Below are 144,179 nucleotides of genomic sequence, written 5' to 3' on the forward strand. Positions count from 1 at the left end.
ATACAGGTAGCGGTGTAGATATTTCCATGTTTATACAGATAGCGGTGTATATATTGCCATGTTTATACAGATAGCGGTGTAGATATTTCCATGTTTATACAGATATCAGTGTAGATATCTCCATCTTAATACAGATGGCCGTGTAGATATGTATATGTTCATACAGATGTCGGTGCAGCTATTTCCATGTTCATACAGATGGCGGTGAAGATATTTCCATGTTCATACAGATAGCGGTGTAGTTATTTCCATGTGTAAAGAGATAGCTGTGTAGATATTTCCATGTATATGCAGATAGCTGTGTAGATATTTCCATTTTCATGCAGATAGCGGTGTAGATATTTCCATGTTCAAACAGATAGCGGTGTAGATATTTCCATGTTCATACAGAGAGCGGTGTAGATATTACCATGTTTATACAGATTGCGGTGAAGATGTATGCATATTTACACAGATAGCGGTGTAGATATTTCCATGTTCATACAGATAGTGGTGTAGATATTTCCGTGTTCATCCAGATGGCTGTGTAGATATATCCATCCTCATAGAAATAGCGGTGTAGATATTTCCATGTTCATACAGGTAGTGGTGTAGATATTTCCATGTTCATACAGATAGCGGTGTAGCTATTTCCATGTTCATACAGATAGCGGTGTAGAAATTTCCATGTTCATAGAGATAGCAGTGTAGATATTTCCAAGTTTATACAGATAGCGGTGTAGATATCTCCATTTTAATATAGATGGCGGTGTAGGTATTTATATGTTCATACAGATGGCGGTGCAGATATTTCCATGTTCATACAGATGGCGGAGTAGCTATTTCCATGTTTATAGAGATAGCGCTGTACTTATTTCCACGTGTAAAGAGATAGCTTTGTAGATATTTCCATGTATATGCAGATCGCTGTGTAGATATTTCCATTTTCATCCAGATAGCGGTGTAGATATTTCCATGTTCAAACAGATAGCGGTGTAGATATTTCCATGTTCATACAGATAGCAGTGTAGATATTTCCATGTTTTTACAGATAGCGGGGAAGATGTATGCATGTTTACACAGATAGCGGTGTATATATTTCCATGTTCATACAGATAGCTGAGTAGATATTTCCATGTTCATCCAGATGGCTCTGTAGGTATATCCATGTACATACAGATGGCGGAGCAGATATTTCCATGTTCATACAGATAGAGGTGTAGTTATTTCCATGTGTAAAGAGATAGCTGTGTAGATATTAAAATGTATATGCAGATAGCAGTGTAGATATTTCCATTTTCATGCAGATAGCGGTGTAGATATTTCCATGTTCAAACAGATAGCGCTGTAGATATTTCCATGTTCATACAGATAGCGGTGCAGATATTTCCATGTTCATACAGATAGCGGGGTAGATATCTCCATCATAATACAGATGGCGGTGTAGATATTTATATGTTTATACAGATGGCGGTGCAGATATTTCCATGTTCATACAGATGGAGGTGTAGATATTTCCGTGTTTATAGAGATAGCGGTGTAGTTATTTCCATGTGTAAAGAGATAGCTTTGTAGATATTTCCATGTATATGCCGATAGCTGTGTAGATATTTCTATTTTCATGCAGATAGCGGTTTAGATATTTCCATGTTCGTACAGATAGCGGTGTAGATATTTCCATGTTTATTCAGATAGCGGTGTAGATATCTCCATCTTAATACAGATGGCGGTGTAGATATTCATATGTTCATACAGATGGCGGTGCAGATATTTCCATGTTCATACAGATGGCGGTGTAGGTATTTCCATGTTCATACAGATAGCGGTGTAGTTATTTCCATGTGTAAAGAGATAGCTGTGTAGATATTTCCATGTATATGCAGATAGCTGTGTAGATATTTCCATTTTCATGCAGATAGCGGTGTATGTATTTCCATCTTCAAACAGATAGCGGTGTAGATATTTCCATGTTCATACAGATAGCGGTGTAGATATTTCCATGTTTATACAGATAGCGGTGAAGATGTATGCATGTTTACACAGATAGCGGTGTGGATATTTCCATGTTCATCCAGAGGGCTGTGTAGATATATCCATGTTCATACAGATAGCGGTGTAGATATTTCCATGTTCATACAGATAGCGGTGAAGATATTTCCATGTTCATACAGATAGCGGTGTAGATATTTCCATGTTCATACAGATAGCGGAGCTGATTTTCCATGTTTATACAGGTAGCGGTGTAGATATTTCCATGTTTATACAGATAGCGGTGTAGATATGTCCATGTTTATACAGATAGCGGTGTACATATTTCCATGTTTATACAGATAGCGGTGTAGATATCTCCATCCTAATACAGATGGCGGTGTAGATATTTATATGTTCATACGGATGGCGGTGCAGATATTTCCATGTTCATACAGATGGCGGTGTGGATATTTCCATGTTCATAGTGATGGCGGTGTAGTTATTTCCATGTGTAAAGATATAGCTGTGTAGATATTTCTATGTATATGCAGATAGGAGTGTAGATATTTCCATTTTCATGCAGATAGCGGTGTAGATATTTCCATGTTCAAACAGATATTGGTGTAGATATTTCCATGTTCATACAGATAGTGGTGTAGATATTTCCATGTTCATACAGATAGCGGTGTAGATATTTATATGTTCATACAGATAGTGGTGTAGATATTTCCATGTTCATCCAGATGGCTGTGTAGATATATCCATGTTCATACAGATAGTGGTGTAGATATTTCCATGTTCATACAGATAGCGGTGCTGATATTTCCATGTTTATACAGGCAGCGGTGTAGCTATTTACATGTTCCTGCAGATAGCGGTGTAGATATTTCCATGTTCATACAGATAGCGGTGCTGATATTTCCATGTTTATACAGGCAGCGGTGTAGGTATTTCCATGTTTATACAGGTAGCGGTTTAGATATTTCCTTGTTAATACAGATGGCGGTGTATTTATATGTTCATACAGATGGCGGTGTAGATATTTCCATGTTTATACAGATAGCAGTGTTGATATCTCCATCTTAATACAGATGGCGGTGTAGATATTTATATGTTCATACAGATGGCGGTGCAGATATTTCCATGTTCATACAGATGGCGGTGTAGTTATTTCCATGTTCATACAGATAGTGGTGTAGTTATTTCCATGTGTAAAGAGATAGCTGTGTATATATTTAAATGTATATGCAGATAGCAGTGTAGATATTTCCATTTTCATGCAGATAGCGGTGTAGATATTTCCATGTCCGAACAGATAGCGGTGTAGATATTTCCATGTTCATACCGATAGCGGTGCAGATATTTCCATGTTTACACAGATAGTGGTGAAGATGTATGCATGTATACACAGATAGCGGTGTAGATATTTCCATGTCCATCCAGATGGCTGTGTAGATATATCCATGTTCATACAGATAGCGGAGTAGATATTTCCATGTTCATACAGATAGCGGTGTAGATATTTCCATGTTCATTCAGATGGCTGTGTAGATATATCCATGTTCATACAGATAGCGGTGTAGATATTTCCATGTTCATACAGATAGCGGTGAAACTATTTCCATTTTCATTCACATAACGGTGTAGCTATTTCCATGTTCATACATATAGCAGTGTAGATATTTCCATGTTCATACAGATAGCGGTGTAGATATTTCCATTTTCATACAGAGAGCGGTGCTGATATTTCCATGTTTATACAGATAGCGGTTTAGTTATTTCCTTCTTAATACAGATGGCGGTGTAGATATTTATATGTTCAAACAGGTGGCGGTGCAGATATTTCCATGTTCATACAGATGGTGGTGTAGATATTTCCATGTTTATAGATATAGCGGTGTAGTTATTTCCATGTGTAAAGAGATAGCTGTGTAGATATTTCCATGTATATGCAGATAGCTTTGTAGATATTTCCATTTTCATGCAGATAGCGGTGTAGATATTTACATGTTCAAACAGATAGCGGTGTAGATATTTCCATGTTCATTCAGATAGCTTTGTATATATTTCCATGTTCATACAGATAGCGGTGTAGATATTTCCATGTTCATACAGATAGCGGTGTAGATATTTCCAGGTTCATACAGATAGCGGTGCTGATATTTCCATGTTTATACAGGTAGCGGTGTAGATATTTCCATGTTTATACAGATAGCTGTGTAGATATTTCCATGTTTATACAGATAGCGGTGTAGATATTTCCATGTTTATTCAGATAGCGGTGTAGATATCTCCATCTTAATAGATATGGCGGTGTAGATATTTATATGTTCTTGCAGATGGTGGTGCAGATATTTCCATGTTCATACAGATGGCGGTGTAGACATTTCCATGTTCATACAGATAGCGGTGTAGTTATTTCCATGTGTAAAGGGATAGCTGTGTAGATATTTCCATCTATATGCAGATAGCTGTGTAGATATTTCCATTTTCATGCAGTTAGTGGTGTATATATTTCCATCTTCAAACAGATAGCGGAGTAGATATTTCCATGTTCATAGAGATAGCGGTGTAGATATTTCCATGTTTATACAGATAGCGGTGAAGACGTATGTATGTTTACACAGATAGCGGTGTGGATATTTCCATGTTCATCCAGAGGGCTGTGTAGATATATCCATGTTCATACAGATAGCGGTGTAGATATTTCCATGTTCATACAGATAGCGGTGTAGATATTTCCATGTTCATACAGATAGCGGTGCTGATATTTCCATGTTTATACAGGTAGCGGTGTAGATATTTCCATGTTTATACAGATAGCGGTGTAGATATTTCCATGTTTATACAGATAGCGGTGTAGATATTTCCATGTTTATACAGATAGCGGTGTAGTTATCTCCATCTTAATAAAGATGGCGGTGTAGATATTTATATGTTCATACAGATGGTGGTGCAGATATTTCCATGTTCATACAGATGGCGCTGTAGATATTTCCATGCGTAAAGAGATAGCTGTGTAGATATTTCCATGTATATGCAGATAGCAGTGTAGATATTTCCATTTTCATGCAGATAGCGGTGTAGATATTTCCATGTTCAAACAGATAGCGGTGTAGATATTTCCATGTTCATACAGATAGCGGTGCAGATATTTCCATGTTCATACAGATAGCAGTGTAGATATTTCCATGTTTATACAGATAGCGGTGAAGATGTATGCATGTTTACACAGATAGCGGTGTAGATATTTCCATGTTCATACAGATGGCTATGTAGATATATCCATGTTCATATAGATCGCGGTGTAGATATTTCCATGTTCATACAGATAGCGGTGTAGATATTTCCATGTTCATCCAGATGGCTGTGTAGATATTTCCATGTTTATACAGATAGCGTTGAAGATGTATGCATGTTTACACAGATAGCGGTGTGGATATTTCCATGTTCATCCAGAGGGCTGTGTAGATATATCCATGTTCATCCAGATGGCTGTGTAGATATATCCATGTTCATACAGATGGCGGTGAAGGTATTTCCATGTTCATTCAGATAGCGGTTTAGATATTTCCATGTTCATACAGATAGCGGTGTAGATATCTCCATGTTCATACAGATAGTGGGGCTGATATTTCCATGTTCATACAGATAGCGGTGCTGATATTTCCATGTTTATACAGGTAGCGGTGTAGATATTTCCATGTTTATACAGATAGCGGTGTATATATTGCCATGTTTATACAGATAGCGGTGTAGATATTTCCATGTTTATACAGATATCAGTGTAGATATCTCCATCTTAATACAGATGGCCGTGTAGATATGTATATGTTCATACAGATGTCGGTGCAGCTATTTCCATGTTCATACAGATGGCGGTGAAGATATTTCCATGTTCATACAGATAGCGGTGTAGTTATTTCCATGTGTAAAGAGATAGCTGTGTAGATATTTCCATGTATATGCAGATAGCTGTGTAGATATTTCCATTTTCATGCAGATAGCGGTGTAGATATTTCCATGTTCAAACAGATAGCGGTGTAGATATTTCCATGTTCATACAGAGAGCGGTGTAGATATTACCATGTTTATACAGATTGCGGTGAAGATGTATGCATATTTACACAGATAGCGGTGTAGATATTTCCATGTTCATACAGATAGTGGTGTAGATATTTCCGTGTTCATCCAGATGGCTGTGTAGATATATCCATCCTCATAGAAATAGCGGTGTAGATATTTCCATGTTCATACAGGTAGTGGTGTAGATATTTCCATGTTCATACAGATAGCGGTGTAGCTATTTCCATGTTCATACAGATAGCGGTGTAGAAATTTCCATGTTCATAGAGATAGCAGTGTAGATATTTCCAAGTTTATACAGATAGCGGTGTAGATATCTCCATTTTAATATAGATGGCGGTGTAGGTATTTATATGTTCATACAGATGGCGGTGCAGATATTTCCATGTTCATACAGATGGCGGAGTAGCTATTTCCATGTTTGTAGAGATAGCGCTGTACTTATTTCCACGTGTAAAGAGATAGCTTTGTAGATATTTCCATGTATATGCAGATCGCTGTGTAGATATTTCCATTTTCATGCAGATAGCGGTGTAGATATTTCCATGTTCAAACAGATAGCGGTGTAGATATTTCCATGTTCATACAGATAGCAGTGTAGATATTTCCATGTTTTTACAGATAGCGGGGAAGATGTATGCATGTTTACACAGATAGCGGTGTATATATTTCCATGTTCATACAGATAGCTGAGTAGATATTTCCATGTTCATCCAGATGGCTCTGTAGGTATATCCATGTACATACAGATGGCGGAGCAGATATTTCCATGTTCATACAGATAGAGGTGTAGTTATTTCCATGTGTAAAGAGATAGCTGTGTAGATATTATAATGTATATGCAGATAGCAGTGTAGATATTTCCATTTTCATGCAGATAGCGGTGTAGATATTTCCATGTTCAAACAGATAGCGGTGTAGATATTTCCATGTTCATACAGATAGCGGTGTAGATATTTCCATGTTCATACAGATAGCGGTGTAGATATTTCCATGTTTATACAGATAGCGGTGAAGATCTATGCATGTTTACAGAGATAGCGGTGTAGATATTTCCATGTTCATCCAGATGGCTGTGTAGATATATCCATGTTCATACAGATAGCGGTGTAGCTATTTCCATGTTCATACAGATAGCGGTGTAGATATTTCCATGTTCATACAGATAGCGGTGTAGATATTTCCATGTTCATACAGATAGCGTTTCTGATATTTCCTTGTTTATACAGGCAGCGGTGTAGATATTTCCATGTTTATACAGATAGCGGTTTAGATATTTCCTTCTTAATACTGATGGCGGCGTAGATATTTATATGTTCATACAGATGGCGGTGTAGATATTTCCATGTTTATACAGATAGCAGTGTAGATATCTCCATCTTAATACAGACGGCGGTGTAGATATTTATATGTTAATAGAGATGGCGGTGCAGATATTTCCATGTACATACAGATGGCGGTGTAGATATTTCCATGTTCATACAGATAGAGGTGTTGTTATTTCCATGTGTAAAGATATAGCTGTGTAGATATTGCCATGTATATGCAGATAGCTGTGTAGATATTTCCATTTTCATGCAGGTAGCGGTGTATATATTTCCATCTTCAAACAGATAGCGGTGTGGATATTTCCATGTTCATACAGAGAGCGGTGTAGATATTTCCATGTTTATTCAGATAGCGGTGAAGATGTATGCATGTTTACACAGATAGCGGAGTGGATATTTCCATGTTCATCCACAGGGCTGTTTAGATATATCCATGTTCATACAGATAGCGGTGTAGATATTTCCATGTTCATACAGATAGCGGTGTAGATATTTCCATGTTCACACAGATAGCGGTGCTGATATTTCCATGTTTATACAGGTAGCGGTGTAGATATTTCCATGTTTATACAGATAGCGGTGTAGGTATTTCCATGTTTATACAGATAGCGGTGTAGATATTTCCATGTTTATACAGATAGCGGTGTAGATATCTCCATCTTAATACAGATGGCGGTGTAGATATTTATATGTTCATACAGATGGCGGTGCAGATATTTCCATGTTCATACACATGGCGGTGTAGATATTTCCATGTTCATACAGATAGCGGTGTAGTTATTTCCATGTGTAAAGAGATAGCTGTGTAGATATTTCCATGTATATGCAGATAGCAGTGTAGATATTTCCATTTTCATGCAGATAGCGGTGTAGATATTTCCCTGTTCAAACAGATAGCGGTGTAGATATTTCAATGTTCATACAGGTAGCGGTGTAGATATTTCCAGGTTTATACAGGTAGCGGTGTAGATATTTCCATGTTCATACAGATAGCGGTGCAGACATTTCCATGTTCATACAGATAGCGGTGTAGATATTTCCATTTTTATACAGATAGCGGTGAAGATGTATGCATGTTTACACAGATAGCGCTGTAGATATTTCCATGTTCATCCAGATGGCTGTGTAGATATATCCATGTTCATACAGATAGCGGTGTAGATATTTCCATGTTCATACAGATAGCGGTGTAGCTATTTCCATGTTCATACAGATAGTGGTGTAGATATTTCCATGTTTATACAGATAGCGGTGAAGATGTATGCATGTTTACACAGATAGCGGTGTAGATATTTCCATGTTCATACAGATAGCGGTGTAGATATTTCCATGTTCATCCAGATGGCTGTGTAGATATATCTATGTTCATACAGATAGCGGTGTAGATATTTCCATGTACATACAGATAGTGGTGTAGATATTTCCATGTTCATACAGATAGCGGTGTAGCTATTTCCATGTTCATACAGATAGCGGTGTAGATATTTCCATGTTCATACAGATAGCGGTGTAGATATTTCCATGTTCCTACATATAGCGGTGCTGATATTTCCATGTTTATACAGGTAGCGGTGTAGAAATTTCCATGTTTATACAGATAGCGGTGTAGATATTTCCATGTTCATACAGGTAGCGGTGTAGATATTTCCATGTTTATACAGATAGCGGTGAAGATGTATGCATGTTTACACAGATAGCGGTGTATATATTTCCATGTTCATACAGATAGCTGTGTAGATATTTCCATGTTCATCCAGATGGCTCTGTAGATATATCCATGTTCATACAGATAGCGGTGTAGCTATTTCCATGTTCATACAGATAGCGGTGTAGCTATTTCCATGTTCATACAGATAGCGGTGTAGATATTTCCATGTTCATACAGATAGCGGTGCTGATATTTCCATGTTTATACAGGCAGCTGTGTAGATATTTCCATGTTTATACAGATAGCGGTTTAGATATTTCCCTCTTAATACAGATGGCGGTGTAGATATTTATATGTTCGTACTGATGGCGGTGTAGATATTTCCATGTTTATACAGATAGCAGTGTAGATATCTCCATCTTAATACAGATGGCGGTGTAGATATTTATATGTTCATACAGATGGCGGTGCAGATGTTTCCATGTTCATACAGATGGCGGTGTAGATATTTCCATGTTCATACAGATAGCGGTGTAGTTATTTCCATGTGTAAAGAGATAGCTGTGTAGATATTTAAATGTATATGCAGATAGCAGTGTAGATATTTCCATTTTCATGCACATAGCGGTGTAGATATTTCCATGTTCAAACAGATAGCGGTGTAGATATTCCCATGTTCATACAGATAGCGGTGTAGATATTTCCATGTTCATAGAGATAGCGGTGTAGATATTTCCATGTTCATACAGATAGCGGTGCTGATATTTCCATGTTTATACAGGTAGCGGTGTAGATATTTCCATGTTCATACAGATTGCGGTGTAGATATTTCCATGTTTATACAGATAGCGGTGTAGATATTTCCAGGTTTATACAGATAGCGGTGTAGATATCTCCATCTTAATATAGATGGCGGTGTAGATATTTAAATGTTCATACAGATGGCGGTGCAGCTATTTCCATGTTCATACAGATGGCGGTGTAGCAATTTCCATGTTTATAGAGATATCGCTGTACTTATTTCCATGTGTAAAGAGATAGCTTTGTAGATATTTCCATGTATATGCAGATCGCTGTGTAGATATTTCCATTTTCATGCAGATAGTCGTGTAGATATTTCCATGTTCAAAAAGATAGCGGTGTAGATATTTCCATGTTCATACAGATAGCAGTGTAGATATTTCCATGTTTTTACAGATAGCGGGGAAGATGTATGCATGTTTACACAGATAGCGGTGTAGATATTTCCATGTTCATACAGATAGCGGTGTAGATATTTCCATGTTCATCCAGATGGCTGTGTAGATATATCCATGTTCATACAGATAGCGGTGTAGATATTTCCATGTTCATTCAGATAGTGGTGTAGATATTTCCATGTTCATACAGATAGCGGTGTAGCTATTTCCATGTTCATATAGATAGCGGTGTAGATATTTCCATGTTCGTACAGATAGCGTTGTACATATTTCCATGTTCCTCCAGATGGCTGTGTAGATATATCCATGTTCATACAGATGGCGGTGTAGATATCTCCATGTTCCTACAGATAGCGGTGCTGATATTTCCATGTTTATACAGGTAGCGGTGTAGAAATTTCCATGTTTATCCAGATAGCGGTGTAGATATTTCCATGTTTATACAGATAGCGGTGTAGATATTTTCAGGTTTATACAGATAGCGGTGTAGATATCTCCATCTTAATACAGATGGCGGTGTAGATATTTATTTGTTCATACAGATGGCGGTGTAGATATTTCCATGTTCATCCAGATGGCTCTGTAGATATATCCATGTTCGTACAGATGGTGGTGAAGATATTTCCTTGTTCATACAGATAGCGGTGTAGATATTTCCATGTTCATACAGATAGCGGTGTAGATATTTCCATGTTCATACAGATAGCGGTGTAGCTATTTCCATGTTCATACAGATAGCGGTGTATATATTTCCATGTTCCTCCAGATTGCTGTGTAGATATATCCCTGTTTATACAGATGGCGGTGGAGATATCTCCATGTTCATACAGATAGAGGGGCTGATATTTCCATGTTCATACAGATAGCGGTGCTGATATTTCCATGTTTATACAGATAGCGGTGTAGATATTTCCATGTTTATTCAGATAGCGGTGTAGATATCTCCATCTTAATACAGATGACAGTGTAGATATTTATATGTTCATACAGATGGCGGTGCAGATATTTCCATGTTCATCCAGATGGCTGTGTAGATATATCCATGTTCATACAGATAGCGGTGTAGCTATTTCCATGTTCATACAGATAGCGGTGTAGCTATTTCCATGTTCATACAGATAGCGGTGTAGCTATTTCCATGTTCATACAGATAGCGGTGTAGATATTTCCATGTTCATACAGATGGCGGTGTTGCAATTTCCATGTTTATAGAGATATCGCTGTACTTATTTCCATGTGTAAAGAGATAGCTTTGTAGATATTTCCATGTATATGCAGATCGCTGTGAAGATATTTCCATTTTCATGCAGATAGTCGTGTAGATATTTCCATGTTCAAACAGATAGCGGTGTAGATATTTCCATGTTCATACAGATAGCAGTGTAGATATTTCCATGTTTTTACAGATAGCGGGGAAGATGTATGCATGTTTACACAGATAGCGGTGTAGATATTTCCATGTTCATACAGATAGCGGTGTAGATATTTCCATGTTCATCCAGATGGCTGTGTAGATATATCCATGTTCATACAGATAGCGGTGTAGATATTTCCATGTTCATTCAGATAGTGGTGTAGATATTTCCATGTTCATACAGATAGCGGTGTAGCTATTTCCATGTTCATACAGATAGCGGTGTAGATATTTCCATGTTCATATAGATAGCGGTGTAGGTATTTCCATGTTCCTCCAGATGGCAGTGTAGATATATCCATGTTCATACAGATGGCGGTGTAGATATCTCCATGTTCATACAGATTGCGGTGTAGATATTTCCATGTTTATACAGATAGCGGTGTAGATATTTCCAGGTTTATACAGATAGCGGTGTAGATATCTCCATCTTAATATAGATGGCGGTGTAGATATTTAAATGTTCATACAGATGGCGGTGCAGATATTTCCATGTTCATACAGATGGAGGTGTAGATATTTCCATGTTCATACAGATAGCGGTGTAGTTATTTCCATGTGTAAAGAGATAGCTGTGTAGATATTTCCATGTATATGCAGATAGCAGTGTAGATATTTCCATGTTCAAACAGATAGCGGTGTAGATATTTCCATGTTCATACAGATAGCGGTACAGATATTTCCATGTTCATACAGATAGCGGTGTAGATATTTCCATGTTTATACAGATAGCGGTGAAGGTGTATGCATGTTTACACAGACAGCGGTGAAGATATTTCCATGTTCATACAGATAGCGGTGTAGATATTTCCATGTTCATCCAGATGGCTGTGTAGATATATCCAAGTTCATACAGATAGCGGTGTAGATATTTCCATGTTCGTTCAGGTAGTGGTGTAGATATTTCCATGTTCATACAGATAGCGGTGTAGCTATTTCCATGTTCATAGAGATAGCGGTGAAGATATTTCCATGTTCGTACAGATAGCGGTGTAGATATTTCCATGTTCCTCCAGATGGCTGTGTAGATATATCCATGTTCATACAGATGGCGGTGTAGATATCTCCATGTTCCTTCAGATAGCGGTGCTGATATTTCCATGTTCATACAGATAGCGGTGTAGAAATTTCCATGTTTATCCAGATAGCGGTGTAGATATTTCCATGTTTATACAGATAGCGGTGTAGATATTTTCAGGTTTGTACAGATAGCGGTGTAGATATCTCCATCTTAATACAGATGGCGGTGTAGATATTTATATGTTCATACAGATGGCGGTGTAGATATTTCCATGTTCATCCAGATGGCTCTGTAGATATATCCATGTTCGTACAGATGGCGGTGAAGATATTTCCTTGTTCATACAGATAGCGGTGTAGATATTTCCATGTTCATACAGATAGCGGTGTAGATATTTCCATGTTCATACAGATAGCGGTGTAGCTATTTCCATATTCGTACAGATAGCGTTGTAGATATTTCCATGTTCCTCCAGATGGCTGTGTAGATATATCCATGTTCATACAGATGGCGGTGTAGATATCTCCATGTTCCTACAGATAGCGGTGCTGATATTTCCATGTTTATACAGGTAGCGGTGTAGAAATTTCCATGTTTATCCAGATAGCGGTGTAGATATTTCCATGTTTATACAGGTAGCGGTGTAGATATTTTCAGGTTTATACAGATAGCGGTGTAGATATCTTCATCTTAATACAGATGGCGGTGTAGATATTTAAATGTTCATACAGATGGCGGTGCAGATATTTCCATGTTCATACAGATGGCGGTGTAGATATTTCCATGTTCATACAGATAGCGGTGTAGTTATTTCCATGTGTAAAGAGATAGCTGTTTAGATATTTCCATGTATATGCAGATAGCAGTGTAGATATTTCCATTTTCATGCAGATAGCCGTGTAGATATTTCCATGTTCAAACAGATAGCGGTGTAGATATTTCCATGTTCATACAGATAGCGGTGCAGATATTTCCATGTTCATAGAGATAGCGGTGTAGATATTTCCATGTTTATACAGATAGCGGTGAAGGTGTATGCATGTTTACACAGATAGCGGTGTAGATATTTCCATGTTCATACAGATAGCGGTGTAGATATTTCCATGTTCATCCAGATGGCTGTGTAGATATATCCATGTTCATAGAGATAGCGGTGTAGATATTTCCATGTTCATTCAGATAGTGGTGTAGATATTTCCATGTTCATACAGATAGCGGTGTAGCTATTTCCATGTTCATACAGATAGCGGTGTAGATATTTCCATATTCGTACAGATAGCGTTGTAGGTATTTCCATGTTCCTCCAGATGGCTGTGTATATATATCCATGTTCATACAGATGGCGGTGTAGATATCTCCATGTTCCTACAGATAGCGGTGCTGATATTTCCATGTTTATACAGGTAGCGGTGTAGAAATTTCCATGTTTATCCAGATAGCGGTGTAGATATTTCCATGTTTATACAGATAGCGGTGTAGATATTTTCAGGTTTATACAGATAGCGGTGTAGATATCTCCATCTTAATACAGATGGCGGTGTAGATATTTATATGTTCATACAGATGGCGGTGTAGATATTTCCATGTTCATCCAGATGGCTCTGTAGATATATCCATGTTCGTACAGATGGCGGTGAAGATATTTCCTTGTTCATACAGATAGCGGTGTAGATATTTCCCTGTTCATACAGATAGCGGTGTAGATATTTCCATGTTCATACAGATAGCGGTGTAGCTATTTCCATGTTCATACAGATAGCGGTGTAGATATTTCCATGTTCCTCCAGATGGCTGTGTAGATATATCCATGTTCATGCAGATGGCGGTGTAGATATCTCCATGTTCATACAGATAGAGTGGCTGATATTTCCATGTTCATACAGATAGCTGTGCTGATATTTCCATGTTTATACAGATAGCGGTGTAGATATTTCCATGTTTATTCAGATAGCGGTGTAGATATCTCCATCTTAATACAGATGGCAGTGTAGATATTTATATGTTCATACATATGGCGGTGCAGATATTTCCATGTTCATCCAGATGGCTGTGTAGATATATCCATGTTCATACAGATAGCGGTGTAGCTATTTCCATGTTCATACAGATAGCGGTGTAGCTATTTCCATGTTCATACAGATAGCGGTGTAGATATTTCCATGTTTATACAGATATCGGTGAAGATGTATGCATGTTTACACAGATAGCGGTGAAGATATTTCCATGTTCATACAGATAGCGGTGTAGATATTTCCATGTTCATCCAGATGGCTGTGTAGATATATCCATGTTCATACAGATAGCGGTGTAGATATTTCCATGTTCGTTCAGATAGTGGTGTAGATATTTCCATGTTCATACAGATAGCGGTGTAGCTATTTCCATGTTCATACAGATAGCGGTGTAGATATTTCCATGTTCGTACAGATAGCGGTGTAGATATTTCCATGTTCCTCCAGATGGCTGTGTAGATATTTCCATGTTTTTACAGATAGCGGGGAAGATGTATGCATGTTTACACAGATAGCGGTGTATATATTTCCATGTTCATACAGATAGCTGAGTAGATATTTCCATGTTCATCCAGATGGCTCTGTAGGTATATCCATGTACATACAGATGGCGGAGCAGATATTTCCATGTTCATACAGATAGAGGTGTAGTTATTTCCATGTGTAAAGAGATAGCTGTGTAGATATTATAATGTATATGCAGATAGCAGTGTAGATATTTCCATTTTCATGCAGATAGCGGTGTAGATATTTCCATGTTCAAACAGATAGCGGTGTAGATATTTCCATGTTCATACAGATAGCGGTGTAGATATTTCCATGTTCATACAGATAGCGGTGTAGATATTTCCATGTTTATACAGATAGCGGTGAAGATCTATGCATGTTTACAGAGATAGCGGTGTAGATATTTCCATGTTCATCCAGATGGCTGTGTAGATATATCCATGTTCATACAGATAGCGGTGTAGCTATTTCCATGTTCATACAGATAGCGGTGTAGATATTTCCATGTTCATACAGATAGCGGTGTAGATATTTCCATGTTCATACAGATAGCGTTTCTGATATTTCCTTGTTTATACAGGCAGCGGTGTAGATATTTCCATGTTTATACAGATAGCGGTTTAGATATTTCCTTCTTAATACTGATGGCGGCGTAGATATTTATATGTTCATACAGATGGCGGTGTAGATATTTCCATGTTTATACAGATAGCAGTGTAGATATCTCCATCTTAATACAGACGGCGGTGTAGATATTTATATGTTAATAGAGATGGCGGTGCAGATATTTCCATGTACATACAGATGGCGGTGTAGATATTTCCATGTTCATACAGATAGAGGTGTTGTTATTTCCATGTGTAAAGATATAGCTGTGTAGATATTGCCATGTATATGCAGATAGCTGTGTAGATATTTCCATTTTCATGCAGGTAGCGGTGTATATATTTCCATCTTCAAACAGATAGCGGTGTGGATATTTCCATGTTCATACAGAGAGCGGTGTAGATATTTCCATGTTTATTCAGATAGCGGTGAAGATGTATGCATGTTTACACAGATAGCGGAGTGGATATTTCCATGTTCATCCACAGGGCTGTTTAGATATATCCATGTTCATACAGATAGCGGTGTAGATATTTCCATGTTCATACAGATAGCGGTGTAGATATTTCCATGTTCACACAGATAGCGGTGCTGATATTTCCATGTTTATACAGGTAGCGGTGTAGATATTTCCATGTTTATACAGATAGCGGTGTAGGTATTTCCATGTTTATACAGATAGCGGTGTAGATATTTCCATGTTTATACAGATAGCGGTGTAGATATCTCCATCTTAATACAGATGGCGGTGTAGATATTTATATGTTCATACAGATGGCGGTGCAGATATTTCCATGTTCATACACATGGCGGTGTAGATATTTCCATGTTCATACAGATAGCGGTGTAGTTATTTCCATGTGTAAAGAGATAGCTGTGTAGATATTTCCATGTATATGCAGATAGCAGTGTAGATATTTCCATTTTCATGCAGATAGCGGTGTAGATATTTCCCTGTTCAAACAGATAGCGGTGTAGATATTTCAATGTTCATACAGGTAGCGGTGTAGATATTTCCAGGTTTATACAGGTAGCGGTGTAGATATTTCCATGTTCATACAGATAGCGGTGCAGACATTTCCATGTTCATACAGATAGCGGTGTAGATATTTCCATTTTTATACAGATAGCGGTGAAGATGTATGCATGTTTACACAGATAGCGCTGTAGATATTTCCATGTTCATCCAGATGGCTGTGTAGATATATCCATGTTCATACAGATAGCGGTGTAGATATTTCCATGTTCATACAGATAGCGGTGTAGCTATTTCCATGTTCATACAGATAGTGGTGTAGATATTTCCATGTTTATACAGATAGCGGTGAAGATGTATGCATGTTTACACAGATAGCGGTGTAGATATTTCCATGTTCATACAGATAGCGGTGTAGATATTTCCATGTTCATCCAGATGGCTGTGTAGATATATCTATGTTCATACAGATAGCGGTGTAGATATTTCCATGTACATACAGATAGTGGTGTAGATATTTCCATGTTCATACAGATAGCGGTGTAGCTATTTCCATGTTCATACAGATAGCGGTGTAGATATTTCCATGTTCATACAGATAGCGGTGTAGATATTTCCATGTTCCTACATATAGCGGTGCTGATATTTCCATGTTTATACAGGTAGCGGTGTAGAAATTTCCATGTTTATACAGATAGCGGTGTAGATATTTCCATGTTCATACAGGTAGCGGTGTAGATATTTCCATGTTTATACAGATAGCGGTGAAGATGTATGCATGTTTACACAGATAGCGGTGTATATATTTCCATGTTCATACAGATAGCTGTGTAGATATTTCCATGTTCATCCAGATGGCTCTGTAGATATATCCATGTTCATACAGATAGCGGTGTAGCTATTTCCATGTTCATACAGATAGCGGTGTAGCTATTTCCATGTTCATACAGATAGCGGTGTAGATATTTCCATGTTCATACAGATAGCGGTGCTGATATTTCCATGTTTATACAGGCAGCTGTGTAGATATTTCCATGTTTATACAGATAGCGGTTTAGATATTTCCCTCTTAATACAGATGGCGGTGTAGATATTTATATGTTCGTACTGATGGCGGTGTAGATATTTCCATGTTTATACAGATAGCAGTGTAGATATCTCCATCTTAATACAGATGGCGGTGTAGATATTTATATGTTCATACAGATGGCGGTGCAGATGTTTCCATGTTCATACAGATGGCGGTGTAGATATTTCCATGTTCATACAGATAGCGGTGTAGTTATTTCCATGTGTAAAGAGATAGCTGTGTAGATATTTAAATGTATATGCAGATAGCAGTGTAGATATTTCCATTTTCATGCACATAGCGGTGTAGATATTTCCATGTTCAAACAGATAGCGGTGTAGATATTCCCATGTTCATACAGATAGCGGTGTAGATATTTCCATGTTCATAGAGATAGCGGTGTAGATATTTCCATGTTCATACAGATAGCGGTGCTGATATTTCCATGTTTATACAGGTAGCGGTGTAGATATTTCCATGTTCATACAGATTGCGGTGTAGATATTTCCATGTTTATACAGATAGCGGTGTAGATATTTCCAGGTTTATACAGATAGCGGTGTAGATATCTCCATCTTAATATAGATGGCGGTGTAGATATTTAAATGTTCATACAGATGGCGGTGCAGCTATTTCCATGTTCATACAGATGGCGGTGTAGCAATTTCCATGTTTATAGAGATATCGCTGTACTTATTTCCATGTGTAAAGAGATAGCTTTGTAGATATTTCCATGTATATGCAGATCGCTGTGTAGATATTTCCATTTTCATGCAGATAGTCGTGTAGATATTTCCATGTTCAAAAAGATAGCGGTGTAGATATTTCCATGTTCATACAGATAGCAGTGTAGATATTTCCATGTTTTTACAGATAGCGGGGAAGATGTATGCATGTTTACACAGATAGCGGTGTAGATATTTCCATGTTCATACAGATAGCGGTGTAGATATTTCCATGTTCATCCAGATGGCTGTGTAGATATATCCATGTTCATACAGATAGCGGTGTAGATATTTCCATGTTCATTCAGATAGTGGTGTAGATATTTCCATGTTCATACAGATAGCGGTGTAGCTATTTCCATGTTCATATAGATAGCGGTGTAGATATTTCCATGTTCGTACAGATAGCGTTGTACATATTTCCATGTTCCTCCAGATGGCTGTGTAGATATATCCATGTTCATACAGATGGCGGTGTAGATATCTCCATGTTCCTACAGATAGCGGTGCTGATATTTCCATGTTTATACAGGTAGCGGTGTAGAAATTTCCATGTTTATCCAGATAGCGGTGTAGATATTTCCATGTTTATACAGATAGCGGTGTAGATATTTTCAGGTTTATACAGATAGCGGTGTAGATATCTCCATCTTAATACAGATGGCGGTGTAGATATTTATTTGTTCATACAGATGGCGGTGTAGATATTTCCATGTTCATCCAGATGGCTCTGTAGATATATCCATGTTCGTACAGATGGTGGTGAAGATATTTCCTTGTTCATACAGATAGCGGTGTAGATATTTCCATGTTCATACAGATAGCGGTGTAGATATTTCCATGTTCATACAGATAGCGGTGTAGCTATTTCCATGTTCATACAGATAGCGGTGTATATATTTCCATGTTCCTCCAGATGGCTGTGTAGATATATCCCTGTTTATACAGATGGCGGTGGAGATATCTCCATGTTCATACAGATAGAGGGGCTGATATTTCCATGTTCATACAGATAGCGGTGCTGATATTTCCATGTTTATACAGATAGCGGTGTAGATATTTCCATGTTTATTCAGATAGCGGTGTAGATATCTCCATCTTAATACAGATGACAGTGTAGATATTTATATGTTCATACAGATGGCGGTGCAGATATTTCCATGTTCATCCAGATGGCTGTGTAGATATATCCATGTTCATACAGATAGCGGTGTAGCTATTTCCATGTTCATACAGATAGCGGTGTAGCTATTTCCATGTTCATACAGATAGCGGTGTAGCTATTTCCATGTTCATACAGATAGCGGTGTAGATATTTCCATGTTCATACAGATGGCGGTGTTGCAATTTCCATGTTTATAGAGATATCGCTGTACTTATTTCCATGTGTAAAGAGATAGCTTTGTAGATATTTCCATGTATATGCAGATCGCTGTGAAGATATTTCCATTTTCATGCAGATAGTCGTGTAGATATTTCCATGTTCAAACAGATAGCGGTGTAGATATTTCCATGTTCATACAGATAGCAGTGTAGATATTTCCATGTTTTTACAGATAGCGGGGAAGATGTATGCATGTTTACACAGATAGCGGTGTAGATATTTCCATGTTCATACAGATAGCGGTGTAGATATTTCCATGTTCATCCAGATGGCTGTGTAGATATATCCATGTTCATACAGATAGCGGTGTAGATATTTCCATGTTCATTCAGATAGTGGTGTAGATATTTCCATGTTCATACAGATAGCGGTGTAGCTATTTCCATGTTCATACAGATAGCGGTGTAGATATTTCCATGTTCATATAGATAGCGGTGTAGGTATTTCCATGTTCCTCCAGATGGCAGTGTAGATATATCCATGTTCATACAGATGGCGGTGTAGATATCTCCATGTTCATACAGATTGCGGTGTAGATATTTCCATGTTTATACAGATAGCGGTGTAGATATTTCCAGGTTTATACAGATAGCGGTGTAGATATCTCCATCTTAATATAGATGGCGGTGTAGATATTTAAATGTTCATACAGATGGCGGTGCAGATATTTCCATGTTCATACAGATGGAGGTGTAGATATTTCCATGTTCATACAGATAGCGGTGTAGTTATTTCCATGTGTAAAGAGATAGCTGTGTAGATATTTCCATGTATATGCAGATAGCAGTGTAGATATTTCCATGTTCAAACAGATAGCGGTGTAGATATTTCCATGTTCATACAGATAGCGGTACAGATATTTCCATGTTCATACAGATAGCGGTGTAGATATTTCCATGTTTATACAGATAGCGGTGAAGGTGTATGCATGTTTACACAGACAGCGGTGAAGATATTTCCATGTTCATACAGATAGCGGTGTAGATATTTCCATGTTCATCCAGATGGCTGTGTAGATATATCCAAGTTCATACAGATAGCGGTGTAGATATTTCCATGTTCGTTCAGGTAGTGGTGTAGATATTTCCATGTTCATACAGATAGCGGTGTAGCTATTTCCATGTTCATAGAGATAGCGGTGAAGATATTTCCATGTTCGTACAGATAGCGGTGTAGATATTTCCATGTTCCTCCAGATGGCTGTGTAGATATATCCATGTTCATACAGATGGCGGTGTAGATATCTCCATGTTCCTTCAGATAGCGGTGCTGATATTTCCATGTTCATACAGATAGCGGTGTAGAAATTTCCATGTTTATCCAGATAGCGGTGTAGATATTTCCATGTTTATACAGATAGCGGTGTAGATATTTTCAGGTTTGTACAGATAGCGGTGTAGATATCTCCATCTTAATACAGATGGCGGTGTAGATATTTATATGTTCATACAGATGGCGGTGTAGATATTTCCATGTTCATCCAGATGGCTCTGTAGATATATCCATGTTCGTACAGATGGCGGTGAAGATATTTCCTTGTTCATACAGATAGCGGTGTAGATATTTCCATGTTCATACAGATAGCGGTGTAGATATTTCCATGTTCATACAGATAGCGGTGTAGCTATTTCCATATTCGTACAGATAGCGTTGTAGATATTTCCATGTTCCTCCAGATGGCTGTGTAGATATATCCATGTTCATACAGATGGCGGTGTAGATATCTCCATGTTCCTACAGATAGCGGTGCTGATATTTCCATGTTTATACAGGTAGCGGTGTAGAAATTTCCATGTTTATCCAGATAGCGGTGTAGATATTTCCATGTTTATACAGGTAGCGGTGTAGATATTTTCAGGTTTATACAGATAGCGGTGTAGATATCTTCATCTTAATACAGATGGCGGTGTAGATATTTAAATGTTCATACAGATGGCGGTGCAGATATTTCCATGTTCATACAGATGGCGGTGTAGATATTTCCATGTTCATACAGATAGCGGTGTAGTTATTTCCATGTGTAAAGAGATAGCTGTTTAGATATTTCCATGTATATGCAGATAGCAGTGTAGATATTTCCATTTTCATGCAGATAGCCGTGTAGATATTTCCATGTTCAAACAGATAGCGGTGTAGATATTTCCATGTTCATACAGATAGCGGTGCAGATATTTCCATGTTCATAGAGATAGCGGTGTAGATATTTCCATGTTTATACAGATAGCGGTGAAGGTGTATGCATGTTTACACAGATAGCGGTGTAGATATTTCCATGTTCATACAGATAGCGGTGTAGATATTTCCATGTTCATCCAGATGGCTGTGTAGATATATCCATGTTCATAGAGATAGCGGTGTAGATATTTCCATGTTCATTCAGATAGTGGTGTAGATATTTCCATGTTCATACAGATAGCGGTGTAGCTATTTCCATGTTCATACAGATAGCGGTGTAGATATTTCCATATTCGTACAGATAGCGTTGTAGGTATTTCCATGTTCCTCCAGATGGCTGTGTATATATATCCATGTTCATACAGATGGCGGTGTAGATATCTCCATGTTCCTACAGATAGCGGTGCTGATATTTCCATGTTTATACAGGTAGCGGTGTAGAAATTTCCATGTTTATCCAGATAGCGGTGTAGATATTTCCATGTTTATACAGATAGCGGTGTAGATATTTTCAGGTTTATACAGATAGCGGTGTAGATATCTCCATCTTAATACAGATGGCGGTGTAGATATTTATATGTTCATACAGATGGCGGTGTAGATATTTCCATGTTCATCCAGATGGCTCTGTAGATATATCCATGTTCGTACAGATGGCGGTGAAGATATTTCCTTGTTCATACAGATAGCGGTGTAGATATTTCCCTGTTCATACAGATAGCGGTGTAGATATTTCCATGTTCATACAGATAGCGGTGTAGCTATTTCCATGTTCATACAGATAGCGGTGTAGATATTTCCATGTTCCTCCAGATGGCTGTGTAGATATATCCATGTTCATGCAGATGGCGGTGTAGATATCTCCATGTTCATACAGATAGAGTGGCTGATATTTCCATGTTCATACAGATAGCTGTGCTGATATTTCCATGTTTATACAGATAGCGGTGTAGATATTTCCATGTTTATTCAGATAGCGGTGTAGATATCTCCATCTTAATACAGATGGCAGTGTAGATATTTATATGTTCATACATATGGCGGTGCAGATATTTCCATGTTCATCCAGATGGCTGTGTAGATATATCCATGTTCATACAGATAGCGGTGTAGCTATTTCCATGTTCATACAGATAGCGGTGTAGCTATTTCCATGTTCATACAGATAGCGGTGTAGATATTTCCATGTTTATACAGATATCGGTGAAGATGTATGCATGTTTACACAGATAGCGGTGAAGATATTTCCATGTTCATACAGATAGCGGTGTAGATATTTCCATGTTCATCCAGATGGCTGTGTAGATATATCCATGTTCATACAGATAGCGGTGTAGATATTTCCATGTTCGTTCAGATAGTGGTGTAGATATTTCCATGTTCATACAGATAGCGGTGTAGCTATTTCCATGTTCATACAGATAGCGGTGTAGATATTTCCATGTTCGTACAGATAGCGGTGTAGATATTTCCATGTTCCTCCAGATGGCTGTGTAGATATATCCATGTTCATACAGATGGCGGTGTAGATATCTCCATGTTCCTTCAGATAGCGGTGCTGATATTTCCATGTTTATACAGATAGCGGTGTAGAAATTTCCATGTTTATCCAGATAGCGGTGTAGATATTTCCATGTTTATACAGATAGCGGTGTAGATATTTTCAGGTTTGTACAGATAGCGGTGTAGATATCTCCATCTTAATACAGATGGCGGTGTAGATATTTATATGTTCATACAGATGGCGGTGTAGATATTTCCATGTTCATCCAGATGGCTCTGTAGATATATCCATGTTCGTACAGATGGCGGTGAAGATATTTCCTTGTTCATACAGATAGCGGTGTAGATATTTCCATGTTCATACAGATAGCGGTGTAGATATTTCCATGTTCATACAGATAGCGGTGTAGCTATTTCCATATTCGTACAGATAGCGTTGTAGATATTTCCATGCTCCTCCAGATGGCTGTGTAGATATATCCATGTTCATACAGATGGCGGTGTAGATATCTCCATGATCCTACAGATAGCGGTGCTGATATTTCCATGTTGATACAGGTAGCGGTGTAGAAATTTCCATGTTTATCCAGATAGCGGTGTAGGTATTTCCATGTTTATACAGATAGCGGTGTAGATATTTTCAGGTTTATACAGATAGCGGTGTAGATATCTCCATCTTAATACAGATGGCGGTGTAGATATTTATATGTTCATACAGATGGCGGTGTAGATATTTCCATGTTCATCCAGATGGCTCTGTAGGTATATCCATGTTCGTACAGATGGCGGTGAAGATATTTCCGTGTTCATACAGATAGCGGTGTAGATATTTCCCTGTTCATACAGATAGCGGTGTAGATATTTCCATGTTCATACAGATAGCGGTGTAGCTATTTCCATGTTCATACAGATAGCGGTGTAGATATTTCCATGTTCCTCCAGATGGCTGTGTAGATATATCCATGTTCATACAGATGGCGGTGTAGATATCTCCATGTTCATACAGATAGAGGGGCTGATATTTCCATGTTCATACAGATAGCGGTGCTGATATTTCCATGTTTATACAGATAGCGGTGTAGATATTTCCATGTTTATTCAGATAGCGGTGTAGATATCTCCATCTTAATACAGATGGCAGTGTAGATATTTATATGTTCATACAGATGGCGGTGCAGATATTTCCATGTTCATCCAGATGGCTGTGTAGATATATCCATGTTCATACAGATAGCGGTGTAGCTATTTCCATGTTCATACAGATAGCGGTGTAGCTATTTCCATGTTCATACAGATAGCGGTGTAGATATTTCCATGTTTATACAGATATCGGTGAAGATGTATGCATGTTTACACAGATAGCGGTGAAGATATTTCCATGTTCATACAGATAGCGGTGTAGATATTTCCATGTTCATCCAGATGGCTGTGTAGATATATCCATGTTCATACAGATAGCGGTGTAGATATTTCCATGTTCGTTCAGATAGTGGTGTAGATATTTCCATGTTCATACAGATAGCGGTGTAGCTATTTCCATATTCATACAGATAGCGGTGTAGATATTTCCATGTTCGTACAGATAGCGGTGTAGGTATTTCCATGTTCCTCCAGATGGCTGTGTAGATATATCCATGTTCATACAGATGGCGGTGTAGATATCTCCATGTTCCTTCAGATAGCGGTGCTGATATTTCCATGTTTATACAGGTAGCGGTGTAGAAATTTCCATGTTTATCCAGATAGCGGTGTAGATATTTCCATGTTTATACAGATAGCGGTGTAGATATTTTCAGGTTTGTACAGATAGCGGTGTAGATATCTCCATCTTAATACAGATGGCGGTGTAGATATTTATATGTTCATACAGATGGCGGTGTAGATATTTCCATGTTCATCCAGATGGCTCTGTAGATATATCCATGTTCGTACAGATGGCGGTGAAGATATTTCCTTGTTCATACAGATAGCGGTGTAGATATTTCCATGTTCATACAGATAGCGGTGTAGATATTTCCATGTTCATACAGATAGCGGTGTAGCTATTTCCATATTCGTACAGATAGCGTTGTAGATATTTCCATGTTCCTCCAGATGGCTGTGTAGATATATCCATGTTCATACAGATGGCGGTGTAGATATCTCCATGTTCCTACAGATAGCGGTGCTTATATTTCCATGTTTATACAGGTAGCGGTGTAGAAATTTCCATGTTTATCCAGATAGCGGTGTAGATATTTCCATGTTTATACAGATAGCGGTGTAGATATTTTCAGGTTTATACAGATAGCGGTGTAGATATCTCCATCTTAATACAGATGGCGGTGTAGATATTTAAATGTTCATACAGATGGTGGTGCAGATATTTCCATGTTCATACAGATGGCGGTGTAGATATTTCCATGTTCATACAGATAGCGGTGTAGTTATTTCCATGTGTAAAGAGATAGCTGTGTAGATATTTCCATGTATATGCAGATAGCAGTGTAGATATTTCCATTTTCATGCAGATAGCCGTGTAGATATTTCCATGTTCAAACAGATAGCGGTGTAGATATTTCCATGTTCATACAGATAGCGGTGCTGATATTTCCATGTTTATACAGATAGCGGTGTAGATATTTCCATGTTTATTCAGATAGCGGTGTAGATATTTCCATGTTCGTTCAGATAGTGGTGTGGATATTTCCATGTTCATACAGATAGCGGTGTAGCTATTTCCATGTTCATACAGATAGCGGTGTAGATATTTCCATGTTCGTACAGATAGCGGTGTAGGTATTTCCATGTTCCTCCAGATGGCTGTGTAGATATATCCATGTTCATACAGATGGCGGTGTAGATATCTCCATGTTCATACAGATAGCGGTGTAGATATTTCCATGTTCATACAGATAGCGGTGTAGCTATTTCCATGTTCATACAGATAGCGGTGTAGATATTTCCTTGTTCCTCCAGATGGCTGTGTAGATATATCCATGTTCATACAGATGGCGGTGTAGATATCTCCATGTTCATACAGATAGAGGGGCTGATATTTCCATGTTCATACAGATAGCGGTGCTGATATTTCCATGTTTATACAGATAGCGGTGTAGATATTTTCATGTTTATTCAGATAGCGGTGTAGATATCTCCATCTTAATATAGATGGCAGTGTAGATATTTATATGTTCATACAGATGGCGGTGCAGATATTTCCATGTTCATCCAGATGGCTGTGTAGATATATCCATGTTCATACACATAGCGGTGTAGATATTTCCATGTTCATACAGATAGCGGTGTAGCTACTTCCATGTTCATCCAGATGGCTGTGTAGATATTTCCATGTTTATACAGATAGCGTTGAAGATGTATGCATGTTTACACAGATAGCGGTGTGGATATTTCCATGTTCATCCAGAGGGCTGTGTAGATATATCCATGTTCATCCAGATGCCTGTGTAGGTATATCCATGTTCATACAGATGGCGGTGAAGGTATTTCCATGTTCATTCAGATAGCGGTCTAGATATTTCCATGTTCATACAGATAGCGGTGTAGATATCTCCATGTTCATACAGATAGAGGGGCTGATATTTCCATGTTCATACAGATAGCGGTGCTGATATTTCCATGTTTATACAGGTAGTGGTGTAGATATTTCCATGTTTATACAGATAGCGGTGTAGATATTGCCATGTTTATACAGATAGCGGTGTAGATATTTCCATGTTTATATAGATATCGGTGTAGATATCTCCATGTTAATACAGATGGCCGTGTAGATATGTATATGTTCATACAGATGTCGGTGCAGCTATTTCCATGTTCATACAGATGGCGGTGAAGAGATTTCCATGTTCATACAGATAGCGGTGTAGTTATTTCCATGTGTAAAGAGATAGCTGTGTAGATATTTCCATGTATATGCAGATAGCGGTGTAGATATTTCCATTTTCATGCGGATAGCTGTGTAGATATTTCCATGTTCAAACAGATAGCGGTGTAGATATTTCCATTTTCATACAGAGAGCGGTGTAGATATTACCATGTTTATTCAGATTGTGGTGCAGATGTATGCATATTTACACAGATAGCGGTGTAGATATTTCCATGTTCATACAGATAGTGGTGTAGATATTTCCGTGTTCATCCAGATGGCTGTGTAGATATATCCATGTTCATACAAATAGCGGTGTAGATATTTCCATGTTCAAACAGGTAGTGGTGTAGATATTTCCATGTTCATACAGATAGCGGTGTAGCTATTTCCATGTTCATACAGATAGCGGTGTAGAAATTTCCATGTTCATAGAGATAGCAGTGTAGATATTTCCAAGTTTATACAGATAGCAGTGTAGATATCTCCATTTTAATATAGATGGTGGTGTAGATATTTATATGTTCATACAGATGGCGGTGCAGATATTTCCGTGTTCATACAGATGGTGGTGTAGCTGTTTCCATGTTTATAGAGATAGCGCTGTACTTATTTCCACGTGTAAAGAGATTGCTTTGTAGATATTTCCATGTATATGCAGATCTCTGTGTAGATATTTCCATTTTCATGCAGATAGCGGTGTAGATATTTCCATGCTCAAACAGATAGCGGTGTAGATATTTCCATGTTCATACAGATAGCAGTGTAGATATTTCCATGTTTATAAAGATAGCTGTGAAGATGTATGCATGTTTACACAGATAACGGTGTAGATATTTCCATGTTCATACAGATAGCGGTGTAGATATTTCCATGTTCATCCCGATGGCTGTGTAGATATATCCATGTTCCTACAGATGGCGGTGAAGATATTTCCATGTTCATACAGATAGCGGTGTAGTTATTTCCATGTGTGAAGAGATAGCTGTGTAGATATTTCCATGTATATGCAGATAGCTGTGTATATATTTCCATTTTCATGCAGATAGCGGTTTAGATATTTCCATGTTCAAACAGATAGCGGTGTAGATATTTCCATGTTCATAGAGATAGCGGTGTAGATACTTCCATGTTCATACAGATAGAGGGGCTGATATTTCCATGTTCATACAGATAGCGGTGCTGATATTTCCATGTTTATACAGAGAGCGGTGTAGATATTTCCATGTTTATTCAGATAGCGGTGTAGATATTTCCATGTTTATACAGATAGCGGTGTAGTTATCTCCATCTTAATACAGATGGCGGTGTAGATTTTTATATGTTCATACAGATGGCGGTGCAGACATTTCCATGTTCATACAGATAGCGGTGTAGTTATTTACATGTGTAAAGAGATAGATGTGTAGATATTTCCATGTGTATGCAGATAGCTGTGTAGATATTTCCATTTTCATGATGATAGCGGTTTAGATATTTCCATGTTCAAACAGATAGCGGTGTAGATGTTTCCACGTTCATACAGATAGCGGTGTTGATATTTCCATGCTTATACAGATTGCGGTGAAGATGTATGCAAGTTTACACAGATAGCAGTGTAGTTATTTCCATGTTCATGCAGATAGCGGTGTAGATATTTCCATGTTCATCCAGATGGCTGTGTAGATATATCCATGTTCATGCTGATAGCGGTGTAGATATTTCCATGTTCCTACAGATAGTGGTGTAGATATTTCCATGTTCATTCAGATAGCAGTGTAGCTATTTCCATGTTCATACTGATAGCGGTGTAGATATTTCCATGTTTATAGAGATAGCGGTGTAGATATTTCCATGTTCATACAGATAGCGGTGCTGATATTTCCATGTTTATACAGGTAGCGGTGTAGGTATTTCCATGTTTATACAGATAGCGGTGTAGGTATTTCCATGTTTATACAGACAGCGGTGTAGATATTTCCAAGTTTATACAGATAGCGGTGTAGATATCTCCATCTAAATACAGATGGCGGTGTAGATATTTATATGTTTATACAGATGGCGGTGCAGATATTTCCATGTTCATACAGATGGCAGTGTAGATATTTCCGTGTTTATAGAGATAGCGGTGTAGTTATTTCCATGTGTAAAGAGATAGCTTTGTAGATATTTCCATGTATATGCAGATAGCTGTGTAGATATTTCTATTTTCATGCTGATAGCGGTTTAGATATTTCCATGTTCGTACTGATAGCGGTGTAGATATTTCCATGTTCATACAGATAGCGGTGTAGATATTTCCATGTTTATAGAGATAGCGGTGAAGATATATGCATGTTTACACAGATAGCGGTGTAGATATTTCCATGTTCATACAGATAGCGATGTAGATATTTCAATGTTCATACAGATAGCGGTTTAGATATTTCCTTCTTTATACAGATGTCGGTGTAGATATTTATATGTTCATACAGATGGTGGTGCAGATATTTCCATGTTCATACAGATGGCGGTGTAGCTATTTCCATGTTTATATATTTAGCGGTGTAGTTATTTCCATGTGTAAAGAGATAGCTGTGTAGATGTTTCCATGTATATGCAGATAGCTTTGTAGATATTTCCATTTTCATGCAGATAGCGGTGTAGATATTTCCATGTTCAAACAGATAGCGGTGTAGACATTTCCATGTTCATACAGATAGCAGTGTAGATATTTCCATGTTTATAGAGATAGCGGTGAAGATGTATGCATGATTACACAGATAGCGTTGTAGATATTTCCATGTTCAAACAGATAGCGGTGTAGATATTTCCATGTTCATTCAGATGGCTGTGTAGATATATCCATGTTCCAACAGATGGCGGTGAAGATATTTCCATGTTCATACAGATAGCGGTGTAGTTATTTCCATGTGTAAAGAGATAGCTGTGTAGATATTTCCATGTATATGCAGATAGCTGTGTATGTATTTCCTTTTTCATGCAGATAGCGGTATAGATATTTCCATGTTCATACAGATAGAGGGGCTGATATTTCCATGTTCATACAGAGAGCGGTGTAGGTATTTCCATGTTTATACAGATAGCGGTTTAGATATTTCCAAGTTTATACAGATAGCGGGGTAGATATCACCATCATAATACAGATGGCGGTGTAGATATTTATATGTTTATACAGATGGCGGTGCAGATATTTCCATGTTCATACAGATGGCGGTGTAGATATTTCCGTGTTTATAGAGATAGCGGTGTAGTTATTTCCATGTGTAAAGAGATAGCTTTGTAGATATTTCCATGTATATGCCGATAGCTGTGTAGATATTTCTATTTTCATGCAGATAGCGGTTTAGATATTTCCATGTTCGTACAGATAGCGGTGTAGATATTTCCATGTTTATTCAGATAGCGGTGTAGATATCTCCATCTTAATACAGATGGCGGTGTAGATATTTATATGTTCATACAGATGGCGGTGCAGATATTTCCATGTTCATACAGATGGCGGTTTAGATATTTCCATGTTCATACAGGTAGCGGTGTAGTTATTTCCATGTGTAAAGAGATACCTGTGTAGATATTTCCATGTATATGCAGATAGCTGTGTAGATATTTCCATGTTTATACAGATAGCGGTGAAGATGTATGCATGTTTACACAGATAGCGGTGTGGATATTTCCATGTTCATCCAGAGGGCTCTGTAGATATATCCATGTTCATACAGATAGCGGTGTAGATATTTCCATGTTCATACAGATAGCGGTGAAGATATTTCCATGTTCATACAGATAGCGGTGTAGATATTTCCATGTTCATACAGATAGCGGAGCTGATTTTCCATGTTTACACAGGTAGCGTTGTTGATATTTCCATGTTCATACAGATAGCGGTGTAGATATGTCCATGTTTATACAGATAGCGGTGTACATATTTCCATGTTTATACAGATAGCGGTGTAGATATCTCCATCTTAATACAGATGGCGGTGTAGATATTTATATGTTCATACGGATGGCGGTGCAGATATTTCCATGTTCATACAGATGGCGGTGTGGATATTTCCATGTTCATACAAATAGCGGTGTAGTTATTTCCATGTGTAAAGATGTAGCTGTGTAGATATTTCTATGTATATGCAGATAGGAGTGTAGATATTTCCATTTTCATGCAGATAGCGGTGTAGATATTTCCATGTTCAAAAAGATAGCGGCGTAGATATTTCCATGTTCATACAGATAGTGGTGTAGATATTTCCATGTTCATACAGATAGCGGTGTAGATATTTCCATGTTCATACAGATAGTGGTGTAGATATTTCCATGTTCATCCAGATGGCTGTGTAGATATATCCATGTTCATACAGATAGTGGTGTAGATACTTCCATGTTCATACAGATAGCGGTGCTGATATTTCCATGTTTATACAGGCAGCGGTGTAGCTATTTCCATGTTCCTACAGATAGCGGTGTAGATATTTCCATGTTCATACAGATAGCGGTGCTGATATTTCCATGTTTATACAGGCAGCGGTGTAGATATTTCCATGTTTATACAGGTAGCGGTTTAGATATTTCCTTCTTAATACAGATGGCGGTGTAGACATTTATATGTTCATACAGATGGCGGTGCAGATATTTCCATGTTTATACAGATAGCAGTGTTGATATTTCCATCTTAATACAGATGGCGGTGTAGATATTTCCATGTTCATACAGATAGCGGTGTAGATATTTCCATGTTCATACAGATAGCGGTGTAGATATTTCCATGTTCATACAGATATTGGTGTAGATATTTCCATGTTAATACAGATAGCGGTGTAGATATTTATATGTTTATACAGATAGCGGTGTAGATATTTCCATTTTCATGCAGATAGCGGTGTAGATATTTCCATGTTTATACAGATATCGGTGTAGATATTTCCATGTTAATACAGATGGCGGTGTAGATATGTATATGTTCATACAGATAGTCGGTGCAGCTATTTCCATGTTCATACAGATAGCGGTGAAGATATTTCCATGTTCATACAGATAGCGGTGTAGATATTTCCATGTGTATAGAGATAGCTGTGTAGATATTTCCATGTTCATACAGATAGCGGTGTAGATATTTCCATGTTCATGCAGATAGCGGTGTAGATATTTCCATGTTCAACAGATAGCGGTGTAGATATTTCCATGTTCATACAGATAGCGGTGTAGATATTACCATGTTTATACAGATAGCGGTGAAGATATATGCATATTCACACAGATAGCGGTGTAGATATTTCCATGTTCATACAGATAGTGGTGTAGATATTTCCATGTTCATACAGATGGCGGTGTAGATATATCCATGCTCATAGAGATAGCGGTGTAGATATTTCCATGTTCATACAGATAGTGGTGTAGATATTTCCATGTTCATACAGATAGCGGTGTAGATATTTCCATGTTCATACAGATAGCGGTGTAGATATTTCCATGTTCATAGAGATAGCAGTGTAGATATTTCCAAGTTTATACAGATAGCGGTGTAGATATCTCCATTTTAATATAGATGGCGGTGTAGATATTTATATGTTCATACAGATGGCGGTGCAGATATTTCCATGTTCATACAGATGGCGGAGTAGCTATTTCCATGTTTATAGAGATAGCGCTGTACTTATTTCCACGTGTAAAGAGATAGCTTTGTAGATATTTCCATGTGTATGCAGATCGCTGTGTAGATATTTCCATTTTCATGCAGATAGCGGTGTAGATATTTCCATGTTCAAACAGATAGCGGTGTAGATATTTCCATGTTCATACAGATAGCAGTGTAGATATTTCCATGTTTATACAGATAGCGGTGAAGATGTATGCATGTTTACACAGATAGCGGTGTAGATATTTCCATGTTCATACAGATAGCGGTGTAGATATTTCCATGTTCATCCAGATGGCTGTGTAGATATATCCAAGTTCCTACAGATGGCGGTGAAGATATTTCCATGTTCATACAGATAGCGGTGTAGTTATTTCCATGTGTAAAGAGATAGCTGTGTAGATATTTCCATGTATATGCAGATAGCTGTGTATATATTTCCATTTTCATGCAGATAGCGGTTTAGATATTTCCATGTTCAAACAGATAGCGGTGTAGATATTTCCATGTTCATAGAGATAGCGGTGTAGAAACTTCCATGTTCATACAGATAGAGGGGCTGATATTTCCATGTTCATACAGATAGCGGTGCTGATATTTCCATGTTTATACAGAGAGCGGTGTATATATTTCCATGTTTATTCAGATAGCGGTGTAGATATTTCCATGTTTATACAGATAGCGGTGTAGATATCTCCATCTTAATACAGATGGCGGTGTAGATATTTATATGTTCATACAGATGGCGGTGCAGACATTTCCATGTTCATACAGATAGCGGTGTAGTTATTTACATGTGTAAAGAGATAGATGTGTAGATATTTCCATGTATATGCAGATAGCTGTGTAGATATTTCCATTTTCATGCTGATAGCGGTTTAGATATTTCCATGTTCAAACAGATAGCGGTGTAGATATTTCCACGTTCATACAGATAGCGGTGTTGATATTTCCATGCTTATACAGATTGCGGTGAAGATGTATGCATGTTTACACTGATAGCAGTGTAGATATTTCCATGTTCATGCAGATAGCGGTGTAGATATTTCCATGTTCATCCAGAAGGCTGTGTAGATATACCCATGTTCATACAGATAGTGGTGTAGCTATTTCCATGTTCATACAGATAGCGGTGTGGATATTTCCATGTTCATACAGATAGCGGTGTAGATATCTCCATGTTCATACAGATAGCGGTGCTGATATTTCCTTGTTCATACAGGCAGCGTTGTAGATATTTCCATGTTTATACAGATAGCGGTTTAGATATTTCCTTCTTAATACAGATGGCGTTGTAGATATTTATATGTTCATACAGATGGTGGTGTAGATATTTCCATGTTTATACAGATAGCAGTGTAGATATCTCCATCTTAATACAGATGGCGGTGTAGATATTTATATGTTCATACAGATGGCGGTGCAGATATTTCCGTGTTCATACAGATGGCGGTGTAGATATTTCCATGTTCAAACAGATAGCGGTGTAGTTATTTCCATGTTTAAAGAGGTAGCTGTGCAGATATTTAAATGAATATGCAGAAAGCAGTGTAGATATTTCCATTTTCATGCAGATAGCGGTGTAGATATTTCCATGTTCAATCAGATAGCGGTGTAGATATTTCCATGTTCATACAGATAGCGGTGTGGATATTTCCATGTTCATACAGATAGCGGTGTAGATATTTCCATGTTTATACAGATAGCGGTGAGGATCTCTGCATGTTTACACAGATAGCGGTGTAGATATTTCCATGTTCATCCAGAAGGCTGTGTAGATATATCCATGTTCATACAGATAGCGGTGTAGATATTTCCATGTTCATACAGATAGCGGTGTTGATATTTCCATGTTCATCCAGATGGCTGTGTAGATATGTCCATGTTCATACAGATAGCGGTGTAGATATTTCCATATTCATACAGACAGTGGTGTAGCTATTTCCATGTTCATACAGATAACGGTGTAGCTATTTCCATGTTCATACAGATAGCGGTGTAGATATTTCCATGTTCATACAGATAGCGATGTAGATATTTCCATGTTCATACAGATAGCAGTGCTGATATTTCCATGTTTATACAGGCAGCAGTGTAGATATTTCCATGTTTATACAGATAGCGGTGTAGATATTTGCATGTTTATTCAGATAGCGGTGTAGATATCTCCATCTTAATACAGATGGCGGTGTAGATATTTATATGTTCATACAGATGGCGGTGCAGATATTTCCATGTTCATACAGATAGCAGTGTAGATATTTCCATGTTCATACAGATAGCGGTGTAGATATTTCCATGGTTATACAGATAGTGTTGTAGATATTTCCATGTTTATACAGATAGCGGTGTAGACATTTCCATGTTTATTCAGATAGCAGTGTAGATATCTCCATCTTAATATAGATGGCGGTGTAGATATTTATATGTTCATACAGATGGCGGTGCAGATATTTCCATGTTCATTCAGATGGTGGTGTAGATATTTCCATGTTCATACAGATAGCGGTGTAGTTATTTCCATGTGTAAAGAGATAGCTGTGTAGATATTTCCATGTATATGCAGATAGCTGTGTAGATATTTCTATTTTCATGCAGATAGCGGTTTAGATATTTCCATGTTCGTACAGATAGCGGTGTAGATATTTCCATGTTCATACAGATTGCCTTGTAGACATTTCCATGTTTATACAGATAGCGGTGAAGATGTATGCATGTTTACACAGATAGCGGTGTAGATATTTCCATGTTCATACAGATAGCGGTGTAGATATTTCAATGTTCATACAGATAGCGGTTTAGTTATTTCCTTCTTAATACAGATGGCGGTGTAGATATTTATATGTTCATACAGATGGCGGTGCAGATATTTCCATGTTCATACAGATGGCGGTGTAGATATTTCCATGTTTATAGAGATAGCGGTGTAGTTATTTCCATGTGTTAAGAGATAGCTGTGTAGATATTTCCATGTATTTGCAGATAGCTGTGTAGATATTTCCATTTTCATGAAGACAGCGGTGTAGATATTTCCATATTCAAATAGATAGCGGTGTAGATATTTCCAAGTTTATACAGATAGCGGTGTAGATATCTCCATCTTAATACAGATGGCGGTGTAGATATTTATATGTTCATACAGCTGGTGGTGCAGATATTTCCATGTTCATACAGATGGCGGTGTGAATATTTCCATGTGTAAAGAGATAGCTGTGTAGATATTTAAATGTATATGCAGATAGCAGTGTAGATATTTCCATTTTCATGCAGAAAGCGGTGTAGATATTTCCATGTTCAAACAGATAGCGGTGTAGATATTTCCGTGTTCTTACAAATAGCGGTGTAGATATTTCCATGTTCATACAGATAGCGGTGTAGATATTTCCATGTTTATACAGATAGCAGTGAAGATCTATGCATGTTTACAGAGATAGCGGTGTAGATATTTCCATGTTCATCCAGATGGCTGTGTAGATATATCCATGTTCATACAGATAGCGTTGTAGCTATTTCCATGTTAATACAGATAGCGGTGTAGATATTTCCATGTTCATACAGATAGCGGTGTAGATATTTCCATGTTCATACAGATAGAGGGGCTGATATTTCCATGTTCATACAGATAGCGGTGCTGATATTTCCATGTTTATACAGGTAGCGGTGTAGATATTTCCATGTTTATACAGATAGCGCTGTAGATATTTCCATGTTTATACAGATAGCGGTGTAGATATTTCCATGTTTATACAGATAGCGGTGTAGATATCTCCATCTTAATACAGATGGCGTTGTAGATATTTATATGTTCATACAGATGGCGGTGGAGATATTTCCATGTTCATACAGATGGCGGTGTAGATATTTCCATGTTTATATAGATATCGGTGTAGATATCTCCATGTTAATACAGATGGCCGTGTAGATATGTATATGTTCATACAGATGTCGGTGCAGCTATTTCCATGTTCATACAGATGGCGGTGAAGAGATTTCCATGTTCATACAGATAGCGGTGTAGTTATTTCCATTTGTAAAGAGATAGTTGTGTAGATATTTCCATGTATATGCAGATAGCGGTGTAGATATTTCCATTTTCATGCGGATAGCGGTGTAGATATTTCCATGTTCAAACAGATAGCGGTGTAGATATTTCCATGTTCATACAGAGAGCGGTGTAGATATTACCATGTTTATGCAGATTGTGGTGCAGATGTATGCATATTTACACAGATAGCGGTGTAGATATTTCCATGTTCATACAGATAGTGGTGTAGATATTTCCATGTTCAAACAGGTAGTGGTGTAGATATTTCCATGTTCATACAGATAGCGGTGTAGCTATTTCCATGTTCATACAGATAGCGGTGTAGAAATTTCCATGTTCATAGAGATAGCAGTGTAGATATTTCCAAGTTTATACAGATAGCGGTGTAGATATCTCCATTTTAATATAGATGGTGGTGTAGATATTTATATGTTCATACAGATGGCGGTGCAGATATTTCCGTGTTCATACAGATGGTGGTGTAGCTGTTTCCATGTTTATAGAGATATCGCTGTACTTATTTCCACGTGTAAAGAGATAGCTTTGTAGATATTTCCATGTATATGCAGATCTCTGTGTAGATATTTCCATTTTCATGCAGATAGCGGTGTAGATATTTCCATGTTCAAACAGATAGCGGTGTAGATATTTCCATGTTCACACAGATAGCAGTGTAGATATTTCCATGTTTATACAGATAGCTGTGAAGATGTATGCATGTTTACACAGATAACGGTGTAGATATTTCCATGTTCATTCGGATAGCGGTGTAGATATTTCCATGTTCATCCCGATGGCTGTGTAGATATATCCATGTTCCTACAGATGGCGGTGAAGATATTTCCATGTTCATACAGATAGCGGTGTAGTTATTTCCATGTGTAAAGAGATAGCTGTGTAGATATTTCCATGTATATGCAGATATCTGTGTATATATTTCCATTTTCATGCAGATAGCGGTTTAGATATTTCCATGTTCAAACAGATAGCGGTGTAGATATTTCCATGTTCATAGAGATAGCGGTGTAGATACTTCCATGTTCCTACAGGTAGTGGTGTAGATATTTCCATGTTCATTCAGATAGCAGTGTAGCTATTTCCATGTTCATACTGATAGCGGTGTAGATATTTCCATGTTTATAGAGATAGCGGTGTAGATATTTCCATGTTCATACAGATAGCGGTGCTGATATTTCCATGTTTATACAGGTAGCGGTGTAGGTATTTCCATGTTTATACAGATAGCGGTGTAGGTATTTCCATGTTTATACAGATAGCGGTGTAGATATTTCCATGTTTATTCAGATAGCGGTGTAGATATCTCCATCTTAATAGATATGGCGGTGTAGATATGTATATGTTCATACAGATGGTGGTGCAGATATTTCCATGTTCATACAGATGGCGGTGTAGACATTTCCATGTTCATACAGATAGCGGTGTAGTTATTTCCATGTGTAAAGGGATAGCTGTGTAGATATTTCCATCTATATGCAGATAGCTGTGTAGATATTTCCATTTTCATGCAGTTAGTGGTGTATATATTTCCATCTTCAAACAGATAGCGGTGTAGATATTTCCATGTTCATAGAGATAGCGGTGTAGATATTTCCATGTTTATACAGATAGCGGTGAAGACGTATGTATGTTTACACAGATAGCGGTGTGGATATTTCCATGTTCATCCAGAGGGCTGTGTAGATATATCCATGTTCATACAGATAGCGGTGTAGATATTTCCATGTTCATACAGATAGCGGTGTAGATATTTCCATGTTCATACAGATAGCGGTGCTGATATTTCCATGTTTATACAGGTAGCGGTGTAGATATTTCCATGTTTATACAGATAGCGGTGTAGATATTTCCATGTTTATACAGATAGCGGTGTAGTTATCTCCATCTTAATACAGATGGCGGTGTAGATATTTATATGTTCATACAGATGGCGGTGCAGATATTTCCATGTTCATACAGATGGCGGTGTAGATATTTCCATGCGTAAAGAGATAGCTGTGTAGATATTTCCATGTATATGCAGATAGCAGTGTAGATATATACATTTTCATGCAGATAGCGGTGTAGATATTTCCATGTTCAAACAGATAGCGGTGTAGATATTTCCATGTTCATACAGATAGCGGTGCAGATATTTCCATGTGTAAAGAGATAGCAGTGTAGATATTTCCATGTTTATACAGATAGCGGTGAAGATGTATGCATGTTTACACAGATAGCGGTGTGGATATTTCCATGTTCATACAGATGGCTGTGTAGATATATCCATGTTCATATAGATCGCGGTGTAGATATTTCCATGTTCATACAGATAGCGGTGTAGATATTTCCATGTTCATCCAGATGGCTGTGTAGATATTTCCATGTTTATACAGATAGCAGTGTAGATATCTCCATCTTAATACAGATGGCGGTGTAGATATTTATATGTTCATACAGATGGCGGTGCAGATATTTCCGTGTTCATACAGATGGCGGTGTAGATATTTCCATGTTCAATCAGATAGCGGTGTAGTTATTTCCATGTGAAAAGTGATAGCTGTGCAGATATTTAAATGAATATGCAGAAAGCAGTGTAGATATTTCCATTTTCATGCAGATAGCGGTGTAGATATTTCCATGTTCAAACAGATAGCGGTGTAGATATTTCCATGTTCATACAGATAGCGGTGTGGATATTTCCATGTTCATACAGATAGCGGTGTAGATATTTCCATGTTTATACAGATAGCGGTGAAGATCTATGCATGTTTACACAGATTGCGGTGTAGATATTTCCATGTTCATCCAGAAGGCTGTGTAGATATATCCATGTTCATACAGATAGCGGTGTAGATATTTCCATGTTCATACAGATAGCGGTGTAGATATTTCCATGTTCATACAGATAGCGGTGTAGCTATTTCCATGTTCATACAGATAGCGGTGTAGAAATTTCCATGTTCATAGAGATAGCAGTGTAGATATTTCCAAGTTTATACAGATAGCGGTGTAGATATCTCCATTTTAATATAGATGGCGGTGTAGATATTTTTATGTTCATACAGATGGCGGTGCAGATATTTCCATGTTCATACAGATGGCGGAGTAGCTATTTCCATGTTTATAGAGATAGCGCTGTACTTATTTCCACGTGTAAAGAGATAGCTTTGTAGATATTTCCATGTATATGCAGATCGCTGTGTAGATATTTCCATTTTCATGCAGATAGCGGTGTAGATATTTCCATGTTCAAACAGATAGCGGTGTAGATATTTCCATGTTCATACAGATAGCAGTGTAGATATTTCCATGTTTATACAGATAGCGGTGAAGATGTATGCATGTTTACACAGATAGCGGTGTAGATATTTCCATGTTCATACAGATAGCGGTGTAGATATTTCCATGTTCATCCAGATGGCTGTGTAGATATATCCATGTTCCTACAGATGGCGGTGAAGATATTTCCATGTTCATACAGATAGCGGTGTAGTTATTTCCATGTGTAAAGAGATAGCTGTGTAGATATTTCCATGTATATGCAGATAGCTGTGTATATATTTCCATTTTCATGCAGATAGCGGTTTAGATATTTCCATGTTCAAACAGATAGCGGTGTAGATATTTCCGTGTTCATAGAGATAGCGGTGTAGAAACTTCCATGTTCATACAGATAGAGGGGCTGATATTTCCATGTTCATACAGAGAGCGGTGCTGATATTTCCCTGTTTATACAGAGAGCGGTGTATATATTTCCATGTTTATTCAGATAGCGGTGTAGATATTTCCATGTTTATAAAGATAGCGGTGTAGATATCTCCATCTTAATACAGATGGCGGTGTAGATATTTATATGTTCATACAGATGGCGGTGCAGACATTTCCATGTTCATACAGATAGCGGTGTAGTTATTTACATGTGTAAAGAGATAGATGTGTAGATATTTCCATGTATATGCAGATAGCTGTGTAGATATTTCCATTTTCATGCTGATAGCGGTTTAGATATTTCCATGTTCAAACAGATAGCGGTGTAGATATTTCCACGCTCATACAGATAGCGGTGTTGATATTTCCATGCTTATACAGATTGCGGTGAAGATGTATGCATGTTTACACTGATAGCAGTGTAGATATTTCCATGTTCATGCAGATAGCGGTGTAGATATTTCCATGTTCATCCAGAAGGCTGTGTAGATATACCCATGTTCATACAGATAGCGGTGTAGCTATTTCCATGTTCATACAGATAGCGGTGTAGATATTTCCATGTTCATACAGATAGCGGTGTAGATATCTCCATGTTCATACAGATAGCGGTGCTGATATTTCCTTGTTCATACAGGCAGCGTTGTAGATATTTCCATGTTTATACAGATAGCGGTTTAGATATTTCCTTCTTAATACAGATGGCGGTGTAGATATTTATATGTTCATACAGATGGTGGTGTAGATATTTCCATGTTTATACAGATAGAAGTGTAGATATCTCCATCTTAATACAGATGGCGGTGTAGATATTTATATGTTCATACAGATGGCGGTGCAGATATTTCCGTGTTCATACAGATGGCGGTGTAGATATTTCCATGTTCAATCAGATAGCGGTGTAGTTATTTCCATGTGTAAAGAGATAGCTGTGCAGATATTTAAATGAATATGCAGAAAGCAGTGTAGATATTTCCATTTTCATGCAGATAGCGGTGTAGATATTTCCATGTTCAAACAGATAGCGGTGTAGATATTTCCATGTTCATACAGATAGCGGTGTGGATATTTCCATGTTCATACAGATAGCGGTGTAGATATTTCCATGATTATACAGATAGCGGTGAAGATCTATGCATGCTTACACAGATAGCGGTGTAGATATTTCCATGTTCATCCAGAAGGCTGTGTAGATATATCCATGTTCATACAGATAGCGGTGTAGATATTTCCATGTTCATACAGATAGCGGTGTAGATATTTCCATGTTCATCCAGATGGCTGTGTAGATATGTCCATGTTCATACAGATAGCGGTGTAGATATTTCCATGTTCATACAGATAGTGGTGTAGCTATTTCCATGTTCATACAGATATCGGTGTAGCTATTTCCATGTTCATACAGATAGCGGTGTAGATATTTCCATGTTCAAACAGATAGCGATGTAGATATTTCCATGTTCATACAGATAGCAGTGCTGATATTTCCATGTTTATACAGGCAGCAGTGTAGATATTTCCATGTTTATACAGATAGCGGTGTAGATATTTGCATGTTTATTCAGATAGCGGTGTAGATATCTCCATCTTAATACAGATGGCGGTGTAGATATTTATATGTTCATACAGATGGCGGTGCAGATATTTCCATGTTCATACAGATAGCATTGTAGATATTTCCACGTTCATACAGATAGCGGTGTAGATATTTCCATGGTTATACAGATAGTGTTGTAGATATTTCCATGTTTATACAGATAGCGGTGTAGACATTTCCATGTTTATTCAGATAGCGGTGTAGATATCTCCATCTTAATATAGATGGCGGTGTAGATATTTATATGTTCATACAGATGGCGGTGCAGATATTTCCATGTTCATTCAGATGGCGGTGTAGATATTTCCATGTTCATACAGATAGCGGTGTAGTTATTTCCATGTGTAAAGAGATAGCTGTGTAGATATTTCCATGTATATGCAGACAGCTGTGTAGATATTTCTATTTTCATGCAGATAGCGATTTAGATATTTCCATGTTCGTACAGATAGCGGTGTAGATATTTCCATGTTCATACAGATAGCCTTGTAGACTTTTCCATGTTTATACAGATAGCGGTGAAGATGTATGCATGTTTACACAGATAGCGGTGTAGATATTTCCATGTTCATACAGATAGCGGTGTAGATATTTCAATGTTCATACAGATAGCGGTTTAGTTATTTCCTTCTTAATACAGATGGCGGTGTAGATATTTATATGTTCATACAGATGGCGGTGCAGATATTTCCATGTTCATACAGATGGCGGTGTAGATATTTCCATGTTTATAGAGATAGCGGTGTAGTTATTTCCATGTGTTAAGAGATAGCTGTGTAGATATTTCCATGTATTTGCAGATAGCTGTGTAGATATTTCCATTTTCATGAAGACAGCGGTGTAGGTATTTCCATATTCAAACAGATAGCGGTGTAGATATTTCCAAGTTTATACAGATAGCGGTGTAGATATCTCCACCTTAATACAGATGGCGGTGTAGATATTTATATGTTCATACAGATGGCGGTGCAGATATTTCAATGTTCATTCAGATGGCGGTGTGGATATTTCCATGTGTAAAGAGATAGCTGTGTAGATATTTAAATGTATATGCAGATAGCAGTGTAGATATTTCCATTTTCATGCAGAAAGCGGTGTAGATATTTCCATGTTCAAACAGATGGCGGTGTAGATATTTCCATGTTCATACAGATAGCGGTGCTGATATTTCCATGTTTATACAGGTAGTGGTGTAGATATTTCCATGTTTATACAGATAGCGGTGTAGATATTTCCATGTTTATACAGATAGCGGTGTAGATATTTCCATGTTTATACAGATAGCGGTGTAGATATCTCCATCTTAATACAGATGGCGGTGTAGATATTTATATGTTCATACAGATGGCGGTGCAGATATTTCTATGTTCATACACATGGCGGTGTAGATATTTCCATGTTCATACAGATAGCGGTGTAGTTATTTCCATGTGTAAAGAGATAGCTGTGTAGATATTTCCATGTTTATGCTTTTAGCAGTGTAGATATTTCCATTTTCATGCAGATAGCGGTGTAGATATTTCCATGTTCAAACAGATAGCGGTGTAGATATTTCCATGTTCATACAGATAGCGGTGCAGACATTTCCATTTTCATACAGATAGCGGTGTAGATATTTCCATGTTTATACAGATAGCGGTGAAGATGTATGCATGTTTACACAGATATCGCTGTAAATATTTCCATGTTCATCCAGATGGCTGTGTAGATATATCCATGTTCATACAGATAGCGGTGTAGATATTTCCATGTTCATACAGATAGCGGTGTAGCTATTTCCATGTTCATACAGATAGCGGTGTAGATATTTCCATGTTTATACAGATAGCGGTGAAGATGTATGCATGTTTACACAGATAGCGGTGTAGATATTTCCATGTTCATACAGATAGCGGTGTAGATATTTACATGTTCATCCAGATGGCTGTGTAGATATATCCATGTTCATACAGATAGCGTTGTAGCTATTTCCATGTTAATACAGATAGCGGTGTAGATATTTCCATCTTCATACAGATAGCGGTGTAGATATTTCCATGTTCATACAGATAGAGGGGCTGATATTTCCATGTTCATACAGATAGCGGTGCTGATATTTCCATGTTTATACAGGTAGCGGTGTAGATATTTCCATGTTTATACAGATAGCGCTGTAGATATTTCCATGTTTATACAGATAGCGGTGTAGATATTTCCATGTTTATACAGATAGCGGTGTAGATATCTCCATCTTAATACAGATGGCGTTGTAGATATTTATATGTTCATACAGATGGCGGTGGAGATATTTCCATGTTCATACAGATGGCGGTGTAGATATTTCCATGTTTATATAGATATCGGTGTAGATATCTCCATGTTAATACAGATGGCCGTGTAGATATGTATATGTTCATACAGATGTCGGTGCAGCTATTTCCATGTTCATACAGATGGCGGTGAAGAGATTTCCATGTTCATACAGATAGCGGTGTAGTTATTTCCATTTGTAAAGAGATAGTTGTGTAGATATTTCCATGTATATGCAGATAGCGGTGTAGATATTTCCATTTTCATGCGGATAGCGGTGTAGATATTTCCATGTTCAAACAGATAGCGGTGTAGATATTTCCATGTTCATACAGAGAGCGGTGTAGATATTACCATGTTTATGCAGATTGTGGTGCAGATGTATGCATATTTACACAGATAGCGGTGTAGATATTTCCATGTTCATACAGATAGTGGTGTAGATATTTCCATGTTCAAACAGGTAGTGGTGTAGATATTTCCATGTTCATACAGATAGCGGTGTAGCTATTTCCATGTTCATACAGATAGCGGTGTAGAAATTTCCATGTTCATAGAGATAGCAGTGTAGATATTTCCAAGTTTATACAGATAGCGGTGTAGATATCTCCATTTTAATATAGATGGTGGTGTAGATATTTATATGTTCATACAGATGGCGGTGCAGATATTTCCGTGTTCATACAGATGGTGGTGTAGCTGTTTCCATGTTTATAGATATATCGCTGTACTTATTTCCACGTGTAAAGAGATAGCTTTGTAGATATTTCCATGTATATGCAGATCTCTGTGTAGATATTTCCATTTTCATGCAGATAGCGGTGTAGATATTTCCATGTTCAAACAGATAGCGGTGTAGATATTTCCATGTTCACACAGATAGCAGTGTAGATATTTCCATGTTTATACAGATAGCTGTGAAGATGTATGCATGTTTACACAGATAACGGTGTAGATATTTCCATGTTCATTCGGATAGCGGTGTAGATATTTCCATGTTCATCCCGATGGCTGTGTAGATATATCCATGTTCCTACAGATGGCGGTGAAGATATTTCCATGTTCATACAGATAGCGGTGTAGTTATTTCCATGTGTAAAGAGATAGCTGTGTAGATATTTCCATGTATATGCAGATATCTGTGTATATATTTCCATTTTCATGCAGATAGCGGTTTAGATATTTCCATGTTCAAACAGATAGCGGTGTAGATATTTCCATGTTCATAGAGATAGCGGTGTAGATACTTCCATGTTCCTACAGGTAGTGGTGTAGATATTTCCATGTTCATTCAGATAGCAGTGTAGCTATTTCCATGTTCATACTGATAGCGGTGTAGATATTTCCATGTTTATAGAGATAGCGGTGTGGATATTTCCATGTTCATACAGATAGCGGTGCTGATATTTCCATGTTTATACAGGTAGCGGTGTAGGTATTTCCATGTTTATACAGATAGCGGTGTAGGTATTTCCATGTTTATACAGATAGCGGTGTAGATATTTCCATGTTTATTCAGATAGCGGTGTAGATATCTCAATCTTAATAGATATGGCGGTGTAGATATGTATATGTTCATACAGATGGTGGTGCAGATATTTCCATGTTCATACAGATGGCGGTGTAGACATTTCCATGTTCATACAGATAGCGGTGTAGTTATTTCCATGTGTAAAGGGATAGCTGTGTAGATATTTCCATCTATATGCAGATAGCTGTGTAGATATTTCCATTTTCATGCAGTTAGTGGTGTATATATTTCCATCTTCAAACAGATAGCGGTGTAGATATTTCCATGTTCATAGAGATAGCGGTGTAGATATTTCCATGTTTATACAGATAGCGGTGAAGACGTATGTATGTTTACACAGATAGCGGTGTGGATATTTCCATGTTCATCCAGAGGGCTGTGTAGATATATCCATGTTCATACAGATAGCGGTGTAGATATTTCCATGTTCATACAGATAGCGGTGTAGATATTTCCATGTTCATACAGATAGCGGTGCTGATATTTCCATGTTTATACAGGTAGCGGTGTAGATATTTCCATGTTTATACAGATAGCGGTGTAGATATTTCCATGTTTATACAGATAGCGGTGTAGTTATCTCCATCTTAATACAGATGGCGGTGTAGATATTTATATGTTCATACAGATGGCGGTGCAGATATTTCCATGTTCATACAGATGGCGGTGTAGATATTTCCATGCGTAAAGAGATAGCTGTGTAGATATTTCCATGTATATGCAGATAGCAGTGTAGATATATCCATTTTCATGCAGATAGCGGTGTAGATATTTCCATGTTCAAACAGATAGCGGTGTAGATATTTCCATGTTCATACAGATAGCGGTGCAGATATTTCCATGTGTAAAGAGATAGCAGTGTAGATATTTCCATGTTTATACAGATAGCGGTGAAGATGTATGCATGTTTACACAGATAGCGGTGTGGATATTTCCATGTTCATACAGATGGCTGTGTAGATATATCCATGTTCATATAGATCGCGGTGTAGATATTTCCATGTTCATACAGATAGCGGTGTAGATATTTCCATGTTCATCCAGATGGCTGTGTAGATATTTCCATGTTTATACAGATAGCAGTGTAGATATCTCCATCTTAATACAGATGGCGGTGTAGATATTTATATGTTCATACAGATGGCGGTGCAGATATTTCCGTGTTCATACAGATGGCGGTGTAGATATTTCCATGTTCAATCAGATAGCGGTGTAGTTATTTCCATGTGAAAAGAGATAGCTGTGCAGATATTTAAATGAATATGCAGAAAGCAGTGTAGATATTTCCATTTTCATGCAGATAGCGGTGTAGATATTTCCATGTTCAAACAGATAGCGGTGTAGATATTTCCATGTTCATACAGATAGCGGTGTGGATATTTCCATGTTCATACAGATAGCGGTGTAGATATTTCCATGTTTATACAGATAGCGGTGAAGATCTATGCATGTTTACACAGATAGCGGTGTAGATATTTCCATGTTCATCCAGAAGGCTGTGTAGATATATCCATGTTCATACAGATAGCGGTGTAGATATTTCCATGTTCATACAGATAGCGGTGTAGATATTTCCATGTTCATACAGATAGCGGTGTAGCTATTTCCATGTTCATACAGATAGCGGTGTAGAAATTTCCATGTTCATAGAGATAGCAGTGTAGATATTTCCAAGTTTATACAGATAGCGGTGTAGATATCTCCATTTTAATATAGATGGCGGTGTAGATATTTTTATGTTCATACAGATGGCGGTGCAGATATTTCCATGTTCATACAGATGGCGGAGTAGCTATTTCCATGTTTATAGAGATAGCGCTGTACTTATTTCCACGTGTAAAGAGATAGCTTTGTAGATATTTCCATGTATATGCAGATCGCTGTGTAGATATTTCCATTTTCATGCAGATAGCGGTGTAGATATTTCCATGTTCAAACAGATAGCGGTGTAGATATTTCCATGTTCATACAGATAGCAGTGTAGATATTTCCATGTTTATACAGATAGCGGTGAAGATGTATGCATGTTTACACAGATAGCGGTGTAGATATTTCCATGTTCATACAGATAGCGGTGTAGATATTTCCATGTTCATCCAGATGGCTGTGTAGATATATCCATGTTCCTACAGATGGCGGTGAAGATATTTCCATGTTCATACAGATAGCGGTGTAGTTATTTCCATGTGTAAAGAGATAGCTGTGTAGATATTTCCATGTATATGCAGATAGCTGTGTATATATTTCCATTTTCATGCAGATAGCGGTTTAGATATTTCCATGTTCAAACAGATAGCGGTGTAGATATTTCCGTGTTCATAGAGATAGCGGTGTAGAAACTTCCATGTTCATACAGATAGAGCTGCTGATATTTCCATGTTCATACAGAGAGCGGTGCTGATATTTCCCTGTTTATACAGAGAGCGGTGCATATATTTCCATGTTTATTCAGATAGCGGTGTAGATATTTCCATGTTTATAAAGATAGCGGTGTAGATATCTCCATCTTAATACAGATGGCGGTGTAGATATTTATATGTTCATACAGATGGCGGTGCAGACATTTCCATGTTCATACAGATAGCGGTGTAGTTATTTACATGTGTAAAGAGATAGATGTGTAGATATTTCCATGTATATGCAGATAGCTGTGTAGATATTTCCATTTTCATGCTGATAGCGGTTTAGATATTTCCATGTTCAAACAGATAGCGGTGTAGATATTTCCACGCTCATACAGATAGCGGTGTTGATATTTCCATGCTTATACAGATTGCGGTGAAGATGTATGCATGTTTACACTGATAGCAGTGTAGATATTTCCATGTTCATGCAGATAGCGGTGTAGATATTTCCATGTTCATCCAGAAGGCTGTGTAGATATACCCATGTTCATACAGATAGCGGTGTAGCTATTTCCATGTTCATACAGATAGCGGTGTAGATATTTCCATGTTCATACAGATAGCGGTGTAGATATCTCCATGTTCATACAGATAGCGGTGCTGATATTTCCTTGTTCATACAGGCAGCGTTGTAGATATTTCCATGTTTATACAGATAGCGGTTTAGATATTTCCTTCTTAATACAGATGGCGGTGTAGATATTTATATGTTCATACAGATGGTGGTGTAGATATTTCCATGTTTATACAGATAGAAGTGTAGATATCTCCATCTTAATACAGATGGCGGTGTAGATATTTATATGTTCATACAGATGGCGGTGCAGATATTTCCGTGTTCATACAGATGGCGGTGTAGATATTTCCATGTTCAATCAGATAGCGGTGTAGTTATTTCCATGTGTAAAGAGATAGCTGTGCAGATATTTAAATGAATATGCAGAAAGCAGTGTAGATATTTCCATTTTCATGCAGATAGCGGTGTAGATATTTCCATGTTCAAACAGATAGCGGTGTAGATATTTCCATGTTCATACAGATAGCGGTGTGGATATTTCCATGTTCATACAGATAGCGGTGTAGATATTTCCATGATTATACAGATAGCGGTGAAGATCTATGCATGCTTACACAGATAGCGGTGTAGATATTTCCATGTTCATCCAGAAGGCTGTGTAGATATATCCATGTTCATACAGATAGCGGTGTAGATATTTCCATGTTCATACAGATAGCGGTGTAGATATTTCCATGTTCATCCAGATGGCTGTGTAGATATGTCCATGTTCATACAGATAGCGGTGTAGATATTTCCATGTTCATACAGATAGTGGTGTAGCTATTTCCATGTTCATACAGATATCGGTGTAGCTATTTCCATGTTCATACAGATAGCGGTGTAGATATTTCCATGTTCAAACAGATAGCGATGTAGATATTTCCATGTTCATACAGATAGCAGTGCTGATATTTCCATGTTTATACAGGCAGCAGTGTAGATATTTCCATGTTTATACAGATAGCGGTGTAGATATTTGCATGTTTATTCAGATAGCGGTGTAGATATCTCCATCTTAATACAGATGGCGGTGTAGATATTTATATGTTCATACAGATGGCGGTGCAGATATTTCCATGTTCATACAGATAGCATTGTAGATATTTCCACGTTCATACAGATAGCGGTGTAGATATTTCCATGGTTATACAGATAGTGTTGTAGATATTTCCATGTTTATACAGATAGCAGTGTAGACATTTCCATGTTTATTCAGATAGCGGTGTAGATATCTCCATCTTAATATAGATGGCGGTGTAGATATTTATATGTTCATACAGATGGCGGTGCAGATATTTCCATGTTCATTCAGATGGCGGTGTAGATATTTCCATGTTCATACAGATAGCGGTGTAGTTATTTCCATGTGTAAAGAGATAGCTGTGTAGATATTTCCATGTATATGCAGACAGCTGTGTAGATATTTCTATTTTCATGCAGATAGCGATTTAGATATTTCCATGTTCGTACAGATAGCGGTGTAGATATTTCCATGTTCATACAGATAGCCTTGTAGACTTTTCCATGTTTATACAGATAGCGGTGAAGATGTATGCATGTTTACACAGATAGCGGTGTAGATATTTCCATGTTCATACAGATAGCGGTGTAGATATTTCAATGTTCATACAGATAGCGGTTTAGTTATTTCCTTCTTAATACAGATGGCGGTGTAGATATTTATATGTTCATACAGATGGCGGTGCAGATATTTCCATGTTCATACAGATGGCGGTGTAGATATTTCCATGTTTATAGAGATAGCGGTGTAGTTATTTCCATGTGTTAAGAGATAGCTGTGTAGATATTTCCATGTATTTGCAGATAGCTGTGTAGATATTTCCATTTTCATGAAGACAGCGGTGTAGGTATATCCATATTCAAACAGATAGCGGTGTAGATATTTCCAAGTTTATACAGATAGCGGTGTAGATATCTCCACCTTAATACAGATGGCGGTGTAGATATTTATATGTTCATACAGATGGCGGTGCAGATATTTCAATGTTCATTCAGATGGCGGTGTGGATATTTCCATGTGTAAAGAGATAGCTGTGTAGATATTTAAATGTATATGCAGATAGCAGTGTAGATATTTCCATTTTCATGCAGAAAGCGGTGTAGATATTTCCATGTTCAAACAGATGGCGGTGTAGATATTTCCATGTTCATACAGATAGCGGTGCTGATATTTCCATGTTTATACAGGTAGTGGTGTAGATATTTCCATGTTTATACAGATAGCGGTGTAGATATTTCCATGTTTATACAGATAGCGGTGTAGATATTTCCATGTTTATACAGATAGCGGTGTAGATATCTCCATCTTAATACAGATGGCGGTGTAGATATTTATATGTTCATACAGATGGCGGTGCAGATATTTCTATGTTCATACACATGGCGGTGTAGATATTTCCATGTTCATACAGATAGCGGTGTAGTTATTTCCATGTGTAAAGAGATAGCTGTGTAGATATTTCCATGTTTATGCTTTTAGCAGTGTAGATATTTCCATTTTCATGCAGATAGCGGTGTAGATATTTCCATGTTCAAACAGATAGCGGTGTAGATATTTCCATGTTCATACAGATAGCGGTGCAGACATTTCCATGTTCATACAGATAGCGGTGTAGATATTTCCATGTTTATACAGATAGCGGTGAAGATGTATGCATGTTTACACAGATATCGCTGTAAATATTTCCATGTTCATCCAGATGGCTGTGTAGATATATCCATGTTCATACAGATAGCGGTGTAGATATTTCCATGTTCATACAGATAGCGGTGTAGCTATTTCCATGTTCATACAGATAGCGGTGTAGATATTTCCATGTTTATACAGATAGCGGTGAAGATGTATGCATGTTTACACAGATAGCGGTGTAGATATTTCCATGTTCATACAGATAGCGGTGTAGATATTTACATGTTCATCCAGATGGCTGTGTAGATATATCCATGTTCATACAGATAGCGGTGTAGATATTTCTAAGTTCATACAGATAGTGGTGTAGATATTTCCATGTTCATTCAGATAGCGGTGTAGCTATTTCCATGTTCTTACAGATGGCGGAGCAGATATTTCCATGTTCATACAGATAGCGGTGTAGTTATTTCCATGTGTAAAGAGATAGCTGTGTAGATATTTAAATGTATATGCAGATAGCAGTGTAGATATTTCCATTTTCATGCAGATAGCGGTGTAGATATTTCCATGTTCAAACAGATAGCGGTGTAGATATTTCCACGTTCATACAGATAGCGGTGTAGATATTTCCATGTTCATACAGATAGCGGTGTAGATATTTCCATGTTTATACAGATAGCGGTGAAGATCTATGCATGTTTACAGATATAGCGGTGTAGATATTTCCATGTTCATCCAGATGGCTTTGTAGATATATCCATGTTCATACAGATAGCGGTGTAGCTATTTCCATGTTCATACACATAGCGGTGTAGATATTTCCATGTTCATACAGATAGCGGTGTAGATATTTCCATGTTCATACAGATAGCGGTGCTGATATTTCCTTGTTTATACAGGCAGCGGTGTAGATATTTCCATGTTTATACAGATAGCGGTTTAGATATTTCCTTCTTAATACAGATGGCGGCGTAGATATTTATATGTTCATACAGATGGCGGTGTAGATATTTCCATGTTTATACAGATAGCAGTGTAGATATCTCCATCTTAATACAGATGGCGGTGTAGATATTTATATGTTCATACAGATGGCGGTGCAGATATTTCCATGTACATACAGATGGCAGTGTAGATATTTCCATGTTCATACAGATAGCGGTGTAGTTATTTCCATGTGTAAAGAGATAGCTGTGTAGATATTGCCATGTATATGCAGATAGCTGTGTAGATATTTCCATTTTCATGCAGGTAGCGGTGTATATATTTCCATCTTCAGATAGCTGTGTGGATATTTCCATGTTCATACAGATAGCGGTGTAGATATTTCCATGTTTATTCAGATAGCGGTGAAGATGTATGCATGTTTACACAGATAGCGGTGTGGATATTTCCATGTTCATCCAGAGGGCTGTTTATATATGTCCATGTTCATACAGATAGCGGTGTAGATATTTCCATGTTCATACAGATAGCGGTGTAGATATTTCCATGTTCATACAGATAGCGGTGCTGATATTTGCATGTTTATACAGGTAGCGGTGTAGATATTTCCATGTTTATACAGATAGCGGTGTAGGTATTTCCATGTTTATGCAGATAGCGGTGTAGATATTTCCATGTTCATACAGATAGCGGTGTAGATATCTCCATCTTAATACAGATGGCGGTGTAGATATTTATAGGTTCATACAAATGGCGGTGCAGATATTTCCATGTTCATAAACATGGCGGTGTAGATATTTCCATGTTCATACAGATAGCGGTGTAGTTATTTCCATGTGTAAAGAGATAGCTGTGAAGATATTTCCATGTATATGCAGATAGCAGTGTAGATATTTCCATTTTCATGCAGATAGCGGTGTAGATATTTCCATGTTCAAACAGATAGCGGTGTAGATATTTCCATGTTCATACAGATAGCGGTGCAGACATTTCCATGTTCATACAGATAGCGGTGTAGATATTTCCATGTTTATACAGATAGCGGTGAAAATGTATGCATGTTTACACAGATAGCGCTGTAGATATTTCCATGTTCATCCAGATGGCTGTGTAGATATATCCATGTTCATACAGATAGCGGTGTAGATATTTCCAAGTTCATACTGATAGCGGTGTAGCTATTTCCATGTTCATACAGATAGTGGTGTAGATATTTCCATTTTATACAGATAGCGGTGAAGATGTATGCATGTTTACTCAGATAGCGGTGTAGATATTTCCATGTTCCTACAGATAGCGGTGCTGATATTTCCATGTTTATACAGGTAGCGGTGTAGAAATTTCCATGTTTATACAGATAGCGGTGTAGATATTTCCATGTTCATACAGATAGCGGTGTAGATATTTCCATGTTTATACAGATAGCGGTGAAGATCTATGCATGTTTACAGAGATAGCGGTGTAGATATTTCCATGTTCATTCTGATGGCTGTGTAGATATATCCATGTTCATACAGATAGCGGTGTAGCTATTTCCATGTTTATACAGATAGCGGTGTAGATATTTCCATGTTCATACAGATAGCGGTGTAGATATTTCCATGTTCATACAGATAGCGGTGCTGATATTTCCTTGTTTATACAGGCAGCGGTGTAGATATTTCCATGTTTATACAGATAGCGGTTTAGATATTTCCTTCTTAATACAGATGGCGGCGTAGATATTTATATGTTCATACAGATGGCGGTGTAGATATTTCCATGTTTATACAGATAGCAGTGTAGATATCTCCATCTTAATACAGATGGCGGTGTAGATATTAATATGTTCATACAGATGGCGGTGCAGATATTTCCATGTACATACAGATGGCGGTGTAGATATTTCCATGTTCATACAGATAGCGGTGTAGTTATTTCCATGTGTAAAGAGATAGCTGTGTAGATATTGCCATGTATATGCAGATAGCTGTGTAGATATTTCCATTTTCATGCAGGTAGCGGTGTATATATTTCCATCTTCAAACAGATAGCGGTGTGGATATTTCCATGTTCATACAGATAGCGGTGTAGATATTTCCATGTTTATTCAGATAGCGGTGAAGATGTATGCATGTTTACACAGATAGCGGTGTGGATATTTCCATGTTCATCCAGAGGGCTGTTTAGATATATCCATGTTCATACAGATAGCGGTGTAGATATTTCCATGTTCATACAGATAGCGGTGTAGATATTTCCATGTTCATACAGATAGCGGTGCTGATATTTGCATGTTTATACAGGCAGCGGTGTAGATATTTCCATGTTTATACAGATAGCGGTGTAGGTATTTCCATGTTTATACAGATAGCGGTGTCGATATTTCCATGTTTATACAGATAGCGGTGTAGATATTTCCATGTTTATACAGATATCGGTGTAGATATCTCCATCTTAATACAGATGGCCGTGTAGATATTTATATGTTCATACAGATGGCGGTGCAGATATTTCTATGTTCATACACATGGCGGTGTAGATATTTCCATGTTCATACAGATAGCGGTGTAGTTATTTCCATGTGTAAAGAGATAGCTGTGTAGATATTTCCATGTATATGCTGATAGCAGTGTAGATATTTCCATTTTCATGCAGATAGCGGTGTAGATATTTCCATGTTCAAACAGATAGTGGTGTAGATATTTCCATGTTCATACAGATAGCGGTGCAGACATTTCCATGTTCATACAGATAGCGGTGTAGATATTTCCATGTTTATACAGATAGCGGTGAAGATGTATGCATGTTTACACAGATATCGCTGTAGATATTTCCATGTTCATCCAGATGGCTGTGTAGATATATCCATGTTCATACAGATAGCGGTGTAGATATTTCCATGTTCATACAGATAGCGGTGTAGCTATTTCCATGTTCATACAGATAGCGGTGTATATATTTCCATGTTTATACAGATAGCGGTGAAGATGTATGCATGTTTACACAGATAGCGGTGTAGATATTTCCATCTTCATACAGATAGCGGTGTAGATATTTCCATGTTCATCCAGATGGCTGTGTAGATATATCCATGTTCATACAGATAGCGGTGTAGATATTTCCATGTTCATACAAATAGTGGTGTAGATATTTCCATGTTCATTCAGATAGCGGTGTAGCTATTTCCATGGTAATAGAGATGGCGGAGCAGATATTTCCATGTTCATACAGATAGCGGTGTAGTTATTTCCATGTGTAAAGAGATAGCTGTGTAGATATTTAAATGTATATGCAGATAGCAGTGTAGATATTTCCATTTTCATGCAGATAGCGGTGTAGATATTTCCATGTTCAAACAGATAGCGGTGTAGATATTTCCATGTTCATACAGATAGCGGTGCAGACATTTCCATTTTCATACAGATAGCGGTGTAGATATTTCCATGTTTATACAGATAGCGGTGAAGATGTATGCATGTTTACACAGATATCGCTGTAGATATTTCCATGTTCATCCAGATGGCTGTGTAGATATATCCATGTTCATACAGATAGCGGTGTAGATATTTCCATGTTCATACAGATAGCGGTGTAGCTATTTCCATGTTCATACAGATAGCGGTGTAGATATTTCCATGTTTATACAGATAGCGGTGAAGATGTATGCATGTTTACACAGATAGCGGTGTAGATATTTCCATGTTCATACAGATAGCGGTGTAGATATTTCCATGTTTATACAGATAGCGGTGAAGATCTATGCATGTTTACAGAGATAGCGGTGTAGATATTTCCATGTTCATCCAGATGGCTGTGTAGATATATCCATGTTCATACAGATAGCGGTGTAGCTATTTCCATGTTCATACACATAGCGGTGTAGATATTTCCATGTTCATACAGATAGCGGTGTAGATATTTCCATGTTCATACAGATAGCGGTGCTGATATTTCCTTGTTTATACAGGCAGCGGTGTAGATATTTCCATGTTTATACAGATAGCGGCTTAGATATTTCCTTCTTAATACAGATGGTGGCGTAGATATTTATATGTTCATACAGATGGCGGTGTAGTTATTTCCATGTTTATACAGATAGCAGTGTAGATATCTCCATCTTAATACAGATGGCGGTGTAGATATTTATATGTTCATACAGATGGCGGTGCAGATATTTCCATGTACATACAGATGGCGGTGTAGATATTTCCATGTTCATACAGATAGCGGTGTAGTTATTTCCATGTGTAAAGAGATAGCTGTGTAGATATTGCCATGTATATGCAGATAGCTGTGTAGATATTTCCATTTTCATGCAGGTAGCTGTGTATATATTTCCATCTTTAAATAGCGGTGTGGATATTTCCATGTTCATACAGATAGCGGTGTAGATATTTCCATGTTTGTTCAGATAGCGGTGAAGGTGTATGCATGTTTACACAGATAGCGGTGTGGATATTTCCATGTTCATCCAGAGGGCTGTTTAGATATATCCATGTTCATACAGATAGCGGTGTAGATATTTCCATGTTCATACAGATAGCGGTGAAGATATTTCCATGTTCATACAGATAGCGGTGCTGATATTTCCATGTTTATACAGGTAGCGGTGTAGATATTTCCATGTTTATACAGATAGCGGTGTAGGTATTTCCATGTTTATACAGATAGCGGTGTAGATATTTCCATGTTTATACAGATAGCGGTGTAGATATCTCCATCTTAATACAGATGGTGGTGTAGATATTTATATGTTCATACAGAGGGCGGTGCAGATATTTCCATGTTTATAAACATGGCGGTGTAGATATTTCCATGTTCATACAGATAGCGGTGTAGTTATTTCCATGTGTAAAGAGATAGCTGTGTAGATATTTCCATGTATATGCAGATAGCAGTGTAGATATTTCCATTTTCATGCAGATAGCGGTGTAGATATTTCCATGTTCAAACAGATAGCGGTGTAGATATTTCCATGTTCATACAGATAGCGGTGCAGACATTTCCATGTTCATACAGATAGCGGTGTAGATATTTCCATGTTTATACAGATAGCGGTGAAGATGTATGCAAGTTTACACAGATAGCGCTGTAGATATTTCCATGTTCATCCAGATGGCTGTGTAGATATATCCATGTTCATACAGATAGCGGTGTAGTTATTTCCAAGTTCATACAGATAGGGGTGTAGCTATTTCCATGTTCATACAGATAGTGGTGTAGATATTTCCATGTTTATACAGATAGCGGTGAAGATGTATGCATGTTTACTCAGATAGCGGTGTAGATATTTCCATGTTCATACAGATAGCGGTGTAGATATTTCCATGTTCATCCAGATGGCTGTGTAGATATATCTATGTTCATACAGATAGCGGTGTAGATATTTCCATGTACATACAGATAGTGGTGTAGATATTTCCATGTTCATACAGATAGCGGTGAAGCTATTTCCATGTTCATACAGATAGCGGTGTAGATATTTCCATGTTCATACAGATAGCGGTGTAGATATTTCCATGTTCCTACAGATAGCGGTGCTGATATTTCCATGTTTATACAGGTAGCGGTGTAGAAATTTAAATGTTTATACAGATAGCGGTGTAGATATTTCCATGTTCATACAGATAGCGGTGTAGATATTTCCAAGTTTATACAGATAGCGGTGATGATGTATGCATGTTTACACAGATAGCGGTGTATATATTTCCATGTTCATACAGATAGCTGTGTAGATATTTCCATGTTCATCCAGATGGCTCTGTAGATATATCCATGTTCATACAGATGGCGGAGCAGATATTTCCATGTTCATACAGATAGCTGTGTAGTTATTTCCATGTGTAAAGAGATAGCTGTGTAGATATTTAAATGTATATGCAGATAGCAGTGTAGATATTTCCATTTTCATGCAGATAGCGGTGTAGATTTTTCCATGTTCAAACAGATAGCGGTGTAGATATTTCCATGTTCATACAGATAGCGGTGTAGATATTTCCATGTTCATACAGATAGCGGTGTAGCTATTTCCATGTTTATACAGATAGCGGTGAAGATCTATGCATGTTTACAGAGATAGCGGAGTAGATATTTCCATGTTCATCCAGATGGCTGTGTAGATATATCCATGTTCATATAGATAGCGGTGTAGCTATTTCCATGTTCATACAGATAGCGGTGTAGATATTTCCATGTTCATACAGATAGCGGTGTAGATATTTCCATGTTCATACAGATAGCGGTGCTGATATTTCCTTGTTTATACAGGCAGCGGTGTAGATATTTCCATGTTTATACAGATAGCGGTTTAGATATTTCCTTCTTAATACAGATGGCGGCATAGATATTTATATGTTCATACAGATGGCGGTGTAGATATTTCCATGTTTATACAGATAGCAGTGTAGATATCTCCATCTTAATACAGATGGCGGTGTAGATATTTATATGTTCATACAGATGGCGGTGCAGATATTTCCATGTACATACAGATGGCGGTGTAGATATTTCCATGTTCATACAGATAGCGGTGTAGTTATTTCCATGTGTAAAGAGATAGCTGTGTAGATATTGCCATGTATATGCAGATAGCTGTGTAGATATTTCCATTTTCATGCAGGTAGCGGTGTATATATTTCCATCTTCAAACAGATAGCGGTGTGGATATTTCCATGTTCATACAGAGAGCGTTGTAGATATTTCCATGTTTATTCAGATAGCGGTGTAGATATTTCCATGTTCAGACAGATAGCGGTGCTGGTATTTCCATGTTTATACATGTAGCGGTGTAGATATTTCCATGTTTATACAGATAGCGGTGTAGATATTAACAGGTTTATACAGATAGCGGTGTAGATATCTCCATCTTAATATAGATGGCGGTGTAGATATTTAAATGTTCATACAGATGGCGGTGCATATATTTCCATGTTCATACAGATGGCGGTGTAGCAATTTCCATGTTTATAGAGATATCGCTGTACTTATTTCCATGTGTAAAGAGATAGCTTTGTAGATATTTCCATGTATATGCAGATCGCTGTGTAGATATTTCCATTTTCATACAGATAGCCGTGTAGATATTTCCATGTTCAAACAGATAGCGGTGTAGATATTTCCATGTTCATACAGATAGCAGTGTAGATATTTCCATGTTTTTACAGATAGCAGGGAAGATGTATGCATGTTTACACAGATAGCGGTGTAGATATTTCCATCTTCATACAGATAGCGGTGTAGATATTTGCATGTTCATCCAGATGGCTGTGTAGATATATCCATGTTCATACAGATGGCGGTGAAGATATTTCCATGTTCATACAGATAGCGGTGTAGTTATTTCCATGTGTAAAGAGATAGCTTTGTAGATATTTCCCTGTATATGCAGATAGCTGTGTATATATTTCCATTTTCATGCAGATAGCGGTTTAGATATTTCCATGTTCAAACAGATAGCGGAGTAGATATTTCCGTGTTCATACAGATAGCGGTGTAGATATTTCCATGTTCAAACAGATAGCGGTGTAGATATTTCCGTGTTCATACAGATTGCGGTGTAGCTATTTCCATGTTCATACAGATAGCGGTGTAGATATTTCCATGTTCATACAGATAGAGGGGCTGATATTTCCATGTTCATACAGATAGCGGTGCTGATATTTCCATGTTTATACAGGTAGCGGTGTAGATATTTCCATGTTCATACAGATAGCGGTGTAGTTATTTTCATGTGTAAAGAGATAGCTGTGTAGATATTTCCATGTATATGCAGATAGCAGTGTAGATATTTCCATTTTCATGCAGATAGCCGTGTAGATATTTCCATGTTCAAACAGATAGCGGTGTAGATATTTCCATGTTTATTCAGATAGCGGTGTAGATATCTCCATCATAATACAGATGGCAGTGTAGATATTTATATGTTCATACAGATGGCGGTGCAGATATTTCCATGTTCATACAGATGGCGGTGTAGATATTTCCATGTTCATACAGATAGCGGTGTAGTTATTTACATGTGTAAAGAGATAGCTGTGTAGATATTTCCATGAATATGCAGATAGCTGTGTAGATATTTCCATTTTCATGCAGATGGCTGTGTAGATATTTCCATTTTCATGCAGATAGCGGTGTATATATTTCCATCTTCCAACAGATAGCGGTGTAGATATTTCCATGTTCATACAGATAGCGGTGTAGATATTTCCATGTTTATACAGATAGCGGTGAAGATGTATGCATGTTTACACTGATAGCGGTGTGGATATTTCCATGTTCATCCAGAGTGCTGTGTAGTTATATCCATGTTCATCCAGATGGCTGTGTAGATATATCCATGTTCATACAGATGGCGGTGAAGGTATTTCCATGTTCATTCAGATAGCGGTCTAGATATTTCCATGTTCATACAGATAGCGGTGTAGATATTTCCATGTTCATACAGATAGAGGGGCTGATATTTCCATGTTCATACAGATAGCGGTGCTGATATTTCCATGTTTATACAGATAGCGGTGTAGATATTGCCATGTTTATACAGATATCGGTGTAGATATCTCCATCTTAATACAGATGGCCGTGTAGATATGTATATGTTCATACAGATGTCATTGCAGCTATTTCCATGTTCATAGAGATGGCGGTGAAGATATTTCCATGTTCATACAGATAGCGGTGTAGTTATTTCCATGTGTAAAGAGATAGCTGTGTAGATATTTCCATGTATAAGCAGATAGCTGTGTAGATATTTCCATTTCCATGCAGATAGCGGTGTAGATATTTCCATGTTCAAACAGATAGCGGTGTAGATATTTCCATGTTTATACAGATAGCGGTGTACATATCTCCATCTTAATACAGATTGCGGTGTATTTATATGTTCATACAGATGGCGTTGCAGATATTTCCATGTTCATACAGATGGCGGTGTGGATATTTCCATGTTCATACAGATAGCGGTGTAGTTATTTCCATGTGTAAAGATATAGCTGTGTAGATATTTCCATGTATATGCAGATAGCAGTGCAGATATTTCCATTTTCACGCAGATAGCGGTGTAGATATTTCCATGTTCAAACAGATAGCGGAGTAGTTATTTCCATGTTCATACAGATAGCGGTGTAGATATTTCCATGTTCATACAGATAGCGGTGTAGATATTTCCATGTTTATACAGATAGCGGTGGAGATGTATGCATGTTTACACAGATAGCGGTGTAGATATTTCCATGTTCATACAGATAGTGGTGTAGATATTTCCATATTCATCCAGTTGGCTGTGTAGATATATCCATGTTCATACAGATAGTGGTGTAGATATGTCCATGTTCATACAGATAGCAGTGTAGATATTTCCATGTTTATACAGATAGCGGTGAAGATGTATGCATGTTTACACCGATAGCGGTGTAGATATTTCCATGTTCATCCAGATGGCTGTGTAGATATATCCAAGTTCATACAGAGAGCGGTGTAGATATTTCCATGCTAATACAGATAGCGGTGTAGATATTTCCATGTTCATCCAGATGGCTGTGTAGATATATCCATGTTCATACAGATAGCGGTGTAGATATTTCCATGTTCATACAGATATCGGTGTAGCTATTTCCATGTTCATACAGATAACGGTGTAGCTATTTCCATGTTCATACAGATAGCCGTGTAGATATTTCCATGTTCATACAGATAGCGGTGTAGATATCTCAATTTTCATACAGAGAGCGGTGCTGATATTCCCATGTTTATACTGGCAGCGGTGTAGATATTTCCATGTTTATACAGATAGCGGTTTAGATATTCCCTTCTTAATACAGATGGCGGTGTAGATATTTATATGTTCATACAGATGGCGGTGCAGATATTTCCATGTTCATACAGATGGCGGTGTAGATATTTCCATGTCTATAGAGATAGCGGTGTAGTTATTTCAATGTGTATAGAGATAGCTGTGTAGATATTTCCATGTATATGCAGATAGCTTTGTAGATATTTCCATTTTCATGCAGATAGCGGTGTAGATATTTACATGTTCTAACAGATAGCGGTGTAGATATTTCCATGTTCATTCAGATAGCGGTGTAGACATTTCCAGGTTCATACAGATAGCGGTGCTGATATTTCCGTGTTTATACAGGTAGCGGTGTAGATATTTCCATGTTTATACAGATAGTGGTGTAGATATTTCCATGTTTATACAGATAGCGGTGTAGATATTTCCATGTTTATTCAGATAGCGGTGTAGATATCTCCATCTTAATACAGATGGCGGTGTAGATATTTATATGTTCATACAGATGGCGGTGCAGATATTTCCATGTTCATACGGATGGCGGTGTAGATATGTCCATGTTCATACAGATAGCGGTGAAGTTATTTCCATGTGTAAAGAGATTGCTGTGTAGATATTTCCATCTATATGCAGATAGCTGTGTAGGTATTTCCATTTTCATGCAGATAGCGATGTATATATTTCCATCTTCAAACAGATAGCGGTGTAGGTATTTCCTTGTTCATACAGAGAGCGGTGTAGATATTTCCATGTTTATACAGATAGCGGTGAAGATGTATGCATGTTTACACAGATAGCGGTGTGGATATTTCCATGTTCATCCAGAGGGCTGTTTAGATATATCCATGTTCATACAGATAGCGGTGTAGATATTTCCATGTTCATACAGATAGCGGTGTAGATATTTCCATGTTCATACAGATTGCGGTGCTGATATTTCCATGTTTATACAGGTAGCGGTGTAGATATTTCCATGTTTATACAGATAGCGGTGTAGATATTTCCATGTTTATACAGATAGCGGTGTAGATATTTCCATGTTTATACAGATAGCGGTGTAGATATTTCCATGTTTATTCAGATAGCGGTGTAGATATCTCCATCTTAATACAGATGGCAGTGATATATTTATATGTTCATACAGATGGCGGTGCAGATATTTCCATGTTCATACAGATGGCGTTGTAGATATTTCCATGTTCATACAGATAGCGGTGTAGTTATTTACATGTGTAAAGAGATAGCTGTGTAGATATTTTAATGAATATGCAGATAGCTGTGTAGATATTTCCATTTTCATGCAGATGGCTGTGTAGATATTTCCATTTTCATGCAGATAGCGGTGTATATATTTCCATCTTCCAACAGATAGCGGTGTAGATATTTCCATGTTCATACAGATAGCGGTGTAGATATTTCCATGTTTATACAGATAGCGGTGAAGATGTATGCATGTTTACACAGATAGCGGTGTGGATATTTCCATGTTCATCCAGAGGGCTGTGTAGTTATATCCATGTTCATCCAGATGGCTGTGTAGATATATCCATGTTCATACAGATGGCGGTGAAGGTATTTCCATGTTCATTCAGATAGCGGTCTAGATATTTCCATGTTCATACAGATAGCGGTGTAGATATCTCCATGTTCATACAGATAGAGGGGCTGATATTTCCATGTTCATACAGATAGCGGTGCTGATATTTCCATGTTTATACAGATAGCGGTGTAGATATTGCCATGTTTATACAGATAGCGGTGTAGATATTGCCATGTTTATACAGATAGCGGTGTAGATATTTCCATGTTTATACAGATATCGGTGTAGATATCTCCATCTTAATACAGATGGCCGTGTAGATATGTATATGTTCATACAGATGTCGTTGCAGCTATTTCCATGTTCATATAGAAGGCGGTGAAGATATTTCCATGTTCATACAGATAGCGGTGTAGTTATTTCCATGTGTAAAGAGATAGCTGTGTAGATATTTCCATGTATAAGCAGATAGCTGTGTAGATATTTCCATTTTCATGCAGATAGCGGTGTAGATATTTCCATGTTCAAACAGATAGCGGTGTAGATATTTCCATGTTTATACAGATAGCGGTGTACATATCTCCATCTTAATACAGATTGCGGTGTAGATATTTATATGTTCATACAGATGGCGGTGCAGATATTTCCATGTTCATACAGATGGCGGTGTAGATATGTCCATGTTCATACAGATAGCGGTGTAGTTATTTCCATGTGTAAAGAGATTGCTGTGTAGATATTTCCATCTATATGCAGATAGCTGTGTAGGTATTTCCATTTTCATGCAGATAGCGATGTATATATTTCCATCTTCAAACAGATAGCGGTGTAGGTATTTCCTTGTTCATACAGAGAGCGGTGTAGATATTTCCATGTTTATACAGATAGCGGTGAAGATGTATGCATGTTTACACAGATAGCGGTGTGGATAATTCCATGTTCATCCAGAGGGCTGTGTAGATATATCCATGTTCATACAGATAGCGGTGTAGATATTTCCATGTTCATACAGATAGCGGTGTAGATATTTCCATGTTCATACAGATAACGGTGCTGATATTTCCATGTTCATACAGATAGCGGTGTAGATATTTCAATGTGTAAAGAGATAGCTGTGTAGATATTTCCATCTATATGCAGATAGCTGTGTAGATATTTCCATTTCCATGCAGATAGCTTTGTATATATTTCAATCTTCAAACAGATAGCGGTGTAGATATTTCCATGTTCATACAGATAGCAGTGTAGATATTTCCATGTTTTTACAGATAGCAGGGAAGATGTATGCATGTTTACACAGATAGCGGTGTAGATATTTCCATGTTCATACAGATAGCGGTGTAGATATTTCCATGTTCATCCAGATGGCTGTGTAGATATATCCATGTTCATACAGATGGCGGTGAAGATATTTCCATGTTCATACAGATAGCGGTGTAGTTATTTCCATATGTAAAGAGATAGCTTTGCAGATATTTCCCTGTATATGCAGATAGCTGTGTATATATTTCCATTTTCATGCAGATAGCGGTTTAGATATTTCCATGTTCAAACAGATAGCGGAGTAGATATTTCCGTGTTCATACAGATAGCGGTGTAGCTATTTCCATGTTCATACAGATAGCGGTGTAGATATTTCCATGTTCATACAGATAGCAGTGTAGATATTTCCATGTTCATACAGATAGCGGTGCTGATATTTCCTTGTTTATACAGGCAGCGGTGTAGATATTTCCATGTTTATACAGATAGCGGTTTAGATATTTCCTTCTTAATACAGATGGCGGCGTAGATATTTATATGTTCATACAGGTGGCGGTGTAGATATTTCCATGTTCATACAGATGGCGGTGTAGATATTTATATGTTCATACAGATGGCGGTGCAGATATTTCCATGTACATACAGATGGCGGTGTAGATATTTCCATGTTCATACAGATAGCAGAGTAGTTATTTCCATGTGTAAAGAGATAGCTGTGTAGATATTGCCCTGTATATGCAGATAGCTGTGTACATATTTCCATTTTCATGCAGGTAGCGGTGTATATATTTCCATCTTCAAACAGATAGCGGTGTGGATATTTCCATGTTCATACAGATAGCGGAGTAGATATTTCCATCTTTATTCAGATAGCAGTGAAGATGTATGCATGTTTACACAGATAGCGGTGTGGATATTTCCATGTTCATCCAGAGGGCTGTTTAGATATATCTATTTTCATACAGATAGCGGTGTAGATATTTCCATGTTCATACAGATAGTGGTGTAGATATTTCCATGTTCATTCAGATAGCGGTGTAGCTATTTCCATGTTCATAGAGATGGCGGAGCAGATATTTCCATGTTCATACAGATAGCGGTGTAGTTATTTCCATGTGTAAAGAGATAGCTGTGTAGATATTTCCATCTATATGCAGATAGCTGTGTAGATATTTCCATTTCCATGCAGATAGCTTTGTATATATTTCAATCTTCAAACAGATAGCGGTGTAGATATTTCCATGTTCATACAGATAGCAGTGTAGATATTTCCATGTTTTTACAGATAGCAGGGAAGATGTATGCATGTTTACACAGATAGCGGTGTAGATATTTCCATGTTCATACAGATAGCGGTGTAGACATTTCCATGTTCATCCAGATGGCTGTGTAGATATATCCATGTTCATACAGATGGCGGTGAAGATATTTCCATGTTCATACAGATAGCGGTGTAGTTATTTCCATATGTAAAGAGATAGCTTTGCAGATATTTCCCTGTATATGCAGATAGCTGTGTATATATTTCCATTTTCATGCAGATAGCGGTTTAGATATTTCCATGTTCAAACAGATAGCGGAGTAGATATTTCCGTGTTCATACAGATAGCGGTGTAGCTATTTCCATGTTCATACAGATAGCGGTGTAGATATTTCCATGTTCATACAGATAGCGGTGTAGATATTTCCATGTTCATACAGATAGCGGTGCTGATATTTCCTTGTTTATACAGGCAGCGGTGTAGATATTTCCATGTTTATACAGATAGCGGTTTAGATATTTCCTTCTTAATACAGATGGCGGCGTAGATATTTATATGTTCATACAGATGGCGGTGTAGATATTTCCATGTTTATACAGATAGCAGTGTAGATATCTCCATCTTAATACAGATGGCGGTGTAGATATTTATATGTTCATACAGATGGCGGTGCAGATATTTCCATGTACATACAGATGGCGGTGTAGATATTTCCATGTTCATACAGATAGCGGTGTAGTTATTTCCATGTGTAAAGAGATAGCTGTGTAGATATTGCCATGTATATGCAGATAGCTGTGTAGATATTTCCATTTTCATGCAGGTAGCGGTGTATATATTTCCATCTTCAGATAGCGGTGTGGATATTTCCATGTTCATACAGATAGCGGTGTAGATATTTCCATGTTTATTCAGATAGCGGTGAAGATGTATGCATGTTTACATAGATAGCGGTGTGGATATTTCCATGTTCATCCAGAGGGCTGTTTAGATATATCCATGTTCATACAGATAGCGGTGTAGATATTTCCATGTTCATACAGATAGCGGTGTAGATATTTCCATGTTCATACAGATAGCGGTGCTGATATTGGCATGTTTATACAGGTAGCGGTGTAGATATTTCCATGTTTATATAGATAGCGGTGTAGGTATTTCCATGTTTATACAGATAGCGGTGTAGATAATTCCATGTTCATACAGATAGCGGTGTAGTTATTTCCATGTGTAAAGAGATAGCTGTGTAGATATTTCCATGTATATGCTGATAGCAGTGTAGATATTTCCATTTTCATGCAGATAGCGGTGTAGATATTTCCATGTTCAAACAGATAGCGGTGTAGATATTTCCATGTTCATACAGATAGCGGTGCAGACATTTCCATGTTCATACAGATAGCGGTGTAGATATTTCCATGTTTATACAGATAGCGGTGAAGATGTATGCATGTTTACACAGATATCGCTGTAGATATTTCCATGTTCATCCAGATGGCTGTGTAGATATATCCATGTTCATACAGATAGCGGTGTAGATATTTCCATGTTCATACAGATAGCGGTGTAGCTATTTCCATGTTCATACAGATAGCGGTGTAGATATTTCCATGTTTATACAGATAGCGGTGAAGATGTATGCATGTTTACACAGATAGCGGTGTAGATATTTCCATGTTCATACAGATAGCGGTGTAGATATTTCCATGTTCATCCAGATGGCTGTGTAGATATATCCATGTTCATACAGATAGCGGTGTAGATATTTCTATGTTCATACAGATAGTGGTGTAGATATTTCCATGTTCATTCAGATAGCGGTGTAGCTATTTCCATGTTCTTACAGATGGCGGAGCAGATATTTCCATGTTCATACAGATAGAGGTGTAGTTATTTCCATGTGTAAAGAGATAGCTGTGTAGATATTTAAATGTATATGCAGATAGCAGTGTAGATATTTCCATTTTCATGCAGATAGCGGTGTAGATATTTCCATGTTCAAACAGATAGCGGTGTAGATATTTCCATGTTCATACAGATAGCGGTGTAGATATTTCCATGTTCATACAGATAGCGGTGTAGATATTTCCATGTTTATACAGATAGCGGTGAAGATCTATGCATGTTTACAGAGATAGTGGTGTAGATATTTCCATGTTCATCCAGATGGCTGTGTAGATATATCCATGTTCATACAGATAGCGGTGTAGCTATTTCCATGTTCATACAGATAGCGGTGTAGATATTTCCATGTTCATACAGATAGCGGTGTAGATATTTCCATGTTCATACAGATAGCGGTGCTGATATTTCCTTGTTTATACAGGCAGCGGTGTAGATATTTCCATGTTTATACAGATAGCGGTTTAGATATTTCCTTCTTAATACAGATGGCGGCGTAGATATTTATATGTTCATACAGATGGCGGTGTAGATATTTCCATGTTTATACAGATAGCAGTGTAGATATCTCCATCTTAATACAGATGGCGGTGTAGATATTTATATGTTCATACAGATGGCGGTGCAGATATTTCCATGTACATACAGATGGCGGTGTAGATATTTCCATGTTCATACAGATAGCGGTGTAGTTATTTCCATGTGTAAAGAGATAGCTGTGTAGATATTGCCATGTATATGCAGATAGCTGTGTAGATATTTCCATTTTCATGCAGGTAGCGGTGTATATATTTCCATCTTCAGATAGCGGTGTGGATATTTCCATGTTCATACAGATAGCGGTGTAGATATTTCCATGTTTATTCAGATAGCGGTGAAGATGTATGCATGTTTACACAGATAGCGGTGTGGATATTTCCATGTTCATCCAGAGGGCTGTTTAGATATATCCATGTTCATACAGATAGCGGTGTAGATATTTCCATGTTCATACAGATAGCGGTGTAGATATTTCCATGTTCATACAGATAGCGGTGCTGATATTTGCATGTTTATACAGGTAGCGGTGTAGATATTTCCATGTTTATACAGATAGCGGTGTAGGTATTTCCATGTTTATACAGATAGCGGTGTAGATATTTCCATGTTCATACAGATAGCGGTGTAGTTATTTCCATGTGTAAAGAGATAGCTGTGTAGATATTTCCATGTATATGCTGATAGCAGTGTAGATATTTCCATTTTCATGCAGATAGCGGTGTAGATATTTCCATGTTCAAACAGATAGCGGTGTAGATGTTTCCATGTTCATACAGATAGCGGTGCAGACATTTCCATGTTCATACAGATAGCGGTGTAGATATTTCCATGTTTATACAGATAGCGGTGAAGATGTATGCATGTTTACACAGATATCGCTGTAGATATTTCCATGTTCATCCAGATGGCTGTGTAGATATATCCATGTTCATACAGATAGCGGTGTAGATATTTCCATGTTCATACAGATAGCGGTGTAGCTATTTCCATGTTCATACAGATAGCGGTGTAGATATTTCCATGTTTATACAGATAGCATTGAAGAAGTATGCATGTTTACACAGATATCGGTGTAGATATTTCCATGTTCATACAGATAGCGGTGTAGATATTTCCATGTTCATCCAGATGGCTGTGTAGATATATCCATGTTCATACAGATAGCGGTGTAGATATTTCTATGTTCATACAGATAGTGATGTAGATATTTCCATGTTCATTCAGATAGCGGTGTAGCTATTTCCATGTTCTTACAGATGGCGGAGCAGATATTTCCATGTTCATACAGATAGCGGTGTAGTTATTTCCATGTGTAAAGAGATAGCTGTGTAGATATTTAAATGTATATGCAGATAGCAGTGTAGATATTTCCATTTTCATGCAGATAGCGGTGTAGATATTTCCATGTTCAAACAGATAGCGGTGTAGATATTTCCATGTTCATACAGATAGCGGTGTAGATATTTCCATGTTCATACAGATAGCGGTGTAAATATTTCCATGTTTATACAGATAGCGGTGAAGATCTATGCATGTTTACAGAGATAGCGGTGTAGATATTTCCATGTTCATCCAGATGGCTGTGTAGATATATCCATGTTCATACAGATAGCGGTGTAGCTATTTCCATGTTCATACACATAGCGGTGTAGATATTTCCATGTTCATACAGATAGCGGTGTAGATATTTCCATGTTCATACAGATAGCGGTGCTGATATTTCCTTGTTTATACAGGCAGCGGTGTAGATATTTCCATGTTTATACATATAGCGGTTTAGATATTTCCTTCTTAATACAGATGGCGGCGTAGATATTTATATGTTCATACAGATGGCGGTGTAGATATTTCCATGTTTATACAGAGAGCAGTGTAGATATCTCCATCTTAATACAGATGGCGGTGTAGATATTTATATGTTCATACAGATGGCGGTGCAGATATTTCCATGTACATACAGATGGCGGTGTAGATATTTCCATGTTCATACAGATAGCGGTGTAGTTATTTCCATGTGTAAAGAGATAGCTGTGTAGATATTGCCATGTATATGCAGATAGCTGTGTAGATATTTCCATTTTCATGCAGGTAGCGGTGTATATATTTCCATCTTCAGATAGCGGTGTGGATATTTCCATGTTCATACAGATAGCGGTGTAGATATTTCCATGTTTATTCAGATAGCGGTGAAGATGTATGCATGTTTACACAGATAGCGGTGTGGATATTTCCATGTTCATCCAGAGGGCTGTTTAGATATATCCATGTTCATACAGATAGCGGTGTAGATATTTCCATGTTCATACAGATAGCGGTGTAGATATTTCCATGTTCATACAGATAGCGGTGCTGATATTTGCATGTTTATACAGGTAGCGGTGTAGATATTTCCATGTTTATACAGATAGCGGTGTAGGTATTTCCATGTTTATACAGATAGCGGTGTAGATATTTCCATGTTCATACAGATAGCGGTGTAGTTATTTCCATGTGTAAAGAGATAGCTGTGTAGATATTTCCATGTATATGCTGATAGCAGTGTAGATATTTCCATTTTCATGCAGATAGCGGTGTAGATATTTCCATGTTCAAACAGATAGCGGTGTAGATGTTTCCATGTTCATACAGATAGCGGTGCAGACATTTCCATGTTCATACAGATAGCGGTGTAGATATTTCCATGTTTATACAGATAGCGGTGAAGATGTATGCATGTTTACACAGATATCGCTGTAGATATTTCCATGTTCATCCAGATGGCTGTGTAGATATATCCATGTTCATACAGATAGCGGTGTAGATATTTCCATGTTCATACAGATAGCGGTGTAGCTATTTCCATGTTCATACAGATAGCGGTGTAGATATTTCCATGTTTATACAGATAGCATTGAAGAAGTATGCATGTTTACACAGATATCGGTGTAGATATTTCCATGTTCATACAGATAGCGGTGTAGATATTTCCATGTTCATCCAGATGGCTGTGTAGATATATCCATGTTCATACAGATAGCGGTGTAGATATTTCTATGTTCATACAGATAGTGATGTAGATATTTCCATGTTCATTCAGATAGCGGTGTAGCTATTTCCATGTTCTTACAGATGGCGGAGCAGATATTTCCATGTTCATACAGATAGCGGTGTAGTTATTTCCATGTGTAAAGAGATAGCTGTGTAGATATTTAAATGTATATGCAGATAGCAGTGTAGATATTTCCATTTTCATGCAGATAGCGGTGTAGATATTTCCATGTTCAAACAGATAGCGGTGTAGATATTTCCATGTTCATACAGATAGCGGTGTAGATATTTCCATGTTCATACAGATAGTGGTGTAAATATTTCCATGTTTATACAGATAGCGGTGAAGATCTATGCATGTTTACAGAGATAGCGGTGTAGATATTTCCATGTTCATCCAGATGGCTGTGTAGATATATCCATGTTCATACAGATAGCGGTGTAGCTATTTCCATGTTCATACACATAGCGGTGTAGATATTTCCATGTTCATACAGATAGCGGTGTAGATATTTCCATGTTCATACAGATAGCGGTGCTGATATTTCCTTGTTTATACAGGCAGCGGTGTAGATATTTCCATGTTTATACATATAGCGGTTTAGATATTTCCTTCTTAATACAGATGGCGGCGTAGATATTTATATGTTCATACAGATGGCGGTGTAGATATTTCCATGTTTATACAGAGAGCAGTGTAGATATCTCCATCTTAATACAGATGGCGGTGTAGATATTTATATGTTCATACAGATGGCGGTGCAGATATTTCCATGTACATACAGATGGCGGTGTAGATATTTCCATGTTCATACAGATAGCGGTGTAGTTATTTCCATGTGTAAAGAGATAGCTGTGTAGATATTGCCATGTATATGCAGATAGCTGTGTAGATATTTCCATTTTCATGCAGGTAGCGGTGTATATATTTCCATCTTCAGATAGCGGTGTGGATATTTCCATGTTCATACAGATAGCGGTGTAGATATTTCCATGTTTATTCAGATAGCGGTGAAGATGTATGCATGTTTACACAGATAGCGGTGTGGATATTTCCATGTTCATCCAGAGGGCTGTTTAGATATATCCATGTTCATACAGATAGCGGTGTAGATATTTCCATGTTCATACAGATAGCGGTGTAGATATTTCCATGTTCATACAGATAGCGGTGCTGATATTTGCATGTTTATACTGGTAGCGGTGTAGATATTTCCATGTTTATACAGATAGCGGTGTAGGTATTTCCATGTTTATACAGATAGCGGTGTAGATATTTCCATGTTTATACAGATAGCGGTGTAGATATCTCCATCTTAATACAGATGGCGGTGTAGATATTTATAGGTTCATACAGATGGGGGTGCAGATATTTCCATGTTCATAAACATGGCGGTGTAGATATTTCCATGTTCATACAGATAGCGGTGTAGTTATTTCCATGTGTAAAGAGATAGCTGTGTAGATATTTCCATGTATATGCAGATAGCAGTGTAGATATTTCCATTTTTATGCAGATAGCGGTGTAGATATTTCCATGTTCAAACAGATAGCGGTGTAGATATTTCCATGTTCATACAGATAGCGGTGCAGACATTTACATGTTCATACAGATAGCGGTGTAGATATTTCCATGTTTATACAGATTGCGGTGAAGATGTATGCATGTTTACACAGATAGCGGTGTAGATATTTCCATGTTCATACAGATAGCTGTGTAGATATTTCCATGTTCATCCAGATGGCTCTGTAGATATATCCATGTTCATACAGATGGCGGAGCAGATATTTCCATGTTCATACAGATAGCGGTGTAGTTATTTCCATGTGTAAAGAGATAGCTGTGTAGATATTTAAATGTATATGCAGATAACAGTGTAGATATTTCTATTTTCATGCAGATAGCGGTGTAGATATTTCCATGTTCAAACAGATAGCGGTGTAGATATTTCCATGTTCATACAGATAGCGGTGTAGATATTTCCATGTTCATACAGATAGCGGTGTAGATATTTCCATGTTTATACAGATAGCGGTGAAGATCTATGCATGTTTACAGAGATAGCGGTGTAGATATTTCCATGTTCATCCAGATGGCTGTGTAGATATATCCATGTTCATACAGATAGCGGTGTAGCTATTTCCATGTTCATACAGATAGCGGTGTAGATATTTCCATGTTCATACAGATAGCGGTGTAGATATTTCCATGTTCATACAGATAGCGGTGCTGATATTTCCTTGTTTATACAGGCAGCGGTGTAGATATTTCCATGTTTATACAGATAGCGGTTTAGATATTTCCTTCTTAATACAGATGGCGGCGTAGATATTTACATGTTCATACAGATGGCGGTGTAGATATTTCCATGTTTATACAGATAGCAGTGTAGATATCTCCATTTTAATACAGATGGCGGTGTAGATATTAATATGTTCATACAGATGGCGGTGCAGATATTTCCATGTACATACAGATGGCGGTGTAGATATTTCCATGTTCATACAGATAGCGGTGTAGTTATTTCCATGTGTAAAGAGATAGCTGTGTAGATATTGCCATGTATATGCAGATAGCTGTGTAGATATTTCCATTTTCATGCAGGTAGCGGTGTATATATTTCCATCTTCCAACAGATAGCGGTGTAGATATTTCCATGTTCATACAGATAGCGGTGTAGATATTTCCATGTTTATACAGATAGCGGTGAAGATGTATGCATGTTTACACAGATAGCGGTGTGGATATTTCCATGTTCATCCAGAGGGCTGTGTAGTTATATCCATGTTCATCCAGATGGCTGTGTAGATATATCCATGTTCATACAGATGGCGGTGAAGGTATTTCCATGTTCATTCAGATAGCGGTCTAGATATTTCCATGTTCATACAGATAGCGGTGTAGATATCTCCATGTTCATACAGATAGAGGGGCTGATATTTCCATGTTCATACAGATAGCGGTGCTGATATTTCCATGTTTATACAGATAGCGGTGTAGATATTGCCATGTTTATACAGATAGCGGTGTAGATATTGCCATGTTTATACAGATAGCGGTGTAGATATTTCCATGTTTATACAGATATCGGTGTAGATATCTCCATCTTAATACAGATGGCCGTGTAGATATGTATATGTTCGTACAGATGTCGTTGCAGCTATTTCCATGTTCATATAGAAGGCGGTGAAGATATTTCCATGTTCATACAGATAGCGGTGTAGTTATTTCCATGTGTAAAGAGATAGCTGTGTAGATATTTCCATGTATAAGCAGATAGCTGTGTAGATATTTCCATTTTCATGCAGATAGCGGTGTAGATATTTCCATGTTCAAACAGATAGCGGTGTAGATATTTCCATGTTTATACAGATAGCGGTGTACATATCTCCATCTTAATACAGATTGCGGTGTAGATATTTATATGTTCATACAGATGGCGGTGCAGATATTTCCATGTTCATACAGATGGCGGTGTAGATATGTCCATGTTCATACAGATAGCGGTGTAGTTATTTCCATGTGTAAAGAGATTGCTGTGTAGATATTTCCATCTATATTCAGATAGCTGTGTAGGTATTTCCATTTTCATGCAGATAGCGATGTATATATTTCCATCTTCAAACAGATAGCGGTGTAGGTATTTCCTTGTTCATACAGAGAGCGGTGTAGATATTTCCATGTTTATACAGATAGCGGTGAAGATGTATGCATGTTTACACAGATAGCGGTGTGGATAATTCCATGTTCATCCAGAGGGCTGTGTAGATATATCCATGTTCATACAGATAGCGGTGTAGATATTTCCATGTTCATACAGATAGCGGTGTAGATATTTCCATGTTCATACAGATAGCGGTGCTGATATTTCCATGTTCATACAGATAGCGGTGTAGATATTTCAATGTGTAAAGAGATAGCTGTGTAGATATTTCCATCTATATGCAGATAGCTGTGTAGATATTTCCATTTCCATGCAGATAGCTTTGTATATATTTCAATCTTCAAACAGATAGCGGTGTAGATATTTCCATGTTCATACAGATAGCAGTGTAGATATTTCCATGTTTTTACAGATAGCAGGGAAGATGTATGCATGTTTACACAGATAGCGGTGTAGATATTTCCATGTTCATACAGATAGCGGTGTAGATATTTCCATGTTCATCCAGATGGCTGTGTAGATATATCCATGTTCATACAGATGGCGGTGAAGATATTTCCATGTTCATACAGATAGCGGTGTAGTTATTTCCATATGTAAAGAGATAGCTTTGCAGATATTTCCCTGTATATGCAGATAGCTGTGTATATATTTCCATTTTCATGCAGATAGCGGTTTAGATATTTCCATGTTCAAACAGATAGCGGAGTAGATATTTCCGTGTTCATACAGATAGCGGTGTAGCTATTTCCATGTTCATACAGATAGCGGTGTAGATATTTCCATGTTCATACAGATAGCGGTGTAGATATTTCCATGTTCATACAGATAGCGGTGCTGATATTTCCTTGTTTATACAGGCAGCGGTGTAGATATTTCCATGTTTATACAGATAGCGGTTTAGATATTTCCTTCTTAATACAGATGGCGGCGTAGATATTTATATGTTCATACAGGTGGCGGTGTAGATATTTCCATGTTTATACAGATAGCAGTGTAGATATCCCCATCTTAATACAGATGGCGGTGTAGATATTTATATGTTCATACAGATGGCGGTGCAGATATTTCCATGTACATACAGATGGCGGTGTAGATATTTCCATGTTCATACAGATAGCAGAGTAGTTATTTCCATGTGTAAAGAGATAGCTGTGTAGATATTGCCCTGTATATGCAGATAGCTGTGTACATATTTCCATTTTCATGCAGGTAGCGGTGTATATATTTCCATCTTCCAACAGATAGCGGTGTGGATATTTCCATGTTCATACAGATAGCGGAGTAGATACTTCCATCTTTATTCAGATAGCAGTGAAGATGTATGCATGTTTACACAGATAGCGGTGTGGATATTTCCATGTTCATCCAGAGGGCTGTTTAGATATATCTATGTTCATACAGATAGCGGTGTAGATATTTCCATGTTCATACAGATAGTGGTGTAGATATTTCCATGTTCATTCAGATAGCGGTGTAGCTATTTCCATGTTCATAGAGATGGCGGAGCAGATATTTCCATGTTCATACAGATAGCGGTGTAGTTATTTCCATGTGTAAAGAGATAGCTGTGTAGATATTTCCATCTATATGCAGATAGCTGTGTAGATATTTCCATTTCCATGCAGATAGCTTTGTATATATTTCAATCTTCAAACAGATAGCGGTGTAGATATTTCCATGTTCATACAGATAGCAGTGTAGATATTTCCATGTTTTTACAGATAGCAGGGAAGATGTATGCATGTTTACACAGATAGCGGTGTAGATATTTCCATGTTCATACAGATAGCGGTGTAGATATTTCCATGTTCATCCAGATGGCTGTGTAGATATATCCATGTTCATACAGATGGCGGTGAAGATATTTCCATGTTCATACAGATAGCGGTGTAGTTATTTCCATATGTAAAGAGATAGCTTTGCAGATATTTCCCTGTATATGCAGATAGCTGTGTATATATTTCCATTTTCATGCAGATAGCGGTTTAGATATTTCCATGTTCAAACAGATAGCGGAGTAGATATTTCCGTGTTCATACAGATAGCGGTGTAGCTATTTCCATGTTCATACAGATAGCGGTGTAGATATTTCCATGTTCATACAGATAGCGGTGCTGATATTTCCTTGTTTATACAGGCAGCGGTGTAGATATTTCCATGTTTATACAGATAGCGGTTTAGATATTTCCTTCTTAATACAGATGGCGGCGTAGATATTTATATGTTCATACAGATGGCGGTGTAGATATTTCCATGTTTATACAGATAGCAGTGTAGATATCTCCATCTTAATACAGATGGCGGTGTAGATATTTATATGTTCATACAGATGGCGGTGCAGATATTTCCATGTACATACAGATGGCGGTGTAGATATTTCCATGTTCATACAGATAGCGGTGTAGTTATTTCCATGTGTAAAGAGATAGCTGTGTAGATATTGCCATGTATATGCAGATAGCTGTGTAGATATTTCCATTTTCATGCAGGTAGCGGTGTATATATTTCCATCTTCAGATAGCGGTGTGGATATTTCCATGTTCATACAGATAGCGGTGTAGATATTTCCATGTTTATTCAGATAGCGGTGAAGATGTATGCATGTTTACACAGATAGCGGTGTGGATATTTCCATGTTCATCCAGAGGGCTGTTTAGATATATCCATGTTCATACAGATAGCGGTGTAGATATTTCCATGTTCATACAGATAGCGGTGTAGATATTTCCATGTTCATACAGATAGCGGTGCTGATATTGGCATGTTTATACAGGTAGCGGTGTAGATATTTCCATGTTTATATAGATAGCGGTGTAGGTATTTCCATGTTTATACAGATAGCGGTGTAGATAATTCCATGTTCATACAGATAGCGGTGTAGTTATTTCCATGTGTAAAGAGATAGCTGTGTAGATATTTCCATGTATATGCTGATAGCAGTGTAGATATTTCCATTTTCATGCAGATAGCGGTGTAGATATTTCCATGTTCAAGCAGATAGCGGTGTAGATATTTCCATGTTCATACAGATAGCGGTGCAGACATTTCCATGTTCATACAGATAGCGGTGTAGATATTTCCATGTTTATACAGATAGCGGTGAAGATGTATGCATGTTTACACAGATATCGCTGTAGATATTTCCATGTTCATCCAGATGGCTGTGTAGATATATCCATGTTCATACAGATAGCGGTGTAGATATTTCCATGTTCATACAGATAGCGGTGTAGCTATTTCCATGTTCATACAGATAGCGGTGTAGATATTTCCATGTTTATACAGATAGCGGTGAAGATGTATGCATGTTTACACAGATAGCGGTGTAGATATTTCCATGTTCATACAGATAGCGGTGTAGATATTTCCATGTTCATCCAGATGGCTGTGTAGATATCTCCATGTTCATACAGATAGCGGTGTAGATATTTCTATGTTCATACAGATAGTGGTGTAGATAATTCCATGTTCATTCAGATAGCGGTGTAGCTATTTCCATGTTCTTACAGATGGCGGAGCAGATATTTCCATGTTCATACAGATAGAGGTGTAGTTATTTCCATGTGTAAAGAGATAGCTGTGTAGATATTTAAATGTATATGCAGATAGCAGTGTAGATATTTCCATTTTCATGCAGATAGCGGTGTAGATATTTCCATGTTCAAACAGATAGCGGTGTAGATATTTCCATGTTCATACAGATAGCGGTGTAGATATTTCCATGTTCATACAGATAGCGGTGTAGATATTTCCATGTTCATCCAGATGGCTGTGTAGATATATCCATGTTCATACAGATAGCGGTGTAGCTATTTCCATGTTCATACAGATAGCGGTGTAGATATTTCCATGTTCATACAGATAGCGGTGTAGATATTTCCATGTTTATACAGATTGCGGTGAAGATGTATGCATGTTTACACAGATAGCGGTGTATATATTTCCATGTTCATACAGATAGCTGTGTAGATATTTCCATGTTCATCCAGATGGCTCTGTAGATATATCCATGTTCATACAGATGGCGGAGCAGATATTTCCATGTTCATACAGATAGCGGTGTAGTTATTTCCATGTGTAAAGAGATAGCTGTGTAGATATTTAAATGTATATGCAGATAACAGTGTAGATATTTCTATTTTCATGCAGATAGCGGTGTAGATATTTCCATGTTCAAACAGATAGCGGTGTAGATATTTCCATGTTCATACAGATAGCGGTGTAGATATTTCCATGTTCATACAGATAGCGGTGTAGATATTTCCATGTTTATACAGATAGCGGTGAAGATCTATGCATGTTTACAGAGATAGCGGTGTAGATATTTCCATGTTCATCCAGATGGCTGTGTAGATATATCCATGTTCATACAGATAGCGGTGTAGCTATTTCCATGTTCATACAGATAGCGGTGTAGATATTTCCATGTTCATACAGATAGCGGTGTAGATATTTCCATGTTCATACAGATAGCGGTGCTGATATTTCCTTGTTTATACAGGCAGCGGTGTAGATATTTCCATGTTTATACAGATAGCGGTTTAGATATTTCCTTCTTAATACAGATGGCGGCGTAGATATTTACATGTTCATACAGATGGCGGTGTAGATATTTCCATGTTTATACAGATAGCAGTGTAGATATCTCCATTTTAATACAGATGGCGGTGTAGATATTAATATGTTCATACAGATGGCGGTGCAGATATTTCCATGTACATACAGATGGCGGTGTAGATATTTCCATGTTCATACAGATAGCGGTGTAGTTATTTCCATGTGTAAAGAGATAGCTGTGTAGGTATTGCCATGTATATGCAGATAGCTGTGTAGATATTTCCATTTTCATGCAGGTAGCGGTGTATATATTTCCATCTTCCAACAGATAGCGGTGTAGATATTTCCATGTTCATACAGATAGCGGTGTAGATATTTCCATGTTTATACAGATAGCGGTGAAGATGTATGCATGTTTACACAGATAGCGGTGTGGATATTTCCATGTTCATCCAGAGGGCTGTGTAGTTATATCCATGTTCATCCAGATGGCTGTGTAGATATATCCATGTTCATACAGATGGCGGTGAAGGTATTTCCATGTTCATTCAGATAGCGGTCTAGATATTTCCATGTTCATACAGATAGCGGTGTAGATATCTCCATGTTCATACAGATAGAGGGGCTGATATTTCCATGTTCATACAGATAGCGGTGCTGATATTTCCATGTTTATACAGATAGCGGTGTAGATATTGCCATGTTTATACAGATAGCGGTGTAGATATTGCCATGTTTATACAGATAGCGGTGTAGATATTTCCATGTTTATACAGATATCGGTGTAGATATCTCCATCTTAATACAGATGGCCGTGTAGATATGTATATGTTCATACAGATGTCGTTGCAGCTATTTCCATGTTCATATAGAAGGCGGTGAAGATATTTCCATGTTCATACAGATAGCGGTGTAGTTATTTCCATGTGTAAAGAGATAGCTGTGTAGATATTTCCATGTATAAGCAGATAGCTGTGTAGATATTTCCATTTTCATGCAGATAGCGGTGTAGATATTTCCATGTTCAAACAGATAGCGGTGTAGATATTTCCATGTTTATACAGATAGCGGTGTACATATCTCCATCTTAATACAGATTGCGGTGTAGATATTTATATGTTCATACAGATGGCGGTGCAGATATTTCCATGTTCATACAGATGGCGGTGTAGATATGTCCATGTTCATACAGATAGCGGTGTAGTTATTTCCATGTGTAAAGAGATTGCTGTGTAGATATTTCCATCTATATTCAGATAGCTGTGTAGGTATTTCCATTTTCATGCAGATAGCGATGTATATATTTCCATCTTCAAACAGATAGCGGTGTAGGTATTTCCTTGTTCATACAGAGAGCGGTGTAGATATTTCCATGTTTATACAGATAGCGGTGAAGATGTATGCATGTTTACACAGATAGCGGTGTGGATAATTCCATGTTCATCCAGAGGGCTGTGTAGATATATCCATGTTCATACAGATAGCGGTGTAGATATTTCCATGTTCATACAGATAGCGGTGTAGATATTTCCATGTTCATACAGATAGCGGTGCTGATATTTCCATGTTCATACAGATAGCGGTGTAGATATTTCAATGTGTAAAGAGATAGCTGTGTAGATATTTCCATCTATATGCAGATAGCTGTGTAGATATTTCCATTTCCATGCAGATAGCTTTGTATATATTTCAATCTTCAAACAGATAGCGGTGTAGATATTTCCATGTTCATACAGATAGCAGTGTAGATATTTCCATGTTTTTACAGATAGCAGGGAAGATGTATGCATGTTTACACAGATAGCGGTGTAGATATTTCCATGTTCATACAGATAGCGGTGTAGATATTTCCATGTTCATCCAGATGGCTGTGTAGATATATCCATGTTCATACAGATGGCGGTGAAGATATTTCCATGTTCATACAGATAGCGGTGTAGTTATTTCCATATGTAAAGAGATAGCTTTGCAGATATTTCCATGTATATGCAGATAGCTGTGTATATATTTCCATTTTCATGCAGATAGCGGTTTAGATATTTCCATGTTCAAACAGATAGCGGAGTAGATATTTCCGTGTTCATACAGATAGCGGTGTAGCTATTTCCATGTTCATACAGATAGCGGTGTAGATATTTCCATGTTCATACAGATAGCGGTGTAGATATTTCCATGTTCATACAGATAGCGGTGCTGATATTTCCTTGTTTATACAGGCAGCGGTGTAGATATTTCCATGTTTATACAGATAGCGGTTTAGATATTTCCTTCTTAATACAGATGGCGGCGTAGATATTTATATGTTCATACAGGTGGCGGTGTAGATATTTCCATGTTTATACAGATAGCAGTGTAGATATCCCCATCTTAATACAGATGGCGGTGTAGATATTTATATGTTCATACAGATGGCGGTGCAGATATTTCCATGTACATACAGATGGCGGTGTAGATATTTCCATGTTCATACAGATAGCAGAGTAGTTATTTCCATGTGTAAAGAGATAGCTGTGTAGATATTGCCCTGTATATGCAGATAGCTGTGTACATATTTCCATTTTCATGCAGGTAGCGGTGTATATATTTCCATCTTCCAACAGATAGCGGTGTGGATATTTCCATGTTCATACAGATAGCGGAGTAGATACTTCCATCTTTATTCAGATAGCAGTGAAGATGTATGCATGTTTACACAGATAGCGGTGTGGATATTTCCATGTTCATCCAGAGGGCTGTTTAGATATATCTATGTTCATACAGATAGCGGTGTAGATATTTCCATGTTCATACAGATAGTGGTGTAGATATTTCCATGTTCATTCAGATAGCGGTGTAGCTATTTCCATGTTCATAGAGATGGCGGAGCAGATATTTCCATGTTCATACAGATAGCGGTGTAGTTATTTCCATGTGTAAAGAGATAGCTGTGTAGATATTTCCATCTATATGCAGATAGCTGTGTAGATATTTCCATTTCCATGCAGATAGCTTTGTATATATTTCAATCTTCAAACAGATAGCGGTGTAGATATTTCCATGTTCATACAGATAGCAGTGTAGATATTTCCATGTTTTTACAGATAGCAGGGAAGATGTATGCATGTTTACACAGATAGCGGTGTAGATATTTCCATGTTCATACAGATAGCGGTGTAGATATTTCCATGTTCATCCAGATGGCTGTGTAGATATATCCATGTTCATACAGATGGCGGTGAAGATATTTCCATGTTCATACAGATAGCGGTGTAGTTATTTCCATATGTAAAGAGATAGCTTTGCAGATATTTCCCTGTATATGCAGATAGCTGTGTATATATTTCCATTTTCATGCAGATAGCGGTTTAGATATTTCCATGTTCAAACAGATAGCGGAGTAGATATTTCCGTGTTCATACAGATAGCGGTGTAGCTATTTCCATGTTCATACAGATAGCGGTGTAGATATTTCCATGTTCATACAGATAGCGGTGCTGATATTTCCTTGTTTATACAGGCAGCGGTGTAGATATTTCCATGTTTATACAGATAGCGGTTTAGATATTTCCTTCTTAATACAGATGGCGGCGTAGATATTTATATGTTCATACAGATGGCGGTGTAGATATTTCCATGTTTATACAGATAGCAGTGTAGATATCTCCATCTTAATACAGATGGCGGTGTAGATATTTATATGTTCATACAGATGGCGGTGCAGATATTTCCATGTACATACAGATGGCGGTGTAGATATTTCCATGTTCATACAGATAGCGGTGTAGTTATTTCCATGTGTAAAGAGATAGCTGTGTAGATATTGCCATGTATATGCAGATAGCTGTGTAGATATTTCCATTTTCATGCAGGTAGCGGTGTATATATTTCCATCTTCAGATAGCGGTGTGGATATTTCCATGTTCATACAGATAGCGGTGTAGATATTTCCATGTTTATTCAGATAGCGGTGAAGATGTATGCATGTTTACACAGATAGCGGTGTGGATATTTCCATGTTCATCCAGAGGGCTGTTTAGATATATCCATGTTCATACAGATAGCGGTGTAGATATTTCCATGTTCATACAGATAGCGGTGTAGATATTTCCATGTTCATACAGATAGCGGTGCTGATATTGGCATGTTTATACAGGTAGCGGTGTAGATATTTCCATGTTTATATAGATAGCGGTGTAGGTATTTCCATGTTTATACAGATAGCGGTGTAGATAATTCCATGTTCATACAGATAGCGGTGTAGTTATTTCCATGTGTAAAGAGATAGCTGTGTAGATATTTCCATGTATATGCTGATAGCAGTGTAGATATTTCCATTTTCATGCAGATAGCGGTGTAGATATTTCCATGTTCAAGCAGATAGCGGTGTAGATATTTCCATGTTCATACAGAGAGCGGTGCAGACATTTCCATGTTCATACAGATAGCGGTGTAGATATTTCCATGTTTATACAGATAGCGGTGAAGATGTATGCATGTTTACACAGATATCGCTGTAGATATTTCCATGTTCATCCAGATGGCTGTGTAGATATATCCATGTTCATACAGATAGCGGTGTAGATATTTCCATGTTCATACAGATAGCGGTGTAGCTATTTCCATGTTCATACAGATAGCGGTGTAGATATTTCCATGTTTATACAGATAGCGGTGAAGATGTATGCATGTTTACACAGATAGCGGTGTAGATATTTCCATGTTCATACAGATAGCGGTGTAGATATTTCCATGTTCATCCAGATGGCTGTGTAGATATCTCCATGTTCATACAGATAGCGGTGTAGATATTTCTATGTTCATACAGATAGTGGTGTAGATAATTCCATGTTCATTCAGATAGCGGTGTAGCTATTTCCATGTTCTTACAGATGGCGGAGCAGATATTTCCATGTTCATACAGATAGAGGTGTAGTTATTTCCATGTGTAAAGAGATAGCTGTGTAGATATTTAAATGTATATGCAGATAGCAGTGTAGATATTTCCATTTTCATGCAGATAGCGGTGTAGATATTTCCATGTTCAAACAGATAGCGGTGTAGATATTTCCATGTTCATACAGATAGCGGTGTAGATATTTCCATGTTCATACAGATAGCGGTGTAGATATTTCCATGTTTATACAGATAGCGGTGAAGATCTATGCATGTTTACAGAGATAGCGGTGTAGATATTTCCATGTTCATCCAGATGGCTGTGTAGATATATCCATGTTCATACAGATAGCGGTGTAGCTATTTCCATGTTCATACAGATAGCGGTGTAGATATTTCCATGTTCATACAGATAGCGGTGTAGATATTTCCATGTTCATACAGATAGCGGTGCTGATATTTCCTTGTTTATACAGGCAGCGGTGTAGATATTTCCATGTTTATACAGATAGCGGTTTAGATATTTCCTTCTTAATACAGATGGCGGCGTAGATATTTATATGTTCATACAGATGGCGGTGTAGATATTTCCATGTTTATACAGATAGCAGTGTAGATATCTCCATCTTAATACAGATGGCGGTGTAGATATTTATATGTTCATACAGATGGCGGTGCAGATATTTCCATGTACATACAGATGGCGGTGTAGATATTTCCATGTTCATACAGATAGCGGTGTAGTTATTTCCATGTGTAAAGAGATAGCTGTGTAGATATTGCAATGTATATGCAGATAGCTGTGTAGATATTTCCATTTTCATGCAGGTAGCGGTGTATATATTTCCATCTTCAGATAGCGGTGTGGATATTTCCATGTTCATACAGATAGCGGTGTAGATATTTCCATGTTTATTCAGATAGCGGTGAAGATGTATGCATGTTTACACAGATAGCGGTGTGGATATTTCCATGTTCATCCAGAGGGCTGTTTAGATATATCCATGTTCATACAGATAGCGGTGTAGATATTTCCATGTTCATACAGATAGCGGTGTAGATATTTCCATGTTCATACAGATAGCGGTGCTGATATTTGCATGTTTATACAGGTAGCGGTGTAGATATTTCCATGTTTATACAGATAGCGGTGTAGGTATTTCCATGTTTATACAGATAGCGGTGTAGATATTTCCATGTTTATACAGATAGCGGTGTAGATATCTCCATCTTAATACAGATGGCGGTGTAGATATTTATAGGTTCATACAGATGGCGGTGCAGATATTTCCATGTTCATAAACATGGCGGTGTAGATATTTCCATGTTCATACAGATAGCGGTGTAGTTATTTCCATGTGTAAAGAGATAGCTGTGTAGATATTTCCATGTATATGCAGATAGCAGTGTAGATATTTCCATTTTTATGCAGATAGCGGTGTAGATATTTCCATGTTCAAACAGATAGTGGTGTAGATATTTCCATGTTCATACAGATAGCGGTGCAGACATTTCCATGTTCATACAGATAGCGGTGTAGATATTTCCATGTTTATACAGATTGCGGTGAAGATGTATGCATGTTTACACAGATAGCGCTGTAGATATTTCCATGTTCATCCAGATGGCTGTGTAGATATATCCATGTTCATACAGATAGCGGTGTAGATATTTCCATGTTCATACAGATAGCGGTGTAGATATTTCCATGTTCATACAGATAGCGGTGTAGATATTTCCATGTTTATACAGATAGCGGTGAAGATGTATGCATGTTTACTCAGATAGCGGTGTAGATATTTCCATGTTCATACAGATAGTGGTGTAGATATTTCCATGTTCATCCAGATGGCTGTGTAGATATATCCATGTTCATACAGATAGCGGTGTAGATATTTCCATGTTCATACAGATAGTGGTGTAGATATTTCCATGTTCATTCAGATAGCGGTGTAGCTATTTCCATGTTCATAGAGATGGCGGAGCAGATATTTCCATGTTCATACAGATAGCGGTGTAGTTATTTCCATGTGTAAAGAGATAGCTGTGTAGATATTTAAATGTATATGCAGATATCAGTGTAGATATTTCCATTTTCATGCAGATAGCGGTGTAGATATTTCCATGTTCAAACAGATAGCGGTGTAGATATTTCCATGTTCATACAGATAGCGGTGTAGATATTTCCATGTTCATACAGATAGCGGTGTAGATATTTCCATGTTTATACAGATAGCGGTGAAGATCTATGCATGTTTACAGAGATAGCGGTGTAGATATTTCCATGTTCATCCAGATGGCTGTGTAGATATATCCATGTTCATACAGATAGCGGTGTAGCTATTTCCATGTTCATACACATAGCGGTGTAGATATTTCCATGTTCATACAGATAGCGGTGTAGATATTTCCATCTTCATACAGATAGCGGTGCTGATATTTCCTTGTTTATACAGGCAGCGGTGTAGATATTTCCATGTTTATACAGATAGCGGTTTAGATATTTCCTTCTTAATACAGATGGCGGCGTAGATATTTATATGTTCATACAGATGGCGGTGTAGTTATTTCCATGTTTATACAGATAGCAGTGTAGATATCTCCATCTTAATACCGATGGCGGTGTAGATATTTATATGTTCATACAGATGGCGGTGCAGATATTTCCATGTACATACAGATGGCGGTGTAGATATTTCCATGTTCATACAGATAGCGGTGTAGTTATTACCATGTGTAAAGAGATAGCTGTGTTGATATTGCCATGTATATGCAGATAGCTGTGTAGATATTTCCATTTTCATGCAGGTAGCTGTGTATATATTTCCATCTTCAGATAGCGGTGTGGATATTTCCATGTTCATACAGATAGCGGTGTAGATATTTCCATGTTTATTCAGATAGCGGTGAAGGTGTATGCATGTTTACACAGATAGCGGTGTGGATATTTCCATGTTCATCCAGAGGGCTGTTTAGATATATCCATGTTCATACAGATAGCGGTGTAGATATTTCCATGTTCATACAGATAGCGGTGTAGATATTTCCATGTTCATACAGATAGCGGTGCTGATATTTCCATGTTTATACAGGTAGCGGTGTAGATATTTTCATGTTTATACAGATAGCGGTGTAGGTATTTCCATGTTTATACAGATAGCGGTGTAGATATTTCCATGTTTATACAGATAGCGGTGTAGATATCTCCATCTTAATACAGATGGCGGTGTAGATATTTATATGTTCATACAGAGGGCGGTGCAGATATTTCCATGTTTATAAACATGGCGGTGTAGATATTTCCATGTTCATACAGATAGCGGTGTAGATATTTCCATGTGTAAAGAGATAGCTGTGTAGATATTTCCATGTATATGCAGATAGCAGTGTAGATATTTCCATTTTCATGCAGATAGCGGTGTAGATATTTCCATGTTCAAACAGATAGCGGTGTAGATATTTCCATGTTCATACAGATAGCGGTGCAGACATTTCCATGTTCATACAGATAGCGGTGTAGATATTTCCATGTTTATACAGATAGCGGTGAAGATGTATGCATGTTTACACAGATAGCGCTGTAGATATTTCCATGTTCATCCAGATGGCTGTGTAGATATATCCATGTTCATACAGATAGCGTTGTAGATATTTCCAAGTTCATACAGATAGGGGTGTAGCTATTTCCATGTTCATACAGATAGTGGTGTAGATATTTCAATGTTTATACATATAGCGGTGAAGATGTATGCATGTTTACTCAGATAGCGGTGTAGATATTTCCATGTTCATACAGATAGCGGTGTAGATATTTCCATGTTCATCCAGATGGCTGTGTAGATATATCTATGTTCATACAGATAGCGGTGTAGATATTTCCATGTACATACAGATAGTGGTGTAGATATTTCCATGTTCATACAGATAGCGGTGTAGCTATTTCCATGTTCATACAGATAGCGGTGTAGATATTTCCATGTTCATACAGATAGCGGTGTAGATATTTCCATGTTCCTACAGATAGCGGTGATGATATTTCCATGTTTATACAGGTAGCGGTGTAGAAATTTAAATGTTCATACAGATAGCGGTGTAGATATTTCCATGTTCATCCAGATGGCTCTGTAGATATATCCATGTTCATACAGATGGCGGAGCAGATATTTCCATGTTCATACAGATAGTGGTGTAGTTATTTCTATGTGTAAAGAGATAGCTGTGTAGATATTTAAATGTATATTCAGATAGCAGTGTAGATATTTCCATTTTCATGCAGATATCGGTGTAGATTTTTCCATGTTCAAACAGATAGCGGAGTAGATATTTCCATGTTCATACAGATAGCGGTGTAGATATTTCCATGTTCATACAGATAGCGGTGTAGATATTTCCATGTTTATACAGATAGCGATGAAGATCTATGCATGTTTACAGAGATAGCAGAGTAGATATTTCCATGTTCATCCAGATGGCTGTGTAGATATATCCATGTTCATACAGATAGCGGTGTAGCTATTTCCATGTTCATACAGATAGCGGTGTAGATATTTCCATGTTCATACAGATACCGGTGTAGATATTTCCATGTTCATACAGATAGCGGTGCTGATATTTCCTTGTTTATACAGGCAGCGGTGTAGATATTTCCATGTTTATACAGATAGCGGTTTAGATATTTCCTTCTTAATACAGATGGCGGCATAGATATTTATATGTTCATACTGATGGCGGTGTAGATATTTCCATGTTTATACAGATAGCAGTGTAGATATCTCCATCTTAATACAGATGGCGGTGTAGATATTTATATGTTCATACAGATGGCGGTGCAGATATTTCCATGTACACACAGATGGCGGTGTAGATATTTCCATGTTCATACAGATAGCGGTGTAGTTATTTCCATGTGTAAAGAGATAGCTGTGTAGATATTGCCATGTATATGCAGATAGCTGTGTAGATATTTCCATTTTCATGCAGGTAGCGGTGTATATATTTCCATTTTCAAACAGATAGCGGTGTGGATATTTCCATGTTCATACAGATAGCGTTGTAGATATTTCCATGTTTATTCAGATAGCGCTGTAGATATTTCCATGTTCAGACAGATAGCGGTGCTGGTATTTCCATGTTTATACATGTAGCGGTGTAGATATTTCCATGTTCATACAGATTGCGGTGTAGATATTTCCATGTTTATACAGATAGCGGTGTAGATATTAACAGGTTTATACAGATAGCGGTGTAGATATCTCGATCTTAATATAGATGGCGGTGTAGGTATTTAAATGTTCATACAGATGGCAGTGCAGATATTTCCATGTTCATACAGATGGCGGTGTAGCAATTTCCATGTTTATAGAGATATCGCTGTACTTATTTCCATGTGTAAAGAGATAGCTTTGTAGATATTTCCATATATATGCAGATCGCTGTGTAGATATTTCCATGTTTTTACAGATAGCGGGGAAGTTGTATGCATGTTTACACAGATAGCGGTGTAGATATTTCCATGTATATGCAGATAGCTTTGTAGATATTTCCATTTTCATGAAGATAGCGGTGTAGATATTTACATATTCTAACAGATAGCGGTGTAGATATTTCCATGTTCATTCAGATAGCGGTGTAGACATTTCCAGGTTCATACAGTTAGCGGTGCTGATATTTCCGTGTTTATACAGGTAGCGGTGTAGATATTTCCATGTTTATACAGATAGTGGTGTAGATATTTCCATGTTTATACAGATAGCGGTGTAGATATTTCCATGTTTATTCAGATAGCGGTGTAGATATCTCCATCTTAATACAGATGGCGGTGTAGATATTTATATGTTCATACAGATGGCGGTGCAGATATTTCCATGTTCATACAGATGGCGGTGTAGATATGTCCATGTTCATACAGATAGCGGTGTAGTTATTTCCATGTGTAAAGAGATTGCTGTGTAGATATTTCCATCTATATGCAGATAGCTGTGTAGGTATTTCCATTTTCATGCAGATAGCGATGTATATATTTCCATCTTCAAACAGATAGCGGTGTAGGTATTTCCTTGTTCATACAGAGAGCGGTGTAGATATTTCCACGTTTATACAGATAGCGGTGAAGATGTATGCATGTTTACACAGATAGCGGTGTGGATATTTCCATGTTCATCCAGAGGGCTGTGTAGATATATCCATGTTCATACAGATAGCGGTGTAGATATTTCCATGTTCATACAGATAGCGGTGTAGATATTTCCATGTTCATACAGATAGCGGTGCTGATATTTCCATGTTCATACAGATAGCGGTGTAGATATTTCAAAGTGTAAAGAGATAGCTGTGTAGATATTTCCATCTATATGCAGATAGCTGTGTAGATATTTCCATTTCCATGCAGATAGCTTTGTATATATTTCCATCTTCAAACAGATAGCGGTGTAGATATTTCCATGTTCATACAGATAGCAGTGTAGATATTTCCATGTTTTTACAGATAGCAGGGAAGATGTATGCATGTTTACACAGATAGCGGTGTAGATATTTCCATGTTCATACAGATAGCGGTGTAGATATTTCCATGTTCATCCAGATGGCTGTGTAGATATTTCCATGTTCATACAGATAGCGGTGTAGTTATTTCCATGTGTAAAGAGATAGCTTTGTAGATATTTCCCTGTATATGCAGATAGCTGTGAATATATTTCCATTTTCATGCAGATAGCGGTTTAGATATTTCCATGTTCAAACAGATAGCGGAGTAGATATTTCCGTGTTCATACAGATAGCGGTGTAGATATTTCCATGTTCAAACAGATAGCGGTGTAGATATTTCCGTGTTCATACAGATCGCGGTGTAGATAATTCCATGTTCATACAGATAGCGGTGTAGATATTTCCATGTTTATACAGATAGAGGGGCTGATATTTCCATGTTCATACAGATAGCGGTGCTGATATTTCCATGTTTATACAGGTAGCGGTGTAGATATTTCCATGTTTATACAGATAGCGGTTTAGATATTTCCATGTTTATACAGATAGCGGTGTAGATATTTCCATGTTTATACAGATAGCGGTGTAGATATCTCCATCTTAATACAGATGGCGGTGTAGATATTTATATGTTCATACAGATGGCGGTGCAGATATTTCCATGTTCATACAGATGGCGGTGTAGATATTTCCATGTTCATACAGATAGCGGTGTAGTTATTTCCATGTTTAAAGGGATAGCTGTGTAGATATTTCCATGTATGTGCAGATAGCAGTGTAGATATTTCCATTTTCATGCAGATAGCCGTGTAGATATTTCCATGTTCAAACAGATAGCGGTGTAGATATTTCCATGTTCATACAGATAGCGGTGCAGATATTTCCATGTTCATACAGATAGCGGTGTAGATATTTCCATGTTCATACAGATAGCGGTGAAGATGTATGCATGTTTACACAGATAGCGGTGTAGATATTTCCATGTTCATACAGATAGCGGTGTAGATATTTCCATGTTCATCCAGATGGCTGTGTAGATATATCCATGTTCATACAGATAGCGGTGTAGATATTTCCATGTTCATTCAGATAGTGGTGTAGATATTTCCATGTTCATACAGATAGCGGTGTAGCTATTTCCATGTTCATACAGATAGCGGTGTAGATATTTCCATGTTCGTACAGATAGCGTTGTAGATATTTCCATGTTCCTCCAGATGGCTGTGTAGATATATCCATGTTCATACAGATGGCGGTGTAGATATCTCCATGTTCATACAGATAGAGGGGCTGATATTTCCATGTTCATACAGATAGCGGTGTAGATATTTCCAGGTTTATACAGATATCGGTGTAGATATCTCCATCTTAATACAGATGCCCTTGTAGATATGTATATGTTCATACAGATGTCGTTGCAGCTATTTCCATGTTCATACAGATGGCGGTGAAGATATTTCCATGTTCATACAGATAGCGGTGTAGTTATTTCCATGTGTAAAGAGATAGCTGTGTTGATATTTCCATGTATAAGCAGATAGCTGTGTAGATATTTCCATTTTCATGCAGATAGCGGTGTAGATATTTCCATGTTCAGATAGCGGTGTAGATATTTCCATGTTTATACAGATAGCGGTGTACATATCTCCATCTTAATACAGATTGCGGTGTAGATATTTATAAGTCCATAAAGATGGCGGTGCAGATATTTGCATGTTCATACAGATGGCGGTGTGGATATTTCCATGTTCATACAGATAGCGGTGTAGATATTTCCATGTTCATACAGATAGCGGTGTAGATATTTCCATGTTTATACAGATAGCGGTGAAGATGTATGCATGTTTACACAGATAGCGGTGTAGATATTTCCATGTTCATACAGATAGTGGTGTAGATATTTCCATGTTCATCCAGATGGCTGTGTAGATATATGCATGTTCATACAGATAGTGGTGTAGATATTTCCATGTTCATACAGATAGCAGTGTAGATATTTCCATGTTTATACAGATAGCGGTGAAGATGTATGCATGTTTACACCGATAGCGGTGTAGATATTTCCATGTTCATCCAGATGGCTGTGTAGATATATCCAAGTTCATACAGAGAGCGGTGTAGATATTTCCATGCTCATACAGATAGCGGTGTAGATATTTCCATGTTCATCCAGATGGCTGTGTAGATATATCCATGTTCATACAGATAGCGGTGTAGATATTTCCATGTTCATACAGATAGCGGTGTAGCTATTTCCATGTTCATACAGATAACGGTGTAGCTATTTCCATGTTCATACAGATAGCAGTGTAGATATTTCCATGTTCATACAGATAGCGGTGTAGATATTTCCATGTTCATACAGATAGCAGTGTAGATATTTCCATGTTTTTACAGATAGCAGGGAAGATGTATGCATGTTTACACAGATAGCGGTGTAGATATTTCCATGTTCATACAGATAGCGGTGTAGATATTTCCATGTTCATCCAGATGGCTGTGTAGATATATCCATGTTCATACAGATGGCGGTGAAGATATTTCCATGTTCATACAGATAGCGGTGTAGTTATTTCCATGTGTAAAGAGATAGCTTTGTAGATATTTCCCTGTATATGCAGATAGCTGTGTATATATTTCCATTTTCATGCAGATAGCGGTTTAGATATTTCCATGTTCAAACAGATAGCGGAGTAGATATTTCCGTGTTCATACAGATAGCGGTGTAGATATTTCCATGTTCAAACAGATAGCGGTGTAGATATTTCCGTGTTCATACAGATCGCGGTGTAGATAATTCCATGTTCATACAGATAGCGGTGTAGATATTTCCATGTTCATACAGATAGAGGGGCTGATATTTCCATGTTCATACAGATAGCGGTGCTGATATTTCCATGTTTATACAGGTAGCGGTGTACATATTTCCATGTTTATACAGATAGCGGTGTAGATATTTCCATGTTTATACAGATAGCGGTGTAGATATTTCCATGTTTATACAGATAGCGGTGTAGATATCTCCATCTTAATACAGATGGCGGTGTAGATATTTATATGTTCATACAGATGGCGGTGCAGATATTTCCATGTTCATACAGATGGCGGTGTGGATATTTCCATGTTCATACAGATAGCGGTGTAGTTATTTCCATGTTTAAAGAGATAGCTGTGTAGATATTTCCATGTATGTGCAGATAGCAGTGTAGATATTTCCATTTTCATGCAGATAGCCGTGTAGATATTTCCATGTTCAAACAGATAGCGGTGTAGATATTTCCATGTTCATACAGATAGCAGTGCAGATATTTCCATGTTCATACAGATAGCGGTGTAGATATTTCCATGTTTATACAGATAGCGGTGAAGATGTATGCATGTTTACACAGATAGCGGTGTAGATATTTCCATGTTCATACAGATAGCGGTGTAGATATTTCCATGTTCATCCAGATGGCTGTGTAGATATATCCATGTTCATACAGATAGCGGTGTAGATATTTCCATGTTCATTCAGATAGTGGTGTAGATATTTCCATGTTCATACAGATAGCGGTGTAGCTATTTCCAGGTTCATACAGATAGCGGTGTAGATATTTCCATGTTCGTACAGATAGCGTTGTAGATATTTCCATGTTCCTCCAGATGGCTGTGTAGATATATCCATGTTCATACAGATGGCGGTGTAGATATCTCCATGTTCCTACAGATAGCGGTGCTGATATTTCCATGTTTATACAGGTAGCGGTGTAGAAATTTCCATGTTTATCCAGATAGCGGTGCAGATATTTCCATGTTTATACAGATAGCGGTGTAGATATTTTCAGGTTTATACAGATAGCGGTGTAGATATCTCCATCTTAATACAGATGGCGGTGTAGATATTTATATGTTCATACAGATGGCGGTGTAGATATTTCCATGTTCATCCAGATGGCTCTGTAGATATATCCATGTTCGTACAGATGGCGGTGAAGATATTTCCTTGTTCATACAGATAGCGGTGTAGATATTTCCATGTTCATACAGATAGCGGTGTAGATATTTCCATGTTCATACAGATAGCGGTGTAGCTATTTCCATGTTCATACAGATAGCGGTGTAGATATTTCCATGTTCCTCCAGATGGCTTTGTAGATATATCCATGTTCATACAGATGGCGGTGTAGATATCTCCATGTTCATACAGATAGAGGGGCTGATATTTCCATGTCCATACAGATAGCGGTGCTGATACTTCCATGTTTATACAGATAGCGGTTTAGATATTTCCATGTTTATTCAGATAGCGGTGTAGATATCTCCATCTTAATACAGATGGCAGTGTAGATATTTATATGTTCATACAGATGGCGGTGCAGATATTTCCATGTTCATCCAGATGGCTGTGTAGATATATCCATGTTCATACAGATAGCGGTGTAGCTATTTCCATGTTCATACAGATAGCGGTGTAGCTATTTCCATGTTCATACAGATAGCGGTGTAGATATTTCCATGTTTATACAGATAGCGCTGAAGATGTATGCATGTTTACACAGATAGCGGTGAAGATATTTCCATGTTCATACAGATAGCGGTGTAGATATTTCCATGTTCATCCAGATGGCTGTGTAGATATATCCATGTTCATACAGATAGCGGTGTAGATATTTCCATGTTCGTTCAGATAGTGGTGTAGATATTTCCATGTTCATACAGATAGCGGTGTAGCTATTTCCATGTTCATACAGATAGCGGTGTAGATATTTCCATGTTCGTACAGATAGCGGTGTAGATATTTCCATGTTCCTCCAGATGGCTGTGTAGATATATCCATGTTCATACAGATGGCGGTGTAGATATCTCCATGTTCCTTCAGATAGCGGTGCTGATATTTCCATGTTTATACAGGTAGCGGTGTAGAAATTTCCATGTTTATCCAGATAGCATTGTAGATATTTCCATGTTTATACAGATAGCGGTGTAGATATTTTCAGGTTTATACAGATAGCGGTGTAGATATCTCCATCTTAATACAGACGGCGGTGTAGATATTTATATGTTCATACAGATGGCGGTGTAGATATTTCCATGTTCATCCAGATGGCTCTGTAGATATATCCATGTTCGTACAGATGGCGGTGAAGATATTTCCTTGTTCATACACATAGCGGTGTAGATATTTCCATGATCATACAGATAGCGGTGTAGATATTTCCATGTTCATACAGATAGCGGTGTAGCTATTTCCATGTTCATACAGATAGCGGTGTAGATATTTCCATGTTCCTCCAGATGGCTGTGTAGATATATCCATGTTTATTCAGATAGCGGTGTAGATATCTCCATCTTAATACAGATGGCAGTGTAGATATTTATATGTTCATACAGATGGCGGTGCAGATATTTCCATGTTCATACAGATGGCTGTGTAGATATTTCCATGTTCATACAGATAGCGGTGTAGTTATTTCCATGTGTAAAGAGATAGCTGTGTAGATATTGCCATGTATATGCAGATAGCTGTGTACATATTTCCATTTTCATGCAGGTAGCGGTGTATATATTTCCATCTTCAAACAGATAGCGGTGTGGATATTTACATGTTCATACAGATAGCGGTGTAGATATTTCCATGTTTATTCAGATAGCGGTGAAGATGTATGCATGTTTACACAGATAGCGGTGTGGATATTTCCATGTTCATCCAGAGGGCTGTTTAGATATATCCATGTTCATACAGATAGCGGTCTAGATATTTCCATGTTCATACAGATAGCGGTGAAGATATTTCCATGTTCATACAGATAGCGGTGCTGATATTTCCATGTTTATACAGGTAGCGGTGTAGATATTTCCATGTTTATACAGATAGCGGTGTAGATATTTCCATGTTTATGCAGATAGCGGTGTAGATATCTCCATCTTAAAGCAGATGGCAGTGTAGAAATTTATATGTTCATACGGATGGCGGTGCAGATATTTCTATGTTCATACACATGGCGGTGTAGATATTTCCATGTTCATACAGATAGCGGTGTAGTTATTTCCATGTGTAAGGAGATAGCTGTGTAGATATTTCCATGTATATGCTGATAGCAGTGTAGATATTTCCATTTTCATGCAGATAGCGGTGTACATATTTCCATGTTCAAACAGATAGCGGTGTAGATATTTCCATGTTCATACAGATAGCGGTGCACACATTTCCATGTTCATACAGTTAGCGGTGCTGATATTTCCGTGTTTATACAGGTAGCGGTGTAGATATTTCCATGTTTATACAGATAGCGCTGTAGATATTTCCATGTTCATCCAGATGGCTGTGTAGATATATCCATGTTCATACAGATAGCGGTGTAGCTATTTCCATGTTCATACAGATAGCGGTGTAGCTATTTCCATGTTCATACAGATAGCGGTGTAGATATTTCCATGTTTATACAGATAGCGCTGAAGATGTATGCATGTTTACACAGATAGCGGTGAAGATATTTCCATGTTCATACAGATAGCGGTGTAGATATTTCCATGTTCATCCAGATGGCTGTGTAGATATATCCATGTTCATACAGATAGCGGTGTAGATATTTCCATGTTCGTTCAGATAGTGGTGTAGATATTTCCATGTTCATACAGATAGCGGTGTAGCTATTTCCATGTTCATACAGATAGCGGTGTAGATATTTCCATGTTCGTACAGATAGCGGTGTAGATATTTCCATGTTCCTCCAGATGGCTGTGTAGATATATCCATGTTCATACAGATGGCGGTGTAGATATCTCCATGTTCCTTCAGATAGCGGTGCTGATATTTCCATGTTTATACAGGTAGCGGTGTAGAAATTTCCATGTTTATCCAGATAGCATTGTAGATATTTCCATGTTTATACAGATAGCGGTGTAGATATTTTCAGGTTTATACAGATAGCGGTGTAGATATCTCCATCTTAATACAGACGGCGGTGTAGATATTTATATGTTCATACAGATGGCGGTGTAGATATTTCCATGTTCATCCAGATGGCTCTGTAGATATATCCATGTTCGTACAGATGGCGGTGAAGATATTTCCTTGTTCATACACATAGCGGTGTAGATATTTCCATGTTCATACAGATAGCGGTGTAGATATTTCCATGTTCATACAGATAGCGGTGTAGCTATTTCCATGTTCATACAGATAGCGGTGTAGATATTTCCATGTTCCTCCAGATGGCTGTGTAGATATATCCATGTTTATTCAGATAGCGGTGTAGATATCTCCATCTTAATACAGATGGCAGTGTAGATATTTATATGTTCATACAGATGGCGGTGCAGATATTTCCATGTTCATACAGATGGCTGTGTAGATATTTCCATGTTCATACAGATAGCGGTGTAGTTATTTCCATGTGTAAAGAGATAGCTGTGTAGATATTGCCATGTATATGCAGATAGCTGTGTACATATTTCCATTTTCATGCAGGTAGCGGTGTATATATTTCCATCTTCAAACAGATAGCGGTGTGGATATTTACATGTTCATACAGATAGCGGTGTAGATATTTCCATGTTTATTCAGATAGCGGTGAAGATGTATGCATGTTTACACAGATAGCGGTGTGGATATTTCCATGTTCATCCAGAGGGCTGTTTAGATATATCCATGTTCATACAGATAGCGGTCTAGATATTTCCATGTTCATACAGATAGCGGTGAAGATATTTCCATGTTCATACAGATAGCGGTGCTGATATTTCCATGTTTATACAGGTAGCGGTGTAGATATTTCCATGTTTATACAGATAGCGGTGTAGATATTTCCATGTTTATGCAGATAGCGGTGTAGATATCTCCATCTTAAAGCAGATGGCAGTGTAGAAATTTATATGTTCATACGGATGGCGGTGCAGATATTTCTATGTTCATACACATGGCGGTGTAGATATTTCCATGTTCATACAGATAGCGGTGTAGTTATTTCCATGTGTAAGGAGATAGCTGTGTAGATATTTCCATGTATATGCTGATAGCAGTGTAGATATTTCCATTTTCATGCAGATAGCGGTGTAGATATTTCCATGTTCAAACAGATAGCGGTGTAGATATTTCCATGTTCATACAGATAGCGGTGCACACATTTCCATGTTCATACAGATAGCAGTGTAGATATTTCCATGTTTATACAGATAGCGCTGAAGATGTATGCATGTTTACACAGATAGCGCTGTAGATATTTCCATGTTCATCCAGATGGCTGTGTAGATATATCCATGCTCATACACATAGCGGTGTAGATATTTCCATGTTCATACAGATAGCGGTGTAGCGATTTCCATGTTCATACAGATAGCGGTGTAGATATTTCCATGTTTATAAAGAGAGCGGTGAAGATGTATGCATATTTACACAGATAGCGGTGTAGATATTTCCATGTTCAAACAGATTGCGGTGTAGATATTTCCATGTTCATCCAGATGGCTGTGTAGATATATCCATGTTCATACAGATAGCGGTGTAGATATTTCCATGTTCATACAGATAGTGGTGTAGATATTTCCATGTTCATTCAGATAGCGGTGTAGCTATTTCCATGTTCATACAGATGGCGGAGCAGATATTTCCATGTTCATACAGATAGCGGTGTAGTTATTTCCATGTGTAAAGAGATAGCTGTGTAGATATTTAAATGTATATGCAGATAGCAGTGTAGATATTTCCATTTTCATGCAGATAGCGGTGTAGATATTTCCATGTTCAAACAGATAGCGGTGTAGATATTTCCATGTTCATACAGATAGCGGTGTAGATATTTCCATGTTCATACAGATAGCGGTGTAGATATTTCCAAGTTTATACAGATAGCGGTGAAGATCTATGCATGTTTACAGAGATAGCGGTGTAGATATTTCCATGTTCATCCAGATGGCTGTGTAGATATATCCATGTTCATACAGATGGCGGTGTAGCTATTTCCATGTTCATACAGATAGCGGTGTAGATATTTCCATGTTCATACAGATAGCGGTGTAGATATTTCCATGTTCATACAGATAGCGGTGCTGATATTTCCTTGTTTATACAGGCAGCGGTGTAGATATTTCCATGTTTATACAGATAGCGGTTTAGATATTTCCTTCTTAATACAGATGGTGGCGTAGATATTCATATGTTCATACAGATGGCGGTGTAGATATTTCCATGTTTATACAGATAGCAGTGTAGATATCTCCATCTTAATACAGATGGCGGTGTAGATATTTATATGTTCATACAGATGGCGGTGCAGATATTTCCATGTACATACAGATGGCTGTGTAGATATTTCCATGTTCATACAGATAGCGGTGTAGTTATTTCCATGTGTAAAGAGATAGCTGTGTAGATATTGCCAAGTATATGCAGATAGCTGTGTAGATATTTCCATTTTCATGCAGGTAGCGGTGTATATATTTCCATATTCAAACAGATAGCGGTGTGGATATTTCCATGTTCATACAGATAGCGGTGTAGATATTTCCATGTTTATTCAGATAGCGGTGAAGATGTATGCATGTTTACACGGATAGCGGTGTGGATATTTCCATGTTCATCCAGAGGGCTGTTTAGATATATCCATGTTCATACAGATAGCAGTGTAGATATTTCCATGTTCATACAGATAGCGGTGTAGATATTTCCATGTTCATACAGATAGCGGTGCTGATATTTCCATGTTTATACAGGTAGCGGTGTAGATATTTCTATGTTTATACAGATAGCGGTGTAGATATTTCCATGTTTATACAGATAGCGGTGTAGATATTTCCATGTTTATACAGATAGCGGTGTAGATATCTCCATCTTAATACAGATGGCGGTGTAGATATTTATATGTTCATACAGACGGCGGTGCAGGTATTTCCATGTTCATACACATGGCGTTGTAGATATTTCCATGTTCATACAGATAGCGGTGTAGTTATTTCCATGTGTAAAGAGATAGCTGTGTAGATATTTCCATGTATATGCAGATAGCAGTGTAGGTATTTCCATTTTCATGCAGATAGCGGTGTAGATATTTCCATGTTCAAACAGATAGCGGTGTAGATATTTCCATGTTCATACAGATAGCGGTGCAGACATTTCCATGTTCATACAGATAGCGGTGTAGATATTTCCATGTTTATACAGATAGCGGTGAAGATGTATGCATGTTTACACAGATAGCGCTGTAGATATTTCCATGTTCATCCAGATGGCTGTGTAGATTTATCCATGTTCATACAGATTGCGGTGTAGATAATTCCATGTTCATACAGATAGCGGTGTAGCTATTTCCATGTTCATACAGATAGTGGTGTAGATATTTCCATGTTTATACAGATAGCGGTGAAGACGTATGCATGTTTACACAGATAGCGGTGTAGATATTTCCATGTTCATACAGATAGCGGTGTAGATATTTCCATGTTCATCCAGATGGCTGCGTAGATATATCCATGTTCATACAGATAGCGGTGTAGATATTTCCATGTTCATACAGATAGTGGTGTAGATATTTCCATGTTCATACAGATAGCGGTGTAGTTATTCCATGTTCATACAGATAGCGGTGTAGATATTTCCATGTTCGTACAGATAGCGGTGTAGATATTTCCATGTTCCTACAGAAAGCGGTGCTGATATTTCCATGTTTATACAGCTAGCGGTGTAGAAATTTCCATGTTTATACAGATAGCGGTGTAGATATTTCCATGTTCATACAGATAGCGGTGTAGATATTTCCATGTTTATACAGATAGCGGTGAAGATGTATGCATGTTTACACAGATAGTGGTGTATATATTTCCATGTTCATACAGATAGCTGTGTAGATATTTCCATGTTCATCCAGATGGCTCTGTAGATATATCCATGTTCATACAGATAGCGGTGTTGCTATTTCCATGTTCATACAGATAGCGGTGTAGCTATTTCCATGTTCATACAGATAGCGGTGTAGATATTTCCATGTTCATACAGATAGCGGTGCTGATATTTCCATGTTTATACAGGCAGCTGTGTAGATATTTCCATGTTTATACAGATAGCGGTTTGGATATTTCCTTCTTAATACAGATGGCGGTGTAGATATTTATATGTTCGTACAGATGGCGGTGTAGATATTTCCATGTTTATACAGACAGCAGTGTAGATATCTCCATCTTAATACAGATGGTGGTGTAGATATTTATATGTTCATACAGATGGCGGTGAGGATATTTCCATGTACATACAGATGGCTGTGTAGATATTTCCATGTTCATACAGATAGCGGTGTAGTTATTTCCATGTGTAAAGAGATAGCTGTGTAGATATTGCCAAGTATATGCAGATAGCTGTGTAGATATTTCCATTTTCATGCAGGTAGCGGTGTATATATTTCCAACTTCAAACAGATAGCGGTGTGGATATTTCCATGTTCATACAGATAGCGGTGTAGATATTTCCACGTTTATTCAGATAGCGGTGAAGATGTATGCATGTTTACACAGATAGCGGTGTGGATATTTCCATGTTCATCCAGAGGGCTGTTTAGATATATCCATGTTCATACAGATAGCGGTGTAGATATTTCCATGTTCAAACAGATAGCGGTGTAGATACTCCCATGTTCATACAGATAGCGGTGTAGATATTTCCATGTTCATAGAGATAGCGGTGTAGATATTTCCATGTTCATTCAGATAGCGGTGCTGATATTTCCATGTTTATACAGGTAGCGGTGTAGATATTTCCATGTTCATACAGATTGCGGTGTAGATATTTCCATGTTTATACAGATAGCGGTGTAGGTATTTCCAGGTTTATACAGATAGCGGTGTAGATATCTCCATCTTAATATAGATGGCGGTGTAGATATTTAAATGTTCATACAGATGGCGGTGCAGATATTTCCATGTTCATACAGATGGCGGTGTAGCTATTTCCATGTTTATAGAGATATCGCTGTACTTATTTCCATGTGAAAAGAGATAGCTTTGTAGATATTTCCATGTATATGCAGATCGCTGTGTAGATATTTCCATTTTCATGCAGATAGCCGTGTAGATATTTCCATGTTCAAACAGATAGCAGTGTAGATATTTCCATGTTTTTACAGATAGCGGTGAAGATGTATGCATGTTTACACAGATAGCGGTGTAGCTATTTCCATGTTCATACAGATAGCGGTGTAGATATTTCCATGTTCATACAGATAGCGGTGTAGATATTTCCATGTTCATCCAGATGGCTGTGTAGATATATCCATGTTCATACAGATAGCGGTGTAGATATTTCCATGTTCATACAGATAGTGGTGTAGATATTTCCATGTTCATTCAGATAGCGGTGTAGTTATTCCATGTTCATACAGATAGCGGTGTAGATATTTCCATGTTTATACAGATAGCGGTGTAGATATTTCCATGTTCCTACAGAAAGCGGTGCTGATATTTCCATGTTTATACAGCTAGCGGTGTAGAAATTTCCATGTTTATACAGATAGCGGTGTAGATATTTCCATGTTCATACAGATAGCGGTGTAGATATTTCCATGTTTATACAGATAGCGGTGAAGATGTATGCATGTTTACACAGATAGTGGTGTATATATTTCCATGTTCATACAGATAGCTGTGTAGATATTTCCATGTTCATCCAGATGGCTCTGTAGATATATCCATGTTCATACAGATAGCGTTGTTGCTATTTCCATGTTCATACAGATAGCGGTGTAGCTATTTCCATGTTCATACAGATAGCGGTGTAGATATTTCCATGTTCATACAGATAGCGGTGCTGATATTTCCATGTTTATACAGGCAGCTGTGTAGATATTTCCATGTTTATACAGATAGCGGTTTGGATATTTCCTTCTTAATACAGATGGCGGTGTAGATATTTATATGTTCGTACAGATGGCGGTGTAGATATTTCCATGTTTATACAGACAGCAGTGTAGATATCTCCATCTTAATACAGATGGTGGTGTAGATATTTATATGTTCATACAGATGGCGGTGCAGATATTTCCATGTACATACAGATGGCTGTGTAGATATTTCCATGTTCATACAGATAGCGGTGTAGATATTTCCACGTTTATTCAGATAGCGGTGAAGATGTATGCATGTTTACACAGATAGCGGTGTGGATATTTCCATGTTCATCCAGAGGGCTGTTTAGATATATCCATGTTCATACAGATAGCGGTGTAGATATTTCCATGTTCAAACAGATAGCGGTGTAGATACTCCCATGTTCATACAGATAGCGGTGTAGATATTTCCATGTTCATAGAGATAGCGGTGTAGATATTTCCATGTTCATTCAGATAGCGGTGCTGATATTTCCATGTTTATACAGGTAGCGGTGTAGATATTTCCATGTTCATACAGATTGCGGTGTAGATATTTCCATGTTTATACAGATAGCGGTGTAGGTATTTCCAGGTTTATACAGATAGCGGTGTAGATATCTCCATCTTAATATAGATGGCGGTGTAGATATTTAAATGTTCATACAGATGGCGGTGCAGATATTTCCATGTACATACAGATGGCGGTGTAGCTATTTCCATGTTTATAGAGATATCGCTGTACTTATTTCCATGTGAAAAGAGATAGCTTTGTAGATATTTCCATGTATATGCAGATCGCTGTGTAGATATTTCCATTTTCATGCAGATAGCCGTGTAGATATTTCCATGTTCAAACAGATAGCAGTGTAGATATTTCCATGTTTTTACAGATAGCGGTGAAGATGTATGCATGTTTACACAGATAGCGGTGTAGCTATTTCCATGTTCATACAGATAGCGGTGTAGATATTTCCATGTTCGTACAGATAGCGTTGTAGATATTTCCATTTTCCTCCAGATGGCTGTGTAGATATATCCATGTTCATACAGATGGCCGTGTAGATATCTCCATGTTCCTGCAGATAGCGGTGCTGATATTTCCATGTTTATACAGGTAGCGGTGTAGAAATTTCCATGTTTATCCAGATAGCAGTGTAGATATTTCCATGTTTATACAGATAGCGGTGTAGATATTTTCAGGTTTATACAGATAGCGGTGTAGATATCTCCATCTTAATACAGATGGCGGTGTAGATATTTATATGTTCATACAGATGGCGGTGTAGATATTTCCATGTTCATCCAGACGGCTCTGTAGATTTATCCATGTTCGTACAGATGGCGGTGAAGATATTTCCTTGTTCATACAGATAGCGGTGTAGATATTTCCATGTTCATACAGATAGCGGTGTAGATATTTCCATGTTCATACAGATAGCGGTGTAGCTATTTCCATGTTCATACAGATAGCGGTGTAGATATTTCCATGTTCCTGCAGATGGCTGTGTAGATATATCCATGTTCATACAGATGGCGGTGCAGATATCTCCATGTTCATACAGATAGAGGGGCTGATATTTCCATGTTCATACAGATAGCGGTGCTGATATTTCCATGTTTATACAGATAGCGGTGTAGATATTTCCATGTTTATTCAGATAGCGGTGTAGATGTCTCCATCTTAATACAGATGGCAGTGTAGATATTTATATGTTCATACAGATGGCGGTGCAGATATTTCCATGTACATCCAGATGGCTGTGTAGATATATCCATGTTCATACAGATAGCGGTGTAGATATTTCCATGTTCATACATATAGCGGTGTAGCTATTTCTATGTTCCTACAGATAGCGGTGTAGATATTTCCATGTTTATACAGATAGTGGTGAAGATGTATGCATGTTTACACAGATAGCGATGAAGATATCTCCATGTTCATACAGATACCGGTGTAGATATTTCCATGTTCATCCAGATGGCTGTGTAGATATATCCATGTTCATACAGATAGCGGTGTAGATATTTCCATGTTCATTCAGATAGTGGTGTAGATATTTCCATGTTCATACAGATAGCGGTGTAGATATTTCCATGTTCGTACAGATAGCGGTGTAGATATTTCCATGTTCCTACAGAAAGCGGTGCTGATATTTCCATGTTTATACAGCTAGCGGTGTAGAAATTTCCATGTTTATACAGATAGCGGTGTAGATATTTCCATGTTCATACAGATAGCGGTGTAGATATTTCCATGTTTATACAGATAGCGGTGAAGATGTATGCATGTTTACACAGATAGTGGTGTATATATTTCCATGTTCATACAGATAGCTGTGTAGATATTTCCATGTTCATCCAGATGGCTCTGTAGATATATCCATGTTCATACAGATATCGTTGTTGCTATTTCCATGTTCATACAGATAGCGGTGTAGCTATTTCCATGTACATACAGATAGCGGTGTAGATATTTCCATGTTCATACAGATAGCGGTGCTGATATTTCCATGTTTATACAGGCAGCTGTGTAGATATTTACATGTTTATACAGATAGCGGTTTGGATATTTCCTTCTTAATACAGATGGCGGTGTAGATATTTATATGTTCGTACAGATGGCGGTGTAGATATTTCCATGTTTATACAGACAGCAGTGTAGATATCTCCATCTTAATACAGATGGTGGTGTAGATATTTATATGTTCATACAGATGGCGGTGCAGATATTTCCATGTACATACAGATGGCTGTGTAGATATTTCCATGTTCATACAGATAGCGGTGTAGTTATTTCCATGTGTAAAGAGATAGCTGTGTAGATATTGCCAAGTATATGCAGATAGCTGTGTAGATATTTCCATTTTCATGCAGGTAGCGGTGTATATATTTCCAACTTCAAACAGATAGCGGTGTGGATATTTCCATGTTCATACAGATAGCGGTGTAGATATTTCCACGTTTATTCAGATAGCGGAGAGAAGATGTATGCATGTTTACACAGATAGCGGTGTGGATATTTCCATGTTCATCCAGAGGGCTGTTTAGATATATCCATGTTCATACAGATAGCGGTGTAGATATTTCCATGTTCAAACAGATAGCGGTGTAGATACTCCCATGTTCATACAGATAGCGGTGTAGATATTTCCATGTTCATAGAGATAGCGGTGTAGATATTTCCATGTTCATTCAGATAGCGGTGCTGATATTTCCATGTTTATACAGGTAGCGGTGTAGATATTTCCATGTTCATACAGATTGCGGTGTAGATATTTCCATGTTTATACAGATAGCGGTGTAGGTATTTCCAGGTTTATACAGATAGCCGTGTAGATATCTCCATCTTAATATAGATGGCGGTGTAGATATTTAAATGTTCATACAGATGGCGGTGCAGATATTTCCATGTTCATACAGATGGCGGTGTAGCTATTTCCATGTTTATAGAGATATCGCTGTACTTATTTCCATGTGAAAAGAGATAGCTTTGTAGATATTTCCATGTATATGCAGATCGCTGTGTAGATATTTCCATTTTCATGCAGATAGCCGTGTAGATATTTCCATGTTCAAACAGATAGCAGTGTAGATATTTCCATGTTTTTACAGATAGCGGTGAAGATGTATGCGTGTTTACACAGATAGCGGTGTAGCTATTTCCATGTTCATACAGATAGCGGTGTAGATATTTCCATGTTCGTACAGATAGCGTTGTAGATATTTCCATTTTCCTCCAGATGGCTGTGTAGATATATCCATGTTCATACAGATGGCCGTGTAGATATCTCCATGTTCCTACAGATAGCGGTGCTGATATTTCCATGTTTATACAGGTAGCGGTGTAGAAATTTCCATGTTTATCCAGATAGCAGTGTAGATATTTCCATGTTTATACAGATAGCGGTGTAGATATTTTCAGGTTTATACAGATAGCGGTGTAGATATCTCCATCTTAATACAGATGGCGGTGTAGATATTTATATGTTCATACAGATGGCGGTGTAGATATTTCCATGTTCATCCAGATGGCTCTGTAGATTTATCCATGTTCGTACAGATGGCGGTGAAGATATTTCCTTGTTCATACAGATAGCGGTGTAGATATTTCCATGTTCATACAGATAGCGGTGTAGATATTTCCATGTTCATACAGATAGCGGTGTAGCTATTTCCATGTTCATACAGATAGCGGTGTAGATATTTCCATGTTCCTGCAGATGGCTGAGTAGATATATCCATGTTCATACAGATGGCGGTGCAGATATCTCCATGTTCATACAGATAGAGGGGCTGATATTTCCATGTTCATACAGATAGCGGTGCTGATATTTCCATGTTTATACAGATAGCGGTGTAGATATTTCCATGTTTATTCAGATAGCGGTGTAGATGTCTCCATCTTAATACAGATGGCAGTGTAGATATTTATATGTTCATACAGATGGCGGTGCAGATATTTCCATGTACATCCAGATGGCTGTGTAGATATATCCATGTTCATACAGATAGCGGTGTAGATATTTCCATGTTCATACATATAGCGGTGTAGCTATTTCTATGTTCCTACAGATAGCGGTGTAGATATTTCCATGTTTATACAGATAGTGGTGAAGATGTATGCATGTTTACACAGATAGCGATGAAGATATCTCCATGTTCATACAGATACCGGTGTAGATATTTCCATGTTCATCCAGATGGCTGTGTAGATATATCCATGTTCATACAGATAGCGGTGTAGATATTTCCATGTTCATTCAGATAGTGGTGTAGATATTTCCATGTTCATACAGATAGCGGTGTAGCTATTTCCATGTTCATACAGATAGCGGTGTAGATATTTCCATGTTCGTACAGATAGCGTTGTAGATATTTCCATGTTCCTCCAGATGGCTGTGTAGATATATCCATGTTCATACAGATGGCGGAGTAGATATCTCCATGTTCCTTCAGATAGCGGTGCTGATATTTCCATGTTTATACAGGTAGCGGTGTAGAAATTTCCATGTTAATCCAGATAGCGGTGTAGATATTTCCATGTTTATACAGATAGCGGTGTAGATATTTTCAGGTTTATACAGATAGCGGTGTAGATATCTCCATCTTAATACAGATGGCGGTGTAGATATTTATATGTTCATACAGATGGCGGTGTAGATATTTCCATGTTCATCCAGATGGCTCTGTAGATATATCCATGTTCGTACAGATGGCGGTGAAGATATTTCCTTGTTCATACAGATAGCGGTGTAGATATTTCCATGATCATACAGATAGCGGTGTAGCTATTTCCATGTTCATACAGATAGCGGTGTAGCTATTTCCATGTTCATACAGATAGCGGTGTAGATATTTCCATGTTCCTCCAGATGGCTGTGTAGATATATCCATGTTCATACAGATGGCGGTGTAGATATCTCCATGTTCATACAGATAGAGGGGCTGATATTTCCATGTTCATACAGATAGCGGTGCTGATATTTCCATGTTTATACAGATAGCGGTGTAGATATTTCCTTGTTTATTCAGATAGCGGTGTAGATATCTCCATCTTAATACAGATGGCAGTGTAGATATTTATATGTTCATACAGATGGCGGTGCAGATATTTCCATGTTCATACAGATGGCGGTGTAGATATTTCCATGTTCATACAGATAGTGGTGTGGTTATTTACATGTGTAAGGAGATAGCTGTGTAGATATTTCCATGAAAATGCAGATAGCTGTGTAGATATTTCCATTTTCATGCAGATAGCTGTGTAGATATTTCCATTTTCATGCAGATAGCGGTGTATATATTTCCATCTTCCAACAGATAGCGGTGTAGATATTTCCATGTTCATACAGATAGCGGTGTAGATATTTCCATGTTTATACAGATAGCGGTGAAGTTGTATGCATGTTTACACAGATAGCTGTGTGGATATTTCCATGTTCATCCAGAGAGCTGTGTAGATATATCCATGTTCATCCAGATTGCTGTGTAGATATATCCATGTTCATACAGATGGCGGTGAAGGTATTTCCATGTTCATTCAGATAGCGGTCTAGATATTTCCATGTTCACACAGATAGCGGTGTAGATATCTCCATGTTCATACAGATAGAGGGGCTGATATTTCCATGTTCATACAGATAGCGGTGCTGATATTTCCATGTTTATACAGGTAGCGGTGTAGATATTTCCATGTTTATACAGATAGCGGTGTAGATATTGCCATGTTTATACAGATAGCGGTGTAGATATTTCCATGTTTGTACAGATATCGGTGTAGATATCTCCATCTTTATACAGATGGCCGTGTAGATATGTATATGTTCATACAGATGTCGTTGCAGCTATTTCCATGTTCATACAGATGGTGGTGAAGATATTTCCATTTTCATGCAGATAGCGGTGTAGATATTTCCATGTTCAAATAGATAGCGTTGTAGATATTTCCATGTTTATACAGATAGCGGTGTAGATATCTCCATCTTAATACAGATTGCGGTGTAGATATTTATATGTTCATACAGATGGCGGTGCAGATATTTCCATGTTCATACAGATGGCGGTGTGGATATTTCCATGTTCATACAGATAGCGGTGTAGTTATTTCCATGTGTAAAGATATAGCTGTGCAGATATTTCCATGTATATGCAGATTGCAGTGTAGATATTTCCATCTTCATGCAGATAGCGGTGTAGATATTTCCATGTTCAAACAGATGGCGGAGTAGATATTTCCATGTTCATACAGATAGCGGTGTAGATATTTCCATGTTCATACAGAAAGCGGTTTAGATATTTCCATGTTTATACAGATAGCGGTGAAGATGTATGCATGTTTACACAGATAGCGGTGTAGATATTTCCATGTTCATACAGATAGTGGTGTAGATATTTCCATGTTCATCCAGATGGCTTTGTAGATATATCCATGTTCATACAGATATTGGTGTAGATATTTCCATGTTCATACAGATAGCGGTGCTGATATTTCCATTCTTATACCGATTGCGGTGAAGATGTATGCATGTTTACACAGATAGCAGTGTAGATATTTCCATGTTCATGCAGATAGCGGTGTAGATATTTCCATGTTCATCCAGATGGCTGTGTAGATATATCCATGTTCATGCTGATAGCGGTGTAGATATTTCCATGTTCCTACAGATAGTGGTGTAGATATTTCCATGTTCATACAGATAGCAGTGTAGCTATTTCCATATTCATACAGATAGCGGTGTAGATATTTCCATTTTTATACAGATAGCGGTGTAGGTATTTCCATGTTTATACAGATAGCGGTGTAGATATTTCCAAGTTTATAAAGATAGCGGTGTAGATATCTCCATCTAAATACAGATGGCGGTGTAGATATTTATATGTTTATACAGATGGCGGTGCAGATATTTCCATGTTCATACAGATGGCAGTGTAGATATTTCCGTGTTTATAGAGATAGCGGTGTAGTTATTTCCATGTGTAAAGAGATAGCTTTGTAGATATTTCCATGTATATGCAGATAGCTGTGTAGATATTTCTATTTTCATGCAGATAGCCGTTTAGATATTTCCATGTTCGTACAGATAGCGGTGTAGATATTTCCATGATCATACAGATAGCATTGTAGATATTTCCAAGTTTATACAGATAGCGGTGAAGATATATGCATGTTTACACAGATAGCGGTGTAGATATTTCCATGTTCATACAGATAGCGGTGTAGATATTTCAATGTTCATACAGATAGCGGTTTAGATATTTCCTTCTTAATACAGATGGCGGTGTAGATATTTATATGTTCATACAGATGGTGGTGCAGATATTTCCATGTTCATACAGATGGCGGTGTAGGTATTTCCAAGTTTATAGATTTAGCGGTGTAGTTATTTCCATGTGTAAAGAGATAGCTGTGTAGATGTTTCCATGTATATCCAGATAGCTTATAGATATTTCCATTTTCATGCAGATAGCGGTGTAGATATTTCCATGTTCAAACACATAGCGGTGTAGATATTTCCATGTTCATACAGATAGCAGTGTAGATATTTCCATGTTTATACAGATAGCGGTGAAGATGTATGCAAGTTTTCACCGATAGCGGTGCAGATATTTCCATGTTCATCCAGATGGCTGTGTAGATATATCCAAGTTCATACAGATAGCGGTGTAGATATTTCCATGTTCATACAGATAGCGGTGTAGATATTTCCATGTTCATCCAGATGGCTGTGTAGATATATCCATGTTCATACAGATAGCGGTGTAGATATTTCCATGTTCATACAGATAGCGGTGTAGCTATTTCCATGTTCATACAGATAGCGGTGTAGCTATTTCCATGTTCGTACAGATAGCGGTGTAGATATTTCCATGTTCCTACAGAAAGCGGTGCTGATATTTCCATGTTCCTCCAGATGGCTGTGTAGATATATCCATGTTCATACAGATGGCGGAGTAGATATCTCCATGTTCCTTCAGATAGCGGTGCTGATATTTCCATGTTTATACAGATGGCGGTGTAGATATTTATATGTTCATACAGATGGCGGTGCAGATATTTCCGTGTTCATACAGATGGCGGTGTAGATATTTCCATGTTTATAGAGATAGTGGTGTAGTTATTTCAATGTGTAAAGAGATAGCTGTGTAGATATTTCCATGTATATGCAGATAGCTTTGTAGATATTTCCATTTTCATGCAGATAGCGGTGGAGATATTTACATGTTCAAACAGATAGCAGTGTAGATATTTCCATGTTCATTCAGATAGCGGTGTAGACATTTCCAGGTTCATACAGATAGCGGTGCTAATATTTCCGTGTTTATACAGGTAGCGGTGTAGATATTTCCATGTTTATACAGGTAGCGGTGTAGATATTTCCATGTTTATACAGATAGCGGTGTAGATATTTCCAGGTTTATACAGATAGCGGTGTAGATATCTCCATCTTAATACAGATGGCGGTGTAGATATTTATATGTTCATACAGATGGCGTTGTAGATATTTCCATGTTCATCCAGATGGCTCTGTAGATATATCCATGTTCGTACAGATGGCGGTGAAGATATTTCCTTGTTCATACAGATAGCGGTGTAGATATTTCCATGTTCATACAGATAGCGGTGTAGGTATTTCCATGTTCATACAGATAGCGGTGTAGCTATTTCCAAGTTCATACAGATAGCGGTGTAGATATTTCCATGTTCCTCCAGATGGCTGTGTAGATATATCCATGCTCATACAGATGGCGGTGTAGATATCTCCATGTGCATAAAGATAGAGGGGCTGATATTTCCATGTTCATACAGATAGCGGTGCTGATATTTCCATGTTTATACAGATAGCGGTGTAGATATTTCCATGTTTATTCAGATAGCGGTGTAGATATCTCCATCTTAATACAGATGGCAGTGTAGATATTTATATGTTCATACAGATGGCGGTGCAGATATTTCCATGTTCATACAGATGGCGGTGTAGATCTTTCCATGTTCATACAGATAGCGGTGTAGTTATTTACATGTGTAAAGAGATAGCTGTGTAGATATTTCCATGTATATGCAGATAGCTGTGTAGATATTTCCATTTTCATGCAGGTAGCTGTGTAGATATTTCCATTTTCATGCAGAGAGCGGTGTATATGTTTCCATCTTCAAACAGATAGCGGTGTAGATATTTCCATGCTCATACAGATAGCGGTGTAGATATTTCCATGTTTATACAGATAGCGGTGAAGATGTATGCATGTTTACACAGATAGCGGTGTGGATATTTCCATGTTCATCCAGAGGGCTGTGTAGATATATCCATGTTCATCCAGATGGCTGTGTAGATATATCCTTGTTCATACAGATGGCGGTGAAGGTATTTCCATGTTCATTCAGATAGCGGTCTAGATATTTCCATGTTCATACAGATAGCGGTGTAGATATCTCCATGTTCATACTGATAGAGGGGCTGATATTTCCAAGTTCATACAGATAGCGGTGCTGATATTTCCATGTTTATGCAGGTAGCGGTGTAGATATTTCCATGTTTATACTTTTTGCGGTGTAGATATTTCCATGTTTATACAGATAGCGGTGTAGATATGTCCATGTTTATACAGATAGCGGTGTAGATATCTCCATCTTAATACAGATGTCGGTGTAGATATTTATATGTTCATACAGATGGCGGTGTAGATATTTCCATGTATTTGCAGATAGATGTGTAGATATTTCCATTTTCATGCAGATGGCGGTGTAGATATTACCATGTTTATACAGATTGCGGTGAAGATGTATGCATATTTACACAGATAGCGGTGTAGATATTTCCATGTTCATACAGATAGCGGTGTAGATATTACCATGTTTATACAGATTGCGGTGAAGATGTATGCATATTTACACAGATAGCGGTGTAGATATTTCCATGTTCATACAGATAGTGGTGTAGATATTTCCGTGTTCATCCAGATGGCTGTGTAGATATATCCATGTTCATACAAATAGCGGTGTAGATATTTCCATGTTCATACTGGTAGTGGTGTAGATATTTCCATGTTCATACAGATAGCGGTGTAGCTATTTCCATGTTCATACAGATAGCGGTGTAGAAATTTCCATGTTCATAGAGATAGCAGTGTAGATATTTCCAAGTTTATACAGATAGCGGTGTAGATATCTCCATTTTAATATAGATGGTGGTGTAGATATTTATATGTTCATACAGATGGCGGTGCAGATATTTCCATGTTCATACAGATGGCGGTGTAGCTATTTCCATGTTTATAGAGATAGCGCTGTACTTATTTCCACGTGTAAAGAGATAGCTTTGTAGATATTTCCATGTATATGCAAATCGCTGTGTAGATATTTCCATTTTCATGCAGATAGCTGTGTAGATATTTCCATGTTCAAACAGATAGCGGTGTAGATATTTCCATGTTCATACAGATAGCAGTGTAGATATTTCCATGTTTATACAGATAGCGGTGAAGGTGTATGCATGTTTACACAGATAGTGGTGTAGATATTTCCATGTTCATACAGATAGCGGTGTAGATATTTCCATGTTCATCCAGATGGCTGTGTAGATATATCCATGTTCCTACAGTTGGCGGTGAAGATATTTCCATGTTCATACAGATAGCGGTGTAGTTATTTCCATGTGTAAAGAGATAGCTGTGTAGATATTTCCATGTATATGCAGATAGCTGTGTATATATTTCCATTTTCATGCAGATAGCGGTTTAGATATTTCCATGTTCACACAGATAGCGGTGTTGATATTTCCATTCTTATACCGATTGCGGTGAAGATGTATGCATGTTTACACAGATAGCAGTGTAGATATTTCCATGTTCATGCAGATAGCGGTGTAGATATTTCCATGTTCATCCAGATGGCTGTGTAGATATATCCATGTTCATGCTGATAGCGGTGTAGATATTTCCATGTTCCTACAGATAGTGGTGTAGATATTTCCATGTTCATACAGATAGCAGTGTAGCTATTTCCATATTCATACAGATAGCGGTGTAGATATTTCCATGTTTATACAGATAGCGGTGTAGGTATTTCCATGTTTATACAGATAGCGGTGTAGATATTTACAAGTTTATAAAGATAGCGGTGTAGATATCTCCATCTAAATACAGATGGCGGTGTAGATATTTATATGTTTATACAGATGGCGGTGCAGATATTTCCATGTTCATACAGATGGCAGTGTAGATATTTCCGTGTTTATAGAGATAGCGGTGTAGTTATTTCCATGTGTAAAGAGATAGCTTTGTAGATATTTCCATGTATATGCAGATAGCTGTGTAGATATTTCTATTTTCATGCAGATAGCCGTTTAGATATTTCCATGTTCGTACAGATAGCGGTGTAGATATTTCCATGATCATACAGATAGCGTTGTAGATATTTCCAAGTTTATACAGATAGCGGTGAAGATATATGCATGTTTACACAGATAGCGGTGTAGATATTTCCATGTTCATACAGATAGCGGTGTAGATATTTCAATGTTCATACAGATAGCGGTTTAGATATTTCCTTCTTAATACAGATGGCGGTGTAGATATTTATATGTTCATACAGATGGTGGTGCAGATATTTCCATGTTCATACAGATGGCGGTGTAGGTATTTCCAAGTTTATAGATTTAGCGGTGTAGTTATTTCCATGTGTAAAGAGATAGCTGTGTAGATGTTTCCATGTATATCCAGATAGCTTTGTAGATATTTCCATTTTCATGCAGATAGCGGTGTAGATATTTCCATGTTCAAACACATAGCGGTGTAGATATTTCCATGTTCATACAGATAGCAGTGTAGATATTTCCATGTTTATAGAGATAGCGGTGAAGATGTCTGCATGTTTACACAGATAGCGGTGTAGATATTTCCATGTTCAAACAGATAGCACTGTAGATATTTCCATGTTCATCCAGATGGCTGTGTAGATATATCCCTGTTCCTACAGATGGCGGTGAAGATATTTCCATGTTCATACAGATAGCGGTGTAGTTATTTCCATGTGTAAAGAGATAGCTGTGTAGATATTTCCATGTATATGCAGATAGCTGTGTATGTATTTCCATTTTCATGCAGATAGCGGTATAGATATTTCCATGTTCAAACAGATAGCGGTGTAGATATTTCCATGTTCATAGAGATAGCGGTGTAGATACTTCCATGTTCATACAGATAGAGGGGCTGATATTTCCATGTTCATACAGAGAGCGGTGCTGATATTTCCATGTTTATACAGATAGCGGTGTAGGTATTTCCATGTTTATACAGATAGCGGTGTAGATATTTCCATTTTCATACAGATAGCGGTATAGATATTTCCATGTTTATACAGATAGCGGTGAAGATGTATGCATGTTTACACAGATATCGGTGTGGATATTTCCATGTTCTTCCAGAGGGCTGTGTAGATATATCCATGTTCATACAGATAGCGGTGCAGATATTTCCATGTTCATACAGATGACGGTGTAGATATTTCCGTGTTTATAGAGATAGCGGTGTAGTTATTTCCATGTGTAAAGAGATAGCTTTGTAGATATTTCCATGTATATGCAGATAGCTGTGTAGATATTTCTTTTTTCATGCAGATAACGGTTTAGATATTGACATGTTCGTACAGATAGCGGTGTAGATATTTCCATGTTTATTCAGATAGCGGTGTAGATATCTCCATCTTAATACAGATGGCGGTGTAGAGATTTATATGTTCATACAGATGGCGGTGCAGATATTTCCATGTTCATACAGATGGCGGTGTAGATATTTCCATGTTCATACAGATAGCGGTGTAGTTATTTCCATGTGTAAAGAGATAGCTGTGTAGATATTTCAATGTATATGCAGATAGCTGTGTAGATATTTCCATTTTCAAGCAGATAGCGGTGTATGTATTTCCATCTTCAAACAGATAGCGGTGTAGATATTTCCATGTTCATACAGATAGCAGTGTAGTTATTTCCATGTGTAAAGAGATAGCTGTGTAGATATTTCAATGTATATGCAGATAGCTGTGTAGATATTTCCATTTTCAAGCAGATAGCGATGTATGTATTTCCATCTTCAAACAGATAGCGGTGTAGATATTTCCATGTTCATACAGATAGCGGTGTAGATATTTCCATGTTTATACAGATAGCGGTGAAGGTGTATGCATGTTTGCACAGATATCGGTGTGGATATTTCCATGTTCATAGAGAGGGCTGGGTAGATATTTCCATGTTCATACAGATAGCAGTGTAGATATTTCCATGTTCATACAGATAGCGGTGTAGATATTTCCATGTTCATACAGATAGCGGTGCTGATATTTCCATGTTTATACAGGTAGCGGTGTAGATATTTCCATGTTTATACAGATAGCGGTGCAGATATTTCCATGTTCATACAGATGGCGGTGTAGATATGTCCATGTTCATACAGATAGCGGTGTAGTTATTTCCATGTGTAAAGAGATAGCTGTGTAGATATTTCCATGTATATGCAGATAGCTGTGTATGTATTTCCATTTTCATGCAGATAGCGGTATAGATATTTCCATGTTCAAACAGATAGCGCTGTAGATATTTCCATGTTCATAGAGATAGCGGTGTAGATACTTCCATGTTCATACAGATAGAGGGGCTGATATTTCCATGTTCATACAGAGAGCGGTGCTGATATTTCCATGTTTATACAGATAGCGGTGTAGATATCTCCATCTTAATATAGATGGCGGTGTAGATATTTAAATGTTCATACAGATGGCGGTGCAGATATTTCCATGTTCATACAGATGGCGGTGTAGCTATTTCCATGTTTATAGAGATATCGCTGTACTTATTTCCATGTGAAAAGAGATAGCTTTGTAGATATTTCCATGTATATGCAGATCGCTGTGTAGATATTTCCATTTTCATGCAGATAGCCGTGTAGATATTTCCATGTTCAAACAGATAGCAGTGTAGATATTTCCATGTTTTTACAGATAGCGGTGAAGATGTATGCATGTTTACACAGATAGCGGTGTAGCTATTTCCATGTTCATACAGATAGCGGTGTAGATATTTCCATGTTCATACAGATAGCGGTGTAGATATTTCCATGTTCATCCAGATGGCTGTGTAGATATATCCATGTTCATACAGATAGCGGTGTAGATATTTCCATGTTCATACAGATAGTGGTGTAGATATTTCCATGTTCATACAGATAGCGGTGTAGTTATTCCATGTTCATACAGATAGCGGTGTAGATATTTCCATGTTTATACAGATAGCGGTGTAGATATTTCCATGTTCCTACAGAAAGCTGTGCTGATATTTCCATGTTTATACAGCTAGCGGTGTAGAAATTTCCATGTTTATACAGATAGCGGTGTAGATATTTCCATGTTCATACAGATAGCGGTGTAGATATTTCCATGTTTATACAGATAGCGGTGAAGATGTATGCATGTTTACACAGATAGTGGTGTATATATTTCCATGTTCATACAGATAGCTGTGTAGATATTTCCATGTTCATCCAGATGGCTCTGTAGATATATCCATGTTCATACAGATAGCGTTGTTGCTATTTCCATGTTCATACAGATAGCGGTGTAGCTATTTCCATGTTCATACAGATAGCGGTGTAGATATTTCCATGTTCATACAGATAGCGGTGCTGATATTTCCATGTTTATACAGGCAGCTGTGTAGATATTTCCATGTTTATACAGATAGCGGTTTGGATATTTCCTTCTTAATACAGATGGCGGTGTAGATATTTATATGTTCGTACAGATGGCGGTGTAGATATTTCCATGTTTATACAGACAGCAGTGTAGATATCTCCATCTTAATACAGATGGTGGTGTAGATATTTATATGTTCATACAGATGGCGGTGCAGATATTTCCATGTACATACAGATGGCTGTGTAGATATTTCCATGTTCATACAGATAGCGGTGTAGTTATTTCCATGTGTAAAGAGATAGCTGTGTAGATATTGCCAAGTATATGCAGATAGCTGTGTAGATATTTCCATTTTCATGCAGGTAGCGGTGTATATATTTCCAACTTCAAACAGATAGCGGTGTGGATATTTCCATGTTCATACAGATAGCGGTGTAGATATTTCCACGTTTATTCAGATAGCGGTGAAGATGTATGCATGTTTACACAGATAGCGGTGTGGATATTTCCATGTTCATCCAGAGGGCTGTTTAGATATATCCATGTTCATACAGATAGCGGTGTAGATATTTCCATGTTCAAACAGATAGCGGTGTAGATACTCCCATGTTCATACAGATAGCGGTGTAGATATTTCCATGTTCATAGAGATAGCGGTGTAGATATTTCCATGTTCATTCAGATAGCGGTGCTGATATTTCCATGTTTATACAGGTAGCGGTGTAGATATTTCCATGTTCATACAGATTGCGGTGTAGATATTTCCATGTTTATACAGATAGCGGTGTAGGTATTTCCAGGTTTATACAGATAGCGGTGTAGATATCTCCATCTTAATATAGATGGCGGTGTAGATATTTAAATGTTCATACAGATGGCGGTGCAGATATTTCCATGTACATACAGATGGCGGTGTAGCTATTTCCATGTTTATAGAGATATCGCTGTACTTATTTCCATGTGAAAAGAGATAGCTTTGTAGATATTTCCATGTATATGCAGATCGCTGTGTAGATATTTCCATTTTCATGCAGATAGCCGTGTAGATATTTCCATGTTCAAACAGATAGCAGTGTAGATATTTCCATGTTTTTACAGATAGCGGTGAAGATGTATGCATGTTTACACAGATAGCGGTGTAGCTATTTCCATGTTCATACAGATAGCGGTGTAGATATTTCCATGTTCGTACAGATAGCGTTGTAGATATTTCCATTTTCCTCCAGATGGCTGTGTAGATATATCCATGTTCATACAGATGGCCGTGTAGATATCTCCATGTTCCTACAGATAGCGGTGCTGATATTTCCATGTTTATACAGGTAGCGGTGTAGAAATTTCCATGTTTATCCAGATAGCAGTGTAGATATTTCCATGTTTATACAGATAGCGGTGTAGATATTTTCAGGTTTATACAGATAGCGGTGTAGATATCTCCATCTTAATACAGATGGCGGTGTAGATATTTATATGTTCATACAGATGGCGGTGTAGATATTTCCATGTTCATCCAGACGGCTCTGTAGATTTATCCATGTTCGTACAGATGGCGGTGAAGATATTTCCTTGTTCATACAGATAGCGGTGTAGATATTTCCATGTTCATACAGATAGCGGTGTAGATATTTCCATGTTCATACAGATAGCGGTGTAGCTATTTCCATGTTCATACAGATAGCGGTGTAGATATTTCCATGTTCCTGCAGATGGCTGTGTAGATATATCCATGTTCATACAGATGGCGGTGCAGATATCTCCATGTTCATACAGATAGAGGGGCTGATATTTCCATGTTCATACAGATAGCGGTGCTGATATTTCCATGTTTATACAGATAGCGGTGTAGATATTTCCATGTTTATTCAGATAGCGGTGTAGATGTCTCCATCTTAATACAGATGGCAGTGTAGATATTTATATGTTCATACAGATGGCGGTGCAGATATTTCCATGTACATCCAGATGGCTGTGTAGATATATCCATGTTCATACAGATAGCGGTGTAGATATTTCCATGTTCATACATATAGCGGTGTAGCTATTTCTATGTTCCTACAGATAGCGGTGTAGATATTTCCATGTTTATACAGATAGTGGTGAAGATGTATGCATGTTTACACAGATAGCGATGAAGATATCTCCATGTTCATACAGATACCGGTGTAGATATTTCCATGTTCATCCAGATGGCTGTGTAGATATATCCATGTTCATACAGATAGCGGTGTAGATATTTCCATGTTCATTCAGATAGTGGTGTAGATATTTCCATGTTCATACAGATAGCGGTGTAGATATTTCCATGTTCGTACAGATAGCGGTGTAGATATTTCCATGTTCCTACAGAAAGCGGTGCTGATATTTCCATGTTTATACAGCTAGCGGTGTAGAAATTTCCATGTTTATACAGATAGCGGTGTAGATATTTCCATGTTCATACAGATAGCGGTGTAGATATTTCCATGTTTATACAGATAGCGGTGAAGATGTATGCATGTTTACACAGATAGTGGTGTATATATTTCCATGTTCATACAGATAGCTGTGTAGATATTTCCATGTTCATCCAGATGGCTCTGTAGATATATCCATGTTCATACAGATATCGTTGTTGCTATTTCAATGTTCATACAGATAGCGGTGTAGCTATTTCCATGTACATACAGATAGCGGTGTAGATATTTCCATGTTCATACAGATAGCGGTGCTGATATTTCCATGTTTATACAGGCAGCTGTGTAGATATTTCCATGTTTATACAGATAGCGGTTTGGATATTTCCTTCTTAATACAGATGGCGGTGTAGATATTTATATGTTCGTACAGATGGCGGTGTAGATATTTCCATGTTTATACAGACAGCAGTGTAGATATCTCCATCTTAATACAGATGGTGGTGTAGATATTTATATGTTCATACAGATGGCGGTGCAGATATTTCCATGTACATACAGATGGCTGTGTAGATATTTCCATGTTCATACAGATAGCGGTGTAGTTATTTCCATGTGTAAAGAGATAGCTGTGTAGATATTGCCAAGTATATGCAGATAGCTGTGTAGATATTTCCATTTTCATGCAGGTAGCGGTGTATATATTTCCAACTTCAAACAGATAGCGGTGTGGATATTTCCATGTTCATACAGATAGCGGTGTAGATATTTCCACGTTTATTCAGATAGCGGAGAGAAGATGTATGCATGTTTACACAGATAGCGGTGTGGATATTTCCATGTTCATCCAGAGGGCTGTTTAGATATATCCATGTTCATACAGATAGCGGTGTAGATATTTCCATGTTCAAACAGATAGCGGTGTAGATACTCCCATGTTCATACAGATAGCGGTGTAGATATTTCCATGTTCATAGAGATAGCGGTGTAGATATTTCCATGTTCATTCAGATAGCGGTGCTGATATTTCCATGTTTATACAGGTAGCGGTGTAGATATTTCCATGTTCATACAGATTGCGGTGTAGATATTTCCATGTTTATACAGATAGCGGTGTAGGTATTTCCAGGTTTATACAGATAGCGGTGTAGATATCTCCATCTTAATATAGATGGCGGTGTAGATATTTAAATGTTCATACAGATGGCGGTGCAGATATTTCCATGTTCATACAGATGGCGGTGTAGCTATTTCCATGTTTATAGAGATATCGCTGTACTTATTTCCATGTGAAAAGAGATAGCTTTGTAGATATTTCCATGTATATGCAGATCGCTGTGTAGATATTTCCATTTTCATGCAGATAGCCGTGTAGATATTTCCATGTTCAAACAGATAGCAGTGTAGATATTTCCATGTTTTTACAGATAGCGGTGAAGATGTATGCGTGTTTACACAGATAGCGGTGTAGCTATTTCCATGTTCATACAGATAGCGGTGTAGATATTTCCATGTTCGTACAGATAGCGTTGTAGATATTTCCATTTTCCTCCAGATGGCTGTGTAGATATATCCATGTTCATACAGATGGCCGTGTAGATATCTCCATGTTCCTACAGATAGCGGTGTAGATATTTCCATGTTTATACAGGTAGCGGTGTAGAAATTTCCATGTTTATCCAGATAGCAGTGTAGATATTTCCATGTTTATACAGATAGCGGTGTAGATATTTTCAGGTTTATACAGATAGCGGTGTAGATATCTCCATCTTAATACAGATGGCGGTGTAGATATTTATATGTTCATACAGATGGCGGTGTAGATATTTCCATGTTCATCCAGATGGCTCTGTAGATTTATCCATGTTCGTACAGATGGCGGTGAAGATATTTCCTTGTTCATACAGATAGCGGTGTAGATATTTCCATGTTCATACAGATAGCGGTGTAGATATTTCCATGTTCATACAGATAGCGGTGTAGCTATTTCCATGTTCATACAGATAGCGGTGTAGATATTTCCATGTTCCTGCAGATGGCTGTGTAGATATATCCATGTTCATACAGATGGCGGTGCAGATATCTCCATGTTCATACAGATAGAGGGGCTGATATTTCCATGTTCATACAGATAGCGGTGCTGATATTTCCATGTTTATACAGATAGCGGTGTAGATATTTCCATGTTTATTCAGATAGCGGTGTAGATGTCTCCATCTTAATACAGATGGCAGTGTAGATATTTATATGTTCATACAGATGGCGGTGCAGATATTTCCATGTACATCCAGATGGCTGTGTAGATATATCCATGTTCATACAGATAGCGGTGTAGATATTTCCATGTTCATACATATAGCGGTGTAGCTATTTCTATGTTCCTACAGATAGCGGTGTAGATATTTCCATGTTTATACAGATAGTGGTGAAGATGTATGCATGTTTACACAGATAGCGATGAAGATATCTCCATGTTCATACAGATACCGGTGTAGATATTTCCATGTTCATCCAGATGGCTGTGTAGATATATCCATGTTCATACAGATAGCGGTGTAGATATTTCCATGTTCATTCAGATAGTGGTGTAGATATTTCCATGTTCATACAGATAGCGGTGTAGCTATTTCCATGTTCATACAGATAGCGGTGTAGATATTTCCATGTTCGTACAGATAGCGTTGTAGATATTTCCATGTTCCTCCAGATGGCTGTGTAGATATATCCATGTTCATACAGATGGCGGAGTAGATATCTCCATGTTCCTTCAGATAGCGGTGCTGATATTTCCATGTTTATACAGGTAGCGGTGTAGAAATTTCCATGTTAATCCAGATAGCGGTGTAGATATTTCCATGTTTATACAGATAGCGGTGTAGATATTTTCAGGTTTATACAGATAGCGGTGTAGATATCTCCATCTTAATACAGATGGCGGTGTAGATATTTATATGTTCATACAGATGGCGGTGTAGATATTTCCATGTTCATCCAGATGGCTCTGTAGATATATCCATGTTCGTACAGATGGCGGTGAAGATATTTCCTTGTTCATACAGATAGCGGTGTAGATATTTCCATGATCATACAGATAGCGGTGTAGCTATTTCCATGTTCATACAGATAGCGGTGTAGCTATTTCCATGTTCATACAGATAGCGGTGTAGATATTTCCATGTTCCTCCAGATGGCTGTGTAGATATATCCATGTTCATACAGATGGCGGTGTAGATATCTCCATGTTCATACAGATAGAGGGGCTGATATTTCCATGTTCATACAGATAGCGGTGCTGATATTTCCATGTTTATACAGATAGCGGTGTAGATATTTCCTTGTTTATTCAGATAGCGGTGTAGATATCTCCATCTTAATACAGATGGCAGTGTAGATATTTATATGTTCATACAGATGGCGGTGCAGATATTTCCATGTTCATACAGATGGCGGTGTAGATATTTCCATGTTCATACAGATAGTGGTGTGGTTATTTACATGTGTAAGGAGATAGCTGTGTAGATATTTCCATGAAAATGCAGATAGCTGTGTAGATATTTCCATTTTCATGCAGATAGCTGTGTAGATATTTCCATTTTCATGCAGATAGCGGTGTATATATTTCCATCTTCCAACAGATAGCGGTGTAGATATTTCCATGTTCATACAGATAGCGGTGTAGATATTTCCATGTTTATACAGATAGCGGTGAAGTTGTATGCATGTTTACACAGATAGCTGTGTGGATATTTCCATGTTCATCCAGAGAGCTGTGTAGATATATCCATGTTCATCCAGATTGCTGTGTAGATATATCCATGTTCATACAGATGGCGGTGAAGGTATTTCCATGTTCATTCAGATAGCGGTCTAGATATTTCCATGTTCACACAGATAGCGGTGTAGATATCTCCATGTTCATACAGATAGAGGGGCTGATATTTCCATGTTCATACAGATAGCGGTGCTGATATTTCCATGTTTATACAGGTAGCGGTGTAGATATTTCCATGTTTATACAGATAGCGGTGTAGATATTGCCATGTTTATACAGATAGCGGTGTAGATATTTCCATGTTTGTACAGATATCGGTGTAGATATCTCCATCTTTATACAGATGGCCGTGTAGATATGTATATGTTCATACAGATGTCGTTGCAGCTATTTCCATGTTCATACAGATGGTGGTGAAGATATTTCCATTTTCATGCAGATAGCGGTGTAGATATTTCCATGTTCAAATAGATAGCGTTGTAGATATTTCCATGTTTATACAGATAGCGGTGTAGATATCTCCATCTTAATACAGATTGCGGTGTAGATATTTATATGTTCATACAGATGGCGGTGCAGATATTTCCATGTTCATACAGATGGCGGTGTGGATATTTCCATGTTCATACAGATAGCGGTGTAGTTATTTCCATGTGTAAAGATATAGCTGTGCAGATATTTCCATGTATATGCAGATTGCAGTGTAGATATTTCCATCTTCATGCAGATAGCGGTGTAGATATTTCCATGTTCAAACAGATAGCGGAGTAGATATTTCCATGTTCATACAGATAGCGGTGTAGATATTTCCATGTTCATACAGAAAGCGGTTTAGATATTTCCATGTTTATACAGATAGCGGTGAAGATGTATGCATGTTTACACAGATAGCGGTGTAGATATTTCCATGTTCATACAGATAGTGGTGTAGATATTTCCATGTTCATCCAGATGGCTTTGTAGATATATCCATGTTCATACAGATATTGGTGTAGATATTTCCATGTTCATACAGATAGCGGTGCTGATATTTCCATTCTTATACCGATTGCGGTGAAGATGTATGCATGTTTACACAGATAGCAGTGTAGATATTTCCATGTTCATGCAGATAGCGGTGTAGATATTTCCATGTTCATCCAGATGGCTGTGTAGATATATCCATGTTCATGCTGATAGCGGTGTAGATATTTCCATGTTCCTACAGATAGTGGTGTAGATATTTCCATGTTCATACAGAAAGCAGTGTAGCTATTTCCATATTCATACAGATAGCGGTGTAGATATTTCCATGTTTATACAGATAGCGGTGTAGGTATTTCCATGTTTATACAGATAGCGGTGTAGATATTTCCAAGTTTATAAAGATAGCGGTGTAGATATCTCCATCTAAATACAGATGGCGGTGTAGATATTTATATGTTTATACAGATGGCGGTGCAGATATTTCCATGTTCATACAGATGGCAGTGTAGATATTTCCGTGTTTATAGAGATAGCGGTGTAGTTATTTCCATGTGTAAAGAGATAGCTTTGTAGATATTTCCATGTATATGCAGATAGCTGTGTAGATATTTCTATTTTCATGCAGATAGCCGTTTAGATATTTCCATGTTCGTACAGATAGCGGTGTAGATATTTCCATGATCATACAGATAGCATTGTAGATATTTCCAAGTTTATACAGATAGCGGTGAAGATATATGCATGTTTACACAGATAGCGGTGTAGATATTTCCATGTTCATACAGATAGCGGTGTAGATATTTCAATGTTCATACAGATAGCGGTTTAGATATTTCCTTCTTAATACAGATGGCGGTGTAGATATTTATATGTTCATACAGATGGTGGTGCAGATATTTCCATGTTCATACAGATGGCGGTGTAGGTATTTCCAAGTTTATAGATTTAGCGGTGTAGTTATTTCCATGTGTAAAGAGATAGCTGTGTAGATGTTTCCATGTATATCCAGATAGCTTATAGATATTTCCATTTTCATGCAGATAGCGGTGTAGATATTTCCATGTTCAAACACATAGCGGTGTAGATATTTCCATGTTCATACAGATAGCAGTGTAGATATTTCCATGTTTATACAGATAGCGGTGAAGATGTATGCAAGTTTTCACCGATAGCGGTGCAGATATTTCCATGTTCATCCAGATGGCTGTGTAGATATATCCAAGTTCATACAGATAGCGGTGTAGATATTTCCATGTTCATACCGATAGCGGTGTAGATATTTCCATGTTCATCCAGATGGCTGTGTAGATATATCCATGTTCATACAGATAGCGGTGTAGATATTTCCATGTTCATACAGATAGCGGTGTAGCTATTTCCATGTTCATACAGATAGCGGTGTAGCTATTTCCATGTTCATACAGATAGCAGTGTAGATATTTCCATGTTCATACAGATAGCGGTGTAGATATCTCCATTTTCATACAGAGAGCGGTGCTGATATTTCCATGTTTCTACTGGCAGCGCTGTAGATATTTCCATGTTTATACAGATAGCGGTTTAGATATTTCCTTCTTTATACAGATGGCGGTGTAGATATTTATATGTTCATACAGATGGCGGTGCAGATATTTCCGTGTTCATACAGATGGCGGTGTAGATATTTCCATGTTTATAGAGATAGTGGTGTAGTTATTTCAATGTGTAAAGAGATAGCTGTGTAGATATTTCCATGTATATGCAGATAGCTTTGTAGATATTTCCATTTTCATGCAGATAGCGGTGGAGATATTTACATGTTCAAACAGATAGCAGTGTAGATATTTCCATGTTCATTCAGATAGCGGTGTAGACATTTCCAGGTTCATACAGATAGCGGTGCTAATATTTCCGTGTTTATACAGGTAGCAGTGTAGATATTTCCATGTTTATACAGATAGCGGTGTAGATATTTCCATGTTTATACAGATAGCGGTGTAGATATTTCCAGGTTTATACAGATAGCGGTGTAGATATCTCCATCTTAATACAGATGGCGGTGTAGATATTTATATGTTCATACAGATGGCGTTGTAGATATTTCCATGTTCATCCAGATGGCTCTGTAGATATATCCATGTTCGTACAGATGGCGGTGAAGATATTTCCTTGTTCATACAGATAGCGGTGTAGATATTTCCATGTTCATACAGATAGCGGTGTAGGTATTTCCATGTTCATACAGATAGCGGTGTAGCTATTTCCAAGTTCATACAGATAGCGGTGTAGATATTTCCATGTTCCTCCAGATGGCTGTGTAGATATATCCATGCTCATACAGATGGCGGTGTAGATATCTCCATGTGCATAAAGATAGAGGGGCTGATATTTCCATGTTCATACAGATAGCGGTGCTGATATTTCCATGTTTATACAGATAGCGGTGTAGATATTTCCATGTTTATTCAGATAGCGGTGTAGATATCTCCATCTTAATACAGATGGCAGTGTAGATATTTATATGTTCATAAAGATGGCGGTGCAGATATTTCCATGTTCATACAGATGGCGGTGTAGATCTTTCCATGTTCATACAGATAGCGGTGTAGTTATTTACATGTGTAAAGAGATAGCTGTGTAGATATTTCCATGTATATGCAGATAGCTGTGTAGATATTTCCATTTTCATGCAGGTAGCTGTGTAGATATTTCCATTTTCATGCAGAGAGCGGTGTATATGTTTCCATCTTCAAACAGATAGCGGTGTAGATATTTCCATGCTCATACAGATAGCGGTGTAGATATTTCCATGTTTATACAGATAGCGGTGAAGATGTATGCATGTTTACACAGATAGCGGTGTGGATATTTCCATGTTCATCCAGAGGGCTGTGTAGATATATCCATGTTCATCCAGATGGCTGTGTAGATATATCCTTGTTCATACAGATGGCGGTGAAGGTATTTCCATGTTCATTCAGATAGCGGTCTAGATATTTCCATGTTCATACAGATAGCGGTGTAGATATCTCCATGTTCATACTGATAGAGGGGCTGATATTTCCAAGTTCATACAGATAGCGGTGCTGATATTTCCATGTTTATGCAGGTAGCGGTGTAGATATTTCCATGTTTATACTTTTTGCGGTGTAGATATTTCCATGTTTATACAGATAGCGGTGTAGATATGTCCATGTTTATACAGATAGCGGTGTAGATATCTCCATCTTAATACAGATGTCGGTGTAGATATTTATATGTTCATACAGATGGCGGTGTAGATATTTCCATGTATTTGCAGATAGATGTGTAGATATTTCCATTTTCATGCAGATGGCGGTGTAGATATTACCATGTTTATACAGATTGCGGTGAAGATGTATGCATATTTACACAGATAGCGGTGTAGATATTTCCATGTTCATACAGATAGCGGTGTAGATATTACCATGTTTATACAGATTGCGGTGAAGATGTATGCATATTTACACAGATAGCGGTGTAGATATTTCCATGTTCATACAGATAGTGGTGTAGATATTTCCGTGTTCATCCAGATGGCTGTGTAGATATATCCATGTTCATACAAATAGCGGTGTAGATATTTCCATGTTCATACTGGTAGTGGTGTAGATATTTCCATGTTCATACAGATAGCGGTGTAGCTATTTCCATGTTCATACAGATAGCGGTGTAGAAATTTCCATGTTCATAGAGATAGCAGTGTAGATATTTCCAAGTTTATACAGATAGCGGTGTAGATATCTCCATTTTAATATAGATGGTGGTGTAGATATTTATATGTTCATACAGATGGCGGTGCAGATATTTCCATGTTCATACAGATGGCGGTGTAGCTATTTCCATGTTTATAGAGATAGCGCTGTACTTATTTCCACGTGTAAAGAGATAGCTTTGTAGATATTTCCATGTATATGCAAATCGCTGTGTAGATATTTCCATTTTCATGCAGATAGCTGTGTAGATATTTCCATGTTCAAACAGATAGCGGTGTAGATATTTCCATGTTCATACAGATAGCAGTGTAGATATTTCCATGTTTATACAGATAGCGGTGAAGGTGTATGCATGTTTACACAGATAGTGGTGTAGATATTTCCATGTTCATACAGATAGCGGTGTAGATATTTCCATGTTCATCCAGATGGCTGTGTAGATATATCCATGTTCCTACAGTTGGCGGTGAAGATATTTCCATGTTCATACAGATAGCGGTGTAGTTATTTCCATGTGTAAAGAGATAGCTGTGTAGATATTTCCATGTATATGCAGATAGCTGTGTATATATTTCCATTTTCATGCAGATAGCGGTTTAGATATTTCCATGTTCACACAGATAGCGGTGTTGATATTTCCATTCTTATACCGATTGCGGTGAAGATGTATGCATGTTTACACAGATAGCAGTGTAGATATTTCCATGTTCATGCAGATAGCGGTGTAGATATTTCCATGTTCATCCAGATGGCTGTGTAGATATATCCATGTTCATGCTGATAGCGGTGTAGATATTTCCATGTTCCTACAGATAGTGGTGTAGATATTTCCATGTTCATACAGATAGCAGTGTAGCTATTTCCATATTCATACAGATAGCGGTGTAGATATTTCCATGTTTATACAGATAGCGGTGTAGGTATTTCCATGTTTATACAGATAGCGGTGTAGATATTTACAAGTTTATAAAGATAGCGGTGTAGATATCTCCATCTAAATACAGATGGCGGTGTAGATATTTATATGTTTATACAGATGGCGGTGCAGATATTTCCATGTTCATACAGATGGCAGTGTAGATATTTCCGTGTTTATAGAGATAGCGGTGTAGTTATTTCCATGTGTAAAGAGATAGCTTTGTAGATATTTCCATGTATATGCAGATAGCTGTGTAGATATTTCTATTTTCATGCAGATAGCCGTTTAGATATTTCCATGTTCGTACAGATAGCGGTGTAGATATTTCCATGATCATACAGATAGCGTTGTAGATATTTCCAAGTTTATACAGATAGCGGTGAAGATATATGCATGTTTACACAGATAGCGGTGTAGATATTTCCATGTTCATACAGATAGCGGTGTAGATATTTCAATGTTCATACAGATAGCGGTTTAGATATTTCCTTCTTAATACAGATGGCGGTGTAGATATTTATATGTTCATACAGATGGTGGTGCAGATATTTCCATGTTCATACAGATGGCGGTGTAGGTATTTCCAAGTTTATAGATTTAGCGGTGTAGTTATTTCCATGTGTAAAGAGATAGCTGTGTAGATGTTTCCATGTATATCCAGATAGCTTTGTAGATATTTCCATTTTCATGCAGATAGCGGTGTAGATATTTCCATGTTCAAACACATAGCGGTGTAGATATTTCCATGTTCATACAGATAGCAGTGTAGATATTTCCATGTTTATAGAGATAGCGGTGAAGATGTCTGCATGTTTACACAGATAGCGGTGTAGATATTTCCATGTTCAAACAGATAGCACTGTAGATATTTCCATGTTCATCCAGATGGCTGTGTAGATATATCCCTGTTCCTACAGATGGCGGTGAAGATATTTCCATGTTCATACAGATAGCGGTGTAGTTATTTCCATGTGTAAAGAGATAGCTGTGTAGATATTTCCATGTATATGCAGATAGCTGTGTATGTATTTCCATTTTCATGCAGATAGCGGTATAGATATTTCCATGTTCAAACAGATAGCGGTGTAGATATTTCCATGTTCATAGAGATAGCGGTGTAGATACTTCCATGTTCATACAGATAGAGGGGCTGCTATTTCCATGTTCATACAGAGAGCGGTGCTGATATTTCCATGTTTATACAGATAGCGGTGTAGGTATTTCCATGTTTATACAGATAGCGGTGTAGATATTTCCATTTTCATACAGATAGCGGTATAGATATTTCCATGTTTATACAGATAGCGGTGAAGATGTATGCATGTTTACACAGATATCGGTGTGGATATTTCCATGTTCTTCCAGAGGGCTGTGTAGATATATCCATGTTCATACAGATAGCGGTGCAGATATTTCCATGTTCATACAGATGACGGTGTAGATATTTCCGTGTTTATAGAGATAGCGGTGTAGTTATTTCCATGTGTAAAGAGATAGCTTTGTAGATATTTCCATGTATATGCAGATAGCTGTGTAGATATTTCTTTTTTCATGCAGATAACGGTTTAGATATTGACATGTTCGTACAGATAGCGGTGTAGATATTTCCATGTTTATTCAGATAGCGGTGTAGATATCTCCATCTTAATACAGATGGCGGTGTAGAGATTTATATGTTCATACAGATGGCGGTGCAGATATTTCCATGTTCATACAGATGGCGGTGTAGATATTTCCATGTTCATACAGATAGCGGTGTAGTTATTTCCATGTGTAAAGAGATAGCTGTGTAGATATTTCAATGTATATGCAGATAGCTGTGTAGATATTTCCATTTTCAAGCAGATAGCGGTGTATGTATTTCCATCTTCAAACAGATAGCGGTGTAGATATTTCCATGTTCATACAGATAGCGGTGTAGTTATTTCCATGTGTAAAGAGATAGCTGTGTAGATATTTCAATGTATATGCAGATAGCTGTGTAGATATTTCCATTTTCAAGCAGATAGCGATGTATGTATTTCCATCTTCAAACAGATAGCGGTGTAGATATTTCCATGTTCATACAGATAGCGGTGTAGATATTTCCATGTTTATACAGATAGCGGTGAAGGTGTATGCATGTTTGCACAGATATCGGTGTGGATATTTCCATGTTCATAGAGAGGGCTGGGTAGATATTTCCATGTTCATACAGATAGCAGTGTAGATATTTCCATGTTCATACAGATAGCGGTGTAGATATTTCCATGTTCATACAGATAGCGGTGCTGATATTTCCATGTTTATACAGGTAGCGGTGTAGATATTTCCATGTTTATACAGATAGCGGTGTAGATATTTCCATGTTTATACAGATAGCGGTGTAGATATTTGCATGTTTATACAGATAGCGGTGTAGATATTTCCATGTTTATACAGATAGCGGTGCAGATATTTCCATGTTCATACAGATGGCGGTGTAGATATGTCCATGTTCATACAGATAGCGGTGTAGTTATTTCCATGTGTAAAGAGATAGCTGTGTAGATATTTCCATGTATATGCAGATAGCTGTGTATGTATTTCCATTTTCATGCAGATAGCGGTATAGATATTTCCATGTTCAAACAGATAGCGCTGTAGATATTTCCATGTTCATAGAGATAGCGGTGTAGATACTTCCATGTTCATACAGATAGAGGGGCTGATATTTCCATGTTCATACAGAGAGCGGTGCTGATATTTCCATGTTTATACAGATAGCGGTGTAGGTATTTCCATGTTTATACAGATAGCGGTGTAGATATTTCCAAGTTTATACAGATAGCGGTGTAGATATCTCCATCATAATACAGATGGCGGTGTAGATATTTATATGTTCATACAGATGGCGGTGCAGATATTTCCATGTTCATACAGATAGCGGTGTAGATATTTCCATGTTCATACAGATAGCGGTGTAGTTATTTCCATGTGTAAAGAGATAGCTGTGTAGATATTTCCATGTATATGCAGATAGCTGTGTAGATATTTCCATTTTCAAGCAGATAGCGGTGTATGTATTTCCATCTTCAAACAGATAGCGGTGTAGATATTTCCATGTTCATACAGATAGCGGTGTAGATATTTCCATGTTTATACAGATAGCGGTGAAAGTGTATGCATGTTTACACAGATATCGGTGTGGATATTTCCATGTTCATCCAGAGGGCTGTGTAGATATATCCATGTTCATATAGATAGCGGTGTAGATATTTCCATGTTCATACAGATAGCAGTGTAGATATTTCCATGTTCATACAGATAGCGGTGTAGATATTTCCATGTTCATACAGATAGCGGTGCTGATATTTCCATGTTTATACAGGTAGCGGTGTAGATATTTCCATGTTTATACAGATAGCGGTGTAGATATTTCCATGTTTATACAGATAGCGGTGTAGATATTTGCATGTTTATACAGATAGCGGTGTAGTTATTTCCATGTGTAAAGAGATAGCTGTGTAGATATTTCCATGTATATGCAGATAGCAGTGTAGATATTTCCATTTTCATGCAGATAGCGGTGTAGATATTTCCATGTTCAAACAGATAGCGGTGTAGATATTTCCATGTTCATACAGATAGCGGTGCAGATATTTCCATGTTCATACAGATATCAGTGTATATATTTCCATGTTTATACAGATAGCGGTGAAGAAGTATGCATGTTTACACAGATAGCGGTGTAGATATTTCCATGTTCCTCCAGATGGCTGTGTAGATACATCCAAGTTCATACAGATAGCGGTGTAGATATTTCCATGTTCATACAGATCACGGTGTAGATATTTCCATGTTCATCCAGATGGCTGTGTAGATATATCCATGTTCATACAGATAGCGGTGTAGATATTTCCATGTTCATACAGATAGCGGTGTAGCTATTTCCATGTTCATACAGATAACGGTGTAGCTATTTCCATGTTCATACAGATAGCAGTGTAGATATTTCCATGTTCATACTGGCAGCGGTGTAGATATTTCCATGTTTATACAGATAGCGGTTTAGATATTTCCTTCTTAATACAGATGGCGGTGTAGATATTTATATGTTCATACAGATGCCGGTGCAGATATTTCCATGTTCATACAGATGGCGGTGTAGATATTTCCATGTTTATAGAGATAGCGGTGTAGTTATTTCCATGTGTAAAGAGATAGCTGTGTAGATATTTCCATGTATATGCAGATAGCTTTGTAGATATTTCCATTTTCATGCAGATAGCTGTGTAGATATTTACATGTTCAATCAGATAGCGGTGTAGATATTTCCATGTTCATTCACATAGTGGTGTAGACATTTCCAGGTTCATACAGATAGCGGTGCTGATATTTCCGTGTTTATACAGGTAGCGGTGTAGATATTTCCATGTTTATACAGATGGGGTTGTAGATATTTCCATGTTCATCCAGATGGCTCTGTAGATATATCCACGTTCGTACAGATGGCGGTGAAGATATTTCCATGTTCATACAGATAGCGGTGTAGATATTTCCATGTTCATACAGATAGCGGTGTAGATATTTCCATGTTCATACAGATAGCGGTGTAGCTATTTCCATGTTCATACAGATAGCGGTGTAGATATTTATATGTTCATCCAGATGGCTGTGTAGATATATCCGTGTTCATACCGATGGCGGTGTAGATATCTCCATGTTCATACAGATAGAGGGGCTGATATTTCCATGTTCATACAGATAGCAGTGCTGATATTTCCATGTTTATACAGATAGCGGTGTAGATATTTCCATGTTTATTCAGATAGCGGTGTAGATATCTCCATCTTAATACAGATGGCGGTGTAGATATTTATATGTTCATACAGATGGCGGTGCAGATATTTCCATGTTCATACAGATGGCGGTGTAGATATTTCCATGTTCATACAGATAGCGGTGTAGATATTTCTATGTTCATACAGATAGCGGTGCTGATATTTCCATGTTTATACAGGTAGCGGTGTAGATATTTCCATGTTTATACAGATAGCGGTGTAGATATTTCCATGTTTATACAGATAGCGGTGTAGATATTTCCATGTTTATACAGATAGCGGTGTAGATATCTCCATCTTAATACAGATGGCGGTGTAGATATTTATATGTTCATACAGATGTCGGTGCAGATATTTCCATGTTCATACAGATGGCGGTGTAGATATTTCCATGTTCATACAGATAGCGGTGTAGTTATTTCCATGTGTAAACAGATAGGTGTGTAGATATTTCCATGTATATGCAGATAGCAGTGTAGATATTTCCATTTTCATGCAGATAGCCGTGTAGATATTTCCATGTTCAAACAGATAGCGGTGTAGATATTTCCATGTTTATACAGATAGCGGTGTAGATATCTCCATCTTAATACAGATGACGGTGTAGATATTTATATGTTCATACAGATGGCGGTGCAGATATTTCCATGTTCATACAGATGGCGGTGTAGATATTTCCATGTTCATACAGATAGCGGTGTAGTTATTTCCATGTGTAAAGAGATAGCTGTGTAGATATTTCCATGTATATGCAGATAGCAGTGTAGATATTTCCATTTTCATGCAGATAGCCGTGTAGATATTTCCATGATCAAACAGATAGCGGTGTAGATATTTCCATGTTCATACAGATAGCGGTGCAGATAATTCCATGTTCATACAGATAGCGGTGTAGATATTTCCATGTTTATACAGATAGCGGTGAAGATGTATGTATATTTACACAGATAGCGGTGTAGATATTTCCATGTTCATACAGATAGCGGTGTAGATATTTCCATGTTCATGCAGATCACGGTGTAGATATTTCCATGTTCATCCAGATGGCTGTGTAGATATATCCATGTTCATACAGATAGCGGTGTAGATATTTCCATGTTCATACAGATAGCGGTGTAGCTATTTCCATGTTCATACAGATAACGGTGTAGCTATTTCCATGTTCATACAGATAGCAGTGTAGATATTTCCATGTTCATACAGGCAGCGGTGTAGATATTTCCATGTTTATACAGATAGCGGTTTAGATATTTCCTTCTTAATACAGATGGCGGTGTAGATATTTATATGTTCATACAGATGCCGGTGCAGATATTTCCATGTTCATACAGATGGCGGTGTAGATATTTCCATGTTTATAGAGATAGCGGTGTAGTTATTTCCATGTGTAAAGAGATAGCTGTGTAGATATTTCCATGTATATGCAGATAGCTTTGTAGATATTTCCATTTTCATGCAGATAGCGGTGTAGATATTTACATGTTCAATCAGATAGCGGTGTAGATATTTCCATGTTCATTCACATAGTGGTGTAGACATTTCCAGGTTCATACAGATAGCGGTGCTGATATTTCCGTGTTTATACAGGTAGCGGTGTAGATATTTCCATGTTTATACAGATGGGGTTGTAGATATTTCCATGTTCATCCAGATGGCTCTGTAGATATATCCACGTTCGTACAGATGGCGGTGAAGATATTTCCATGTTCATACAGATAGCGGTGTAGATATTTCCATGTTCATACAGATAGCGGTGTAGATATTTCCATGTTCATACAGATAGCGGTGTAGCTATTTCCATGTTCATACAGATAGCGGTGTAGATATTTCCATGTTCATCCAGATGGCTGTGTAGATATATCCGTGTTCATAACGATGGCGGTGTAGATATCTCCATGTTCATACAGATAGAGGGGCTGATATTTCCATGTTCATACAGATAGCAGTGCTGATATTTCCATGTTTATACAGATAGCGGTGTAGATATTTCCATGTTTATTCAGATAGCGGTGTAGATATCTCCATCTTAATACAGATGGCGTTGTAGATATTTATATGTTCATACAGATGGCGGTGCAGATATTTCCATGTTCATACAGATGGCGGTGTAGATATTTCCATGTTCATACAGATAGCGGTGTAGATATTTCTATGTTCATACAGATAGCGGTGCTGATATTTCCATGTTTATACAGGTAGCGGTGTAGATATTTCCATGTTTATACAGATAGCGGTGTAGATATTTCCATGTTTATACAGATAGCGGTGTAGATATTTCCATGTTTATACAGATAGCGGTGTAGATATCTCCATCTTAATACAGATGGCGGTGTAGATATTTATATGTTCATACAGATGTCGGTGCAGATATTTCCATGTTCATACAGATGGCGGTGTAGATATTTCCATGTTCATACAGATAGCGGTGTAGTTATTTCCATGTGTAAACAGATAGGTGTGTAGATATTTCCATGTATATGCAGATAGCAGTGTAGATATTTCCATTTTCATGCAGATAGCCGTGTAGATATTTCCATGTTCAAACAGATAGCGGTGTAGATATTTCCATGTTTATACAGATAGCGTTGTAGATATCTCCATCTTAATACGGATGGCGGTGTAGATATTTATATGTTCATACAGATAGCGGTGCAGATATTTCCATGTTCATACAGATGGCGGTGTAGATATTTCCATGTTCATACAGATAGCGGTGTAGTTATTTCCATGTGTAAAGAGATAGCTGTGTAGATATTTCCATGTATATGCAGATAGCAGTGTAGATATTTCCATTTTCATGCAGATAGCCGTGTAGATATTTCCATGATCAAACAGATAGCGGTGTAGATATTTCCATGTTCATACAGATAGCGGTGCAGATAATTCCATGTTCATACAGATAGCGGTGTAGATATTTCCATGTTTATACAGATAGCGGTGAAGATGTATGTATATTTACACAGATAGCGGTGTAGATATTTCCATGTTCATACAGATAGCGGTGTAGATATTTCCATGTTCATGCAGATCACGGTGTAGATATTTCCATGTTCATCCAGATGGCTGTGTAGATATATCCATGTTCATACAGATAGCGGTGTAGATATTTCCATGTTCATACAGATAGCGGTGTAGCTATTTCCATGTTCATACAGATAACGGTGTAGCTATTTCCATGTTCATACAGATAGCAGTGTAGATATTTCCATGTTCATACAGGCAGCGGTGTAGATATTTCCATGTTTATACAGATAGCGGTTTAGATATTTCCTTCTTAATACAGATGGCGGTGTAGATATTTATATGTTCATACAGATGCCGGTGCAGATATTTCCATGTTCATACAGATGGCGGTGTAGATATTTCCATGTTTATAGAGATAGCGGTGTAGTTATTTCCATGTGTAAAGAGATAGCTGTGTAGATATTTCCATGTATATGCAGATAGCTTTGTAGATATTTCCATTTTCATGCAGATAGCGGTGTAGATATTTACATGTTCAATCAGATAGCGGTGTAGATATTTCCATGTTCATTCACATAGTGGTGTAGACATTTCCAGGTTCATACAGATAGCGGTGCTGATATTTCCGTGTTTATACAGGTAGCGGTGTAGATATTTCCATGTTTATACAGATGGGGTTGTAGATATTTCCATGTTCATCCAGATGGCTCTGTAGATATATCCACGTTCGTACAGATGGCGGTGAAGATATTTCCATGTTCATACAGATAGCGGTGTAGATATTTCCATGTTCATACAGATAGCGGTGTAGATATTTCCATGTTCATACAGATAGCGGTGTAGCTATTTCCATGTTCATACAGATAGCGGTGTAGATATTTCCATGTTCATCCAGATGGCTGTGTAGATATATCCGTGTTCATAACGATGGCGGTGTAGATATCTCCATGTTCATACAGATAGAGGGGCTGATATTTCCATGTTCATACAGATAGCGGTGCTGATATTTCCATGTTTATACAGATAGCGGTGTAGATATTTCCATGTTTATTCAGATAGCGGTGTAGATATCTCCATCTTAATACAGATGGCGTTGTAGATATTTATATGTTCATACAGATGGCGGTGCAGATATTTCCATGTTCATACAGATGGCGGTGTAGATATTTCCATGTTCATACAGATAGCGGTGTAGATATTTCTATGTTCATACAGATAGCGGTGCTGATATTTCCATGTTTATACAGGTAGCGGTGTAGATATTTCCATGTTTATACAGATAGCGGTGTAGATATTTCCATGTTTATACAGATAGCGGTGTAGATATTTCCATGTTTATACAGATAGCGGTGTAGATATCTCCATCTTAATACAGATGGCGGTGTAGATATTTATATGTTCATACAGATGTCGGTGCAGATATTTCCATGTTCATACAGATGGCGGTGTAGATATTTCCATGTTCATACAGATAGCGGTGTAGTTATTTCCATGTGTAAACAGATAGGTGTGTAGATATTTCCATGTATATGCAGATAGCAGTGTAGATATTTCCATTTTCATGCAGATAGCCGTGTAGATATTTCCATGTTCAAACAGATAGCGGTGTAGATATTTCCATGTTTATACAGATAGCGGTGTAGATATCTCCATCTTAATACAGATGGCGGTGTAGATATTTATATGTTCATACAGATGGCGGTGCAGATATTTCCATGTTCATACAGATGGCGGTGTAGATATTTCCATGTTCATACAGATAGCGGTGTAGTTATTTCCATGTGTAAAGAGATAGCTGTGTAGATATTTCCATGTATATGCAGATAGCAGTGTAGATATTTCCATTTTCATGCAGATACCGTGTAGATATTTCCATGATCAAACAGATAGCGGTGTAGATATCTCCATCTTAATACAGATGGCGGTGTAGATATTTATATGTTCATACAGATGGCGGTGCAGATATTTCCATGTTCATACAGATGGCGGTGTAGATATTTCCATGTTCATACAGATAGCGGTGTAGTTATTTCCATGTGTAAAGAGATAGCTGTGTAGATATTTCCATGTATATGCAGATAGCAGTGTAGATATTTCCATTTTCATGCAGATAGCCGTGTAGATATTTCCATGATCAAACAGATAGCGGTGTAGATATTTCCATGTTCATACAGATAGCGGTGCAGATAATTCCATGTTCATACAGATAGCGGTGTAGATATTTCCATGTTTATACAGATAGCGGTGAAAATGTATGTATATTTACACAGATAGCGGTGTAGATATTTCCATGTTCATACAGATAGCGGTGTAGATATTTCCATGTTCATGCAGATCACGGTGTAGATATTTCCATGTTCATCCAGATGGCTGTGTAGATATATCCATGTTCATACAGATAGCGGTGTAGATATTTCCATGTTCATACAGATAGCGGTGTAGCTATTTCCATGTTCATACAGATAACGGTGTAGCTATTTCCATATTCATACAGATAGCAGTGTAGATATTTCCATGTTCATACAGGCAGCGGTGTAGATATTTCCATGTTTATACAGATAGCGGTTTAGATATTTCCTTCTTAATACAGATGGCGGTGTAGATATTTATATGTTCATACAGATGCCGGTGCAGATATTTCCATGTTCATACAGATGGCAGTGTAGATATTTCCATGTTTATAGAGATAGCGGTGTAGTTATTTCCATGTGTAAAGAGATAGCTGTGTAGATATTTCCATGTATATGCAGATAGCTTTGTAGATATTTCCATTTTCATGCAGATAGCGGTGTAGATATTTACATGTTCAATCAGATAGCGGTGTAGATATTTCCATGTTCATTCACATAGTGGTGTAGACATTTCCAGGTTCATACAGATAGCGGTGCTGATATTTCCGTGTTTATACAGGTAGCGGTGTAGATATTTCCATGTTTATACAGATGGGGTTGTAGATATTTCCATGTTCATCCAGATGGCTCTGTAGATATATCCACGTTCGTACAGATGGCGGTGAAGATATTTCCATGTTCATACAGATAGCGGTGTAGATATTTCCATGTTCATACAGATAGCGGTGTAGATATTTCCATGTTCATACAGATAGCGGTGTAGCTATTTCCATGTTCATACAGATAGCGGTGTAGATATTTCCATGTTCATCCAGATGGCTGTGTAGATATATCCGTGTTCATACCGATGGCGGTGTAGATATCTCCATGTTCATACAGATAGAGGGGCTGATATTTCCATGTTCATACAGATAGCGGTGCTGATATTTCCATGTTTATACAGATAGCGGTGTAGATATTTCCATGTTTATTCAGATAGCGGTGTAGATATCTCCATCTTAATACAGATGGCGGTGTAGATATTTATATGTTCATACAGATGGCGGTGCAGATATTTCCATGTTCATACAGATGGCGGTGTAGATATTTCCATGTTCATACAGATAGCGGTGTAGATATTTCTATGTTCATACAGATAGCGGTGCTGATATTTCCATGTTTATACAGGTAGCGGTGTAGATATTTCCATGTTTATACAGATAGCGGTGTAGGTATTTCCATGTTTATACAGATAGCGGTGTAGATATTTCCATGTTTATACAGATAGCGGTGTAGATATCTCCATCTTAATACAGATGGCGGTGTAGATATTTATATGTTCATACAGATGTCGGTGCAGATATTTCCATGTTCATACAGATGGCGGTTTAGATATTTCCATGTTCATACAGATAGCGGTGTAGTTATTTCCATGTGTAAACAGATAGGTGTGTAGATATTTCCATGTATATGCAGATAGCAGTGTAGATATTTCCATTTTCATGCAGATATCCGTGTAGATATTTCCATGTTCAAACAGATAGCGGTGTAGATATTTCCATGTTTATACAGATAGCGGTGTAGATATCTCCATCTTAATACAGATGGCGGTGTAGATATTTATATGTTCATACAGATGGCGGTGCAGATATTTCCATGTTCATACAGATGGCGGTGTAGATATTTCCATGTTCATACAGATAGCGGTGTAGTTATTTCCATGTGTAAAGAGATAGCTGTGTAGATATTTCCATGTATATGCAGATAGCAGTGTAGATATTTCCATTTTCATGCAGATAGCCGTGTAGATATTTCCATGATCAAACAGATAGCGGTGTAGATATTTCCATGTTCATACAGATAGCGGTGCAGATAATTCCATGTTCATACAGATAGCGGTGTAGATATTTCCATGTTTATACAGATAGCGGTGAAGATGTATGTATATTTACACAGATAGCGGTGTAGATATTTCCATGTTCATACAGATAGCGGTGTAGATATTTCCATGTTCATCCAGATGGCTGTGTAGATATATCCATGTTCATACAGATAGCTGTGTAGATATTACCATGTTCATTCAGATAGTGGTGTAGATATTTCCATGTTCATACAGATAGTGGTGTAGCTATTTCCATGTTCATACAGATAGCGGTGTAGATATTTCCATGTTCGTACAGATAGCGTTGTAGATATTTCCATGTTCCTCCAGATGGCTGTGTAGATATATCCATGTTCATACAGATGGCGGTGTAGATATCTCCATGTTCCTACACATAGCGGTGCTGATATTTCCATGTTTATACAGGTAGCGGTGTAGAAATTTCCATGTTTATCCTGATAGCGGTGTAGATATTTCCATGTTTATATAGATAGCGGTGTAGATATTTTCAGGTTTATACAGATAGCGGTGTAGATATCTCCATCTTAATACAGATGGCGGTGTAGATATTTATATGTTCATAGAGATGGCGGTGTAGATATTTCCATGTTCATCCAGATGTCTCTGTAGATATATCCATGTTCGTACAGATGGCGGTGAAGATATTTCCTTGTTCATACAGATAGCAGTGTAGATATTTCCATGTTCATACAGATAGCGG

This window comes from Gorilla gorilla, chromosome X (genome assembly GCF_029281585.2).
Source record: "Gorilla gorilla gorilla isolate KB3781 chromosome X, NHGRI_mGorGor1-v2.1_pri, whole genome shotgun sequence".
NCBI classification, from domain to species: Eukaryota; Metazoa; Chordata; class Mammalia; order Primates; family Hominidae; genus Gorilla; species Gorilla gorilla.